The sequence below is a fragment of the Elgaria multicarinata genome, chromosome 3 (assembly GCF_023053635.1).
Source record: "Elgaria multicarinata webbii isolate HBS135686 ecotype San Diego chromosome 3, rElgMul1.1.pri, whole genome shotgun sequence".
Lineage (NCBI taxonomy): Eukaryota > Metazoa > Chordata > Lepidosauria > Squamata > Anguidae > Elgaria > Elgaria multicarinata.
Window position 1 is genome coordinate 29,142,277 of NC_086173.1, and position 131,911 is coordinate 29,274,187.

At 45.4% G+C, this 131,911-nt stretch overlaps 3 protein-coding genes across 6 annotated transcripts; 1 reads left to right on the plus strand and 2 right to left on the minus strand.

Annotated features, from left to right (window-relative positions):
* Window positions 1-4,356: 4,356 nt before the first annotated feature.
* CCNT1 (cyclin T1) lies at window positions 4,357-17,882 on the minus strand. Of its 3 annotated transcripts, XM_063119779.1 has the most exons (9): window positions 17,671-17,882; window positions 16,539-16,620; window positions 15,207-15,335; window positions 14,418-14,478; window positions 13,141-13,203; window positions 12,694-12,739; window positions 10,537-10,700; window positions 10,189-10,259; window positions 4,357-8,089 (listed from the first exon to the last, which is right to left on the minus strand). In XM_063119779.1, exons 1-9 carry the CDS (start codon window positions 17,856-17,858, stop codon window positions 6,728-6,730), a joined length of 2,166 nt encoding a protein of 721 aa, XP_062975849.1. In that variant the 5' UTR covers window positions 17,859-17,882; the 3' UTR covers window positions 4,357-6,727. The 3 variants fall into 3 exon arrangements, 2 of the variants coding, with proteins under 2 accessions (XP_062975849.1, XP_062975850.1); XR_010025177.1 differs by lacking the exon at window positions 10,537-10,700 and having other exon boundaries at window positions 7,999-8,089; XM_063119780.1 differs by lacking the exons at window positions 10,537-10,700; window positions 13,141-13,203; window positions 14,418-14,478; ... (1 more) ...; window positions 16,539-16,620; window positions 17,671-17,882 and having other exon boundaries at window positions 12,694-12,735.
* SPMIP11 (sperm microtubule inner protein 11) lies at window positions 17,860-27,293 on the plus strand. Its single transcript, XM_063121448.1, has 4 exons — window positions 17,860-18,049; window positions 23,126-23,263; window positions 24,954-25,098; window positions 27,224-27,293. Exons 1-4 carry the CDS (start codon window positions 17,860-17,862, stop codon window positions 27,270-27,272), a joined length of 522 nt encoding a protein of 173 aa, XP_062977518.1. The 3' UTR covers window positions 27,273-27,293.
* Window positions 27,294-28,656: 1,363 nt separating this feature from the next.
* On the minus strand, window positions 28,657-87,308 carry ADCY6 (adenylate cyclase 6). Of its 2 annotated transcripts, none has more exons than XM_063119781.1 (24): window positions 87,110-87,308; window positions 82,977-83,089; window positions 80,609-81,446; window positions 70,892-71,041; window positions 69,045-69,166; window positions 68,680-68,791; window positions 66,306-66,433; window positions 61,266-61,424; window positions 60,195-60,336; window positions 59,644-59,772; window positions 49,243-49,268; window positions 48,944-49,091; window positions 48,717-48,814; window positions 46,524-46,611; window positions 45,608-45,724; window positions 44,525-44,686; window positions 43,850-44,025; window positions 41,977-42,012; window positions 39,870-39,902; window positions 38,012-38,141; window positions 34,702-34,965; window positions 33,371-33,575; window positions 33,092-33,216; window positions 28,657-30,498 (listed from the first exon to the last, which is right to left on the minus strand). In XM_063119781.1, exons 3-24 carry the CDS (start codon window positions 81,443-81,445, stop codon window positions 30,373-30,375), a joined length of 3,513 nt encoding a protein of 1,170 aa, XP_062975851.1. In that variant the 5' UTR covers window position 81,446; window positions 82,977-83,089; window positions 87,110-87,308; the 3' UTR covers window positions 28,657-30,372. The 2 variants fall into 2 exon arrangements, with proteins under 2 accessions (XP_062975851.1, XP_062975852.1); XM_063119782.1 differs by having other exon boundaries at window positions 82,977-83,092.
* Window positions 87,309-131,911: the final 44,603 nt, after the last annotated feature.

Sequence of the window (131,911 nt, forward strand, 5' to 3'; positions counted from 1 at the left end):
GGGCGGGGGGCGAGTTACAGTTCACATGCGGGGCAAAAAGTCTCATCTAAAGGGATGAGAAGCGGTCCCCTCATGAATACACACACCTCATTTAAAAACCCATCTCGTGGTCCAATCGACACACACACAAAACTCCCTTTTCATACTTGCGCGGAGAGGATGGCCGCCCCCGTCATTCATGCACTTTAGAAATGCACTCTACAAACAACCTTCTTGTAACCCCTTAAAAGATTTATTACCGTCATGGACTGGAGTACACCAGATACATGAAGTCTCAACCTCAATTGTCAGATTCATATGGGCGCGCGCACACGCACACATTAAAATATCCGCATCATTCCTGCATCTGATGAAGTGGGTTTAGCCCATGAAAGCTCATGCCTCAATAATAAAATTCCGACAGTATTTAATGTGCCACAGAGTTTTTGTTTTCATACTACACAGCTGCCTCATTCGAAGAGATTAAAACAGCAAGAGACGGTGGCAATGAGATACAAATAGTAATCTGGTAAAACATAAATAATAAGCACACCTGTAGTGGAAGGGGAAACTATTACCTACAAATATGGAAAGTGGTGCTTGCCTTATAGCAGATGATGATGATGATGATATAAAACCCAGAAGTCTGTGGCATTTTAAAAGGACATTATTTAGCTTGGCATAACAGGCACCAACTTTTTCAACCAATATACTAAACAGACAGTGGAAGATGGTGTACATGGGTGGGTGGGGAGAAGTTGTTTTGCACTGTAAAGTTACTGTGGCAATTATGCCAAAGAGGAGCCACACCAAATCTGGTTAGGATGACTTTAAAGATGACAGTCCTCTATTTGAAGGGCTGTCCAGTCCAAGTCTTGTTTAAAGTTAAAAGAACCATAACAAGGAAGAGCAGGGGCCTTCAAATTGTCCCTCAACACTTAGCACCTAAACAGCAGACTGTGTAGACACACAGGTGAGATGTATTGTATTGCTATTTAAATTATAAATTTAATTGTCATTCATGCATTTTACAAATGCACTCTACTAACAACTGTCTTATTTTTTTGCTGCATAAAGATTTATTATAAATTTAAATTATAGTAATTATTTCAAAGTTTGCACTTATACGTATAAATTAGCATATGCAAATTCTATGCAAACCTGTGTACACTTTTTGATGATACATAAGTGGCTACCCTAAGTTTGCAGCCCACTTCTATGCAGTTACTCAGAACAAGTACTGCTAAGTTGCTTTTATAACACTGTTAACCAGATCACACAGTGGTGTACAAAATTCATTAAAACAACTAAAATACAAAGCCACAATAAAAAACAATAAGTCTACTAAGCTACGTATCAAAATCAGCAGAAGGTGCCAAAGCACCATCAAGGTAGGCGCGCCTGTTGCAATGTGTGTATGCATGGGCAAGAGGGGGGAAATTCCAATGGGAGGGGTGCCACAATAATAAAAAAAAGCCCACTCCCTAGTTGCCATCAAATGTACATGTGCAGGCAGTGACACAACAAAAGGCCCTGATCTGTAGATCTCACTGAATGAGTAGGTTAATAGGGGATAAAGTGCTCCATCATGTAATCTGGATACATGTTGTTTAGAGGCTTATAGATCAATATCACCTTGAACCTGGGCCAGTAACATATTGCCAGCAAGTGCAGTTCTCTAAATAAAGGTATAAAGTGCCAATGGCAGACTACCCGTCAGCAACCTGCCTGCCAGATTCTGCACTAGCTGGTTTCTGGTGTAGTCTGCAGGGAAGCCCTGAATAGAGCAGGGTGCATAATGCTATGTCATGGTGCTTGTAAGGATACAGGACCCTGCCTATAACAAGTCTGCTGTGAACAAAACAGGGGAACAGCCAGGAGCATCCTGGTGACTGCTGCTTGTTAGGGAATAGTTTTCCTTTATGACCTGCATGAAACAGGACATGGAATGGAGTCTGTACCTGCGGAAGAGTGTCTTGTGGATACAGCGGACAGGCGAAAATGGGCAACAGCTGGAGCACCTAGTCCCTAAAGTGTTTGCGAAGATGAGAAAGAAAACTGAGTAGGATGCTCTATCCCCTCCCCTCCATTTTATTGGAGTGGTTGCTACTGCATGCTTGTGTCTGCAGTCCCGAGGCAGAAAAGTGTTCATGTGTGCTCAGGAGACAAAACCTTTTGCAAAATGCATTTCCTCCAGTTAGGCAGCACCAAAGTTGTTCTTCCCCACCCCAGAGAGATATAGTCACATGCCACACATTTTCATTATCTAACTTGCTTTTTTTGGTGTGGGGTTTGTATGCTGTGATTGGGTGTTGAGTTAACCATATCCTATCTTCTGCCATGATGATGTAGGTAGTGCAGCTGTTCTGATCCCCCAACTCCCCTGCCCTCTTGAAATCAGTAGGAAGGAAATGTCTTGTACCAGGTCTAGGGTTAGTGTAAAGTTCTGCACTTGGCATGGGTGCAGCGATGAAATGAAGGCATACAGGATTTGGTATGTGCTCTTCCCCATGCCACTACCCATTTTAACAGCTATCTTTATGGGTGGAGTTTAAACAAAGCTCAGGATCTGTCAGCATAGCAAGGCAAAAGCCATTTCCTAAAGCCCACCAGTTAGTGAATCTTGAATATAGGATTAAGTCCATATAATGTTATGGAATCTGCAGTCCATAACACAATGACCTTCCATGCTTTTACATCAGTCACGGGGAACATATGGCCCTCCAGATGCTGTTGGACTGCAACTCCCATCAGCCCTGTCCAGCATAGTCAAGGCTGAGGGATAATGGGAGCTATAGGCCACCTATATTTGGAGGGCCACACATTCCCCATCCCTGTTTTACATAGTACCAAAATTCAGGATGGCTATATGCTCACTTACATTTAATGTTTTAAACCAAAGCAACATACAGGTTTTAGAACAATGTGTGAAACATGAACTAGACTTTGCCTCAATTCAACAGGGAGGAAAAAACCAAATGTGGTCTGGGCACAAAATTCACCTTCCAGGAAATCTAGCTCTTTTGGTTGCCAAGGTATGCTGTGCTTGAAAATGCAGATAAGAAGCCAGGACTGGCTGAGTAAGATTTCTAGTAGTTATAGAGGGGAGGGGGGCTTCAGTAGATTGCATAGTTCACACTCCAGCCTCATGATTAAATCTGTTTTAAATTTGTTGGTTGTTTTTATGCGCTTCATGGTTTTAATTTTTGTGAACAACCCAGAGAGCTTTGGCTATTGGGCAGTATAAAAATGTAATAAATAAATGATTAGCAAAACCAGAATGCTGCAATGAGAAATTATACAAGTTTACTCAATTTGCATAATGTATAAAAGCACTTCCATGGTGTACAATCCAATTGCCTGGACATGGAATTTTTTTTCATTTAGGTCTGAAAATAGCCCAGACAATAACTCATCTCATATATATAGAAGCAGGTTCCATCTATTTACATAGAACCTGCTTCCTTCTAATGTACTAAAATTGAGGTGACCAAGAAGAAAAAACTCAGCACTTTTGTTTCTTTGTTTACATAACTAATTTCTTTTCTTTCTTAAATGCCCATTACGTATTTGTAAACCAACACAAGATGGAATATATCAAATCCAAGGATTTATGCAGCAAATTATCCATATGATACGCAAATTATGGGTCATTGAACATTAGGTTCAAAAGAGAACTTTCAAAAGCTCAGGAAATATTAGAACACATCTTGGCTATCCAACTGCATGAGGCAATAGTATTCTAGTAAACTACCCAGGTCAAAAAAGTAATGGGCACAATTTAGCAGGCATTATTCCTGTGTAACTACCATTTCAAAAAGACTTACCCAAGAATTCTAGCAAGTGCCACTGAAATAAAACATGTGCAGCAGCAGCAGCAAGAATGAACTGCAATCGGCGGACAACTGATCATCTGAAAACATCTATTTCTCTTAAGTATTCATATGTTAAAAACTGCTGCAGATGGCTTTTTATGATGTTTAACATCTGTCCTTCCTGCCCCCATTTTGTTCAGCTTCAAGCCTGAGGACTTGAAATGGCTTACTACTGTCACATTTTAGTTGAAATAGGTATTTGTGCTACTGCTGCCATTTTTAAAAAAATCTAGTGGACTAACATGGCTATTTGCTTTTTTTCTTGGTCTAGTATTAAAAGACAACGTGTGAATCAGAAAAGCAGAACACACAACAGTAAAATTCCTGTGTAAAAAAAGTTAGCTACACAGCAGGGTGGGAAAGATAAAGGAGTCCTGGGTACAGATTTTATGCTACAAGTTACTTTATCCAGTACTTTTCTACAGACTTTCTTTAGTGCATTCCAATATTAGAATGTGTGTGCTTATAAGAAATCTTGCAATAAAGTAATGAAGACAGACCAAATGTGGAGACAGTACATTTATTGAAACTTAGAATAGTAATAATATGAGCTGGGAATTAGAAACAGTTTCTGAAAGATTATGTGAAACTAGGCCCAAAGTTTGCAACCATCAATAGCTGAGACACCATTGCTTCATAAATCCAGAGGTGGGGAAAAGATCATTACTGTTCCAAATTCCGAGAAAACATGTCAATAAAAACTAAATGGAGACCCACAGATGAGTATCTTTTGTTGTTTTAAACATGATTAACCCTCTGAAACCAGCAGCAATTACCTCCTTCAAATGATACGGCACTGCAGATAGCCATTGCTAGCCTTGTATGTTCACAACTTTTAGTTGGCACTCTTAGGACAGCTTTGCTGTTCTTTTTAATTTACATTCTCTAATTCAGCAAAGTGTTTTAAGGTATTTTCATGGCTCTGAAGAAACATCCAGAAATAAATTTGAGAGATTGTGTAGAACAGCCTTCTTTAACCTAGTACCATCTAAACGTTTTGGACTACCACTCCCAGCATTCCTGACCATTGTCCATGCTGGCTGGGGCTGATGGGAGTTGAAGTCTAAAACACTTGGAGAGCTCCAAGTGTTTTAGACTTAAACTTCCATCAGCCACAGCCAGTATGGAAAATGGTCAGGAATGCTGGGAGTGGTAGTCCAAAACATTTAGACAGTACTAGGTTAAAGAAGGCTGCACTACACAATCTCTCAAATTTCATTATGGAAGTTTCTTTAGAGCTATGAAAATACCTTGAAACACTTTGCTGATTTAGAGAATGTAAATTCAAAAGAACAGCAAAGCTGGCATTTAAGAGTGCCAACTGTTCTGTCCAGTTGCTATGATGCAGCAAATCAAGGCCAACTCTTGTAGAATGAAAAGCACTCTGATGTCATCTACAGAAACATAATATATGGCCACATTTAAAGGACTAGCCCCATTTAACTTTTAACACAGTACTGGAGAATCAGGCCAGAAGATCATACCTTCTACTGTGCATCCGTGAAGTGGAATACCTCTCTAGAGTCAAATTTAGCAGGGTCAATTCCCACACTCTTTCCTAGGAATCAAACCAATTCAGGGCACACTGAAGCTGGTGAGAGTTTTATATTGGAAGCAGACAACTTTAAAATGACAAGATGAGCAAGTTCTCATAAATTCATCTAGATCTTGTCAGCTCTTTTCATTTATCTATTCTCAAATCCAAATTTGCCTGAGTCCATGTCCTGTTGTCTTTACATACACTATGGAAAGCCTTTTCCATTCCAGCAACATGTGAAAATCTCATATCCCATAATGCAGTTTAAATACAATTTAAAGCATCCCAGAATCACGATTACTGTTCTAACGTTCACATAAGCTCTCCTCCTGCCAGCTTCTCTTCCCAAATACCCATCTTTCTCAGATAGGTTGCAGCAGTGACCCTTCTTTTGGAAGGCACTCTCAAGCATTTCCACAGGAGCACATTGTCCTGTCCACCGTTATAACACAGTGCTGTCAGAATATTTTAATGCCTAAGTTAGGTAGCCATTCATCTTCAAATGACTGCATTTAGGTGGCAAGCACAGTAACAGGGCACCCCAATGGAAGCAGTATGGCCAAGGAAGGAGGAAGAGGTTAAGGAAGTGATGTTCCTACATCCTCCCTGCTCAGAAGGGCTGAACAAAGCTAGCAACTTAACGGTTTTCTTTCCAAAGAGGTTTTTCTTTTCTTTTTGGAAATATGGGTCTGCATCTGTCTGCACTCACCCACTGAGCAGCAACCAAACAAGGTGGGAATAAACTAGGAAAACTCCACCACCTATTTGACCATTATGTTTATGGCTGGTGTTCATGCCTTCCTCAAGAGACTTTTCATGCCTTTGCCTTCCTTTCAAACCTTCACCGCCTCCATCCAGAGAGAAGCAACTTCCACCAGAGCTAGACTTAAAGAGTAGGCTGACAGATCCCAGCCTCTATTTCAACTTCTGCTGCAACCACTTCTTTTTCCACCTTAGAAAAATAAAATCAACACTAAGAACATATAACTTATTTTAAATTATTTTAAAATGTCTTTTAGAAGGAGAAAGACGGCGACAATTTAAATAGCCCTGTGCCATCCCCTGATGGTTCATGACCTTCAACACCCCACAACGGAGGTTCAGTCTGATAGGAAACATAGCCCCATCTCTTTCCAGTAGGACTGGAAGGGAGTGGGGGAAGCACATGGAGAAAGATGGGTATACCTTTTCACAGCTTCAAGGGCTCCACATTCTCATACCAATAATAAAAACATTTTAAAAAGGGGATAGGGCATTCACACAAGGCAGTGGAGAACACTATAAGCAACCTGCCCACGGCAGAGGATAGCCCAACCTCAGTAGTTAAAAACGGTGATCACTTGGGGAGAGGAGGGAGGGGAGGGGGTGGTTCTGAGGGCAGAGGGGGTGGCCGTGGCTTATCCACACTTGCAGCAGCCCTGGGGTTCAAGTATTCGCCATACGAGTGTACAAAGTCAAAGGCGGGTGGCTGGGTGGGTTGCATGCCCTGTGCACTGAGCAGGGAGTGCAGCATGTTCACTGTATCCTGGTAGTCAATGGCCTGATTCATGTTATGCCCATTGGCCCCAGTAGTGCTCTTGTCCAGTTTTCCATGAGCCCCCCTGGCTTTGCTGCCCTGGGTAAAAGATAGACCAGCTGCATCCAAACTGTGTCCAGGATGCTGAGGGAACGGAAATGGCCCCTTTGAACTTTTACTGATTTTCGGCTGGTGTTCATGTGCTACAGCTGAGGCTTCCTCAGAAAGTGGTCTCTTGCGGGAGGAGCAAGTTGGAATATAACCAACTTTATGCGATACAATGCCACTTTGGTTACCATGTTTGGAGTCCCCTGGTCGCTTGGTGTTGGCAACAGGCTGCGCATGTGAATGTTTGTGAGAGTGGTGGTTATGATGGTGATGGTGGTTAGAGGTGTGGACCTTATGTTTTTCTTTGTGCTCCCCCCGGTTCTTGGCGCTACTTTCATCAGACGAGCTGTGCCGTTCCAATGATGTCGGCACCTTGATGCGCATTTTTATTTCCTCTGGCTTGGTAGAAGAAAGAGCAGGTTTGTCTCCTGGTGCAGCCAGCCTCACTTTGAGGGCAGACAAGGGTTTATCTGCCTTTTCAGCAGAGGGCCGTTCAGAACCATCAGAGTTGCTGCCCAATGGTATTTTCAGGATAATGGGAGAAGGGTTATTCTCTTGTTGCACATCCCGTTCTCGCTGCTGCTGCACAAGCAAGTTCTGAGCAGCATAGGCATATTGAGAGCGCACATTAGCCTCCATGTTCTCCAGCTCGCGTTTCTGTGCAGCCAGCTCCTCAGCATGTTTGGCTCGGTACTCCTTTAATGACACTTTTGCTAATGGTGGATTCTTAATGTTCTGCTTAGAGAAGGAGCCACCACTGCTGTCATGATGTGAATGATCTGTGCTGGCAGAGATGTCATTAGCCCTGTGGCTGACTTCTAGTTTATGTGCAGGGTGCTGAGCCATCCAGTTGTCTGATATCATATCTGCGCTGTCTAAGTCCCCCGGGGAGTCGCCTGCTGAAGCTGGAAGTGAAGCAATGGCTCCTGCAGTTGAGGAAGTAGACATGCTCATCAGCCCTGCGATGGTCGTATCAGATGCACTTCTGGAGATCATGCTGAGAATTGTCTGTTCTGAGAGGCAGTCATCATCACCCTGGTCATCAGTCTTTGATTTCTTGGCTGCTTGGCAGGCCTGAAGTAAAAAACAATAAAACTTGTAGTATGCTAGATTTTTCTCCTACAGAGTCTATATTAGCTCCTAAGAGTAAGAAGCAACTTATAGCCCTCCAGATATTTTAGCCTACAACTTCCATCATCCCTCCCCATTGGCTATACTGGCTATGCAGATGAGAATTGAAGGCCAAAACATCTGAAGGCCACAAGTTGCCCACCAATGTCCTAAGAGAGAAAAGGATACAGGTATGGAGCTATCCTGATTTACTGAAGTGCCATTTATCAATAATTCTTTTTTTCATTCACAAATTCTGTCCTACAGTAAAGAGGACATGTTGTACCTTCAACAACATACTAGCCTTCCCCAACCTAGTGCCCTCCAGATGTGTTGGACTGCAACACACTTGGAGGGCACCAGATTGGCAAAGGCTATACAATATATGATGCTGCCACTCTAGAAAATTCCCTTAAGGAGAATCAAAAAGGGTCCTACACTGGCTCCCAGTTAGTTTGGCCCAATTCAATGCGCTGATTTTGACTATAAAGCACTATATGGTTTGGGAGCTTAGCAGGGTGGATAAAAATCAGTGATTTTTTAAAATAATAATCAGATTTTAAAAATTTAAACTGGATTTTTTCAATAAAATGCTTTTTGCGGAAAAATCTATCTAAAGATAGTTTTCTATTTAAGATACGTTATAGTCCAAAGGATATTCATCATGAAATTAGGATTAGTTTTTAATTATGTAGCATGAGGCTGTTTAAATTTTTTGGTAAATGAATTCCATTAATCTATTCACAATGTCATGCTCTTCCAGAGGTTTCTGTAAGATTACTTTTCTCCTTCCAATAAAGTACAGCAAAAAAGTTGTCCAAATATGAATGATTAAACTGGAGATAGTTCACCTCGCAATAATTTCATAATTATCCATCTATGATGTGTTTCTAATAGTATAACCAAATTAGTATTTTTTTTTTATATCACTGTAAAACTAATCTGAAAAGTTGCTATTCTAAAAATGAAACCTTCATCTGGTTGTAAATAGTAAGATTATACCAGCAAGAATGAGTCTTTGGTAACTCTGAGTTGTGTAAAATATAGTGAGGAAGAGTGCACTTTGGGGGGGGGGTGTCACATGATTAAACTGAGTCTTTCTGAGTAGTGATTTAAATTGTGATTTAAATCAAATCCATCCTGGAGCTTAGTATCTAAAGGAGGGATGAAGAACCTCTGGTCCTCCAGATGTTTGCTGTACTACAACTCTTAAAACCACAGGTGTCCCCGCCCTGACCTAGAGGGACAGTTCTTTGCTTTTGTATCGATCTGTGCCCTATGATCATCAGTGGAGGCCCTTCTCTTAGCACCCCCTCAATCTGAAGTTTGCAGGGAAGCCACAAGGGACAACACCTTTTCGGCAGTGGCCTCCTATTACTCAAATGTTCTACTAGAAGAGGCTTGCCAGATGCCCACTTTAATGTCCTTTTGGTACCATGCTAAGGCATTCTTATTCTCCCAGGACTTTTTAGCATTATTTTATTCTCAGTCTGTTGATGACGTTTATTGGCTTCTTTGAGTTTTAGCTCAGTTGTGTGACTGACTTTTCTGGGTGCTGATATTTGTTTTCTTCTATTTGGATCTTATTTTTAATAGCTGTTTTTTATTATTTGATTTTGCATGCTACTTTAGAGAATGTATTTCATAAAATAAAGAAAGAAAGAAAGAAAGAAGCTTCACGTCAATATTCCAGGTGGAATATTTTTCCAAAAGCAATTTGTTTTTCATGGAAGCCTTATTTTAAAAGCATATGTTACAATAAAAGTAACAGCAATTTGAAGAAATTATTACTAGGTCCAAGCAACAATCCATACCGTCCAGCTTCTTGTTTCAAAAGACAACATATTACAGACAATTCACATGAACATAGAAATATATGTACAGAAGCTATTACAGATTGATCCACTTCTTGGATATTCAACTCTTTAACAATCATATAGGGTAAGGGAATTCTACTTATAAGGCAGTGCACTTTATTATGCATATTTTTCTTCATTGTTTAATGAAGTGGAGTGCACACTCAGCTTTGCCAATTCTCGCACAAAGGGCACAGAGCACCTTACCCGCCAATTCCTGATTCGTTTCAGCCTGTTAGGAGTTTTCTCAAGGATTTGCAGGAATTCATGAGTAAGCTCTGTAAAAGAAGCACAAGAACGCCAGGTAGTGAGAGGCATGGCATTACAAGGCAAGGTCTGGAGGATGTTTTAATTTCCGCCCTTGCTAGCAAGAGACGGAGTGGTTTCAGGACTAATAGCACTGGCTCAAGTTATAAAATTCATCCCACTTAATACTTTTTCTTTATTTCCATGCTGAAAACCTTGGTGAGAAAGTCCCTTAGAAATAAGATACCATGTTAATGAAGTACTTCTTTACTGTGCATGGGAATGTATTTGACCTTGCTCGAAACTTACCATCCAAGAGTTCCAGAGTTACAGTGCCATCAACGTACTCCCACCAGTGCTTCCCGTCCGTGGAGACTGGGATCTCCCAGTTGGACCACTTACAGGCCAAGTGGATGCAGACGCAGGCCACAACGGGAGGGGTGTACTGCAGGCTGAAGGTGGTTAGGTGAAGGCTGACATCACCAGCAGGGAGAGAGAAACAGAAAGCTGTAAGCTTCCAAGCCTGAACGGCAGCAGCACACACAACCGCCCGCTGGACAGACACTGCAAGACGTGAGCATCCCTCAGCTTTAAAAGCTTTTATCATCCTGCATGGTCAAGTCTGCCCTGCTCAAACCATTTTGTTTCAGCCTTTTCCAACAAGGTTTTCCAGGAGCTCCCATCAGCCTGGAGCTCCAGGACCCCTATATGATCTAAACAAACAAGGGATAAAATGCTGTGTGCTGTAGTATTGCCAAACGTGGGGCATAATCTCAAGAAGAGGTTTGGGCAACCTGGCTCCCTCAAAGGAATTTGTTTTACCTGGTGAAAAACCTCCTGTTATGGCAATGCGATCATTGGCAGGTGTAAGTTTTGCATCAGACACAAAAGCCAGCAGTCCAGCAGATGCATTCAGGTTAACAAACCTTAGATAAATTACAGCTTTCTTTACATTTTGGCTCTTCCTCTAATGCCAGTTCTCCAACAGAACATTCAGAGAAGCTTGCATGACAAGAACCTATTAAGGAACTGGGTCTAGAAACCTTGCATGATAAAGATGCTGGCAAGAAAGCAAAATGTGTCTTTACTCATGGTACGTTTATATTCCAATAAAATTCTCTTCTCGAGATGCACTTACAGTATATAGTTACAGCGCAATAGGGATTTGCAAATGGGCAAAATGACTGCTGGGCAAAATGTGGTCCATGTAAAATATGCCAGCTGCTCTCTCCCTCCCTCACACTAGTTGCCAGAGGTGAAAGAGGATTATGGGGGGAGCAGCTGCTGCTGCAGTAATGCAAGCAGGCCGTTTGGAGGATGAGGCTTCAAGCCCATTCCACCCCATCTACTCTTCTAAAGAACTAGCTAATGACCAGAGTGCATAACATATCATACACACCAACCAAACCTATATTCTGCTGTAAGGTCATTCAAATAAGCCAGTTTACATATCTTTAATTCTGTATTCTGCTTCCATGAAGTTGTGAGTAAGGGATAAAGAATTAGAAAGAGAATACAAGCCCTTATCAATTAGTCAGTGGAAGGCCTGACTTTTGAGATTATCAGACACTACCTATGTTATCAAAACATTCTCTAAACTATTTTTAAAAAATTAACAACATCCTCAGGTTACTGAATGCTGCAGGTGTAAAACTCCCTTCAGTTCTGCATAAAGTACAGCCTAAAAACAGTTAAACAGTTGCTTACACCAGACACTGAGACAAAGGTAGTTTGTACTAACGTGTTGTCAGAACAAATCTAGACACCAAACATTACCTCTATAAACTAAGGAGTACAAAAAAGTGAACTCTGTAACAAGGTTGAATTAAAGTACCAAAGAGAACTTTCTCTGCTCTAGAGAATTCAAGATAAGAAAAAAGCCACTCAGGTCAACAAATCCCTGTTTAAGATTATGGTTTGTTCTTCCAAAAACAATCCTAATTCTTTTCATCTCAGCAGTAAAGCGGCTAAGTATCCACTGACTTCCAGATAGATATCTGATTCCTTAATAACAAAGCAGTTTTAGCTCAGACTTATGAATAACCAATTGCCTATGGCAGGTAAGAATTGCTTTTAGGTGACCAATGAAGGAAACTTTACAAAAGCAATTTCTTTTTTCTTTAGGCCACACACAATCATAGTTGTACATGAACTAGTATTATTGTGAACTTATTTACAAAGGTATTTAGCTCCTGTTTTGAAGTTCAAATTCACTATTAAGAACAAAGCCTCATTTTATTCCAGACTAAGAAATCTATTGCCCTGATAGCCAAATGCACATGTTGAATATGATTTGGTTTCTTCTATATTATTTTACATTTTTAAAAATATTTTTGTGTTTTAATCTATTATCCCTCCCTTTTGAGGGGGGGAAGGAGTGCAAAAAAATATTAATGCTCCTGGAATGGTTGAGAATCCCATTCCCAGATAAAACAAAAGAGATAAAATTGAGTCTTCAGCGTGTACCTGTTAGTAGCCATGAAGTATGAAGTCTGTGCCAGATCCTTGCTGGCTGAAAAAGAAAGCGACATCCACAAGTTAGATTTTCCAAGCACCCCTTCTTGCACTACAATGTTTGTGTTGGAGCAATAGTTCGGTAATGTAGCAGCATATTTATGAATTTACTTTTATTCCATATATACCTATCTGCAATAGTTGTCAACTTTAATATTTCCTTTTTGAACTTATTTATCCATCTCTTTACTACTCTAAGCTAAGAAGAGAAAAAAAATAATGCAGTAACATCCTCTCCTACCTACTTTATTTGCTCCTTTAACATGAAATACCAAATCCTACTTATTAAAAAAAGCATCTACCTGGGAACAATTTGTCTGCTAGAAAACACAGCCACTTGCATGCGGAAGCGTAGCAACTGATATACCAGAATCGCAGCCATGTTGAATAATCACTTACCTCGAACTAGTTGTGTGCATTTCACCACGTGTGTGTGAGGGTGATCTATGGTGATCTCGAACCCTGGAAGAAAACCAGAGAACAGTTAGATCATGGATAGAATATGTTTGTGGCTCTACATACCACACAGGCCTCTGATTCTTGGGAGGCAAAGTAGATTGCTCATCCTTCCCCTTAAAGATCATGCTCTGTGCTCAGATGTAAGCAGGACATCTTCCTAGGCTCAAATGAATCAGTTATCCAGCAAAACAAAATGACAGATATTGCTAGTTTCTGAAGCAACTATATTCCATGCTGAAAAGATCATACTGAAATACACCCAAGCATTCTAAGAAAAAAGTATCCTGCATTAAGACAAGAAGAGAAATTCTAACATCTGCTTGGAGCTTATCTTGTCATTTAAAAAAACAAGCAAATGTTTTTCTCTTACAATAACAGATGTTAACTTAGTTTAAGCTTTGTATTTTTCAGCTAGAGTTGTGCATTCTCAGTAACCATAAGAACAACAATTTATGGTTTGAACAATCCAAATGGGCATAGCTCAGCAAAGACAACCACAATTTTTAAGTGAGCTCCATCTTTTGTTTTAACAGTAACTGTTTAAGTACCAAGTTATTTTGGCAAGTTATTTCTTTATTGTTTTCTTTGATAAAAGTACTGCAGCTTGGATTCATCTGCTTGTGCAGTGTATAGCTCGGACTAATTTCCTTGCATACTGCACCTGAAATGTGTATGAATATTTTGCATATAACAGGGAAGATTACCTATTTATAGGTAAACAGCTATCAAAGATGTAAGGAAGATTACAATTTTAGCTGTTAAAAAACCTCTAACAGCCAAGAGGTAGTAATAGTTCATTGCCATCAACAATTCATATTAATTGAACTGGATAACCATTTCCTACCCTGTGCTACCAAGCTGATGATACAATTAGAACATTAGGCTGTCAATTTGTTAGATTTCAATCCTGTGTATAATGCTTGAAACTTGATCGATATAAATCCTGTTAAAGAGAAAAACCCTAACCAATTTTTGTATATTGATATTTGTTTATAAACAGAAACATATCAATATATTCACCCTGAACAAAACATATCAAACAAATCATAAATTGGCAGTTGTGACAAGGTTTGCCGCCTGGACTGATGCTCTCCCACACTGGCCAGCTGTGCCTCTGCCCTCCAGCTGTGAAGAAGACTGGGATTAGACTCTCCACTCTGCGGAACTTTCCTGGGTCTGAGATTCATGAAGCAGCCCGTCCGCTTGGAAAAACTTACCCAGGGTCTGCAGTATTATGCTCTCTAGAATGACCAGGTCTTGGGCTTGTTGCAGGTAAGCCTGGGGTTGAGAGGACAGGCAGGTTACTTGTGATGAGGCACTCTGTATCAAGCCTGCATATTTCTAACACTCTCTTTGGGAGGCAAAAAATATCAAGGGGGAATCTTTATCATATTCAATGCTGGAGAGAATTGGCACAAGCATCCCATTCTCAGAAAGACAGATTTCTTGCTCAAGAAAAGCTGCTGTTGATTCCACATTGGCTTCAATTGTCATGAAGTGCAAGCTAAAAACGGTCCTTTCCTCCAATTTATTTTCAGAATAAAGCTTCCCCCTTGTTGGCAAGGTTAGACGTGCTGGTCCTGTCAGGAAGGCTGTGGTGAGATGTGAAACAACGTGCTTAACAATCCTCCTGTTTGAATGGCAGGGACAGGATTGAATTTCAAACATCATTTTCTGTGTCACCATAAGAGGGTGATCCTGGCAGGCAACATCCACCCCTTAATGGAAACAGTGCTACACACCTGGCTTTCATTCACAACAGTCTAGCAGGAACATACAGCACAGACAAGCAATTTGGCTTACAAAAAACCGAGAGCTTTCTGTACTATGCACCAGCAAAATTCAAGAGCTAATTACTATTTTTCAGGAATTTAGTCACTTATATCAACAAAGCAGTAGCACTCTAGATCAATGGAGCATGGGGAGTTTGCACTGCCAGGATTTGTTCTTTTCCCTCCCTCACTTGATGAACACTCTGCATGTTCCACAGATGTTTAGCTACTTACCTCACTCCTTGTATCAGGAAGAGCCTCAAGAGGATGCAGACAGGCATGAACGACCTTGATGACATGCTCCAGTTTTCGAGGTTGTTCCTCCACCTTGGCTGCCAGGAAAAGGGCAGCTGGTGCTACAGACTTCACAGAGAAAAGATACATAAACATCTCCTCCAAATGGCAGCAAAACCCATTGGTCTCAAATGTCCAGAGGAGTTACCTTAACAGTATGATCTTAGAACATGGCAAATGTCCCATTTGACTAAATGTTCACAAGGCACATTTCATACATGAAGATTGATTTGACAAGGTATCATTAACCTGTTTAAATCTCTACACATGCTGCACCACATAAAACCTATTTTACAACACGAGAACTATAAAACATTTGATATCCAATGCTAATTTTGGAATATATTTCAACGTATTCATATTATAGAAGTTATATACAATAGCAAGCATAACTGAATGCAGAAGGAAGGTCTCTAGGAAATTTAGACTTTTTTCAAAGATGCATGCCTCCAGTTCTTGCGGCCAGAGAAACTTCTATAAACGTGTAGGCAATGTGCACTGAAGGATAAAGCAAGAATATGTACATATTCCTATTGTCCTCTACCATCACCTTCCTCTCTCCAAATTCTGTGAAAACTTCATTAGTGAAATCAGAATAAGTTACAAAAATGCACAATCTTTAAGTGAGGAGCATGGATATGTTTGTGATCAATGCAAGAGCTACCTTTATCCTGTATTTCCCAAAACTTTACAGGCCTATAGGACGAGAAATCAGGATTTTGCAGATTGCCTATAAGCAGTAAAGAGTTTATAAGGGGAGAGGGCCATTTCAGTTCTGGTGCCCAAATGTTAAAATGTGTTCCTTCAGGAAGTTTGCCTGGCCCTGGCCCTTTTTTTAAGCAATAAATTAAAATGGTATTCTTTTAATGAGATTTTACCTAAGTGATATCTGAAAGTTTGTTGTTGCATATGTTTTCATTGATAACTGCTATTGTTCCATTTTATTGCTGTCTTATTGTTTTACTATTGATATAGACCACTGAGTTAATTTGTTTGTGCTTTCTTATTATTTATCTGTAATTGTTAGTCACCTTGAAAATCCCTTTCAATCAGGAAAGTGAGATAAAATATTTTAATAAAAAGGGACATTATCCATACTTGAGGCTCTTTATAACTAAGCCAGTGTCTACAAAGGTTTCATTCCACATCACATATTTCAACAGACTTCCACTACAGTACCTTGAACTCCCTTGACCTGCTGGCAAAAAGAGCATGTAACACACCTACTCTCTATTCCAAGTGATAAACAGAAAAAGTTCAAGTGATACTTACATTTCGATGAAACTGGGTAAAGGACTGAACCATGTAGAACCGATGCATATAGACAATAGCAGTGTTGATAGTGAGTTGAGAACTAGCAGCTTAAAGTTAAGGAAAAAGCAGGCTGAGGTTTTCTAAGTCGATTTCAAAATAATCTATCTGGTTACAATTCAAGCAAAACTATAGGTTTTAATGCATTGCTGTACACATTCCAATCTTTCCAACAAACACTGATACTTGTTTTTGAACAAATACACCACTGTTTCACACAGCCCCCAGATTTGTGCAATACAATCCCTTTACATGTAGCCTTACTGAAAATTACTTGTCCAGGAGATGCAGTTCCCATAAAATCTAGATCAGACTTGGGCTACAATTCCATCCATCCCTACCTGGGAACAAGCCCCACCGAACATAGATAGCATATATTAAGAACTTTTGTTTAAGGCAGCATGCAAGCATTTAAGCCAGTCTCACTATATAAAGTACATAGACTATATATTTATCAGAATGTTAATTCTGCTTGTTAAATACATACACGACTTGTGGCTCACTTCTCCAAATTTGGTCTCTTTCCCCACCTACAAACAATTCTCCTAAAATTCTGGTGCTCTCTCCTAAATTCAACTCTCATCAGGGTGTAGAACGATGAATCAAACCAGAAAGGCCTGCCAACAAATGGGTTCGCCTTCTAGTGGTTACTCAATAACTGGTTCCCCTGTCCCTTTAATGTTTGGGCCTTGCTGTTCAGCAGAGGTCTAACTCGAGCTACCTGGACTTTAGGGCTTAGTCGTCTTTCTCTCAACTACATCGCAGTTTCGCCTCAACCCCCTTCACGACGTAAGAGCAACACTCCACCACCAACACGTGCGTTCGGACTCCCACCCCAACCCGAGCCGCGGTCTTTGCAGGGCGCGGCCTAACGAGGCGCCCCGGCCATACATCGATTGCCAGCCACCCGGAGGGCCTGGGCTTGGTACTACTCCCCCACCCCCCCCAGCTTCGTCTAGTTATATACCGTTAGCCTAGAGACTGTTCACCCAACCCTCGGCTAGGCCTAGTCCATCTCGCCAATCCTGCTTCCCCCACCCCCCACTCGACTCAGCGCCGGCTTCAGCCGCGGCCTACTCCCCGGAATGGATACACATTGAGGCGTTGGCCCATGTCCTGAAGCAGATTAGCTGCCTGCTGCCGGTAAGACAATTCCTTGTCCGGGTCGAGCCCAGCCCGCCGGGAAGGGCTCCGCGCTATCTGCTCCCGGCTAAAGTACCAGCGCCTTCCTCCTCCTCCTCCTGCTGCCGCCGCTGCAGCCGCCGCGCCACACACCGCCATGATGGCCGCCGTCGCCGTCGACAACGACGCATGCGCGTGTGAACACACGCCGCACGCACCGGGCTACGCTCGCGTGATCTCGGCCTTCACGTACGTGCCTGTTTCCTTTTCCTCTCCCGCTGGAAGCACTTCAGAAAAAGAAAAAGAAAAAAAAGGAGTCTACATCCAGAACTTCCGGTTCTTGAAAGCAAGTACGTTTCAGATGCGTCGCTCTATCCTTGCCAGCTCTATGGTGATACTACCATGAACTCCAGGAAGCCGCGAACATAAGGACGAAAAGGCTCGCTGGTTTAGGGCGCAGTCCTATTGCATGTTGAGACAGTGGGGGAGAAATCCTGCAATTCTCTGCATTCCCCGTGCTGGATGGAGAATACTGGGAATTATAGGACTTTCTTCTTCAATCTAAACATACACAGGACTGCGCCCTTACACGGTTTAAGAGTAATAAATTCAGAAGGTGGTTGCATTCAGCTGAGCAGTGGGTTTGGGCGGGTCCCCCCCCCCCCCCGGGAGATGGTAGCAAACACTTTGGCACCAGGTAAGCCAGTTAACACATCATACTACATGTATTGATTTACCTAGTGTCAGAATGCTTGTTATCAACCACAACGTCACTGTGAATTACCACAGTTAATAATGTGATTTTCACCATCAGTGCTTTATGCATTGAATCCCCTTTGGGCCTTACTGTTTACAGTGCTTCACCACCACCATTTAAAAATAACTTTAAACTCTCCGCAATACTCCCATGTATCTGATGAAATTGACTGTATTTCACAAAAGCTACCAGAATAAACATGTTCGTCTTTAAGGTGTGGCAAGACTGTTGCTTTCATATTATGATTAATTGGTTTGTATACACAGATACTGCTAGCCACATGAGTTGATGTTGAAAAATCTAAATTATGTATCCTTATAATTGTTCTTTCTGCTGTTTAATATTGCACTAGAGAGAATGTATTTCACTGATAATGATGCAGTAGGTGGCCACCTTAGGCTGCAATCCTACACCCACTTACCTAGAAGTAAACTCTATTGCACTCAATGAGTGTGACTTCCAAGTAGACTGCATGATTAAAAACCCATTCTTAGATAGTACTATTATCAACCTTAGCTCCTATCTGAAATGTGGAGCTCATCATGCAAAATGGTTGTAATCCCCACTGCCGTTTGGGGATATTGAGAGTGGATGGCTACCTATTCTAGCCCCTCAATGACACTGTAGAGGTCCCAGTTATTTTGGTTTTCACCTCCTCATTGACTCTTGCCTTTCCCATTAAGTCAGAAAATTAACTCTAAATACATATATGCATCTTCAACTGCAAGACTGGCTCTCTGAAGGTATGGAAAAAATTGGGGAAAACAAATATAAAAAGGGACAACATGGATTAAAGAAAGTAACTCCTAAAGAGTCAAAACTGGACTGATTTTTAAAAAGTAACAGTGCATTTAATTTGTCATCCCATAGCGCTTATTTTGGTCAAGACAATAGCAAAACGTCTTCCTTTCACTTTCCTCTTCCATTACGTCTCAGTTTATTTCAGTTTGAGCTGGGTAAATGGAATTCAGCTTTCTCGCCTTTGGGGAGGCCATTTTGAGAAGGGTTTGGGGATCCCTTCTTTAGCTCATATTTCTTCACACTGCTTGGGGACAATCATAGCTATGAACCTTTTTTTAAAAAAAGCTGCATTACAGTGAAATTTGGAGAAGAAGGATTCATTGAGGTTTTGTATAAAAAGAATGTCCAAAAGTAGCACAAGCCAGGAAAATAAAGGAGAACGATGCATCAGACAGATGTAGTTGCCTAAGCTTAGTATTTTCTTCTATACACTGCGGTAACATGGGCAGGTGTTGCTCTGTGCTTCTGTTTGGTAATAGGGAAAAGCAGCTTTGAAAATGATCTCAGATATGTGGAATCTAAAGCTATGGGAGTTAGATAAATTAGATGGAAATAAATATTTACATAAGCCATTTTCAACTTTTCCTCAACACCTTTTTTAATTGTTTTTTTTTAAACAAAAAACACAACTGAAAAATTACATGGGAACCAGAGAAAAGAGAGTTGTTATGTTTCAGAAAATCCTACAAATTACTTTTCTAGGCAGGTCACTTTTAGCCTTCACAACAGAAGAGAACTATGAGAAGGGTTAGTTGTTTTTTGAGGAAGAAGATAGCTATTTGTGATTCAACAGGCATGAAATGAAATCAATCAGCCACAGAAAAATGTGTAATACTCTGTTCGTACAGGGATAGGCAATAATCAGGAGAAACAGCAAGAACCTAAGAAAGGCTTTAATACATTCTAAAAGGTGTTAATATATTCTGAATGCACTGGAATCTCATTTTCCATGCTTACTCAGAAGTGGTAAGTCCCACTATATTTAGTGGAACTTACTTCCAGGTAAGTATGCACAAAATCCCAACCTTTGATAATTGGCAAATCCAGGCTAGATTTGCTTACTAGAGACCTTGGAGGCAGAGAAACCAAGCAGTCAGAAAGAAGCCTGACACCTATGTACCGGTATGTTTATTCAGAAGTAAAGTTCCACCATAGGAGAGCAGCCCTAGTGTGCATGGCTGGCATTTCAAGAAGGCTGAACAGCTGACATCTCTACTCTAAAGCTAGAAGCTGTTATGGGTGCCAGCTCTTCATAGCAGTTATTTTGCTTGTGCTAATTTCCTAATTAAGCAACTGTAAGTTAGGATGACCATATGACCGGGTTTTTGATGACAAATCCGGGAGGGGGAGGGGAAATCCGGATTTTTCCAAAGAGCAGCTCTAATGGGACTTAACTAAAATGCTTATAACTCTGTCATTTTTTAAGATAAAGACATGAAACTTGGCACAATGGTAGCTCTTAGGAAGGGCTTTAGTCATACCAAATTTGAAACAGTTCCGTTCATCCATTGATTTTTTTAGGATTTTTTTAAAAATTGAGGTTTTAAAATTATTTTTAAAATCATCATTTTTAAAGATAAACAGCTGAAAGTTGGCACCATGATAGCTTTTAGGTAGAGCTTTAGCCATACCAAATTTGAAACAGATCTGTTCATCCATTGATTTTTAGAAATTTTTTAAAAGTTCAAAGTTTTAAAATTATTGTGTTTTAAAACTGCTGGAGCCATATCCTTCGAACTCAGGTTGTCAAACCTCCTCTTTGGGGTTTTGCATATTTAGCAGTTTCAGCCTTTGGCATTCAGGGGATCCCCAGTCTTTAGATAAACTGCCACAACACCCACCCTAATGTTAGAGTAGAGAAACTTGTGACAATTATACACAAGCTTTTTTAAAAAATTGAAATTAAAAAAAGCCAGCCATCCGGCCGGCCAGTAGCAAACCCTGTTAACAACAACAGCAGCTTGCAATGAGTGAAGACACAGTCAGAAAAGATATTTGAGGGAAGGGGAGACTGTATCACACAGAGTATAGCAAAAGCTTCAAAGTACAGCAAAACCTACAAAAGTATGAGTGAGTGAAGTTAATTTCAGATACATTGAATCTCTCATTTGTTCTTTATTTCAGTGATTTTAACATTAAGATGCTATGTAGAACAGATTTGTCTTAAATGTGTGCTGTAAAATCAGACATGTGACCAAGGCTATGTTCGGGTGGGCACGCCCCCTTGGTGCTGGACACGCCCCCTTGGGGGCTGACCATGTTGTCCTCCTTTTCGGTTTCCAAAATATGGTCACCCTAAAGTTGCCCACTATTTAGTATAATTGGCAAGCAAAACAAATATGTTAACAGCAAAGCTGGGCATTTGAGGGGATAGGTTTTTCATTCATGGCAATCACATGCAAAGAATAAATTTAAGGAAGTCATGACACTGGAGAGAACTAAGATGGGGGTAATGAAATTATTCTTTTCACCTTTATATCTCTTTCCTGCAGCCAGGTCTCAGGTACATCAAGATGTATTTTTCTTAAGTTGCCACCTCACACACTCAGGTTTTGATTCCAGTAAACAGGGCAAGCTGGGTGTGCATCACCATGGCAACACAACAAACAGTTGCTTTAGAAGGCAGGAGGCAGAACGTTGCAGTTGGGAGGCTGTGGATGGCAGTTGAACCTACCGGAAAATAAAACCCCGGTAATGGCTTTCTTTGGATTAACTTTTATGGGACATCAGGAGCCTTTCCGGGACAGAAGACTAGCATTAGTTGAGCATGAAGTGCCAGGTAAGGAAGTTGTCCAAGAACATCTACTTCACTGCATAATAAAATGGTGTTTTTTTTTTTCACATGATACAACAACCCACTGTGGGTTATTTAATCCATCTTGAAGCTGTGGCGTGCAGCTGCTATTTTTCATATCCAAGCCTCACTTGGGGGTTATCATATTGTGCAAACCCGGTAAGCATAATTTAACCCTCACATAACTCACACTAGCCAGGTTTGCACAATATGAAAATTCCCAAGTGGGAGTTTGGATATGCAAAGTGGCGCCCACGAGCTGGGCCGTGTCACATGAACCAGGTCATTGTCATCCTTCCTGTGTTTCGCTGTGCAGGTGTCTCTAGTCATAAAAGACTTCAACCGGTTTAGCACTCATTCTTTCACCTCAGGGAACCCTGAGAATTACTGTTCTCTTAGGAAGGCTATGGATCTTTAATGAGATTCTCAGCACCGTGGCCAAACTACCATTGCCAGTGTTCTTTGAGGGGCAAACTGACAGTGACAACTGTCATGTTTTGGACTACAATTCCCAGCATTCCTGACCATTGGCCATGCTGACTGGGGCTGATAGGAATTGTAACTGATTTCATCTGGAGGGCACCAAACTGAGGACGGTACATGTCTCAAATATGTTGTCTCCCACCTTCAATCTGAAGTGGAACTTCCAGGAACATGAGATGAACCATTTATCTAGACTGGGCTTCATTTCAAACAACACTAGGATATTGGCTGGTCCTTATATGACCATATCACTTTTAAGACATATGCATTCCTAAACTCATTACTGCTTGGCTGAATCACCACTCAATGCTTAGCAAACAAGATGTCCCTTAAAACGTTTAGATAATGCTTGGATCCCACCCTTTGTCATAGGAGGTCAGTGTGATGTATATAGGATTCCTAGGCAGTCTCCCATCCATCCCAGTACCAGCAATGTCCAATCCTGCTTAGGTTCAAAAATGGAATGACCATCAGGCAATTTCAGACTTTTCTGCTACTACAAATAGATGCTTGTTCCATTTTCTTTGCATTTTTTACCTGCAACCTGCTGTTGTCTAGAGTGACTTTTGTTTTTCTTTTGTCCATCTTCAGTGGGAACACCAACCCCCAAACTGGTACTTTTCTACCCAAAGCTGCCACCCATAGGACCAGCAGGGTTTGATGGCACCGTACACCAGGGCAGCTACTGCAAGTATCAAGAGGCCATCAAACGTGCACAGCTCAAGAAATGTAGGTGAAGCTCCAGAAGCAGGGTTTAAATAAGGGTTTGGGGGTGGGGGGAACCACCAAGGATTTTCTGGGATCCCTTAAAGTTATGGAGGGCCTGTGGCCCTCCAGATGTTAGACTACAACTCCTATCATTCCTGACCATTGGCCATGCTCACTGGGGCTGATGGGAGTGGGAGGGGCATAGGTTCATCCATCCTTGTCTTAGAGGGAAGCCCAGATTCATGAGTCAGGGGATATGGCCTGGGAGTAAGGGCCTCTCTGGGTTAAAAGCAACTATGAGGGTGGAAAACACACAATCCCAGAGAATGCTGGGAGGCAGGCTTGGAGGAAGGAGGAGGCCTAACAGACCCTGGATTCTCTGAAGAGGATGCTGATGCCCTGTGCCATAGACCTTCAACTTGCAATCAAGCATACGAGTGCCTTACTCACTACACCAATGCAACAGCCAGCCCCTTCTGTACTGCAGGGGAAAGAAGGCAGGAAATCTCCAGGTGCATGGCCCCTTCCAACTCTACTATTCTATGATTCTGTGTAGATGCCAAGTTGAAATTTGATGTTCAAGTGTGCCTCTGAGGAAGAACAATTTGAAACATATTGGGCTTAATAATACACTTTTGTGCACCAGAAGGTTTCCTTCCCTCCTTCTTTCCGGAGGCAATACTTCAGAAAAGAATCCTTCTAACCTAGAGATTCAGATGATCATGAGGAGCAAATCACCTCTCATGCTCTTGTCCACACAGACCCGGGCAATTGCACCGAGTACTGGACAGCTGGGGCTAAAAGGTTCAGCAGAGTCAAGGACACAGTATTCCTTGGTTCTCTGGGACAGGAGTAGAGGATATCCAGTAGGAGCAAGCAAGAAGGAAAGAGTTTGCAGCTCAAGTACTAGAGGCTGCACTCCTCAAGAATACTTTGGTATCACAATTGCCGAGCAGAGCTTAATGGACACAGCAGTAGCTTGAGACCACCATTAATTTGTTATCCACTTGTGATGCCTCAGCTGCTTGTAATCATGCTCAAGTCAATGGATTCTGGAAAGTGCTGAAGGCCGGCCCTTTCACCAAGACTCTGCTCTCCCATGTCTTCAGACCAGCTATGGTTGAAATCCAGGTCCCCAAATGACCGCCTGAAGAGCAGCAGGCCAAGGGGCCAGTGGCAAACAGGCCCTGTGTCAGCACCTGAGCTGCTGTGGGCATGCCAGGGTCCACCAGGGCTGAAGCTGGAGCATCCTTTTTCTTATTTTGAAGGATTGTAGAGTTGAAAGGCAGCCAGCTGGACATGTACTTGATTGCCGGTGCTCGATATATATATTATCCTCTTCTACAACAAAATGGTGTGTATTCCCAAGTAAATGCATTTAGCATCACAGCAGCAAAAGCAAGCTCTGTTTTCCCTGTAGTGATAATAGTGCTATGATTTCTTTTTTAAAATCAGGGTTTGTAAATGAGTTTTCTCTCTCGGTCTCTTAACAGATCAAGCTTGTAGAAGCATTTGTATAGCATGGAATGGCAGGAAGGGGAGAAATGTTAGTTGTGGGCTTAAGTATACATGGCTACCTAAAGCTCCCCTCCACCCCCCACCCCCTAAGATATTTAAACCCAGGGTCTAAAGTCACCAGACTGCACCATTGCTTCAGATAGCAAGTGGTTTCTTCCATCTAACAGCTAAAACTCTTTGTCGGCTTTTCTAGATGCCAATCAACAGTACAGGGTGCCATTGACCTGTGGACAAGATATTGGCTGGTGGCTGCCCATGGATCTGTCAGTCAAGCCAGAAGATGCCATACCTTGGATAAGGGTACAAAGGCACCCCCAGGTGCGGAGCCCCATGACCAAGTGAGCATACAGTGGGTGGCAGAGAATCAGTGCACCCTAGCCCCACCCTTCAATCAAGGTGTCTCAGGGTCAATCAGACAACACAATAACCAATGGTTGTTTAAACAGTCAATGGTTGGTTATTTAACCCTCCGTGGGTTATCATGTTGTGTGGTGTTTTTAACCAACAGCTGGTTATTTGGCTGAAATAACCAACACAAATACCAATGCTGTGCAGAGTTGGCTCTTTGAATCACTGTTGGTTATTGTGTTGTGTGGAGGGCACCATTGGTTATTTCCTTGGCCACCGTTAGTTATTTCATCAGCCACAGAGTCACAAGGCAAGAGTGGGCAAAGCAGCAGCTGCAACTCTAGCCCAGCCAGCAGGATAGATTTTTGGCAGCAATGGCTGATAGGATAGTATCGGAAGGTCTGGTGGGGAGAGAGGGGGGATGAGTGAGTCAACTCAACGCTGATCCTAATCCACACCGCAGTTGATTATCACGTTGTGGGTGAAGTACACCTATTGAGTTGATTATTACCCTATCATTGACTATCGTGTTGTCCAAATGCAGTCATTATGAGGGAAGCATGACTGCTGTTGAGAACAGCCATCCTGCATTTCCCCATTGAAATCTAGCAAAAGACGTTAGCCTGGTTCAGACAACACGCTAAACCACGCTGCTTAACCATTTTGTGGTTAAAGCAGCATGGTTTAGCGTGTTGTCTGAACCAGGCCATCTTTTCACCCAAGGGTTCCTACCACCACCTCCACTTCTAGATCACATCATACATCTGCTTTTATTAGACTTCACTAAGGAGATGCAGAGAGGAGATTTAGAGTGGCTACTTTCATTCCCACACCCTTTTGTAATGTACACAGGTAGGAAGAAATCAATATCCTTAGAACTATGGTGTGAGGCCACAAGGCCAAACAATGCAGGAGATTATTATGCAAAAAACAAATAGAACCTTTTCTATTCAGGAGACAAAGATCCAGTAAAAAAATTAAAACATCCAGTCAGAGTGGGAGTGACCCACTCCCAATTCCTAAGCAATTTATGTAGCAAGTTGAATAACATGCATCAGACACCTTAAAGTGGGACAATTACTTTTTTTAGTAAGCTAGCCTCTCCCAGTTCTTCAGTTTGATAGCAACAAAATGTATTCCATTATGCCAACCCAAGATGCCCAAACTAATTTATATGTACTCTGTTCCCCATTGTCATGCTGGTTTCTTGCCTTGCCCTACAAAGACACTGTGAGGTCTAGTTAGAAAGCCATTTACTAGGGCTGCGCACGCCCTCCCCGAACCACTTTGGATCCTGATCCGGACCTTCTGGTTCGGGCCCAAACCGGTTTGGGTCGATCCGGACCTCCCCCGATCCACTTCGGATCGACATCCTTAGGTCCGGATCAATATTTGGATGCCATTTGGCCCCCTTTCCCTGCCTCCACTGTCCACCGCCACAGTTTTGACTGCCGCCCATGCCTAACTTAAGGCCGTGGCCTATTTCTGACCTTAGGGATGGCGGCATTCCAAGCCACCGCATGGACCGTGGTGGCCAACGGAGCCAGGTAAGCCTTCCTCCCTTCCCTGGCTCTGCCGCCGTCGCCGCACGGACAGCGGTGGCGGATGGGGGAGCCAGGCAAACTCCCCTCCCCACTTACCTGGCTCCGAATCGCTTCGGACCGTTCCGAACCTCCCCGATCCACTCTGGTACCAGGCGTAGGAGGTCTGGATCAGTGCGCTCCATTTCGGATTCGGGGATCCGTAATGGAGCGGAGCACACCCCAACCATTTACTACATCCCCTCAGGGGACAACGAGTGTTTCCTGGGCCCATCTAAAAGGGATTGACCCCTGAAGTGCTGACTTCACTTCGATCCATTTTGTTATCTTTTGGATGAAGTAAACCCTCCTCTAACTAGAGGCCAGAGTTAGAATACTTCTCTTTTGTGCTGCCCCCCCATAGTTTTTTCTTAAAAGAGACATTCATCATGTTGCTTTGAAAAACAGTTGCCCTGGAAGCAATTGCTACACCTCTGATATATTCTAGGGAACTATAATGTACTCGGAATGGCACTTCTCTTAGATCACATAACAACAGACCGGAAGGTAAATTCATGTTTTTGTTTTGCTGCAGATTTATAGACAGCATGGCGATCAGCAACCCTCTCTTCAGCTTGTTCTGAGTGCCTCATTGGGGAACCGTAACAAGGACAGTGCCATTGTTCCCAGATTAAGGCCCGAGGCATGCTCTGTACCAATAAATGGGCTGAATGCAGTCATCTATGTGGCTTCTTCTTGCATAACAATTGGAAGGGAAGATGATCACAGCATCACTTGGCATTCTAATCATCCAATAAGTTGAGGAAATTTATTTACACATTTCTGCTTCCCTAAAGTTCTCATTAGTTTGTGAAGCATGGTACATATTTTTTCACCTGCCAGCAGTTGAATTCAGATGACCAAAGTTACCTTTCTGTCCTACATGCACCACGGTTAGGTTTGCATTTGTACAGTGGCCACTAGCTATCAAGCTAGAATTTTGACTTAGTTCCACTTATATCCAGAGAGCACTACCTTGGTTTGGATTTTGTGATGCATGTTTTATGACTTTTTGAATTGATTTCAGTGGGACCTAAATGTGGGCCTAGCGAAGTCACACTTAGGTTCCAACCCTTTGTCCTTGCCATCTAAGGAACATGCTTACGTTGCAGAGAGATCGGTGGAAGGGCAAATAAACTTCCAAAGAACGGTTTGGGATTTCCCATCACAGAAAATGTTAAGACTATGCTAAACAAGAATGTGAACATTCAGTGTTGGCTGTGCTATTTCCTTCAAGTTTTTATGATTGAACATTTGCTTTAAAAGACATAAAATCAATTAGCTATCACATATTTTATATCCTTTATCTTGTCCTATATTTATACATTCCATTCCCCCCTGCCCCCCCCCCAAATACTACTGGAATGAGAATGGTTTTTGTGTGTGGTTAAACTTAAACATCCTTCCCAACCTGTACCATTCAGATGCTTTGGTCTACACTTCCCATCATGTGATATGAATAGAAATCATATCTGGTAGTCAGGAGTTGGGGAATGCTACATCAATTCTGGGTGTCAGGCACTTAGAAGAGGCATCCCTTTCTAACATACACACACACAACTCCCTCTAAAGGAAGGAATACCTCTTCTAAGAAAGGCCTGCTGTGACATGTGCGTGCATAATTTAAAAAAACAAGGATGTCTTTTGTTCAAAAGTATTGTTCCATTCATACAAAAATGCATGCAGATGTAAAATCAATTAAAACATGTACGATTAATGAAATAGTGCAATCTAATGCGTGTTTACTGAGCAGTAAGTCCCACTGTGTTCATTGGGGCATATTCCCAGATAAGTGGGTATAGGGTTGCAGCCTAGGATTTCTTAATTGTGCAAAGGCCCTAATAAATCATACAATTCTCACACCTTACTACTGCTCTACTCCGTGTGTGTGTGTGTATGTGTGTCTGTGTCTGACCAGGGCAAAAGATATGTATTATGAAGTTTACAGCACAGAACAATGAAACAACGTAATAGAAAGTGATCTTTAATATATAATTTATATATATACACACAAAAGAAAAAAAAAGTACCAAATAAGTGCCATATCGCCCACTCCACTCACACGTCTCCCCCAAGGAATACAACTGAGCCATTTTAGCACTAGCCCTAGAGGGAGTGGGGAGATCTGGGTTGGGTGGTTTGATTTTCGAAACATTCACTTTTCTCCTCTTGCCTAGCCTGCCCCAAGGTGACATAGGCTATGCACAAGGGCAGTTGCTGCCCATTAAAAAGAGCAGGCAAGCACTTAGGGAAGGGAGGTCCCACCATGTTCACAGTCCAGGTTACAAAAACCATTTCGCATAAGCGCCCCAGCTGACATGGGGAGAAAGAGAGAGGGCGGAAGGGAGGGTACATGAACTTTTCTGGCGCTGTGAGATGTGGGCCATTCCCCCACCCCCTCACCACACACACACACACACACACAAAGCAAGGCCAGAACGACCAGCTGCCTCATGGAAAATCATGAGGAAACTTCGGCGGGTGGGGAGGGAAGAGGAGAGACTTGGCACTTTGTAACAAAAGTCTCATAAAAGTGTACTGGAAGGAAGGCGTTTGCTCAGTCTTCCAGTTCCGGGAGAGGGGGCTCCTGTTGAAGAATGGCTGCTTCTCTTCTTTTAGGGTCCCAATGTGTAGGAAGAAGCCCCCCCCTCCTCCAGCAGGAAGGTAGAAGGGATGGGATGCACATAAAACCATTCCCCCACCCCTCCCTAACTTCAGGCACCTCAGGCAGGTTGCATCTGCATATGGTAGGATACCTCTTTCCCTGGCTATTTATCATGGGCGATGGAATAGCAGGGGAGGTGAAGGGAACAAGGCCCATTCCCTGCCTTCTCTTTGGCATCAAAACCACAGCCCCAAGGCCCTTTTCCTGGAGTAACCCCAGTGCTTGTCACAACTCCCCTTAATTCCAGCCAGACAAAAGCAATTTGGCAAATGAGAACTGTACTCCAAACGACAACTCCTCACCACAAAAGAGACACATTCCCAAACTTCACAGTGAATGTGTGTGCGTGAGAGAGAGAGAGAGAGAGAGAGAGAGAGACGGATAGACAGGCAGACAGACAGAGTGGGTGTTGCTGAAGGATGCAACAATCAAAATGCATTAGGGGGCAAGCCGCCTCCCCACCAGAACAGTGCCACCGCTGCGGTTCCTGAAAGTCTCGGCAAAGGGCACCATGAAAAAGGAAGGGCCCCTCTCAAAATCATAGGGGGGGAGGGAGGAGGGAGGAACAACCTCCCCTTCCACGATAAAGCCGAACGTCAGCTTTCTGGATCCACAAAGAGAAATGGGTGGGGGTCTGTAACCCCTGCTGCAGCTTCCCCTCATCAGGTTCTTTGGTTGACCCCAGGAGAGGCAGAAGGTTTTCAACAAAGAATTTGTTTTCTTTACCCCAAAATAGCACCCACACGGGCCCAAAAGGGGGCACTCCAAGTTAGGCTTTGCTCCCAATAAATTAAAAAACAAACAAGTCTCTTACGGGGGCAGAGTGACCCCTGACATCTCCACTTTTTCAGCGCCGTCGAGGATCTGATTTTGGACATCTTGAGGGGTTTCCCTTTCAGGAGGGTGTGTCAGAAATCCAGAGAGAGAGAGAGAGAGAGAGAGAGAGAAAGAGAGAGAACCAATCAACCCCATGCTGCCGAAGCCCAGCTTAAGAGGTCCCTTTGCAGTAAAGGCTCTTGCTAACTGGTAGGGCCCCCATTCAGGAAATAGGTGGTCATCTCGCCTTTGCCTTTGACCTTGATGATGCCGCGGCACTCCAGCTGATAACCTTTGGCTGCCAATACCTGATAGAGGTCAGTTGTCACCTAGACACAGGGGGATACAGACAGAGCTGTTAAAATAAAGGGAACATGCAGTTTCAGGCAGGTGGGCTACAGGTGGGAAGGAGATGATGGGAGCTGTAGGGCACAATGTTGGAGAAGGCTGAAGTAGTTCTTCACACAACATATAAATAACTTATGGATTCACTATCACAGGATGAAATGGTGTAGTGCTGGGCTGGGTTTCAGGAGACCTGGGTTCTCCATGCTCAGCCATAAAGATCACTGGGTGACTTTGGGCCAAGCACTGACTCTCAGCCTAACCTACCTCACAGGGATGTTGTGAGGATAAAATGGAGAGGAGAAAGACCATGCAAGCCCCCTTGGGCTCTTTGCAAGAGGAAAGAAGGCAGGGTATAAATGTAATAATAAATACATGCAGTATCAGGACGCAGACAAGCTGGAGTGTGTTCAGAGGAGGGCAACCAGAATGGTCAGGGGTCTGAAAACAAAGCCCTATGAAGAGAGACTGAAACAACTGGGCATGTTTAGCCTGGAGAAGAGAAGATTGAGGGGAGACATGATAGCACTCTTCCAAGTTCTTGAAAGGTTGTCACGCAGAGGAGGGCCAGGATCTCTTCTTGATCCTCCCAGAGTGCAGGACACGGAATAACAGGCTCAAGTTACAGGAAGCCAGATTCTGGCTGGACATCAGGAAAAACTGTTAGAGCAGTACGACAATGGAACCAGTTACCTAGGGAGGTTGTGGGCTCTCTCACACTAGAGGCATTCAAGAGGCAACTGGACAACCATCTGTCAGGTATGCTTTAAGGTGGGATTGCTGCATTGAGCAGGGGGTTGGACTCGATGGCCTTATAGGCCCCTTCCAACTCTACTATTCTGTGATAGCCACTAACCCGCAGAGCTTTTAAGTGTATTTATTTAGAAGAAAAACAGCTTCATGGAGGATGGGTCTATTGCATGGCTATTAGTTGTGACAGGTAAAAGTGACCCCCACATTTACAGGCAGTATACCTGCAGACACCAGGGACGTATCCTGTGTGTGTGCTATGTGTAGATTCTCTGCAAGCACTTACTGGCTACGCTGGAAACAGGAGGCTGGACTACTGGATGGACATTTGGTTTATCTGGCAAGACAGTTCTTATCTTCATATTGTACCATAACAGTTCAGAAGTGGCCAGCAGAGGGAGCCCTGGGGATGCAACCCTCCAAAGTATTCTATTTATTTGAAATGTATGAATCACCTTTCCAACCAATATTGTCTCCAAGGCAGCTCACAACAAATAATTAAGAACAGCACGAATTATCTCTCCCTCTCTCTTAAGTCTCCTCCAAACTTGAATATCAGCTTTCATCTGGAATCCTCCTCCATCCTCAAGAGTGTCCCCCACCACTCCCGGGCCCCAAAATCATTGCCAGGAAAATCTGGTAGCAGATGACAATTACAAGGAAGGGCAGGACTTCAATTCTACTGGGCTGTACATTTAAGTATGGCCCCCACCAACTCTTAAAAACGGAGCGGAGTGGAGCTGAGACTGCAACAATCCTCACTTTAGTCCAAGCGTTCCAGCAGTTGCTGGTGGTTCTTCAAACACCTCAAAGGTGCACGGCGGCTGAGCATCCAAAGGGAACTCAAAGGGACAGAATAGTCTCACAATGCTATGAACAAATTCTTTATTATTAGGCCTTCTTCAAACAGCTGCAACAATATATCTATAGAACATGTGTAGGCCAGTTGTTTTACGCTGGTGTTTGTTGTTTTTATTAATGCTGGCTGTTTTATGACTGTATCTGTTTTTCATTACAATGTTATGGTTGTAAGCCACCTTGGGAGGGCTGCAGCCCAGAAAGGCAGTCTAGAAACTTTATAAATAAATAAATAACTCGCCCCTTTTAGGAAGACCTTTGGCTGTAGAAACAATGGGTATTGAACTGGTGGAGTTAATAAAGGTGCCTCCTGTCAAAGGTTTTACTAGGCAATCACATTGCCTCATGCATGGAAATTTACGAGAGGTCAAGACAATGAAATTTTCCACTTGTACTCCGCTCAAGTTCTCTCACCCCTTCTTTAGTCTTTTATTTTACTAAAGGGAGATGGAATAGTGGCATAAAATGTCTTTTGAGCGTTAGCGCTAGGAGTCCTCCATCTGGAAGCACACTAATACTGTTTCATGCTGCTGTTTGCTCAGTGGGATTTGGGACTTCTTGTTTTAAGGATTGAAATTATTTGATCTTCATATAGGAATATATACTCCTGCGCCCCCAGCCAAATATCAATGAATAAGGTCAATACACACATACATATACAGAGCTGAAAGAAGCTCTCCTGGCATTTTCCCAGCGTTTTAGTGTTCTAGACTTTTAACTCTGCTGTTTTAAATTTGTATTTTAAATCCCTGCATTGCTGCTAGGTTTTATTCTGGTTGTAATTTTACATTGTAGCTTTAAGCTTTTATATTGTTTTATGCTGCACCGCCCAGAGAACTTCAGCTATGGGACAGTATAGAAGTGTTGTAAGTAAATAAATAAATAAACCGTTCACAGATGCATATGTCAAGGTTGGATACTGGCAACCTTCACCACAGTCAAAGGAGGTCAAACCACAGCTGTTCTCACCTGAATACGGTCAGGAACGCCAGTGCTGTCCATACGGCTAGAGACATTCACGGTGTTGCCCCAGATGTCATACTGTGGCTTTCGGGCTCCAATCACCCCAGCCACTACTGGCCCAATGTTTAGCCCTGTGGAATAAAAATAAAATATATCAGGGGAGAGAGAGAAGGGAAGGAGCCAAATCAGTCAAGACGAACCCGCCAACCCATTTTATCCAAAGACTGCCTACCCTCCCCCGAACACGGATCTGAGGCTTCCCTCCCACCTCCAGACTCCACTGACCAATTTTCATTTGGAAGTTATTGAAAGAGTGTTCATTGATATATTTCATCTGTTCCATAAGCCGCATCGCGTAGTCGGCCAGTGCTGTTATATGGGAGCGCCCCTCACGGTCGTAGGTGCTGTCATTGAGCCCCGAAGCTGCCATGTAAGTACTGCCAATTGTCTTTATCTTCTCCAGCTGCCTGAACGGTTCGTCGCTAATAATCTACGGGTGGAAGGAAGGAGCCCTTTCAGTTAATGCCAGGAGGGACCTCTTCGCGTCACTCTTTCAAAGACACCTCTCGCCACCTCCTCTGAAGAGCAGAGACAGAGAAATATGGCTTCTTCCAGAAGCAGAATTCAGATTTAGACAACCAGGTATCCTGCCCCATCCTGCAACTCGCATCTTCTATAGGCACCTTGCAGTGCAAATCAAGAGTGTCTGAATGCATCTAACAAGTGAAGGACTATTCACTGGACAAACTAGATTTACACCTGTTTGAACATACAGCAGCCAATGGGTTGGATCCACTGGGCATGTGCAACTGGGCTGGCAGAAACAGACTTCATCCCGCTCACTCCTCCCTGGTCTAGACTCCTAAAAATGTTACACAGAGATTTGGGGTATCCTGATGAATAGGGTGAGCTGTAGGGAGGGGAATCCCTGAAAATCAAGTGGAGCAGAGCTTTTCCATTTACAGATGGCAAATCCTGAATTGAATCCACTGGTTTCCGAACCATTTCCGGCAGCTTGGACTCAAATATCAATCAATCGTGAAATACACTGTCCAGGTTTGCACAACCATGGCAGGGGAAATAAGCCACCATGACTTATTTCTTCCACCATGCATGCTGCCTGCATGCCGGTGAAATTTGCCTACTTACCCTCGCCAATGCGGATTGATGTGGTCATGTGAACCTGAGCAACATGGCTTGTTGGAGTAAGCAGCAACCCTTAAATAAGCCATGGACTGTTGCTGGTTTGCTGCACTCTCTCAACAAGCCACGCTGCTCAAGTTCGCACGACACAACAAGCTACAGTAAGCAGGGTGCCCACAGTCACCATGCAAAAACGGTGCCCACAGACACCCAGAACAACGCAACAGCCCCCACAGCCAAATTAAGTCATAGTGGGCTGTCGTGTGAACCAGCCCATGGTCTGGATCAACCCAAATAAACCTCCTTACAGACCTCCGATGTTGTTGATGCAGGAGGTGCTAAAAGAAGAAAGCCACCTACAGTATTAAACATTCCCCTTCGATACTCTCATCCAGCACTACCGAAGACCACGTTGCGACATTTCGGGCCCTGCCAGTCTTTGGGCACCTGGCACTCCTCCAGCACGCAGTTACCTCGTCAAAGTCAGCAATGATTTCATTGAGCAGCCGCAGACATTCGACGCCCTCATTGTTGGCTTCCAGCTCCACGTAGAACTCTGAGAAATTGCTGATGGAGGCGAACATGACAGCCACGCACTCGCAGGACTGGTGGTAGAGCTCGTCGTTGAGGCGCTCCCGGGCCAGGAAGTGAGCGGCCACGTCTTTGGGCAAGATGTTGTGCAACAGCCGGCGGTTGTAGGCCTGCAGCTCTTCCATCTCCTCTTTCTCGCCTGTAGCCTGGGAGGAAACAAAAAGGACATCAGTTATACTCGGGCAGGCGGCAGGCAGGGGTGATTTGCAGCGCATTGCCAAGAACTGCTGACTCCCAATGGTTCAACAGCAGCAGCAGCAACAAAAGGACTCCCCTGCTGAAATTACGAAAGGTTGAAGGTAACCTAGAATGGGTTTTTTGCATGGAAGGACCATTTATTTTATTTTATTATTGCATTTATATCACGCCTTTTTTCCTCCAAGGAACCCAAGGCGGCGTACATTATCCTCCTCCTCCTCCTCTCCTTTTTATCCTCACAACAACAACCCTGTGAGGTGGGTTGGGCTGAGAGTGTGTGATTGGCTCAAAGTCACCCAGTGGGTTTCCATGGCCAAGTCGGGACTAGAACCCAGATCTCCCGACTCCCAGTCCAACACTCTAGCTACTACATCACACTGGCTCTCACCATGTGCTCTATTCAGACTCATTTGCACGGGGCACCTCCAGTTAATGGATCTTGGGGTTCCATAAAAAACAAAGCAGATCTCCAGAGTCTTCCCACCTTTGAGTTCTGCAAGCTGTACTCACTTGTGCTCACCTTTCCCCATCGAATATACTACTACATGTTTCCAGGGGAGAGGAACCTATGCCATTTGATGCCAGCTTCCATTAGCCTGAGCCAACGTTGCCAACAGCAATATCTAGAGGACCTTCACAGGATTCATAAGACAATTAAAAGACAATTCTGCTCTGTGTGACCCTGAGGTCATCCTACAAAGATGATGGGTGGGAGATCCAGGACAAATAAAAGGAAGGACTTCTTCACACAGCGCATACTTAAACGATGGAATTCACTACCACAAGATGTAGCGATGGCCACCACTTTGGATGGCTTTAAAAGGGGGTTGGATAAATTCCTGGAGGAGAAAGCTATCGATGGCTACAAGCCCTGATGCTTATGTGCTATCTCCAGTATTTGAGGCAGTAAGCCTGTGTGCAAAAGTTGCTGGGGAACATGGGTGGGAGGATGCTGTTGCACCATGTCCTGCTTGTGGGTCCCTGGCCGGCCACTGTGTGAACAGAGTGCTGGACTAGCTAGACCCTCGGTCTGATCCAGCAGAGCTCTTCTTATGTTCTTATGAATTCTGAAAACTGGATATATCATGCACACTTAAGAGGTTTGCATATATCTGCATAATTTATTATGCCCAGCTAGTCATGGAGAAGGGTAAAGCACAATGCATGGAACTGAACTTCCTCTGCTCTCCCCCAGCAACCCAAAATCCTGCTCAATCCTGTCTTTAGCTTGGGATTTCATTCCGCATTACCCACTCTTTTAAGGAAGCAGTCACAAGATTGTACTGGTGTTGTTTTTAACTGAGACTCTCTGGGTAATATATTCTGCACACAGCACCAAAACATTTGACGTGCACATTACCATCACAGAATCAGAGCCCTGTCAACTCTTGAACAACTCCATGGAGTGGGCGACTTCCCCATTCAATAATGTCAAGAAAGCAGGCAGAGGTGAACCACTACATTTGCAAAGACAAGGAACCACCGGTAAAAGGAACTGCAAATCCACACCTCTCTGCTGACCCACATTATGTGTGTGTATTAAGTCTCTACCACAAAGGTTCAGACAGAGGTGTACTTGGTGGCTAATTTTCAATTACAGAATTCCTCCCCACAGAGACCTGCCATAATGCAGGGCACACTAAGTGGCTAACCTCGAATGTGGGATTAAAATTTGAATATTATTTGTGGTATATACAAGTAAAGGTGTGCATTCAAGGTTCAGGTGCATTTTAATAATGTGCTGTGATCCATGCTGAGTCTTCCAGCAGATATGGGGAGAAGTGTCAAAGAGATTTTTAAATCAAACTGGTCAGCTAAACACTGCAACCCGAGTTCTTAAGTCTACAGCTCGTCGTTTCATGTGTTTTGTATCATGGTGGAATATATGATCATAAGACAACTATAAGACAATATATTTAAGAGTTTCACTAGTTGAGATGGTCATTCCCCCCACCTTCGTCAAAGGTAAGGCAATTCCTCAATATCAGGAACAGTTGAGGTTTTCCTGGGGATTTCACTTCCCCCCATCTGGTTTTGGTCTAGTTCTTAAGATGAAACCAGGGCCCCTATATCTAAGAGAGCCCAAACCCACCACCGTCAACAGGAGCACTCTTAATTGTTGGGAGCTTGCATGGCAAGGACCGGCTTGACAGGTGCCAGCATCTCAGAGAAGCTGCACTAGTTAAGTCTTCCATGCCAACTTACAATGGGTGGCAAGCTATGCTGAGTGGGTAGCTGTGAAAACAACCTACTGTGCTCCCGTCAGACTATCAGGCAAACAAACTACACGAAGTAGTTTATTTCACACACCCCACCCGCCCTCCTCTGGTAGTCCTCCCACCAGCTGGGCAGGTATCCCAACTTCCTTTGCCATAGAGGAGCAGAGTGGCGGCAGCGTTTCTGGCTGCTTTTGCTGAGCAGCTCTGCAGGCGATCTGCGTAACACACATTGGCGCAACGGACAACGTGCTAACCCACCACAGATAAAATAACCCTTACTGCAGACCATGGATTCTCAGGGTGGCTTATTTGGGGGAAATAACCCACTGTGTGAATAGGGGGGCACATCCCACAGACAACACTGTTTGTTGTTTACTGCTTTTAAACACAATTTAAAAGCAGTAAACAATATATAATTTACTGCTTTTAAATTATATATTGTTTTAACTTGGTTCATGGTTTAATTCCTTTTTAACTGTGCATATTTATTGTTTTATACTGTATACTTTTATCTGTATGCCACCCTGAGATCTTAATGATATAGGGCGGGATAAAAATGTTTTAAATAAATAAATAATAAACAAACACGCTAACCCATCATGGGTTGTTCCAGAAAATTAAGCATCATCAGTTGGCGTGTTGTGTGAACCCAGCCAACTTGCTACCCTTGCACTAACAACAACTCTTGGTAGTTACTGACATCGTGAAAACCCAAACCCATCCCAGCAACCCCAGCCCTGCCAGAATCCATACTCCCCCCCCCCCACTCCGCTACCTGTTGTTTCCAGAGGAAGTCTAGACGGGCAGTAGATTCCACCTGTTGGGCGTGCAGATAGAGTGCTAAAGCAAAAAGCAGCAGAATGACCGGTGTCATGTACTGCAGGGCGATTTTCCCCTCTGCAGGGCTATGAAAAGAAGTGGAGGGGGGAAGAAGAGAGAGAAGAGAAGAGTGAAGACAATGTGTTGGACTGGGGGTTGGACTCGATGGCCTTATAGGCCCCTTCCAACTCTACTATTCTATGAGTCTATGTTATCCCACTGCTCTCATACCTTGCCCTGCCCCCACGACCTTGGCTTTTCCAACACTGCCAGCCTGAGTTGGCCAAAAGTCTTATGCTCTCTAAAAACAATCTTGGCCTGTTCTTCCTTGCTGTCCCTTATGCCTGAACAGACTCTTCCAGAACACCTAGCATGGCAATGAGAATTCATTGTTATTATTGTTGTTAGGTCTACACAGAGAGACGGGATGTACACTAAACGAATAAATAAAATAAAAACCAGCTCTATTTTTTTCTTTTATTTTCCATGAAGCCTTTGGCATCACCCTTTAGATGCCGTTGCTAACTGAAACAAAGCCTATATGGGCTCACCTCTGAAAACGGTCTGGAAACTTCAGCTGGTCCAAAATAGGGCAGCAAAACAATTAATACGGGATTGGCCGATGTGATCATATTATGCATATCCATCTGCACTGGCTGCCAATTCATTTCCAGGCCCGATTCAAAGTGGTGTTATTAACATTCAAAGCCCTAAATAGCACGGGGCCAGGTTACCTGAAGGATAATCTCTCCTAAGATCACCTTCAACGGTCCTTCTCTGGGAGCCACCTCCAAAGGAAGTGAGGTAGATGGCTATTAAGAACAGGGCCTTTTCTGCACCTACCTTGTGCTCTTTTTGGTGCCAGGTGAAGACTTTTTTTTTAAATTTCCCCAGTCATTTTAGTTTTTCAGTTTTTCATTAAATCTGAGATTATATTTTAAATCTTCGCACTGCTGCTAGCTTCTATTGGTTATTATTTTTATACTGTAATTTTAAACCTTTAGATTATATTTTATCGTGATGTATTTTATGATTTTAATTCTTGTGAACCACCCAGAGATTTTTGGCTATTGGGCAGTATAGAAATGTAATAAATAAATGATAAATAAATGCATCTAACTGTATTTGCTTCCTTTGGTCCCCTGCTATCCTTGCCTCTTTCTCCAATTTTCCATCTTTTGGGTTTTAGCCCTCTGTTGCCTCTGCTCCCCACCTAGTCCAATGCTAGGCTTTAAGCTCCTCAGGGCAGGTACCCATCTATCAGTTCTGCTGTGCTGTTTATTACTTACATAGCATCACCAGTGCTAGAATGCAATAAACAAATTGACAAACGAAGACATGCTACCTGAAATCTCAAAAGTTTCTAAAAACAGAATCCATCAGTCTCTCGAAGCCAAAGAGCATGAGACGTCAGTCCTTAGGGGAATGAGAAAAACGCCTCTGCTACTCAATCCAATTAATGCCCAGAGACAAGTGCTTCAGAAAGTACCCCACTAATCCTAAGGGACAAAGGAAAACACACACACACACACACACACCAATCCGTGGACACAGTGAACAACAAGCTTACATTTTCCAGAGCTTTGGCAACACTTCCCCCACTACCCGCTTGAGCAGGGTTGGGAAGGTAGGGTCCTCCAGATGCTGTTGGGAGTGCCACTCTCATCAGCCTTGGACAGCACAGCTAATGGTGCAGGCTGATGGGTGGTGCAGTCCACCAACATGCTCCCCAACCCTGCTGTAGATAATCCTCCATCCACCTCTCTCTCCCGCATAATTTATTTTTATTCAATCCATATCTGGTTCCTACTCACCAGTTTTTACCATGGGTCTCATTGAAGGCTGTCCTGTTGTGGAGAGGGGAACAGAAGAAGGGTTTTCATATAGAGAGGCCCAGGCAATGACACCCCTGCCAGTTCTGCAGCTCCCCCACTGCCCAAGGTGACAGAAGTTCGGGGGTGGGGTAGCAATGAAGATTCTGGTCAGGGAACATGAACCTGAATTCCATCCTTTAGTTTTTCACAAGGGGAAAGAGACTGAACAGTCCTCCCCTTGGCTTAACAGCCATGTCAAAATAAGGCTATCCATGGCTACTAGCCCTGATGGCTGTGTGCTATCTCCAGTATTCGAGGCAGTAAGCCTGTGTGCACCAGTTGCTGGGGAACATGGGCGGGAGGGTGCTGTTGCTCCATGTCCTGCTTGTTCATCCCTGGCCGATGGCTGGTTGGCCACTGTGCGAACACAGTGCTGGACTAGATGGACCCTTGGTCTGATCCAGCAGGGGACTTCTTATGTTCTTATGATTTGATACCGCAAGGTCCAGAGAGGGCCTGATCCTCTGCAGGGTTTCCTTCTACATGATTATTTCATTGCCTTCTACCCCACTTCCCCAAGATATGGGAAGAGAAACAACTTGTGCGGGGTGGGTGGGTGCATTTTTAGGTGGAAAGCCACCAAAGGAAAAAAGACCCCGCTCACCCCGAATGCACACATACAGGTCTTCCATTCCAACCTATGGTCTCTGTGGCTGCATTTTTGTTTAACCCTGAGAAAATTGGTCTTCAGCCACCCAAAGGCCTCCTGTTTTCTTAAACGTCTCTGCCCATTCTCTTCTTGCTGCCTCTTTGGCCTAGAATGCCATCTCAGAACATCTATGGGATATCACTTTGGTTTCTCTTGATCCCTTTTCGAAACCCACCCTTCCCTACTCTTTGGGCAATAACATTATGTGAGTACGTTTCCATTTGCACTGGCTGCCGGTCCATTTCCAGACCCGATTTGCTTCAAAGCCCTAAATGGCCTAAAGGATTGCCTCTTCCCATATACACCTGCACGAAGCCTAACATCTTCAGCAGTCCTTTTGCAAGACCCCCCCCCCAAGGGAACTGTGGTGGGTGGCTACTAAAGTAGGGGGCCTTTTCTGCTGTGGCACCCCAGTTGTGGAATGAGCTTCCCAGAGAGGCTCTCCTGGCACCTACCCTGTGCTCATTTTGGTGCCAGATGAAGACCTTTTCATTACCCCAGGCATTCTAGGTTTTCCCCCCAGTTCCTGTTTAAAATCAGGTTTTATATTTTAAATCTTTGCACTACGGCTAGGTTCTATTGGTATTTTTATTTTTATATTGTAACCTTTATATTGTATTTTCTCAACTTGTATTTTATGGTTTTAATTGTTGTGAACTACCCAGAGAGCTTCGCCTATTGCGTGGTATAGAAACATAATAAATACATACATATAACTGCATCTGCTTATATAAATACATATAACTGCATGTAATCCTTCTCACTCTCTCCTCCCCACCCCACCCTGTCTAGCCCTTTTCATCTTTTTTCCTTTTATCCCTCTGTTGTCTCCTCTCCAAGCAGATATGCCACCTGGTCCCAATGGTAGACTTTAAGCTCCTCAGTGTTATAGTGTAACAAACTTTAAGCTTTACTAGTGTTATAGAGTAATAAACAAATCAACAAACAAAAACATGCTGCTAGAAAATCCAAAAAAGCTTCTGAAAACAGAATCCGCCATTCTCTCAAAAGCATGAGACGCCAGTCCTTTGGGGAATAAGAAAAATGCCTCTGCTTCCCAATCCAATTAATGCCCAGGGACAGATGCTTCAGAAGTATCCCACTAATCCTAAGGGACAAAGGGGGGGGGGGAATCTGTGGGCACAGTGAACAACACAGCTGCATTTTCCAGAGCTTTGGCAACAATCCCTACCAGCCTCTAGAGCAGGGTTGGGAAAGGTGTGGCTCTCCAGATGTTGCTAGACTGTAACTCTCATCAGCCTTCGCCAGCACAGCTAATGGTGCAGGCTGATGGGAGTTGTGGTCCTCCAATACACTCCCCAACTTTGCTCTAGATAATCCTCCACCTACCCCTCTCCCCAGCATATATTATTCAGTCCATATCTGGTTCCTACTCACCAGTCTTTAGTACTGTAGGTTCCATTGAGGGCTGTCCTGTTGTGGGAAGGGGAAGAGAAGAAGAGTTTTCATATAGAGAGGCCCAGGCAATGACCCCCTGACAAAGCCTGTTGTTACTTTCTGAATAATTTTGCAAAAACACAACAAAAGCTGACCAAGCCGTTCTTCTCCAAAACTGAAACCGTGGTACATACTCTGCTCATCTTCTAGTTAGTCAAACTAATGGTTCACTACAACTCGGTTCATACAATTGCATGGCTTAAAGAAGTCATGGTGGCTTGTTTAAGCTGTGGTGCATGTCGGGCACCATTTGCTTAATCACCCACAGGGGCATGGCTTGTTTGAGAACGAAACAACCCTCAATGCAACAACAGCCCATGGGTTATTTGAGGGCTGTTTTCCCCTCCAACAAGCCATGCCACCTGAGTTCAGATGATACAACAAGCTGCGCACTGGCAGGTGATTAGGCAAACGGTGGCTAGCATGCACCATGGCTTGTTTAAGCGACGATGACTGCACAAACCAGGTCTGTCTAATTCCAACCTGGCCTTCTCTCGCTACACTTTGGTCCTCCAATTTTCATCCTTTTAGCACTTCACAGCTAAATCCACAATTTTGGGGAGTTAAGCAGGGGTTTTTTTTGCAGCTGCTGAATAGAGTGGCGTGGCAGGGGCTACACTCAGCTTGCAGGATGCATGTTGCCCACCCCTGAGGTAAAGGGATGGCATCGTTGTTGTTGTTGTTATTATTATTATTATTATTATTTCTCTTTTTTTCACTCTTGGTGGTTTTTCTATTTATTTATTTATTTATTTAGAATATTTATATACCGCTCCCCATTGAAAAATTTCAGAGTGGTGTACAAGGTAAAATGAAATAAAAACAGAATAAAACAGTTAAAACAAAATTTAAAAAGAAGCAAAAAACAGAAATCCAAGGCTGCATGTTAAAGAAAGGCTTCTTGGAATAAAGAAGTTTTCAGGAGGCGCCGAAAGGAGTACAAGGTCAGAGCCTGCCTGACCTCCAGAGGCAGGGAATTCCACAGGAGGGGCGCCACCACGCTGAAGGCTCTTCCCCTTCATCTTTTTTTCTATAGATGGTCATGATGGGCTTTGCCAAGTCAGGCTGTCTTTTACTGATTCAGGAATTTCCTGACCATTGAGCATGTTTTAAGTATGACTGCTTTCTGGATGTATTCTGGTAGGCTGTTTCTGAAGGTTTTCTGTATAGTTTTTTTTAATGTGATGCTGGTGACTGATGTGACTAGTGGAATAACTGTGACCTTTTCCTGTTGCCATAGTTCTTTAATTTCCATAGCCAATGGTGTATACTTTTCTCCCTTTTCTTCAACATTTTTGTCATTAGGTATTGCTATTTTGATGAGGTGTTTTTTTCTTTTTTTGTCTATAACTGTTATGTCTCGTCAGGTGCAAGGTATTGTCTTGTCCATATGAATTGTTCTGTCTCAGTATATTTTATGACCTGCACTATACAAAATTGTTTTGGGTGAGTATGTATAGTATGGTGTAGATCATTTGATGAGGTTGAATTTGATGGCCAGTTGTTGGTGAATTATTCTTGCAGTTGTACTGTGTGCAGTCTGTTCCTGCCAGAATTTTACATCCGCCTGTTTTATTTATTATCATCATCAATCATCATCATCATCATCATTTCTACTACTATTACTTCTCTTATTATTATGAACTACAGTGGTCTGTGCCTGGGCATCTCCTTTCTCTTGATTCCTTATGCAGCGTGGGAAAGTCTGAAGATAGCATGAAAGAAAACAGGCCCGGTGTGAGACTGGAGCACTCTCCCCTCTTTCATCACTGGGAGGACTTTGGGATGCAAAGCTAAAGATCAAGATTCTTACAGAGTATTGGCGGCCACCAGTAAGTCATAGTTGTCAAAAAGCACCCCCTGGGGGCCTTCAGCCAGGGCCAGGTACACAACCTCCATCACCACCAGCAGTGCGAGCTTCCCAAGGCTACTGATGTGCAGGAAGACAGAGGAGGCCAGCAGACTCAGCAGCACCGAGTAAGTGAAGTACTGTCGGGAGGAAAGGAGAGGGAGAGGGAGGGAGAGAGAGAGGGAGAGAGAGAGATGTAAGGACCTCCTTCATGGAACTAGAAGCCCACTCCTTCACATTAATTGTTATGGAATTTGCTGCCAGAAGTTGTAGAGATGGCTTTTAGAAATGAATTGGACAGAGAAAGCTATTGTCCCCCATAGCTAAAAGCCACCTCTGTGCGCAGGGGCAGTCAGTTACTCAATGATAAGCTGCTGGGAGACCACACAGAGGAGGATTCTTGCCTGACTCCTGCTTGTGGACAATGGCAGGCTGTTGTGGGAATCAAGATACTCAACAAGGCAGTTCCTTGGTCTGATCCAGCAGGCTTCTTATTATATGCTCTCTTCCTGCTGCTACAGATCCGCCTCCCCACCCCATCTTTCAAACCCAAGCTACCCACATATCTTCACAGCTCCACCCTCATGCCTCAACCAGGCCCCATTTCCCCACAGGGAATCTTTTTGGGGAAGCACGTACCTCAGGGAAGCTGCAGGTCGAAGCACCGTTTCCCTGGCAGGGCAGGACGTCTGACGCCAACGAGTAGTTGAGGACATGGAGTTCGCAGGGCCCCACTTCCGCTGGAGTGACGTTGAGAAACCTGGCAGCGCAGTCTTGGAGCCGCAGCCGGCTGCAAGCAAACTGGGTTGAGGGGGGAAAAATGACTGACTATGTAGGGCTGACAGGGAATTCAATGGTGCTCTACTGTTCTGGAGCCCACCCAATCCCAGCCCCTAAGACTAATGGCAGCAGGGATTGTGGAGAGCCAGTGTCCAGAGACAGGCAACGGTTTTCTTTTTAAAGAGAGCGGAAGGTGGCTTGAAAGAGGAACTATTCCTCACAGGGTGTACACTCTTCCCACTTTTGGTTCTGGCACACAGGACTTTGATTGGGGAAGTCTGAGGAACAACAGAAGTAAGGAAGCATGGCTGTAGAGTTCATAGAATCATAGAATAGTAGAGTTGAAGGGGCCTATAAGGCCATCGAGTCCAACCCTCCGCTCAATGCAGGAATCCACCTTAAAGCATAGGGCTAGGGTGGTTGTCCAGCTGCCTCTTGAAGACCTCTAGTGTGGGAGAGGCCACAACCTTCATAGGTAACTGGTTCCATTGTTGTACTGCTCTAACAGTCAGGACGTTTTTCCTGATGCCCAGCCGAAATCTGGCTTCCTGTAACTTGAGCCCATTATTCCATGTCCTGCACTCTGGGAGGATCTCCTCTGTGTGACAACCTTTCAGTATTTGAAGAGTGCTATCATGTCTCCCCTCAATCTTCTCTTCTCCAGGCTAAACATGCCCAGTTGTTTCAGTCTCTCCTCACTGGGCTTTGTTTCCAGGCCCCTGATCATCCCTGTTGCCCTCCTCTGAAAACGCTCCAGCTTGTGGAGTTGCCTCTCTCAAATCACTCTCCTCACAAACGTTGCTTGTCTCCAGCCAGCTTTGTGTGCTTTCCCCATCAGACCTGGGTCTGAACGGTCCCCGCCATGCAAGGCCTGACAGCAAGGCCTTTGAGCACCAGCCACCCCGCCCCTCCAGCCTCACAGCCCCTCCTCACTCCTCATACCATGTTGACGAAGGCAGAGATAAAGACAAGCAGGATGGCAACCACACCGGTGATTGTGCTGTTGATTCGGGATTGGATGATCTTGCGGGAGACACGCTGCAAGGCAGCAGGAAAGGGCTGTAAGGGAGTTACAAAAGGTGGAATGAGGCGAATGGCCCTCTTGAACTTACTGCCATCCCCCACCAGGGATGGTGAAGAGGAACTGGAACTTGAGGGCTTCAGGGCGATCACTCAAACAAGCAAGTTCGAATTACCTCCACCAGCCTGAGGACACCAGAACCAGGCATCAGGATTCAAGCCCACAGCAAGAGGCCTGAATCTAGGAGGTCTCAGGTGGGGATTCAGTGGCAGAGCATACGTTTTGTGCAGGTTCAGTCCCCAGCATCTCCAGCTAAAAAGGATCAGGGTGCAATGATGGGGGAAGGCTCATGACTTCAGGAGCTACTGCCAATCAGAGTTGGCAATACTGGGATAGATGGATGAATCGTCTGACCTGATATAAGTCAACTTTCTATGTTCTGCCACCCAAGTCTGGTCAAAGGAGGAAACTATGGGGAGATCAGGAAGCCTCTTAGCTACAGCAGAGGGTCAAGAGATCTCCATAAACCCCTTCTAGATGAAGCCAGATTCTTCAGACCAACAATCAAGAGATTCTCCTTCTGCTGCTAGCTACTGACTTGTCTTTTCCTCACCCCACCCCTCGCTTGACAGGAACCAGTGCAACAGGACCACTGCTCAACCTAGTGAATCAAGGCCATAAAAGGTTGGGGAAAACCTCACAGGCCCTACACGGAAGCAACGCGCATCCAGATTTATGCACACTAAGGGCTGGCTGGAAGAAGGAGGGTTGGACGGACCTCTGGGACAAATCAGGGGTCATTAATTCGTGAGGTCCAATGAAGAGAGAGTTACTCACGCCAAGGCAGGAATAGATGGCGCAGATGAAAAGGATGGTGGCCAGGATGACGAAGATGGTGATGTAGGCGCCAAGCATCAGTGGGGAGCTGTGGGGAGATGAGGCAAAATCAGCCATGGCAGTCGGGACACCACTGCCATCAAGTTAATTTTTTCACCAGGCATCTATTTTCACCATATTGAAATGCTGTGTCACGTAACTATATTGTGACTGTTTTTTATTGGTCTTGGGTTGGATCCAGGATTTGTCTTTTGTGAGAGAAAGGGTTCTGCTCACGGAAGGTCCCTCTATCTGATTCTGGGGGATCCTTCCATCTGTCCCCCCACAATTCACCCCATTCAGCAGGATCTCCTGGTTGCCTATGAAACATTTTCAGGAGCTGGAGGTGCTCTGTAGGAAGGGGTGGGGAGGAAGTCCGCTTCCACCAGTGCAATTGATCCAGCGTAAATCTGAATCCAACCCCTTATATTTTGTGCTAATGACAACTATGTATACAAGATGAGGCATTTAAAATTAAACACAGTGTTCTGCTACACCGTGTAGCACAGCCTTCCCCAAACTGGTTGCCTCCAGAGATTTTGGATCACCACTCCCAGCATTTCTGACTACTGCCATGCTGGCTGGGGCTGATGGAAGTCTAAAACATCTGGAAGAAACTGGGCTGGGGAAAGCTGGTGTGGCCATCTTGTTTTGCACATTTGATCATCCCTTACTACCAGAATTAGTTTCGCTTTGTTAGGAGCCACCTCTCCTCCTCCTATTGCTTAGCCATCAGCCTGAAAGCTGAAACCTCCATCAAAACAGAATACCCCAATATGCCTCATGTCCCTGTACCCTTCCCCCATGTATGCCTTCCTTACCCAAATGACCCATTTCATCAGCCTGTCTCAACCTTCTCCAACTTGGCATCTTCAATAAGTGTCGGACTACAACTCCCATCACCCCCATGATCATGACAATTGTCTGGGGATTATGGGAGTTGTATTCCCAGACTTTTGCAGGGCACCAGGTTGGGGAAGGCAGGCCTAGCACATGAACTTTTCCCCACGATTATGGTTCATGGCATTTCTGCTCCCATTCTACATCGTGGGGGCGGTACAGGTGCAGGCGGGAACTTGGGATGCAGTCATTACAGAGTCTATCCAAGCAAGGGATGTATGAGAATTCCATTTGAAGGGTAGAAAGTTTTGAAGAGTCAAGCCAATATACGGATGCTGGTTATTTTTTAAAATGGGGGCAATTTGCACAAATTAATTTGTGGGGGCTGGATCTTGAAATTTGCGCATTTTTTGTAAACCTCTCTAGTCTTCCACAACTGCACAAGAGTGCAGATTCAGCTGTCCAGTATGTGACCTTGCCTTGTCAATTTCCTTGTATGTTTCAGCTATCAAGGGGAGGGGGGAGTTAAACATTTAATATTGAGGGGAAATTAAAAAAAAAGAAGACCCCATTTGCACAAATTTGAAGATCCACATACACATCCAATTTATACAAATGGAAATTGTACTAATGGTGGCACCTGAAAAAATGTGCAAAATATTTCCAGGATCAGGGGGAAAAAATCTATTACATTCTGCCACCACTTCCTGTAATGGAAACACTGTGCAATCCCATCAAGCTCAAACAGAACAGAATTCTCAGCGTCACACATCCCTAATCCATGCACAGGCAGGCAGCATGAATATACTCTCTAATTAGCACAACTGGAATTCTGCACTAATCTTCCTGGAACGTTTGTGGAAGCCAGTAATTCCACTAGAGTCAAGAGAATATCAGCAAAATATATGAAGGATATCTTTCAGATTCTCTTTGGATAACTTAGTGGAGGCCCACTGGTTCAAGCAATGTTCTTCCCACAGCAAAAAGGTGGCCTTGAGGTAGGCCCCTGCTTCCTCAGGAGCATCAGGAGGCTGCCTTAATTAGGAAGCAGTGGCTTGGTGGCACATCATGCTATGCAGTGTGCAGGTTCTTTATAAAGACCTAGTTGCACTTGGAACCACAGATTTGTACATATCACTGTCTATGACTACTGTATACATGAACGTGCTTGCTGGAGAGGTGTAGCATACACACCCACTCATGTACTGGTACCCTGGGGTGAATACACCTTCACTGTGTGCGGGCATGCATATGTACATCTATGTTTGCAGAAAGAGTACACGGTGAACGTACTCTTGCACATGTGTCACTCACTGCGGGAAGATGACAAACTGGATACAACAAATGAAGCAGAAGACAAGCACGGTGCAAGCCACATAGCCGCCAAAACGGGTATCCACCTTTTTGGAATACTGCAGGGTGAAAAGGACAAGGGAACGGATGTCACCAAGGGGGGCAGGTCGGGGGGCAGTTCCCACTGCAGAGAGCCAGGCCTTCAGGTCCTGTTTGAGGCCCAGATTCTACAAGCCCAGAGAAGGTACCTTTCTCTCCAACTCAGGCTTCTGGAAAGTGAGCAGGAAACGTTTGACATGATCCTTACGCAGCTGGTCAATGCTCCGAGCATCAATGGCACGGCCCAGAAACTCATCTACCTCATCTTCAGGGTTCAGGGCTTCCTGTGTGCTTCGGCTGCAGGAGAGAGAAGTCCCTGTTGGATGACCAGGAGGAAGCATCGAGGGGCAGCAAGACAGGCCTTGCCAATGTGAACCTGATCCCTCTCTTGGCACCACCTCCTACCCCACTGCCGGGATTCAAGAGAGAGGAAACGTGAAGCACTCACTTGTCTTTGCTGGAATCATCAATACCCTGAGGAGACGGGGGTGGAGAGAGCAGGTGGAGGGAGGGAGGGAGGGAGGGAGGGAGAGAGAGAGAGAGATTATTTTCAAATGCTCATAGCAGATTTTTTAAAAATTGACAATATATATCAGGAGTAGGGAACCTCAGGCCCTGGGGCCAGATTGTGCCCTCCTGGAGCCCCCAGCCCCTAAGACTCAGGTACTATCAGTAAGAGTTTAAGTTACAATAGGCTGGTAGTTTGGCCCAACCCCTCTGGCCCCGCCCACCACTGGAAGGTGGCCCCCAAGAACTTCTCTGAAACTGAATTTGGCCCTTGAGCTGAAGGAGCTAAACGCTATAATCACTGATATTTTTTGCATTTTTGTCCCAGTCCCCTTTTGCTTTTAAGTCCACCCCTTTTGTCTCCAGCTCCCGCCTACCTCTGAAATATGGGCCCTGAGACCTTCTCCAAAATTGAAGAGGTTCCCCAGCCTTCCCCTCACCCACACAATTTACAACTAATGTCCAAAATGCAAGGATGGCTGACAACTGTGAGGGGATATTATTAATCTTGTATGAATCTGGTGAAGGTCTGAGATTATATGGATAAACGAGTGAATGTTGGCAATGACCATTAGGTTCCTGTCCATATTCACCAGTTTTCCTCATTTTTTCAGACAGTCACTAGGCATTGTTAATATTTCCATATGTGTGTATTAAAAGTCACTGCATGTTAGACAGCTACAATAGCATATGTTCAGTTGGAAACTGATGAACATTTTCAGCCAAGATTTGTATTGTGTGTGTTCGTCTTAAATTTTCTTTATTAATTTTGGCAAATAACAAAAAAACAATCCATCAATCATCATAAAACTATCAACTTTACCACATAGTTAATTTGCAGATATCTGTACCACATAAAAGTATTTCTCCAAATCATGAGAGGAAACTACTCCACTTGATTTCAGTTTCTTTTATATTATCTTATTCAGTCTTGTCAACAGGGGCAATATACTAGTTTAGCTTAGAAAAATCTCTTTTTCTGCTCTTATTCTTTCTTTTGTCACACAATGGTCAGGGGTTCTATGCTGCTCCAAATCCCTAGATCATACTCCTCCTCACAGCTGAGAGGAGAAATGGAACCCTTCTACCTCCTAGGCCGGCTGTGCAGTTCACTACGCATATAAGGAGCAGCAGGGGCCCTCCCCTGGGCTCACAGTCTCATCTCTGAACACACCGGGAGGTGCAATAAATCTGCCTGGCTTGGACTGGCCTTTGGCCAAACAGGCAATACTGCTCATGGCCCTCAGCATGGCTAAGATTTACAGCTGGAAAGTAGAATGCCTGCTGGCTGGTTAATGCTCAACTTAGCAGGGGTGGCAAAAAGGCCCAAGGAGAATCTGGGGATGTTGTTGGAGACAACAGTAGTTACACTAGAGCTGCAGCCAGATTGTTGACCGGGGCTGGTTACAGGGAGCATACAACTCCCCTGTTAAAACAGCATCACTGGCTTCTGGTTTGTTTCCGGGCACAATTCAAAGTGCTGATTATCACCTATAAAGCCCTCTACAGCTCAGGTTCAGGTTATCTGAAAGACTGTATTCTCCCATATGAGTCCGTCCATTCTCTGAGATCTTCTGGACAGGCCTTTCTCTCAGTCCCACCAACATCCCAAGCACACCTGATAGGTACGCGGGAGAGGGCCTTCTCGGTGGGTGCTCCAAGGCTCTGGAACTCCCTTCCCAGGGAGGCTAGGCTGGCTCCCTCTGTGCTACAGTTTCAGAGGCAGACAAAAACTTTTTTGTTTCAGCAGGGTTTTGGAACTATACTGGACCTGTGTTAATGTATTGGATTCCACCACCACCACCCTTTTAATCTGTTACAGTTTTAAAATTTTTTAACAGGTTTTTAATTTTACTGTAGGTTTAATTCTATTTTAACTTTTGTAATTTATATTTATATGGTTTAATTGTACAAGTTTTAATCTTGTAAACCGCCTTGAGTCCCAGTACTAGGAAAAAGGTGGGATATAATAATAATAATAACAACAACAACAACAAAAAACATGTTCAACCTCCTCTGCCTTAGGCAGCCATTTTGTTGTCCCCATTGCTGCCACTCCTCCCACCACCAGTTCAGGCACAGGTCTATTTTATTTATTTATAGATACATTCATATCCTGCTCTTCAATCCCAAAGCATCCCAAGGGTGACTAATGACAGCAACAAAAAATAACTTCAAAACCACTGACAAAATATTTAAACATAACAAACAGCATGTAGTTGTTAAAATCACAACAGAACAGGTCCAATAAGATAAAACAAGTAACAGGAGCTAAAATGGTCTTTAACCGGTACAGAAAGGATACCAAGTATCTCTGAGAAGGGCATTCCAAAGGATGGGGTGCCCCCACCCCCCGGAGAAAGCCCTAGCTCAGTTCACCATCTGCCTCACCTCAGATGGAGGGAGGACCCAAAGCAGATCTCAAGATACACTGGTCCCAAGTCATTTCGAGCATTAAAGGTCAAAAACGGTGCTTGGAATTGTGCCTGGAAGCATACAGGAAGCCAGCGTAGTTGTTTCAAAACTATCAAGATATGATCAAAACACTCCGTCCCAGTCAACAATCTAGCTGCAGTATTTTGTACCAGTTGAAGCTTCCAAGCCATCTTCAAAGGCAGCTCCCACGTACAATGCATTACAGTAATCAAAACGGGATGTTATCAGAGTATACAAGACTGTAGCCAGGCCATTTCTGCCCAGGAGGGCCAAACAGTTGCAGTATACCATCTAAGCCGGTAAAAGGAGCTTCATAGCATGGAAACCCCTTGGGCCTCTAAATACAAGGCCAAATCTAACAACACCCCAAAACTGCAAACCTGATTCTTATTGGGGAACGCAACCCCATTCAGAACAGGCTGAATCTCACCTCCTTGGTCAGACAAACCACCCACAGTTTGTCTGGAGTGAGCTTCAGTTTATTGGCACTCATCCAATCCATTGGCAATATCAAAGGCTGGTTCAGCACTTCAACCGTTTCCCAAGATGAAAGCAAGTAACAGAATTGGGTGTGCTCAGAACGCTGATGCACTGTACCCCATACCTCCAGATGACCTCACTGAGCAGTTTCATGTAGATGCTAAATAGCATGGGGGACAAAAGAGTCCTGAGGCACACCACAGTGCAACCACCATGGTGCTGAGCTAAGCAGCTCCCCAGAATCACCTTCTGCAAACAGCCATCCAGTTAGGAACGGAATCACTGAAGAAATGCCTCCATTCCAACCAGCCAACCAGATGGACATTTTGGCTGATGATATCCAAAGCCACTGAAACACCCAGGAGAATTAGCATTATTCTTTTCCTGGCATAAGTTAGGCCGTTCAAAGCAGTCTCGGTGCCAAAACAGGGCCAGAAAATATATTGAGATGGATCCAGAAAATCCATGAATCAACCAAAAGTAATCACCTACTAACAACTTTGCCCCAGAAGGGAACATCTGTGACCTGCTGATAGTAGAAAAATCACCAGGATCCAGTGAAACCCCTTTCAGTAGTGGCTGTACCACTGCTTCCTTTTAATTGTTCAAGTTTTAATTGTACAAATTGTACAAGGGAGCAGGACCACTCCTCTTGCAAGAAGGCATTGAAACTATTTCATGAAGAGTAAGGCTATCAATGGCTACTAGACATGATAGCTATATATTGCCTCCAGGATCAGAGGCACTATGCCTCTCTGAATACCAGTTGTTGGGGAACATGAGCAGGAGGGTGCTTTAGTTGTGCTCATGGACTTCAAGAGACATCAACTTGACCACTGTGAAAACAAAATGCTGGACTAGACAGACCCTTGTTCTGATCCTGCATGGCTCTTTTTATCTGAGTCAATAGTGCTCTGAACACTAGGATGTTGGGGGGCAGGGCTAGCCTGCACTGCCCATCCCTGTCCCCATGTTGAGTCCGTCCATGTTCTTCAGAATGCCTGAAGATCGCTTAACCCTTTATATTGCATTTTATATCACGTTTTTATACTGTTTGTTTTATACTTTGAATGGTTTTAATTTTTGTGAACAGCCCAGGGAGCTTCGGCTATTGGGTGGTATAAAAATGCAATAAATAAATAATAAATAAACTGTCACCAGGAAGTGACCTGTGATAAAGGAATTACAGGAAAAATAAATTTTAGAAATTCCTGTAACACTGGGGGATAACGTGAACAACCCCCCCCCCAATTGTTTGATAAGGCCTATTCCTGGGCCATAAGACCCACCAAGGCCCTTAGCCCAAACAGGCTTTCTCAACATCATAACAACCAGCAACCCATTCAAATGCGCTGAATTACAGAGGTCACAACAGCAGACGCTGCAAGCCAAGGGCACTGCCAGATTGTGCTGCTACCACCACCAGTACCATGGCAACAAACCAGCTACCACAAAACCATGGCCGACAACGCACTGCCACAACTGGCAGTGTACCTCCTAACAACACACCAATGAAACTCAGCGTCAAATGCAAACAATACCAAGGCGACTGACGCAAGGCTACCAAAATCCACTAAGCAATCAATGCCATGGAAACAACCTGCAACCTAGTAATCAACAAATTAACTGCAACCCATAGCAATGGATGACACGAAGCCAGGGGCTGTCACTTAGCAACCGGCAAATTATGCCATTATGGTGAAGAGCACATTAAGCGTGGTGGGTGGGTGGGTTAGATTTCTTTTTAAACCCTGAAATTATGCAAATTTATTTAACAATCTTAGATTTACATAGCAGGCTTAATTCACATTTTATTGTTAAAACTGAGATAGAGGAGTAGGAGCTGCAGAGTGGTTGTTTTTTTCCAAGTGCAAGTTTTCTTTAGCCAGAGAGTGAAATAGGGCAGCCTTTCCTAACCTAATGTGTTGGACTACAACCCCCATCATTCCAAGCCAGCATACTTGGGAATGATGGGAGTTGCTGTCCAACGTATCTGGGGTGGTGCACTAGGTTAGGGAATAAGGTTTGAGTGAGAAGGCACAGGCTGGACAGATAATTCAAGGAACCAGCTTTCATGCAGAATAAACCATCTGCTTAAATCCCTGGTGAAATTAAATTTATCTGGGCAACAAGAAACCTGGCAGCTAGAATTTTTCCAGCCCTGGGAAAAGGTATGCCGTTGCAGAGAAACAGGGCCCTGAAGTTGGACTCAATGGCCTTTTAGGCCCCTTCCAACTCTATTATTCTATGAAGTGAGAACAGACATCCGTTGCAATTCTTAAGATTTGCTTAGAACCTTTGGTTTCGAATTGAACCCCTTTGGTTTCGAATCCAGGGATAAGCTGCTCCAGTATCCTCAGGACTCTCCTCAAATCTTCAGACTAGGGATAGGCAATTCCCATCAGCCCTATTCAGCATAGCCAATGGAGAGGGCTAATGCAAGTTGTAGGCCAAAATATCTGGAGGGCCGCAAGTTGCCCAGCCCTGTAAGGTATTGACCAACTGTGGATTTTAAAATGGGAGTAGATTCCCCGCCATGCAAAATCCAGGGTGGAAAAATGCCCTCCCCTGCCTGAGACCATGGTCTGCAAGTCTATTTTGTGGCACAAATTGGTCCTTTCAGGTGTGGTCAGGCTCTGTAATAAAGGCCCTCCTAATTACAGAGGATGTGCAAAGGGGCAAAGCCAAGGCCTTGCATACAAGCTCAAAATTAAAGATTTCACACAGCTTAACATTTGGGAGGGCCTCTGTGGATTCAATAAAAGGGTATTATGGGCCATATCTAGTCCGTAAGCTGCTATTTAGCCATCTATATTCTATTCTATTCTCTCTCTCATGCACACACACTACAAATGCGCTCTTTTGTCTAAAATAAAAGCCAGGACTTTCCGGATTCCACAGAAGCTGACTGAATTCGTGCTAAAGGCTGAATTCCATTCTCTATGTTGTTGTCACAGCCACGACAATTTCTAAATCCTCTCCCTCTCTCTCCTTGCCCTCCACCCGCCCTATACACACACAAACTGGGGACACTGGCAGCTCCATAGAATAGCAATTGTGGTTGTAATAACGCTCCGTTAATTTCCTTAAGCAAAAGAGGAGAGGGAAGTTTTAAAAAGCAGTGTCCTGTGGGGGGGGGGGGGGAGGTGGCAGAAAGGAAGTAGGAAACACTCAGGGGAAACAAGATTCCATTCCTCCTAGAAAGGCTGTGTGGGGCGGGGGGGTTGTGTGTTGGGTGGAGAGAAGAATGAGAAAGATAGTGGGTGGCTGTGGCAGCTGATACCAGGAGGGGGAAATGCAACACAGAAAGTTCCTTGCTCCAAAATTCTCTTCAGATCTGGTTAGTGCATGCAGCAGACTGAGGTAGTAGAACAGATTTTGGTTGTACTACTTTTCTTACACGGGGGAGCATTCTAGAGTGGTCTCACCCCCACCCCACCCCGCAATGGTATTATCTTGGCAAAATTATACGTACTAACAGCAAAGTCCATTCTGAATAGTGCCCATCTTTTCACAGCCAAAACAGCACCGTCCACATACAAGAAGAAGATATCAGCAGGCTGCACAAGCACAACAAATCTCTAGGGAAATAAACCCCGGTGAAGGCGGAGCAGGATCAGTGGCCACACAATGCTGGCTGAATGTTTGGGGACAAGGGGGGAAAGCAGAAAACCAGGAAAGGAATATTCTGGAAAACGGCGCGGCTGAAACCCTGAAAAGAAGCACTCTACACTGCAACATTTTGTTGCAGGACTCACTTGCACCAACTAACTCCGCCTTATTCTGTTCTGTGTATAGACCCACAGTAGGCTTCACACCCGGGGAGATGGGGCTGCTTGTGGGTGAGTGACAGTGACAGAGGGAGAATGACTCTTCTTCTAATAATAAGGCAGCAATTCCTAAAGTGCGTGCCATGAAATAAATCAAATAATGAAAGGCTCCTGTGAACCACAAAGAAGGTAAGCCTGCTGTATCGTTGCATGATTGCACTATCTTGGCCTTGCCCATTCTAATCAATCTTCACTAGGAGCAATTAATTCAGCTACATCGCTGTACTTGGATATACAACTGAGGCATGCAGTTACAGTCCATCTGGAGACTCAGCCAAATCGTTTGCACTTGGAGGAAGCTGACAGTTGCATCTCTGTATGAATCACAAAACTGGGCTTGCCACCTCCCAATCACAAGGCACACCCACCTCCATGTCTCATGCAAAAACCAATGGAGGGATAGGTGTTCTTACTTTTATATACTTTTTAAAAAGTAAATTTGTTCAGATGCAAGATTTGTGACTCCAGTTTTAATTCAGAACAGCAAAAGCATAAGGGTGCGCCTGAGCTATCAGAAGGTAACTTGGGAAACACCAGATTTAGGACAGAACTGCATGCTAAGAAGCCTCGGGGTTTGCCCCACCCTCCACCCAGTATATGCAGAGAAGCAACTCCAATGCTCCACACCCAAACAAAATTGCCCACGGTAATCCAGGCATGAGAGCCACAGGCTTTTCACTTGCTAACAAGCTCACCACCTTGGCAGGTGTGTGTCTAATTTGAACCTAACTTCATTGAGACTGCCCCTGGCAAGATTCCCCAAGTCTGAATCGCTGCTAGCAACATGCCCAAACTAAGAGCAATACGGGGGAATTGTAATTTGAACACTCGTCCTCCCCAACTACATCCTAAACCAGAAGGAATATTAGTATGCTAAAAGGTACGCTAAGCAAGAACATTTTCCTCTGGCATGCTAACTTCCTACAAAGAAGAATTGTGTATTTGAATGTAAAAGAAAAATAAGAACTCTCCTCCTGCATTCTGTAGCTGTACAATCCAAGGAGGACTGTCACACGTTTTAAAAATGAGTGACAGCCCTACAGCTCTTGCCCATCAAAATGATCGCCCTACTCCCCAAAGCAAATTCCTTCTAACTCAGAGATCGGCAACCTTTTGGGGCCATGGGCATAGCTGGCAATTTGAGAACGTGTCCTGGGCACCACCACAAAATGGCTGCCATTGGAGGCATGTCAAACGAGAAGTAACCTGCCCAAAAGACTGGATACAAGGCAGAGGTGGGGTCTGAGCCCCAACACCTTAAACAAATCATTTGAACCCACAGTTTTCAGCACTAACTGCAATCACAGCTGCCGGAAAGAAAATGTGTTAAATGAAAAAAGTGGGCGGTGTAGGGCACCTTGTTAGGCACCAAGAAAGGTGTCTGGGGGCACAATGGTGCCATGAACACTGTGTTGCCTCCCCCTCTTCTAACTAGCTCCAAAGCTGGTTGCCACTGTTGAGAAGGCCCTAGCCCATATAACTCTGCTCCCACTGGGCCGGTTGAAACAATATGCTAAGTCAAGGTTAGGCTGCTAACCGTTTTGCAGTAAACAGTTAGTGGGCATGTTTAAACCATGGTTATGTATCCACCATGGCTAGGAATGGTTAGGTTCACACAACATGCTAAGTCATAATGTTTAGCTCAAACTGCTTAACCATTGTGGCTTAGAGTATTGTCTGAACAGAGGCTCACTGTATTGTAAATTTGGGACGGGGGGAACTGGAGAAAAGCCTCCTTCACAGTGCAGGCAGGTTCACGTACGGTTGGGCTAACAGAAGATGTTCCACGATATATATTTTCATGCCATCTATTTGATATTAGAAGAATTACATGAGCAGATTCAACTGAAAGTCTCTAATTGGCCCGTCCTACAACAGGAAAAAGAACAATTCTGCTTTTGAGTGGCAAGGTTATGTGGATTGCAAAAAGGGTGGTGACGTTATTTACTTTCTCAGCTGCTATGATCAAGAACAGTCTGGCTCTCACGGATGTGATTTGCTGCAAATTAGATAAACTGTAACACCGGCGTGTTATGTGTGCTGTTTTATTGCTGGTAATCGTACACTGTATTGTAATTTTACAGTTATGGCCTACAGCCTTCAAACAATTGCCCCCACCCCCTCCCTCATTCAAGGCCAACTCCTTTAGCACGTGGTTCGACTTATCGTCTTCTGGCCACAATTCAAGGAATCACTATTACCTATAGACACCCTTAACGACTTGGGGCCTACAGGCCTTGTGAGACATTCTCTCCTTTGCGCCAGTTTTTTTTCCTTTTGTTCTATCACAAGCTTCAAGATCAAGCCATCCATAGGGCCTACTGAGGGGTATTCTTGGTGACTGCCCCACAGCTGTGGAACTCTGTTCTCCTAATGGCCCAAAGCGTGAGCCTGATAACTTTTGAGAACATTGCACGATTTCCCCATTTGAGCTGGCATTCAAGAGCCAAGGTTCAAGTAGCCCAGTGGCAGAGCCACGATTTTGATGAATAGGGTCCCATAGTCAATCTCTACCCTTTCCACTTAAAGGATCTCAGCTGGTGGGATTTGGAAAGACTCCTATCCAAGACCCTACACCAGTTAATCTGGCAAGATGGATGAATGATTCGACACTGTACAAGGCAGCAGCATTTGTCCTGCTCATGAGTGGGTGCAGGAACCAGATACTGCATATGCTGCGTGTGCCCAGCTTACCATGGGCCAAAGGGCAACATAGACAAGGCGTTTGGCACGGGTCACTAGGAGTTGGAGCAGCCATGAGAACAGGCCTTTGCAGGGCTTCTTCTGTCCCTTATTCGAAGAACAAATACTGGAAAACGTATACCAGCCTTCTCCAACCTGGTGCCTTCCAGATGTGCAAGAGTCAGGAGAACAACACAGCTGAAGGCTGATGTATAGTACAGAGCAGGGATGCACAACCTGCAACCCCCCAAGGCCTTAAAGGCAGCCCTCCCACTATTTCACTATTTGTTCGTTAGCCTTGTCCACCCTTCCCCACAGCAATGCTAATACAGATTTGCTCTTTACTTGCTGGTAGAAGCACTGAGGAAAGAGAGGTAGAGAGAAGGCTGCCCTCATACAGATCACTCTTTCCCCACTGTACCAGGATTGCTGGGTTGGGTGGCAGAGTGCACAAGTACATATATGTACGTGTCCATGCATACTTATGTTTTCATGTACTCACAAGCCCTGAGTCAGCATCGCATGCTGCCCACAGAGCCAAAAAAATTATGTGTAGTTGTTAGAGTGCTGCATTGGGACTCAGAAGACCCAGGTTCTAGTCCCCACTTGGCCATGAAGCTCATTGGCTGACTTTGGGCCAATCACTGCCTTTCAGCCTAACCTGCCTCGCAGGCTGGCTTAAGGGTAAAATTGAGAGGAAGAGGAGGATCATGTGTATTAACTTGGGCTCTTTAGAGGAAAGGTAGGATATGACTGTAACAAATTAAATACATGCATACATAGAATGTTACCCAACAGGTAACACCAAGCAGATGTGTGACATGAACCCCCCAAAAGCAGAACCCAATGATAATTTGCTCCCAACCCCATCTCCTTGACCAAGCAAGCCTTCTCTGCCCCTGGCTGGCACTCACCATCTGTCGGAAGGCCTTGGAGTCCTTGGTCCGGGGGAACGAGCGCTCGGGCACCCAGCGAGGCACCAGCCCCTCAGTGGAATTGGCTTGGGCCCGCTGCAGCTTGGCTAAGATGGCCTTCTCCTCTTTCTGTTGGAGAGAAGCACAGGACATGGAGGAGCAGATGAAGAAAGGAGAGCCATGGGGAAAGAATCCTTTTAAACAGCCTCCCCCAGAATAAGGCGTAGATCCTGGCCTGCGGGAGTTGCAGCCTCTGCTGCTCCACCATTAGACAACAGAACCATCACTCTTCTTGTGAATCATACCCACAGGATGCAACCAGCACTCTGCAGATGGACATCCATGTTCCCTAAGCCTGGGATGGGCAGGAAGTAGATCTCCAGATTTTGGACTTCAACTCCCAGAATTCCTGACCACTCACCATGCTAGCAGGGGCTTCTGGGAATGGAAGTCCCAAACACCTGGAGATCTACTTCTGGCCCACCCCAGTTCTAACTCACCCACCCACCACACTAGAACAAATTCTTGCCACACTCTCCCCCGGGACTCACTCGTTTCTGGCTGCAGCCCACAATGAAGAAGGTCTCGATGTTGTGTTCTTTAAGGTAGGCATTGCGCTCGCCACCATGCCCAGGCTCTACTTCGTAGTCCTCGTTCAGGTACTGCAGCGTAGCCCGTGTAATGTGGATCCGCCTGTCACAGAACTTGAGTCACTCAGCCCCATCGTCTCGTGGAGCCCACTGCTCCCCATACCACCCCTGGAGGCACCCACGCCAATACCATTTAGCATTTATCAGCCTGCATTGGAATGGAAGATACTGTTCCAGATGGAGATGATTTGGGCCCTGGACAATACCCACAACGACATCAGCAGGAGATACATCTGAAGACTCCTCCACAAGTACACAGAAAAGCTGTTTTCTTGGACACTCACTTTGCCCAGGGTTGAACCACATGGCCCCAGCACCACTGCCAAAAGGGCTAGATGCCACTTCCTCCAGCAGAGAGGCTAGACCCACCATTTTCAGCAATACAGGTGGCCGGAGATATCACTATAATGTCAACCGAAAGCTCAGGAAGTTGTCCCCGCACTCCTGCTCTGCATACAGCGGAAATAACCCTGTGTCTAAAGTGACCAGGCAGTCACCACATGAACAAACACAACCAAAAAGCTCCTTTCACGTATCTGAGCCGCTACCAACTCCTCTGGCCCCACTATTTCCTCCATTAGGGGGTGGGGAACCTGCAGACCTAAAGACCTCTGCGGCCTCCCCTCCTCGGTCCTGTCCCCCACGCAGCAATCTGGTGCCAACGGAAGAGTTGTTTTATTCATAAGCCTCATTACGGCCAGGTTGAGGAGAAGGGAGAGGGGAGAATGAGAAGAATGGAATGGAATGGAAGGAGGAGTGGAAGCGTGGCTGAGAGAGACACGCTGGAGGGGTGGCTATGGACCTGCCCACCACCAACAGATTTCCCTCAAGGGAATGTAGACCTTGGGGAAGGGAGGGAAATGTTCACCCACCCACCCGCTCTATGTGAATCTACCACTCACCAAAGCACCCCTTCCCCGGCCCCTTAAACCTTCCCCTTGCTTTACTCAGCCCTACGAGGACACAACTCACCCAGCTTTGCCACCAGCCTCCATGTGGTTGGCCAAGGTGACATCGTTTGACCAGACATCGAACTGCCACTTGCGCAGCCCCAGCACGCCGCAGTGAACGCGCCCGCTGTGGATCCCGACGCGCATGTTCACATTCACCCCAGTCACCTCACGCACCAGCCTGGAAGCAGGAGGATGGAATGAACATCAAAGTATCTCTCTCGTTTTACCCACGTTTCCTCACTCGTTGCTAGCAAGGGATACAAAGGCAGTTTGTGCAGGGGCCATGCTGCCAGAGAAGAGCCCCATATTATTATTAATATAGCTCCATCAACGTGTGTGGCACATTAGAGAATGCAAAAGGATTGGTCACTACCCTGAGGAGCTTACTCTATGGTATGGGGTTCGGGACATACACACAGAGGTTTAGAACTTGCCAACTGTGGGCAGATGCAGTGAATATAGAACATTGAGGTTGATATAGGAAGATCAATATATAAATTCATCATAAGTACAACCTTGTATTCCTTCAATTATTCTCCCTGGTTCTGTATATCTACAGCTCCTATGGCTGTGTGTGTATGTGTGTGTGAACTACCATGATGAGACGCAGTACTATATGTTGCATTTAACATGTGGTTATAGCTAACCACAGAAATACAACTATTATTTTCCCAAGCCATTGCACACCTCTATTTTGGGATGTTTACACAACAGTGAGTTTGCTTTTGGAAGAGAGATTATTTTACTTATCCTATATTGTATTATATTATTATATTTACTCACCCAATTTTTTATTATTGACTCTTTTTTCTCACTCGTGGTGGTTTTTCTAGACAGATATGATGGGCTTTGCCAAGTCATGCTGTCTTTTACTGATTCAGGAATTTCCTGACTACTGAGCATGTAAGTATGACTGCTTTCTGGATGTTGCTGTCGTATTTTGGTAGGCCCTGTTTCTAAAGGTTTTCTGTAAAAAAAATTGATGCGATGCTGGTGACTGATGTGACTAATGGAATAACTAACTTTTTTGTGTTGCCATAGTTCTTTAATTTCTATAGCTGGTAGTGGTTGTTATTAATAACATTATTGTTGTTGTTGTTGTTGTTGTTATTTGATGATGATGATGGTGGTGGAAATTCTTCACCATCCGAAAAGCTATCCAACTGGTTCTGCAGAAGCTAATACTCCAAGAAAAGTTTCAAGGAAAACCTTGGGAAATTTACGAGACCTCTGGATGGAGTCTGCATAGAGTTGCAGGTCCATATGGAAAAACCAGCTCTCTTCTCTTCCTCCTCTATGACCTCAGTGAGTATTGAAAGGCATTTGGCATCCAATAATTATGGCCCTTGGAAGTGGAAACAAAATGAGAAGGAAGCTGGGACTGGAGCGAGCAGCTTGGCTAGGAAAACGGCTAAGCCCCAAGAGATGAGACCCAGCTGCAGCAGAGAGTCTGGGAATCAGCGCAACATATCTGAGGACCAGAACTCATCTCCTGATGCTTGGGCCTCTACTGAGAAGTTTTCTAGGGTTGATAACAACAAAAGGTGAACGCACGTAACAGCGGCAGAAAATCCGGGGCGGCCTCTACTCTCAGTGGATACTCATAAAGATTCTTTTGTAATACAGGCACACATGTACTCTGTCTCATCAGAAGTGTGCTCATCATGAAGCAAGTCATGTCAGTTTAAGAACATAAGAGCAACCCTGCTGGATTGGCCCAAAGGCCTATCTAATCCAGTATTCTGTTCCCATGGTGACCAACCAGATGCCCCAATGAGAATCCCATAAGCAGGACATGAGTGCAATAGCACCCTCTCGCTCATGTTTCACAGCAACTGGCATCGAGAGTTATCCTGTATAGCCATCATGACTAGTAGCCACTGATAGCCTTATCTACCATGGAATCTGTATGATCCCCTTTTAAAGCTGGTGGCCACCACTGTAACTTTTACATGACTTTACTTAACTAGGCAGGCCTATCCAGTGGAATTTTAGTATGCTTTTAGTATGTTTTTAGTAAGTTTTAACAATGTATACTGTGCTTTAATATTTTATGTATTTTATACTTGTTGTTGTTTCCCGCCTCAATCAGGATGGAGAGGCGGGTTAGAAATATTATTATTATTATTATTATTATTATTATTATTATTATTATTATTATTATTATTAGGCTGACAACTGTTACCCAGAGGACCTTTTCTTCTGCCGCCCCCAGACTGTGGAATGGCCTGCTCAAGGAGATTCATCAATTTAACATTCTCTCCAAGTTTAAGACAGCCATAAAGACTAGTCTCTTCCAGCAGGCCTACCCGGATGTATTTTAAACCTAAGAATTTTAATATGTTGTGATTGTTATTTTAATACTGTACTGGTTTTATATGCTCTTTTAACTAGTTTTATGTATTATATTGTATTTAATGTTGTTCCCCACCTCGATTCAGAGGGAGAGGCGGGAAATTATTATTATTATTATTATTATTATTATTATTATTATTATTATTATTACACATTCGTTATTCCAGTATTTGGATACCCAAAGAACATAGGATATATATTTTGGGAAGGAGAAGGATGGCAGATGTCAAGGAAGTAAGGTGACACATTGGTTAGAGGAGAGGAGCAACATGGGCAGAGGATGCTTCTCCTGGAAACCCTGCCAGATGCCCTTGTTAGTTTCCGATTCTTCAGCAAACATTTCAAGTGGGTTTTTTTTACTACTTTTTTTGCCAAGCTCACAGGGACCTTAACCTTGATTTTTGATAGCCAACTCCAAAATTAGGTATTGTGATGTGCAGAATACACTCACAGTGATGCATTCAGATGCTAGGACCATTCTGATAGAGTTGCTGGTATGTCTCATGTACATCTATAACTCGAAAATGCTTTTGGGCTTACAACTTTCGGGTCTACTGCCTCAGACAAAGCAACTAAGAACGTAAGAAGAGCCCTGATGCTGGATCAGACCAAGGGTCCATCTAGTCCAGCACTCTGTTCACACAGTGGCCAACCAGCCATCAGCCAAGGACCAACAAAGCAGGACATGGTGCAACAGCACCCTCCCACCCATGTTCCACAGCAACTGGTGCACACAGGCTTACTGCCTCGAATACTGGAGATAGCAACTAGATCCAATCTTGATCTCTAGAAGGAGTGCCAGCTTCATGACTGCCCACCAATATCCCATTGGATTCATTTCTCCTTTCTCTCTACTATTACACTACTATGTTATAAAAAGGACATCATAGCTAAATTTACATGAACAACAGTGCTGCTCTGCCTCCTGCAATTACACTGTGCAAGCGCAGAACTAGACACCGAAGACAGAACTGGCACACAAGGAGGACTTTGACTTCCATGTTTTGGGAAAGAGGAAGTTTCTAGACCATGTGGCTGTAAAGATAACCTTGGCAATGCTTGATGAAATTGCGGGAGGAGGGGGAAGAGAGGTGTTCAGCAGAACTTCCAGCGGTCAGGAGGCAAAGGCAAGGCAGCTCCCTCCCTTGCTCCACCACCAGCCAAAGCAACAATAAAAAGGTATGGGGACAAAATTACAGGTGCATTTCTTGGCACAGAATTTAGATTTTCCTACTGTGTAGAGTGCACATAGCATCACCAGGGCTATCTCAAATCAGCTGCTGTTATGACTCCAGGATCTGCTGTTGTAGGTCGTAGCGCAAGTTATGCAAGCATTCGGCAATCCATATAAATTAATGTTGCTTATTAGTTTTATATGTTTTTAATCGGTTTTATGTATTTTATAGTATTTTTGTATTTGCTGTTGTTTGGTAAGAAATAAATATATTATTATTATTATTATTATTGAGAAAAGTTTGATTTTCTGCGTTGTGAAAGGTAGTTTCTGTACTTGCAGCAAAGAGACATTCAGATGGTTTCTGGACCTCTGTATGGTTCACGTAACACACCTGAGATATTGCCACAGTATTTTGTGAGTTAATTCTATGTACAGAAGTCAAAGATGTATGTACAAAACCAGTCACAGTCAGTGTATCTTCTGCACTGTGAGCTGGTTCAGATATCACGCTAAACCATGGTTTATCTTTTATCATATTAAGAAGAAGACAAAGCAAGCCTCATGCCTGCACATTCCCCCCACCCACTCCAACTGTAAGGAAACAGAAAACTTTTGCTTCCAGTTTTGATTAGCCACAGCGTTGACCTTTTGCCCAAACCTAACAAACTGTGGTTAAGCTTAACTATAGTTTGTTTGGAGCAAACCAGCTTCAGACCATGGGTTACAGAACTGGCTTGCTCCAAACAAACCATAGTTAAGATTAGCCACAATTTGCTGGATGAAACAACAAACTGCACTTGATCAAAAATGGAAGCGAAAGCTTCCTCTTTCCTCTTTGCAGCTGCTCGAGTCCTAGATTCGCTAAAGATCATTCTTGTCACGATAAAACATGGTTTACCATGATGTCTGTACTGTTCCACTGCGTGATGCATTCAAAAACAGCAAACACAACAAAGAGCTTTAGAGCACCTTAAAGACTAATAAATTTGTCCCGGCAGAGGCTTTCGTGGGCTAGGTAGAGTCCACCATCAGATGCATGGAATGTCATGCTCAGTTGGCAGGTGCACATATATATATATATATATATATATATATGGGGCTATGCAGGGAAATATTGTAAAGAGTGGGGTCAATCTGTTACCAGTCACAAGAGCAGTAATAGGCAACAATGCTGCAACAATATTATCCCCTATTACTGCTGTTCTGACCGGAAACTTAATCCAATGCATCACAGACTGCAGTTTTTGCGTTTCATTATCATTTGATCCTACTGTTAACATTATTTCCCCCCATAGCTCTATGTGTATATGTACACTTGCCAACAGAGGGTAACAGTCCATGCATCTGCTGAAGTGCACTCTAGTCCATGGAAGCTTGTGCCATAATACATTTGTTAGCCTTTAAAATACCACCAGCCCCTTTGCTGGTTTTGTGTCAGCAAACTAACACAGCTAGCCCTCTAGAAACTAGTCACAAACAGCAGGTTACACATATTGCGAGCCAAGCCACTTCCCCTCTCACACTCACGAAATGGCCTCAATCATGTCCACACCCATCTCCACGCAGCAATGGGCATGATCTGCCCGTGGTTCCGGCAGCCCCGAGACACAGTAGTAGCAATCGCCAAGGATCTTGATACGCAGGCAATGATTCTCCTGCAAAAGGAGGAGGGAAATTCAGAAACGCCACCAAGCCGGATTGAACCCCAGCACTTCTCACCTCCGTTCCATACTCTCTGCCCGCTACAAATTAACCCTCCCACCAAAGACTGCTAACCAACAACGGGACTTCTATAGAGCAAGAGAAGAGGCTTCAGTGTGGTGGCCCCTTTTCTATGGAACTCCCTGCCTCTGGAGGTTAGGCAGGCACCAACACTGTGTTGTTTCTGTCACCTCCTGAAACATCTTTATTCCAGGAAGCCTTCCTTGGCTGACTAGCCATGTTGTTTATTGAATTGTGTTGATTTTTTTTTTAGCTTTTTTTAACATGGAGCTTTATTCTTTTATCTTATCTTTGTATCTTTTATTGTTCAGCACTCTGGAATCTGTCTAGATGTGGAGCATTACATAAACATTGTAAATAAATAAACTTTTAAAACACAGGCTGCTGTGGCACACACCATGAAGGGATCTAGTGTGGCCCCACAAACCAAGGGAAGGAGGCGGCACCAGGGTTGTACATTGATGAGGGCTGGTTCACACTTTAGGAAGCAATTGTACACTGGCATTTCCTGCAGCCTACACAAAGTGCAAACGACGACAGGTGTGCCTCCTTAAACATGAGCATACTTGCATTGGGGAATCCTGGTCGGGCCATGCATCTCCAATGTGCATATTTATTTATTTAAAACAACTGTATCCCGCCCTATATCACTAGGATCTCAGGGCGGCGTACAGATAAAATCATACAACATAAAACAATAAATATACATAGCTAAAAACAAATTAAACCATTAATCAAGTTAAAACTAATATATAATTTAAAAGCAGTAACAACAATTAAAACAGTTAAAACAATGAGCAAGCCAGGTGAATTTAACCATTAAAGGCTTTATTAAAAGGCCATGGGCATTTAAGGACACATTCCTCTCATTCTCACTTTATGGCTTGCTGTAGGAAACCTCGAGTAACCCAGGTGGACTTACAGCTACCCCAACTGCTGAATAACATGTGAAATAGCCCTGGGAGGTCGGGAAGGTAGGTAAATATATTGACGTTTATGGCACAGTGATATTCGTCTTCTTAAAAATGCAGGGGAATTTTCATCATCACTTGTTCCCAATAATTCAAACAGCCTTTAAAAAAAAAAAACAAGGCAGGGGAAGACTGCCACCCTACAGAGCTCTGGAGCCTGAAAAAAGCTTGTAGATGAACATAATTACCCAGCATCAAGACTAGGTCCTGTGCAGGGAACTAAGGAGGTTGGAAAGAGATAAAGACCAGGTTCGGACAATCAGCAGCAGTGATAGCTTTTCACCCACCTTACAACCAATGGTTTACAGTAGGGATTGTAGGATGAGTGAAACGTCACCCCGGTGGTTCCACTCACCAGGTTTAGATAACACAGCAACCTGTGATGTGATGCAGATAATTAGGGTAATCCTAATTACGCAACCGGCATGCGCAAGGGCAGGGAAATAACCAATGCTGTGTTGTTCCCCCTGTTGAACATCTGAACACCCCCATATACTAAAGCCAAGGCAGCAGGTTAACCCATACTTTGTTGTCTTACCCAGGGTTTCTCCAGCAGACGATTAAATAAACTGCAGTTTGTTTTCTTAACCTCTGGGTTGTTTGCTTCCATCTACCATCATCCACTCCCTTCCTGTATCTCAAATGTGTTTATAGCACTGTAGTACTGGCATGCAGAGTGCCTGTTTGCACGGTGCCGGCAGGAACCCAGCTTGTGTCTTGTCATGTGAACCCAGGCTGCAGGGTTTGTTTGAGGGTCAGGCAAACCCTCAAACAATCCTAAACGAAGACATGGGTTACGTAAAGTTCTCTAACCCTCAAAGAACTGCTGCTGCCTAAGTCTGCATGACAAGCAGGGCGCCCACATACTCCTTGCAAAAATGGCGTTCAGCATGCTATCACAGCCCCTGTGTGTAAATTAACCCACGGTGGGTTGTTGTGTGATGCAAACCATGTTGTTATGTGGAACCCAGGATGCTGACTCCTGGGAAGATGTGTAATAGTTTGGCAAAGCTAGGTAATCAAATGGGATTACTTGACACAGACTCAACACAGGAGATGGGGTGGCATTCTTGGTCTTTGGGAAAGACACACTGTGCTACGCTTCTTTCCCAACCTTCCCTCCTGAGGACCATGTGAAGTGAAAGCCATTTCTTCCCCTGGCCTAATCGGCTCAGTACATCCCACTCAGGGCTCCCTTCCTCGCTTACCGCAGCCAGCTTGTCGAAACGGGCAAAAAGTTCATTCAGTGTCATGACCAGTTCCTGCGCCGTGCACTGGGATGCCAGGCTAGTGAACCCCTCAATGTCAGCAAACAGAATGCTGTTGGGGTGAGGAGAGAAAAGAAAGGAAGTGAATACAGGGACCTTCAACCCACCAGCAGCCTCTAGGTCCCATCCTTACTCAGCGCAAACAAGGCCACCATGACCTCAGTCAACATCTTCTCCCCCATCTGCTCTCACGTGCCAAAATAAAAAGTGTTCTACAGTTTAAATTCCTCCTGTTTATAGCAGAACGTTCTTTGGTTCACTGCCACTCCCAGGCATGGACACATACAGCTCAAAGGCCTTGGTACCTGACATTGTCATGTTTCTGGATGTAGATCTTGTGGAACATCATGTCCTCCTTCTTCGTGTTGATGTCCTCCTTCATCTCCATGGCAACGTGCTGGGGCAACACTGACAGCAGGAGCCGCTCCTGCCCTCCACCCAGAGAGAAAAGGCCCATTACAGGTTTGCCCAAAGCCAGAATTTTGCCACAAAACACGGAAGACCAAGGCCCAACACCAGTTTCCAGCCTCATAACCAACATTCTCTCATCCTTCCTTTGCAAAACAACCATCAGACAACTAAGCTCACTATGCCACACGTTCCCCACTCACAGCCACCCAACACTGGCAAGCAGACCAGGCACAGGTGGGGGTGAGAGAAGGGGGCTACATTTTACTAGGAGCAGGAGATCTTGGGCAGGGGGAGGCTAGCCTAGTATGCAATCCCATTACCCATATGTGGGGGGGGGGGGGAGAAAAGGGAGTCTAGATTATAGATCCCGCTTGAGGATAATTTATGGAAAGTTATTTCCCTGTATCAATCTACCTATTGTCCAGATCTTGTAAGATTTGCAGGGACAATTCAGAAGTCTTAGGGCAGAACAAGCCACGTTCTGAACAGTGAGTGACTGGCCCAGGCTCTACTGTAGAACAGAGAAGGACATGGTTTGCACCATCAAAAAACCACCATGACTTAAACAAGCCACCATGACTTGTTTAAATCAGTGGCGTATGCCAGGTGCCATTAGCCTAATTACCCACCCTGGTAATTGTTGGTAATGCTTGTCATGTTGTTCAAATCTGGGCGACATGGCTTGTTGAGGGGGAAAGAGCCCTCCAATAACTCAACAACAGGCCATTTAAGCCACGGTGGCTTGATTTGATCATGAAAATCAGTCAGAGTGTGCTTGTGTAATTAAATTAATAGTCTGAGAGCTAGAGGAATTTGTGCTTCCCTATATGACTTGCTCTCTCAAGAACTAAGGGGCAAGGTGGGTGAGCATCCAAGATGAACACAAAAAGGAAGAGAAGTCTCAGGATGCTTTAGAAAAGTTTATTGTACAAAAGCACCATAATAATCAGGGACACTGATCCCAGGGACAGTGGGAGCCAATGCTGCTGATTTACAGGACCCAAATACATGAAAATGTATTTTCATACATTTCACACCCACCTACTCAAGCACACACCCCACGTTGCCACTTCTGGCTATAGATGCAAATTAAGCAGCCAGAAATGTGAGGAGCTTAAACAAAGGGAACGAAAAGAAGCAAAAGCCACCTAGATATTTTATCCAACATGTGTGGACTTGCAAGAGAAATGGATTTTGGGGAGATTATTCATGATTTCACAATGACAAAGGTCTACTTATATATGTTTTGCAGCCACATCTGTCCATTAGAATATCAAAAGAAAACATTGACAGATAATTCCTTTATTAAGCACCAGCCAAAAAGTTACAAATCAGTCAGCCAAGCTTTGTAGGACTGTTTTTCAGGCTGGATGTTATATTAAACAAAAACAGCAACAAAAAGAGGTAGGTTGGGATGGGACATGATAGAAAATCCCCAATGTGGCCGATGGTGCAATTTTAGAAATGCAAAAAATGTAATTTGGGAATTAAAAGAGTTTTTTCATCATGGTATATGCATGAGACAGGACTGTGGCCTGTGCATGGGAGGGGACTGAGTTACAAGTTTGGACTGCCCCCACTCCCCAAAAAGGATGCCTGGGCCCTACTGGCAACCTCCCATGCTTCTGGCACCCTCTTCTCCCTAAAGAGGAAAGCCATCCTGGTACTGACCTCCCAACTATGACTCCCACCCCCCACCCCAGTGCTGCAGCCCAATCGTGGCTCCATGTTGCCTCCCCACCTGCTGACGATTTTCACGTTGCAGGTGCAGCCGTGCCTGAATGTAGCCACGGGTCTCTTGGAAGGCCTGGCGCTGCGATACCTCTGCGGGGTAGTGGGTGCAGATGCCAATGATGTTGGTACAGAGGAAGATCAAAATGTTGGCGCCAAGCTGCAAGTGAGAGAGAGAGAGAGGGAGGGAGGCACTTGAGTGAAATGGGTACAGGAGGGGCGGGGGTGTGGAGTCCCTAGTTCAAGCAGTTGCTTGCTCAGCTCGCTTTTAACACACACTCTTGGCCATCGAGAGCAGCCCCTCCGCCCGCCAGTAGTCAGAGACGGGTCCTCTCTCCGCCCCAAGTGCAGATTCCCTCCCTAAAGAATGAATTGGGAGCTTTGTTCAAAGAGATCCTCCTGGCCCATAAAGGGGTCTTTGTACGCCCCCTCGCCCTCCACTGCTGCCCAGGGCACCAGGCACAGTGCTGGGGTGTGTGGGTGGCAAGAAAGTCCCAATACTGTGGCTTTGGGAGAGACGGGGACGGACGGACAGAAAGAGACAATCCACAATGAGCAAAAAACATGCATTAATACAACCCACCTCAACTCTTAATGCAAAGATTCTCCCTAGGAACTAATCCATAAAGACCAAGGGGTGCAAAACCTCAACCCCCGGGGGCCAGATCCACCCTTCCTGGAGTCCCAATCTGGGCTTCCAGGGTTCCCTATATTACCTGACCCCCTTTCCCCAACCACCTCTTGTTTGGCGGTTTCCTGGGTTTTGGACAGTTTCCTTAGGAGAGGTTGAAATGCCTCTCCTAAGACTTAATGACTGGTGGGAAGAGCTTTGAGCTAAAATATGCTGGGAGTTTTGGCTCCGCCCCTTTTGCCTTCAGCCCCGCCCACCACTGGAATGCGGCCCTCGAGAGCTCTGAAATGGAATTTGGCCCTCAGGCTGAAAGAGGTAATTCACTCCACGTGAGCCTCAACCGCTCCATGGGGGTCGTGGCACCATGTCGCGTGGGGAGTACTCGCCAAAAACGCAACTGTGAGTTGACTGCTCCACCCACCATTGACAAAAGTGTTGTCTGAATGCAGCCAGTGACCATCTTCTCAGTGCAAACTAGAGGGTGGGCAGGTTCTCTGGAGAGCCTCGCTGTCTAGAAGAAGCAGAAGCAGGCACGGAACTTCAGAGAGCTGGCCAGGCCAAAATGCCTGCTCCGAGGGGGTCCTTCCTCAGAGACAGGCATTGTAGGAGGAGAGTCCCAGAAGATCATCGGTACTCTCCGGAGAGCCTGCTTGCCTGCCCTTTGGCTCACTGGTTGAGGAAATTAAACGAGACCCAGAGGACAGGCAGCAAGGGATGGGGTAGCGAGTGTGATGCAGCGGCAGCAAGGGGGCAGAGCTGGCAGGAGAGTTTGTGCCAGGGCCACCAGTAAGCCTTAGGGGAGCCATTTCAACCTTTTAGAATGGGGGGGGGGGTAGGGGAATTGAACTGTGCAAAAGCAAAGAAATTGGCAAACAATTGGTGGTCAGGTGAAAGGAGGTGGGGTCAATTGCGGAGGGCTGGACTGGGACCACAAACAGGCTGGATTTGGCATACAGACCTGAGGTTCAAAAGCTAAGTGGCTAAGGGAGTGAACTGTAGGCCAGGAAACCACCTGCTGAAATCTCACATCAATGACTACTTAATCAATTAAAGGCCCCTAAAGTTCTTTAGGCACTGCACAAAGATTAACAGAACAACATAATCCTGGGGTAGGCAACCTTTTGGGGCTGTGGGCACAACTGGCAATTTGAGAAACTGTCCTGTGCACCATCACAAGATGGCTGCCATGGGAGCCGTGATGAAGAACAAGTAACCCACCCAAACAACAGAGTACAAGGCAGAGGTGAAGTCTGAGCCCCAGCACATTAGACAACTCCTTTCAGCATTAACAGAAAAAGAAATGTGTTGACTGAAAAAAGTGGGAGGCGTGGGGCACCTTGGCGAGCACCAAGAAAGGTGTCCAGGGTGCACTGGTGCACACTGCCTATCCCTGACATAGGGCCCGTTCAGACAACATGCTAAGCCATGGTTAGGCCGCTAACCCTTTTGCAGCAAATGGTTAGCGACTGTGGTTAAACCGTGGTTATGTAGCCACCATGGTTAGGAATGGTTCACATGACATGCTAAGTCATGGTTCTCACAACATGCTAAGCCACAATGTTTAGCTCAAAATGGCTTAGTGTTTTGTCTGAACAGGGTCAACATCTCTTTCCCCAATCCAATACACATGATATATCAAGCAGAAAGGATTGGGAGGAACCAATTAAGCAAGACAATCATAGAATCATAGAATAGCAGAGTTGGAAGGGGCCTACAAGGCCATCGAGTCCAACCCTCCGCTCAATGCAGGAATCCACCCTAAAGCATCCCTGACAGATGGTTGTCCAGCTGCCTCTTGAAGGCCTCTAGTGTGGGAGAGCCCACAACCTCCATAGGTAACTGGTTCCATTGTCGTACTGCTCTAACAGTCAGGACGTTTTTCCTGATGCCCAGCCGAAATCTGGCTTCCTGTAACTTGAGCCCATTATTCCATGTCCTGCACTCTGGGAGGATCTCCTCTGTGTGACAACCTTTCAGTATTTGAAGAGTGCTATCATGTCTCCCCTCAATCTTCTCTTCTCCAGGCTAAACATGCCCAGTTGTTTCAGTCTCTCCTCACTGAGCTTTGTTTCCAGGCCCCTGATCATCCCTGTTGCCCTCCTCTGAACACGCTCCAGCTTGTGGAGTTTTTCCTGATGTCCAGCTGGAATCTGGCTTCCTTTAACTTGAGCCCATTATTCCGTGTCCTGCACTCTGGGAGGATCGAGAAGAGATCAAGCACTTGTTCTTCATAAAGTACCTGGGCATGGTCTGAGGGCACATGGTGCAGCCAACATGAGAAGCTCCTGGATGGGAGGCCACTTGGGAACCCCATATATGCCACCTTAAGGCAGAATACAAATGTAACAAATCAAAGTTTCATGATGAAGTGGAATAGCCATGGATGAGGAAGACAGTTCAGGGAGGGGACTGAGTAAATCCCAGGTGTGCTGATGGAGGGGACAGCGTGGCCTCACCTCTCCCTCTGTTGCAGCCAGGTGTCAGGGTCGCTAATTTAAGTAAGCCACTATTTTCACAGGCTCACTTCATCTGCAAGATAAAGATATTCTCACTGGCCTACCTTACCTGGGTATTGGAAGCCCTGGGAAATAATACATGTGATGAGCTTTGAACATTTTAGAAGTGCCCTCAAACGAATGTTTTGAGCCACAGACAGTAGAGGTCACATTAACATTTCCTCATACAATTGCCAGCAGCATGTGGCCAAGGAGGAGCTATGGTTGCATGCTTGTAAGGGAAAATGACTGGATGAATCAGATCTAAGATTACTGGGCTTTCACTCAGTGCTGCCTGTAAAATTAGATACTTAGCAGTTTTAAGGTTTCTACTGCGACGAATTCCTACTCGGCACCAGAATGCCACAACCCTGTTTCTAATTCACATGGGGGTAGCACGAATGTGCAGCAAACCCCCAAGGAAGGATAAAAATGCCAGGAGTGCGGAACAGTCTATCACAAATCCCTTAACACAGAACCACAATGGACTTTTGCAGTACTTCTGCCCAGAAGAGTGCACATCTTCAGCAGGTAGATTTCACACAGGTTCCCAAAGCACACCAAGGCAGATTAAAAAAGTTAAAAGGGCAACAAGCTCAATTTAAACAACAGGGCTCCACAAGCCTAAAGAATTCTCAGTCTGCCAGAAGAACAGCTCTGTTAAGTAACAACTACTACTACTACTTTAAAACTTCACTAGCAGCACAGGTTAGCACAGAGGTATACCATTACACAATATGATTATCAGTCCAGAATTAATTTAGATGTACTTCCTCAAGCAATTGCTACAGTGCTGGGAAAACATAACGCCCAGCTAATCCTAAATATCAGCAGCTAGATTTACCACCTGAATTTACCACTCTGCTAAGGTACAAGCAGAGACAGGGAGGTGAGGGGGACAGAAACTATTTTACAAAACAGGTTAGAGCTATTTGCTGGGCATTTCACACATGGATATTAGGGGCAGGGCGTCAGTACAATAAACTTTATTCACCACAGGGTTCAGCTTAAGAAGGTAAGAACATAAGAAGAGCCCTACTGGATCAGACCAAGGGTCCATCTAATACAGCACTCTGTTCACACAGTGGCCTACTAGCTATTGACCCACAAGCAGGACACAGTGCAAAAGCACCCTCCCGCTCATGTTCCCCAGCAACACATGTACATAGGCTTACTACCTCTGATACTGGAGGTAGCTCATAGCCATCAGGACTAGTAGCCATTGATAGCCTTCTCCTCCAGGAATTTTTCTAATCTCCTTTTAAAGCCATCCAAATTGGTGGCTATCACCACATCTTGTGGTAGCAACTTCCATAGTTTAACTATGTGAAGACATCCTTCCTCTTATCTGTCCTGAATCTCCTACCCATCAGCTTCATGGGATGACCTCGAGCTCTAGTATTTTGAGAGAGGGAGAAAAAAGTCTCCCTATCCACATTCTCCACACCCTGCATAATTTTGTACACCTCTTTCAAGTCTCCTCCTACCCTCCTTTTCCCCAAGCTAATCAATTGTTCAAGCTTCAATGTGGAAAGCCTGGATTTAAATCTCTACTTAGCAGTACAGCACTTATTTGGCACGTATGAAGTCTACAAGTCCTTCCCCAGTCATGTATTTAAGCTCCAGCCAGGTAGCCACAGGTGAACAGGAATTCTATGCAGGTGAGTGAGTGGGCTGTCCCTCCTCTTGAGCCCAGCACAGAAATGCAACAGGCTGTTGCAGGAGTAGACCGGGCTCTCCATTCTTCTAGTAATTCTTGCAGCCTTATTTACAATAGATCACAAACAGTTGGCTCTAGAGTATGGGAGACATTTCTGCAGGTGGCAGGGCTGAGAACGACCTCTGCTTGAGACTTTTTCGGAGCTGATACCAGACTTGAGTAGACTAATGGTCAGGTTTAGTATATGGCAGGCCTGAATTATTAGGCTTGCAACCCAGAGACATTTTCATTTATCTTAAAGGGTTTAGTTGATTAGCGAAGTAGATCTGCACTGAGGTTAAAAAAAAACACCAATTATTTCTGAAGCCAAATTTGTTTTTGCATTTTCTTGGTCAATAATGCAAATGTCTCATAACAGGCATCATCTTGGAAGCAGCATTTCCTCTTGCGTGTGTGTGTGTGTGTGTGTGTGTGTGTAAGAGAGAGAGAGAGAGAGAAGGGGGAATCCCTCTTTTAGGACCAAAGAAACAGGCTTATACCAGGTCAGGCAGTTTCTTCTCTTAGCCCAGTATTGTCTATTCTAACTGGCAACAGGCTCTTCAGGGTCTCAAGCAGAGAAAGGCCCAGTTTGCATGTTACAACAGCCCACAATTTAAACAATATTGTGGGTTATCGCGCACAAGCCCAATTCCTCTTGCTATAAATGGGAATGGCTAAACAAGCCACGGACCTTCTGCTTGTGGTTTGGTTAGTGTGACTTATCAACCAGAAGCACTAGCTTGCTTCTCTGTCTACAAGCCAGACAAAGAACCCATCACCTTGGGTACATTCACAATAACCCACAATTTTTAAATGGATTTTTAAAAATTAATTTCAATGAATTTTAGTTTAAAAAAAATTATTAGTTTTAATGGTGGGTTATCAAGATGTGCAAACTGAGTCAACATCTTTCCCATCACCTAATCCTTAAAAAAAGAAAAAGAAAAAACAACAACAGGGAGGGACCGTAGCTCAGTGGTAGATCACCTGCTTTGCATGTAGAAGGTCCCAGGTTAGGTCCCAGGTAGGGCTGGAAAAATTCTTGCCTGCAACCCTGGAGAGCCATTGCTGCCAGTCAGTGTTGACAATACTGGGCTAAATGGACCAAGGCTGTGACTCAGTAAAAAGGCAGCTTCCTCTGTTCCTAACTAGAGATGAAAGGAATTGAACTTGGAACCTGTGGCATGCAAAGCAGATGCTCTACCACTGAGCTTTGGCTTTGCCTACCTTATTTTAAGATGGCGTTTGCCATCTGCAGGATTTGTAAGAACATGTATGTGTGGGTATGCATGATGTCCTGCCTTGTTAATTTGGAGCATCTTTTTAGCCAATGAAATGCTCCTTAATCAATTCATCTAGCCAAACATTGCGGCCCTATTTATAACATGTAAGCCAGCGGCCAGCTGACGTCCCTGGGTTACACCGTGCTTTCCTCGGGGCTCATCCTCACTCTCTCCATGTGACAGTCTGTCGTAGCGACAGGCACTTAGCATCCTTATAAACTCGCTGGGCGTCTCAGGCAAATTCTCATTCAGCCTAACATAGCTGGTCGGGTTTTTTTAAAAGAAGAGACTTGTAATCTGCCCTAAGCCATTGGGACAGCACAGGAAAGAAGTCTAAATAAAAATAAGTCACACACAAGACAAGGCTTTATCCCCGGTCACCTACTGGTGCTGTGACAGCGGAAAGATTTTAATGCCCGGCTCCATTTGGTCAGTTTTGGAAGATGATAGGTGAGATTTCACAATATAAGCCAGGGGTGGAGGACCTTCAGTCCTCCAGATGATATTGGGCTACAACTCCCATCACCCATGACCATTGGTCATGCTGGCTGGGGCTGATGGTAGTTGGAGTCCAATCACATTCGGACAGCCCCTGCTGGAACTTGCACAAGATATAGTGATGGCCACCACTCTGGATGCCTTTAAAAGGGAATTGGACAAATTCATGGAGAAGAAGGCTATCAACGGTTACAAGTCCTGATGTCAGTGGCAGTATGCCTATGTACACCAGTTGCTGGGGAATATGGGTGGGAGGATGCTGTTGCACCTTCTAGGTTTTGCATGGACAGCTGGTTGGCCACTGTTTCAACAGAATGCCAGACTAGATGGACCTTGGTCTGATCCAGCACAGCTCTTATGCTATTATGTTCTTAATGCAAACCAGTCCTACCCATAGCTCTGAAGGATGGCAAAAAATAATGACCACCCACTTGCAAACAGATTACTATCTGGATGGACAGGAATTGAATTCTCTTTCTGTCACCCAGTTGTGACAGGTAAGGGACTGGGGCCCAAGTAGATACCCTCAGATAGGAGGTACCATCTAAATGCAGGTGCTGCCACCCATTCTGGATAGCTCAGGGTGAAGTCAGATTTAGTTTCCCTTCTAAAAGATGCTGCAATAATTCCAAGCATCATATGGGAACTATTTTTTAAAAAAATTCTGTGCAGCAATCCCAAGATTTAACTTCAGTACTTCTGTCTTCTTGGACAGAAGAGGTTGATAGGAGCAGCTGTTTCCGTAATCTTCTTTGGAAGGTTGCATTGGACATTAAGCAAGGGCACAGTGAAACAAGTAAAAGAGGGTAATAAACAGGAGGCATTACTGTGCCAGTGGACAAAACCAAAGCAAAAATAGAAGGAGTAAAAGCAGATATAGCAGGGCAGACACACCACCACATTTGATTCTCCACAGCCACCTGCAATAACCTTCCATGTGATCAGTGGGGGTTCACAGGAGGGCAACCAGGATGATCAGGGGTCTGGAAACAAAACCCTGTGAGGAGAGACTGAAAGAATTGCACACTTTTAGCCTGGAGAAGAGAAGGCTGAGGGGAGACATGATAGCACTCTTCAAGTACTTGAAAGGTTGTCACACAAAACAGGGCCAGGATCTCTTCTCCATCATCCCAGAATGCAGGACACAGACTAATGGGTTCAAGATACAGGAAGTTGGATTCTGGCTGGACATCAGGAAAAACTTCATGACTGTTAGAGCAGTACGACAATGAAACCAATGACCTAGGGAAGTTGTGGGCTCTCCCACACTAGAGGCCTTCAAGAAGCAGCTGGACAGCCATCTGTCAGGGATGCTTTAAGGTGGATTCCTGCATTGAGCAGGGGGTTGGACTCGATGGCCTTAAAGGCCCCTTCCAACTCTACTATTCTATGATTCTATGAAGTTGTTCCCAGAAAGAAGCATTCATATTTGGGATTACCAAAGCTAACAGACCATGTAAAAACAGCATCGATCCTGGGGGGAAACTATCCCACAAATCTGCAGATTTCTGAACTGGATTCTAAACTCATTTCGATAAAGAGGAAAGATGTCACCAAGAAAGTCTGTAAAATGCCAGATTATTTTATGTAGCCACCTTCTGGTGGCTTCTTTCCCTTCCTCCCGTTTAGTACTGTTATTGCTACTATAGGGTTCGCCACCACAGTCTTAATGATTCATATTTAAGGAGGGCATTTACTAGCTGAATAAGTGTGTATATTTACATTACACTTCTGCCTTCGCTTCAGCAGTGAATTGAGTAATGGAGAACCTAATTGAAGACTTGCAACAGTAATATATAAAATTATAAGATGGAGAGGGTTTGGATAGAGATAAAAGAGGAACTTAGACACATGGACTCTGCAGCAATCATGACATAGTGTCACATAAGCACATGCTGAGGACCTGGGGTCCTAGTGGGCTCAAGATAGTTATTGCCACATTGCGCTTGGAGATACAAAAGAGGTAAGGTGATACCTTTGGTTGCACCAATTTCTAGTGTGCAGGGGCTGAACAATACAGGATTACTTTATTATACAAATTGTTTTAAGCCACATTAAATATTGCATTTCCTCATTCATCCAGGATTTCAATAAGGAGAAGAAAGAGGTGTGACAAAAAAAAAAAAACGAGAGTGGGCGGAGGAGTTGATACTGGTAAGAAAGAAAAAAAGTTGCATGGGGCACTGGAATAACAGAGATGTGCATTAAATGCACTGAGTCTATGGAGAAGAACAGAAGGCAAAGAGGCCTCCCCTTCAGCAACTGGACATCACATCCCAACAGTTTCTAGTCCTCAGCTAAAGAACTGTCCACAAACATTCATCCAGCCGTAAAGACCATCCCCATTTTAAGACTGTTAAGTGAAGATCCTGTGGACCTGCTGCCTGATTTTGTGCTGGGCAAGCAAATCCGATGCGAATTCCAGCCACAAGGACTCCCAAGCATACCTGCGCCAGAACTGCACGAGGCGTAGAGAGGAATGCACAGCTACAGGGCAACAGCAGAGTGATGTTTCACACACATTTGATCACTACATGCAAAGCTTGGCATCTAATAATCAAGAAGCTGGGGAAGGGGAGTATTCCACTCCTCCCCTCCAGAAACAGGCCCCATCGTGGCATGGGGAGGAGCCAAATAGCAGGGGCTCCTCCCATACGACTCCAGGCTTCTCACATTCCCATACTGGTGTAGGAAGGAGCACCTCCTACGCCTCTCAAAAGGTGCTTTACACCAGGGGTGGACACCATCTCTGGAAGTTTGGGCCATCAACTCCCAGGATTCCTAATCATTGGTCATGGTGGCAGGGGCTTCTGGGGGTTAAAGTCCCAAACCTCTGGAGAGCTACTTCCTGCTCACCCTTGCTTTAGACTCCTGGATAAGCCACTTGCCTGCTCCCTGAACAAGTCCTGGCCAACCAGAATTCATTCCCCTCCCTATTCCGTTTTTACAGTATCCTTCTTGAATTCCCAAAGCCTAGGCTCTCCTGCAGTAAAGCACCTCCGCTGCTCAGTGAGTATAAGGTTTCAACACGGCCAGTCCACCGGCAGCTATCGACTTTATCCTCTGTCACCAGGGCACTCTTTCTCCACAGCCTCCTCCCTCTTCCCATCCTTCCCCTTACCTGCTTCCAAAGAAAGGAGTCTGCCTTATTCTGATGCCAAGAGATTGCCAGGTGAAGCGTAGACAGGACGGCTCCAGCCAGCACGGCCACCCGCATGCGGACAGGCAGCAGGGTATAGATGATGTAGATGAAGAAGACACTCCACCAGACCCCCTCGGAGGCGCTCCGTGGAGAGAGCAGGAGAGTGCACAGTGCCTGCACCCCACACAGCGCCCCGATGACCAGGTAGCTCACCACCCACATGCAGTCCTGGTGGAAGCCGGTCCGGTTGCAGAGGACCATGAGGGAGAGGAAGAGGGTGGCCGCCACAGCAAGGGCGGCGGTATAGGGTACGTGGGGGGCGCCGGGGGCACAGTGGAACAACAACATGATGCCACAAGCCAGGACCAAGACTCCCATGAGCACTGTCAATGAGCTCTGATTCATCTGGAAGAAGTAGCGCTGGTACAGGCGCTCCAGCTTGGCCGAGCGGAAGCGCTTGGAGCGGAACACCTGCAGGAGGCGCCGGCAACAGTCGCCGGCTGAGAGCCCTTTGGCCTCGCTCGCCGCACCACCGTCCTCGAAGCCCAAGTCCACGGCCTTGAGTCCCAAATCCCCCGCCCCAGATGGAAGCGGCGGGGGCGGCTGTTGCTGCTTCTTGCCATAATGGTCCTCCTGCCACGAACAGTTCAGCCCCAGCCCACCGCTGCCGCCACGCTCCAGCTCCGGGTCCTGTAGGCAGCTCATGTAGCGTGGGCCGCAAAGCGCCGGGCGATGGCGCTTGGGCCCATTGCGCTCCCCCCAAGCAGTCTTCCGCTCGTCCACTTTGGGCACCAGGATGCCGCTAAACCAGGACATGCTATGGGAAAGGGGAGAAAGAAGGGGTTAGAGAAAGGCAGGAGCAGCAAAGACAGACAGTCAGAGAGAGAGACACGCACACACAAGGGTAGTTTAATAGGCTTGCCTCTCCCAGGGACGCGGCCCTGTGCCTTCCCCACCCAAGCAGTCCAAGGGGGGAGCAGTTTCTGCCTCTGATGGAGTGCAGCCATCAGAAAAGGCGCTGGGGGTCCCCTTTTTCCTGCTAAAGGAACTCTTGTGGTGTAGTGGTTAGAGCAGAGCTTTCCAAACTTTTCATGTTGGTGACACACTTTTTAGACATGCACCATTTCGAGACATAGTAATTCAGTTTTACTAGCAAACCGGAGGTTAAACTAACCCATTATAAGAGTTACGGACACATACATAAATTGTAATTACGAAATGTATGGGGACAAAATGTATCTCATGAAAACCTTTCATTTATATTTTTTAAAATATATGATTTGCAAGATAATAACATACATTTCCAAGACTTTTCACATTGAACCAATTTTGTCGAGCTGCGATTGAGCGGCGGTTGAGACGGTGTTCTATCAAAAAACTGGACCCATGGAATTTCTCGAATGCATCACTTCAGGTGCAGCCGCGTCACCGGAAGTGACACAGAATCAGCTGTTTCGACCCAATTATGCATACTGCACATGCGCAGTACCTGTATGATCCCTCGACCGTGGTGTGCATACACGGATACGATGGAAGGGGAATATATTAGTGCACCATACTAATCGGCACCTTTGCTGCGTAAAAATGCATGCAAGTTGGTATTGCTTATTTCACATAGACTCAGAGGTTTCTCGTTACGTTCGTGTGACACACCTACACACTGCAGCTGACAGACTAACGTGTCGCAACACACAGTTTGGAAAGCTCTAGGTTAGAGTGTTGGACTGGGACTCAAGAGATCTGGATTCTAGTCTCTACTTGGCCATGAAGCTCACTGGGTGACTTTGGCTCAATCACTGACTCTCAGTCTAACCTACCTCACAGGGTTGTTGTGAGGATAAAATGGAGAGGCACAGAACCACGTAAAAGTTGCTTTGGGTGGCTTGCAAGAGCAAAAAAAGGCAAGCTATACATGTAAATGAATGAAGAAATAAACACACTCGGAACATGTGAGATCTCAGGAATTAGCAGACCCCTGGAAGCTGGGATGCCCTATTGCTTTCTAGGGCTCTGGGCCACAGGGACAGAGCACTGGGATGTTTACAGCCTAGGTCACATGATTCACAGCACGAGCATGGCATCCACTCAACGGGATGTGTTTGGAGCAGGAGGTGGTTCAGAGGCAACAAGGCAGGAGTGGCAGGAGACACGGACAGAGGTATCCACACAGGAAGAAAGTTGGGGGCGTGGGCAAGAGGCTGCCCAGTTCAGGAGTTTGGAAAAGAGCATCTGGAGATCCTACAGAGGGAGGCTTGAGACAGTCAGTCCCTTGGGACATGATTTTGCAGAGGCCTCTGGAATAGCAACATGGAGGCTTTTAGCTCAGCCTTGGGGAAATCCCCGATACCTGGAAGGCCACCGGGAACTGGGTGCGATGAGGCGACATGGATCCCCGTAGGGAAGGTGGAGCAGCAAGCGTGAGGGGTGTTCCTTATTTCCTGTTCAGCATCGAGGTGCTACCTGCTGGGAGAAAAGGAGCTGGTCAAGCTGGCCATACACGCTAGGTGCCATTCCACAGCTGAAGCACCCACAGCACCCCGTGCTACTGCAACTATCTGGAGCTCCAGGCCAGGTTTCTCTCTCCTTAACAATCCCCAGCCATCTTCTTCATCCCCTTCCCTCCCCCTCCTCTCCCAGTTCTATTCCAGGCACTTCGGAGTTGACGACTTGCTTCTGTAGCATCCCAAAAGACTTTCCCCCTGAGACTTAGCTACTTCTCTGTGCCCCCGCAAACTACGCCCCTGTGTATGCTTTATGCCGAGTGAAGTGAAGTGGCTCTCCCATACTCCCCTCCGCAACAAATACGGCAGTCGGAAAAGGATGCTCAGCCCTGCAGAGACTCTGGAACCAAAAGGACGGCTCAGACTGTCCCTTTAACCTTAGGCTGCACAGAACTAGGGGGAGCCTTCCCTGACCTGCTGTCCTCCAGATGTGTTAGACAAGGGGGTTGCTGGGAGTTGTAGTCCAGCACATCTGGAGGGCACCAGGTCAGGGAAGGCTGAGCTAGAGGTTTTGGGGGAGGGAAATCACAGTTACCTGATCACTCAACAATCTGGAATCAGAAATATTCTTTTCAGCCCTACACAGAGCTAATAGGATCACTAGTGGTAGCTAACTTCAATTTATCCCCCAACTACCACTAGTGGAGTGAAGTGCAGACAAACCACAGTAATTGTACTTTCAGTGGTTGCTCCAACAACAAAGCAGTGATCAATATGCTAATATTATCCCTATCTAGAACAAGAACGGAGAACCTCCAGGCCATGGGCTGAATTGACCCCAACAGGCCTCCTAATCTGGCCCACAGGGAATAAGTGCAGCCCTGCCCCAATTGTGCCCTTGAGTGCGTCCTATAGGGGAGGAAAAGTAGAAGTGTTGCACTTGTGGGAACAGGTGACCCTTGGAACAAAACCTGCATAACAGCATCAAGACTGCATTGTCTTCACCAACACCTATCCTGTGAGGGTGAAAGAAGAAGACAGGCCCTTCTTCTTCCCCACACACACACACCATGCCCATTATGATGACAAGTATTTGGCTAGCAGTTATCAAGAGTCAGACTGAATGCCATTGGAGGGGGTGGAGTTGGGCCTGCTTCTCCATTGAAGTAGCATGGCAAGTGGGGTCGATAGAAGGACCTCAATTCCCCACCCGTCTCTCGCCCCTTAAATTTGATGGGCCTTTAGGTGGCATCTTCCTCTCTCCCCCCTCTCTCTCTCCAAGACAATTCCTAACATTCTGCCACACTCTAGAGTGACCCATAAACAGAACTGAAGATGGAATTATGTAGAAGAAGGGACAGAATTATTCAGATAAGACTCAGAATGGCTCCTAACTACATAGGGTCACTAAAGGTAGGCAGAACCCCACAAATCTACCCCCAAAATGCACCCCTTCACTTTCTCCCATTGACATGAATTGTTGCCACCCAGTTCAGAAAGGGGGAGGGAGGGAGGGAGGGAGGGGAGGCATTTTTGCAGTGAGAGTAGAAACCAGCCCTCTGCTCCAACAGCCCTCACCGCCAGCAGTCACACAAAGAGGAATGCACAGAGACACACCGCCACTCCACGAAGCCCTCAAAAAAGACGTCCTCTTTCCAGCTGTCGTAACGAGGGCCATTTTGCTAATAATTATATAATATATAATTATATATGTGAGAGAGAGAGAGAGAGAGAGAGAGAGAATAAAAAATGCAAATCAACACAGCCGGTGATGTGCAACCTTCTATATGGGATCCAGAAGATCAAATCATTCTCCCACCTTTCTCTTCTGACCCACACAACAAACATCAGCTTAGCTCGGTGGTAGAGCACACATGTATGCATGCAGAAGGCCCTAGTTCAATTCGCAGCATATCCGGATAGGGCAGGGGGGAAATCCTGCCTGAAACCCTAGAGAGCTAGAGCTGCCAGTCAGTGTTGATGATACTGGGCTAGGTGGACCAACGCTCCGAGTTGGTGGAAGGCAGTTTCCTAGAAACTCTGGCCTTGCCAACACTTGATTTACAAGCCCCTTCATTTGAACACAGAGTGCTCCCCTGCTCTCACAGCCTTGCGTCCACCCTCTTCTCTGAAACTCCAGGGAGTTTTGCCCAGTGTGTGACAGAATGGATTTTGAAGCCGGGAAAGGGTGGTCAGGGGGCGGGGGAGTTTCTGGCAGCGGGATCCTTTCTTCCAGCCTAGCTTGCAATTCAGTGTGAAACCAAACTAGAATAGTTTTCTCCTTTCAAACTTTTATTTGTCTTGAGTGCCAGCCAAAACCAGGGCTCGTTTTAGCCTCCAACCTCTTCAGAGAGCCCTCCCACACAGTTCTTATCTGCATCCATCCCAGGAGATGGCGTCAACGTCATGACATCACTGCCCTTTACTGTAGGAACACAGGCATGCTTCTGAAGCAGGACCCCTCTTCACACACACCCCTCTGTTCCCCACAGCGCACGCGCACACACACACACACACACACACACACACAGTCAGGCACAGCTTCAAACAGTGGGCAGACTTTGGGGCAGCTGCCTCTGGCAGGGAGGAAAGCTGCAAGTTCAGTGGACCAGTGGCACATGAGGTTAGCTTTGTGGCAAGCTGGGGAGGTCAAGGGGTGCAGGACATAACCCGTCCAGATAGAAAACGGGCAGAAAGTCATGGAACACTCAAAGTGCACGGGGAAGGGAAGGGCCTCAGTCAAATAGCACCAGTTCTTACAGCTCAGCACCTCCGGCATGGATATTTTTTTTAAAAAAAACACCCCACATTCATAAAGGATACAATAACACCCTGATAAAATAGCAACAGTGTCTTGCTGGGGTCCGCATGCATCCCAAGAAGAATGTTTGCCTTTTTATTGCTCCTCACAGCATGATAGCATTTCCAAATTTCTCCTTCTCACCCTTCAAGTTACTCTCTATGGCCCAGTAGCTCTCTGTTCCCTATAGCACAGAACCCTTTGGATTACACCAGGTGAGAGGTCAAAACATCCTCTGCCTTCTTAACGCCCAGGTTGTACTGTCTGGATGTCTGTGATTTTACATGGGAAAGAGTTCAGGGTCCCCACAGTGACCCTGGCTGAACCTTCCCCCTCTTTAATTGGAAACATGTACAAAACAGCCAGAGCACAACCCAGAGCTAGGTAGAGATGAGGGAAGCCCACCTGCTTCTCCCTCAGGTATGTAAATACTTGACCAGGCTCGGAAGCTCAGCTACCTAGTCCAGCCCACATTCTGGAACCCACCAATCCCTGCAGAGGGATCCCAGAAAACCAATTGGGTGGGGGAACCAAAAAGAGGTGGGGGTGAGGAAGACAGAACAAGTAATACATTTTAGCCTCTACTAAGACAAGGAGATTAAAGCTATAAACCCCCTTGCCCAGACTCAATGAGTTGCATGAACACAACCCCAGCCAAGGCCTGTGCTATCCGGAACAGAAAGAACCCGGGGAGGGGGGATGTCATACACATTAAAGCAAACCCCCCTCCTCCCCGCCTGCAATATCATTCAATAGGGAGTTCCCAATGAACTGCAGGAAGGGAACTTTCCTGGCACTTGGCAACTGCCCCGAGGGGTCCCTGCAATGTCCAGCCATACAGGTGCGTCTCCACGCCCCTTCCCCCGGAATCGGGGCTCCCCTTTGGCGCTGCCCATTGGGCTGCGCTGCCCAACCCTCACCCTTTTCGGATCCCCCGCAGTCCGCCGGATCCCTTAGCCCGCCTAGCGCCTCCAAGGGACTGGTCTGGCCAATATTCCCCACCCCGATCCACCAAGCCGAGGTGGGGGGACGGGGACGGCCTAACTCCTCACCCCCTCCCCTTCTCGCCGCTCGTCTCTCATCGCTCTCTCTCAAAGGCCCGGCCTCTCTGGAGCCGGCTCTTCCCAGCCTCCACCTCCGCGGGTCCTTCTGGGCGCAAGGCATGTCCCCTTGCTCCCTGCGCGCCCCTGCTCCCCAGCTTACTCCTCGTCCCCCCCCCCGCCCCGATCTTTCACTCACCTCCCGGTACCTGGGCGGGTCTCTGAGCAAAGCAGGGCCCACCTCTCGGGCCGGCGGAGAGAGCAAACCCTGTTCCCTGCCCAGCGGATCCTCCTGCGACCCCTCGCTCCGTGTTTACAGCGCGGCCCCCCCTCTCCGCCTTCGCCTCCTCTCCATTCCTGCTCGCTCTGGGCCCGTCCCCTCCTCCTCCTTCTCCTCGTTCTCCTCCTCCTCCCCGCGTTGTCCAGGGTAAACGCCCTCTAGCCCGGATCCACAAGGCTCACCCCGCTCCGTGCGCTCGCGGCCGGGGATCGCCAAGCAGGAGGCCTTAAAGGCACACGCTCCCTTTTGTCTGCTCTCCCCTTGGCGTGTTGCGTTGGGATGCGGGGGCCGTTGTGCGGGGACGCGGAGGAGATGCAGAGCGGGGAGAGAGGAGCTGTGATTCCAAGCAGCGAATGCGCTTGGCAACCGAGTCGGAAGAGGCTGTCCAAAGCGTGGACACCTGCTGCAAGGGGCTGAAAAAGCCGGGGCGGCGGCAGCGGCAGCTCGGCCCAGTGCTGCAACCCACTCCCCACTCTGGGGACGGATTCCCTCGGCTTACACGCTAAAGCAGGGGCCTGCCCTCTCCCTTGCTCTGGCGGTACCCGAGCGCGACCTCTCAAAGTCAGTAACGACCCCATCTCTAAAACAATCCCCGAGGTTGTCGTGAGCCATAACTTCAGTCTCAACAGCGAGGAGCACCAGATTGCGGAGTTGGGGCTCCTCTCCGTACGCATATCCCGCCCACCCCCATATCGAAGGGAGGCCTCCAACCCCAGCAAAACAACCCCCCAAACTATTACCATTTGGCTAAGGAGGAAGGCTTAGCTTTGCTCTGTGGCCACCTGTTGATCCCATCCCTAAACCAGAAGTCTTTCTGCTGCTTAACTACCCCCAACGCCAGAAAATAAACACCCAACTCACAATCAGACACGGATCTGTTGTAACTCGCTGGTGAGAACTAACCATTTGGGAACCCACGGCTTCATCCGAGAAACCCACCCATTAACCCGTGGCCTGCAAGAGCGTGGCCTGTTTGGCCACAGAGTACCTTATTGCAACGCTTCTAGGACAAATTTGAACCCATTTTTCTGCAGGTTTGCTAGCAGCAAACATTGCCAGGAAGAGAAGCAGTCATTTCACCACTTGCCCTGGGCTGGCATGGGGAGCGTGGCAGAAGGAGAACGCCACTCCCTGAATTTGGGCCCACGAGGGAGAAAGGCGAGGGACAGGCCGCTCGTGGCACAGTCTCCCACAGAGGGAAGCTTAATGATTAATTACAAGTGAGGTCCACTGGGGCCTTGAGAGGTGCCTGCAGTGACAGGAAAGGTATGTCTTTTCAAGGGCTTGGCTCAGTGGTTCTTTTCCCACTGCGACTACATCCACTGTCCAGCCACTTGGTATGTGTGTATACACACACACACACACAGAGAGAGAGAGAGAGAGAGAGATTGGCTTGGCTATGGGATAATGCCATCAAATCTCCTTAACGGAGTGACTTATTGAAGTGCTGTTCGGGGAGTGATTATCCCAGGCGAAAGAGCTCTGGGCTTCCTCACCCCCCCTGGGCCGTCTTGATTTGCTTCTCCCCAGGCAAGAAAGCTGGGGAAGGGGGTGTTAATTAATTAATTGATTCCAATGGATGTCTCTTGAATGTTCCATTGCATCATGTTTGGTGGCATAGGGATTAGGGACTGGGTGTCATGTGATGCTGGCCTTAACCCTTTCCCACCTGTGACTGGACAGAGAGAAACAAAGAGCCAGCAAATGCACCCAAACCTAATTGCATTTCATGCTTTAGCTGCCCTCTTTCCTTTAATTTCTTTCCCCTTTTCCTGTATTTTTGCTGCTAGTCCTACGTGGCTACTCTTTTTTTTCCTGCAATATGTGTGTACATGTATTTTAACTCTGGGTCTGGAGGAAAATTTCCCAGATTGTGAACTTCGCAGAAGGCAAAAGCTCTTTTTCAGCTTGGTGAAGAGCATTACGGAGTCAAGTTTTACAACTCTCCCTGATCTGATGGATGAATGTAGCAGTAGTATTTTTTGACCAGGGTTGTCTGAAACATTTGGGTTCTGTGAGCATCCCCCAAAAGTTCTGCAAAATCTTCAGCCTTCCTTCCACCCATCTCAGGCATTTGTTTTCTCTCTTACCAAGAGTGAGAGTGCCTATGAGTAATATCGTAGCCCTTGTCTAGTCTTGTGATACATTTTTGTCCTTCAGTTGTTCAATGCTGAATGTTCAAAACCAGTCTTTATTTGAAATTTGCAATTGTTACATAAGACTCCAATGATATCCTGTTACCTGGGAGTAAGTCCCATTGGAATCAATGGGGCTTACTTTTGAGTAGTCATGCAGATGATTGTGCTGTAAATTGCTTATTATCACCACCACCCTTTTTAAACTTTTTGGTTTTATTGTGGGTGAAAGACAGGAAGAGTGGGTTGTGGTTCCGCAAGGTATCACAACATAGCATAGGAGTTCAATAAACAAACAAGCTGAAAACTATTGAACGTAGAATAGCAAAAAAACTCAAGGCAGCCAATCAAAAATACAATAAAAATTAAATGGTTTTAAAAACTATTGGGAATAGTAGCAGATAAAACCAACAGCTAAAAACAATGTGGAGCAGCCACCTAAATATACATAAAAAGTATCCCAATAAACTCATTGAGTTTTCTAAGCCAGAAAAAGAGTACAACTAATACTTGAACAGGGCTAAAAACACACTGGAGAGTCACAACAGCGAAAGAACAGCCAGACATCTATAAAGCCACTAGAGACCAAATGCCTTCCTTAAAAATAAGGTCTTCCCTTCATGCTGACATACACTGTCATTGGGGAAGGAATGAGGCAGGCCTCCCTAGGAAGGGAGTTCCAGAGCCTGAGCACAGCCACAGAAAATATATCCATGTGCATATAGTGCTTTATGAAATAACTCAAGCAGGTTCTTGCCCCCAAAATTTATAATCTAAATGTCAACAGTGGGGAAGATAACAGAAGGAAGAAGAGGAACATAAAGGCAATGTGATACATGTTAAAAATGTCATTTATAATGCACTTTTATTTTCCAAAAGAAACCCAGCATGGGTTACAGGGGGCGGGGGGGGGGGGGGGAATCAGTTTTGCAAATGCTTACAAAACTGACACATAGGTAGATTTAGATTCCACGGTGTGGAACTTCTTCCAGCCAGAGGGCTGAATTCCATTTCAGAGGAGCTCTAGCGGGATGCATTTGAGTGGTGGGCAGAGCCAAAGAAAAGAGGGGTGGTCCAAAATACCAGCATATTTTAGCTTAAAGCTCTTACTGCCAGTAACTAAGCCTTAGGAGAGACATTTCAACCATTTGGAATGGAGTTGGGAAAACATGTAAAAACTGGGAAAACAAACCAGTGTCAATGGGGCTCAATGGAAGGGAGGGTGGCCAACTGGGGAACCCTGGAGAGCCGGATTTGGCCCACAAGGGTGGAGGTTCAACACCCCTGCTGTAGTGAGTGAAGACAAGGGGATGCAATATATCAGAGAGGGAAATTCTACAGAATTAGAAGCCAGGTGGCCTGCCTTTTCTGCTCAGATCTGGGAAAAGAGGAAACATGTACATTAGAACAACGGGCTTTTCAAAGTGTGTTCTGAGCAACTCTGGGGTTCCTTGGAAATTAACCCCGCGGTTCCTCAAGGAGAGTGTCGATCACAGAAGGCAAACCTCTCTGAAAGGCAGCTTGCCTGCTCTTACCGGACTTGGGTGTGCTTCAGGGCACACTCTCAGATCATGTGGGGTGACAGTGTGGAAGCCAAACAAGGCTGGCCAGCCAGCGTTTAGGGGTGAAAGGGAGGGAAGCTAGAAAGTTTGAAAACAGTATGAGGTGGGCTGAAAAGTAGGCACCCTGGGTTCTGTTCCCCCTTATAATAATGTCTCACTCTGTGACCTTGGATGAGTCTCTTTGTGAGTAAGTTTTCCTTTCCAGTGGGAAAATAAGGATAATGGAATTTCCCCAGTTTTTGGAAAGCACTTCAAGAACAGCTGCAGGGAAGGCCTGCTTGTGATTGTTTATCACTGTGCGGGGAGTCTGGAGGATCCCAAAAGCAACTCAGATTCATTGGGACTGAGTGAATCCTTAAAGCTGGAACTCCAGTGCTCCAGGCTGCAACCAGTGTGGCATAGTGGTTAAAGTGTCAGACTGAGACTTGGGAGATCCAGGTTCTAGTCGCCATGAAGCTCACTGGGTGACTTTGGGTCAATCACCAACTCTCAGCCTAACCTACCTCACAGGGTTGTTGTGAGAATAAAATGGAGAGGTGGAGGACCATCTAAGCTGCCTTGGGTTCTTTGCAAGAGGAAAAAAGGCATGATATGAATATAAACAGAGAAACAAACCCTGTACGCATTCACCTGGCTGTTAGCATCATTGAACTAAATGGGGACTTACAACCATCTATATATCCAGAGAAGGCTGTAGTCCTTAGCGTACTTACCAAGAATTGTTCCATTGAACTTCATGGGACTTTTACTTAGTAAAAATATTTGCCACCTGGCTGTAAGGATGCCATATTGCCAAGCAACTCAGACCTGGCATAAGATGCTGCTCGTGTTTGAGCCACAGAGCAGTGCTCTATTATGGACACGGGCATTGCTAGGCACTTAAAAGATTTGGGACCTAGGCCCATAGGATACAAATATGCATACATTTGCGTAGGCAAATTTATGTCTATATATTATTTATTTACTTATTGCATTTATATCCATCCTTTTTCCTCCAAGGAACCCAAGGTGGCATACATAATCCTCCTCCTCTCCATTTTATCCTCACAACAACAAGCCTGTGAGGTAGGTTGGGCTGAGAGTCTGTGACTGGCCCAGAGTCACCCAGTGGGTTTCCATGGCCGAGTGGGGACTAGAACCAAGGTCTCCCGACTCCCAGTCCAACACTTTAGCCACTACACCACACTGCAAATTTAGAAATAATTACTATTTAAATTTCACTGAAAGCAAAGCTACCCAATTCATTTCTCCTATTTCCAAACTAAATCTTTAATAAATTCGCAGCGCCATCCCAGATCATCCCAAATCAGTAGTTCCTCTTCAGTGATAGTTCATTTGCAATCTCTTGCGGTCCTTCCCCCACTTCTGTCTCCCTACTGTAGGAGAATTGCCCCCACCTCATGCAATTAAGCTTAAAATAAAATCTTCCATTGGAACTAATTGAAGGTGTGTGTGTGTGTGTTTCTTATGCCATGTGGGAGTGGGGGGTTAAGAGGACTACAGCATGCAGAGAGGAGAAATTTGCAGCCCCCCCTCCACGCATACCAATTAAGCTCAGAAAAAAACTCCCACTGGCATTAATGGAAGATTTTTTTTCATGAGTTTAATTGCCATGCAGGGTTTTGGTTTTTTAAGGGTGTGTGTTGAGGGTAAGATTAATTCTTCTCTTCCCAGATGCAACCCCCCCCCCCCTTGAAAATTGCCCTTTAAGGCACACACCTTCCACTGGCATCAACAGGAATTCAGGACTCTGGGAAACAAATCTGGGCCTCATGGATGGCAAGCCACATACATGGGGAGCTTCCAGACGAAGGACTCTTAGCAACTATTCCACCTTTCCCTCTGTAACAGAAAAAAGAAAAAGACAGAAGAAGCAGTGGGAAAACACAGGAGGGTTACAAATGGAAGGTGATGTCGTCCGGACGTCTCGGTCAAGGGGAAAGAAGGGCTTGGGGCTTCCCCTGTCTCCCCCACAGCCGGAGTAGGAAAGGAAGAACTGGAAGGATCCTAAAACTAGGAGAGGGAGGGACTGATTGCCAGGTAGAGCCATGCTGGCTGGGAATGATGGGAGTTGTAGTTCATGCCCATGCTGCCTGGGGGTGACGAGCACTGTAGTTCAACACATCTGGAAGGTGTTTCCAGGTTAGGGGAGGCTGTTGCAAATATTAGTTTCCTCAGAGGCCAGCATTTCCCTCAGTGATGTTGGTTGGCTCCCTGTTGACCCATGGAAAGAGAACCAGCACTGCTACTTAGGAGTCCTTTTAAAACTTCATTGGCTGCCAGTCCAGGTCTGGGCCCAATTGAAAGTGCTTGTACTAATATTCAAAGCCCTAAATGGCTTGGGGCCAGGTTATTTGAAGGAACGCCTCCTCCCATATGTACCTGCCTGGACCTTAAGATCATCCACAGGGGCCCTTCTCTGTGAGCCCCTGCCAAAGGAAGTGAGGCAGGTGGCTACTAGGAGGAGGGCTTTCTTTGCTGTGGCACCCCGGCTGTGGATCGAGCTCCCCAGAGAGGTTCGCCTGGTGCCTACACTGCATTCTTTCCATCGCCAGCTGAAGACCTTTTTATTTTCTCAGTATTTTAACATCTAAATTTAAACTTTGCTGTTTTAATTCTGTATTTTAATCCTATATAAATTTCTGCTGTGTGGTTTTATCCTGGTTGTGCTTTTTATATTGTATTTCGTATTTGTGTTTTTAGTCTGTTGGTTGTTTTATTATGCTTTTCATGGTTTTAATTTCTGTGAACCGCCCAGAGAGCTTCGGCTATTGGGCGGTATAAAAATGTAATAAATAAATAAATAAATAAATAAATAAATTCCTTGAGAAGGTGCTGAACCTGCTTCGTGAATCCCCAAACCCCTTCCCACATGATGACAGGTTCAATGTCCCTGTCCCAGGCGTTGGGGGGTGTGTGAGCATTTTAAGGGTAAGGCCTATGTGCGCAGAAGTGGAAATACACACCGCAGTTGAACACTTGGTGCAGGGCTTATCCCGTTCCATTTCCTGCCACGTTGGAAATGAACCCCGGGTGATCCCAGCTATTTTCTGAGATGGCAAGGCAGAAACCAATTGGCAGGTGGTACTCAACAATGAGGGCACAGATTAGGGTTTGCCTCACCTGGGCCTGTTTGTTATGGTTGTGCCAGAGGACTTGTTTGTATATAGGCTGCTGAGTCAGTGGTTTATTTCTCCCAAAACAGGTGGTGGGGCTCAACTCACGTTGGAATCCATGTCCTATGACCTGTATGCCCTGCTATTTAATACCAGATGAGTAAGGCCAGTCTATGATTATTACATAGTAGTAGTGTCGGGAAGGAACCTACGCTCAGAGACACTCTTATCTATGTTTCCACTTTGCATGTTCCAAGGCATCAAAACCATGTTCAGAAGCTGAGTTCCAATTAAGTCTTTCCATTAGGTAAATCTGAGCTCATGTGTTGTACCTGTTTGTCTGGAGTGACTGGTCTCATCCACCATGGCAGCTGTTTTATGAATAGGCAAGGGCCCCTCCCCACAGGGCAGCCATTTTGTTGAGAGTGCCCACAACACCCTCAAAATTCCAGATGCGCCCTCTGACCCAAAAAGGCTTGTGTCCCCTGCTTTGTTTTCCCCTCAACAGCTTTTGGGTGGGTGGGGGTTGCAATTCGCATGGGGGAATGGGTTAACTCCCTTCCCCATGCTGTGGCTCTGATCCAAATTATGCGCACACAGCACAGCAGCTGTTTTTAGAAAGAGAAAAATATTTTGGAGATGCAGTCACAGATCTAGAGCATCATGGGTAGCTTGGCCCCAATGAACGGATGTAGGGAAAAGAGTATTGGGGTCCATTCATGGCAATTCCAGTCCACAGAGCCCAGCTGATCTGCTACATGATGGATTGTCTTTATTCGGTCTCATTCTTTGCCATATATTATACACACTGACAAGCTTCAATTGCCTCCTGTTCCAAACATCATACAGCTACTGTATCTCCTCCCTAGAGAGGCCTGGATCTCACTGTTGAGCAGGGAAATCACAACCCCACACATATACACACACACACACACACACACACACACACACACACGGCTCGTAAGTTCAGTTTGCAGAGTTCTGTGGGGTTAATTATTACAATGGCTCTTTTTGCTGAGAGATTCCACAGCAGCGATAAGAATAACCGGCCGACAGATCCCGGAGGACTTAACGTTTACTAACTGAACGCCACAATCCGCCACAAAACAAGCTGAACCAACCCTATTGTGTTGAGGAAGGGAGACTGAGGCTGGCAAAATAGGGTGGGAGACTTGTCCAAGGTCACGGAGTGATTCATCAGGCAAGACAGGAACAAAACGAGTTGCCAGAAGTACCATATTTTAAAAGGACTGTGCCTTTTACTCCCAGAACATTACAACTTAATAGAACATTTCAGAATGTCACAGCACACCAGCTCACACCCCAACTTATTTTGTAATGCTTTCCTCCTCTGCTCAGCAGCCTCTAGGTCCTAACCTCCAACAATCTGTCCTCCTCCCTTGGAATTTGGGTTCTTCTGACATGGAATTCTCCATGCTGAGACTGCTATCTAGAATTAAATGAATGGGTCACATACACACACTTCTGTGTAGCTGTGGAGTCCCTTCCTTACAGTTCAACCATGAAGTGGAGTAACGGAATAAGAGAATAGAGAGAGCCAATATGGTGTACTGGGCTCCTACTGGCACCACAGACATAAACCAGTTTAGTAATCCTTCCTGCTTCTCATGGAAACTTAGGAACTGTAATTCTGTGGTGGGGAACAGTGGATCAATTCAAATCTGGTGTGAGCAATAGTCATGTAGTCCACAGAATACAGCAGTTTGTCATCCCTGTCCTATATGTGCTAAGTATTATCATCAGAACGCATGCACAGGAATGTGTGCATGCATGATATTTATTTATTACATTTATATCCCACCTTTTTTCCTCCAAGGAACCCAAGGCGGAGTACATAATTCTCCTCCTCTCCATGTTATCCTCACAACAACAACCTTGTGAGGTGGGTTGGGCTGAGAGTCTGTGACTGGCCCAAAGTAGCCCAGTGGGTTTCCATGGCCAAGTGGGGACTAGAACCCAGATCTCCCAACTCCCAGACCAACACCTTAGCCACTACACCACACTGGCTCTCATCAGCTTGGGGTAATCATCAGCTTGGGATAAAGATGTGATTGTCTTGGACACTCTCCCTTCTTATAAATCAAAATTTAAAAGCTGTCAATAAGGGCATGAAAGTATGCGTATATTACAAAATTAAAACTCTTTTTTTAAAAAGGTAAGTACTGATCACCACCACCACTACCACAAATGAATGACTTGTTCAATAGCTTCCACAATTTCCTACCATCACTGTAATATATCTTGTTTATGCCAGTTGTGTGTTTACCCCATCTGAAAAAGGATATTACAGGACTAAGGACTAGCTCCAGGTCTGAGAGGGCCCTGGGCAAAGTGCCCTTTGATGGGCTCCCTCCTCCATTGGTGGGCTTACCTGGTGGCCGTAGCAACATCGGTGAGCACTAGCAGCTCCCCAAGACATACCCACTCCAGAGTGTTATGGAAAATTGAAACGGTGTCTCAATCCAGCTACCTGGCCAGGATGGAAGAAAAGTGTAAATGGGGACCAACTGGGGGTGCAGGAGCCCTGGCAAATGTCCAAGGATGTCAGCTGCTGCTGCCAGCCTTGATTGGGTTGGAAAAAGTACAGAAAACGGCAACCAAAATAATCAAAGGCTTGGAGAGCCTTCCTAACCTGGTACCCTTTAGATATCATCTAGCAGACCACCTTCCCTTATACATACCCAGGCGACCTTTAAGATCATTACAAGAGGCCTTGCTGGTCATTCTGAAATTAATGGAATGTCACCACACAAAACCCCAACAGCAGGCCTTCTGGGTAGCAGCCCCCGTCCTTTGGAAAAACCCTCCCTCATGCAGTTCGGGAGGCAGAAAATGTTGCTTCTTTCAAACGCCTCTTGAAAACACACTTCTTCACCCAGGGTTTCCTTGGGCTGTAATTAAACTAGTTATGCTCCTCCATCTTACTGCTTCTTGTATTGCTTTTATTGTAGTGGAAATTGCTTCTAATGTTGTGTTCTTAATACAGTATTTTAAATGGGATTTTAATATTTATATGTGAACTGCTTAGAGATTTTATTATATTTAACAGTATATCAAGATCACCAATAAATAAATAAAAATACATGTCTGACGACTGCCTATGATGGCTGGGGCTGATGGGAATTGAAGTCCAATGATACCTGGAGGGCACTAGGTTGGGGAAGGCTGGGCTAACACAGTTTGGGAAAGCAACTAACAATGCAATCCTGTGCATGTCTACTCAGTTAGGTGGGACCCACTTCCAGGTAAATGTATAGATGATTTCAGCCTAAGGGGAGGACATGGTACATGTTTAGCCATGAAGCTTTTGGTGGCCTTGGACTGATGATTTACTCTCTCAGCCCAAAATGGAGGACCACCTGGGCCACTTTGAACAGCTTGGACAAAGCGTGGAATAGAAATTCAGTTACAGAAGTTTCTCAAGTCATGAATGCTGTAGTGAAACATGATACCCCCCCTCTTATATTACTCGAACTCTGGGTCACCGAATAAAATTAATTAGCCGTAGATTCAAGACAGATACAAGAAAGTATATAAAAGGTTGCATTCTTCATTTATGGAATTCACTACCATGTGACAGTGTGATGGCCTCTAGCTTATGTGTCTTTAAAAATAATAAAAAATAAAGATAGGTTTATTATGACTATTGAGCCATAATAGCTCCCATGTAAAAGGATCGGTACATCTCTGAATGCATATTTTTCAGTGTCATCCTCATCTCTGTACTGTCCCATAACCAAAGCTCTCTGTGCAGTTCACAGATTAAAAACCTTGAAAATACATTATACATGGTATAAAAACCATTTCTCAAGCCCTGGATTTTTCTTATTGTTTGAAATTTTCTAGGTACATGTGTGTCTCTGTGTGTGCTGACTGTTTAGATGTTTGTATGTAAATAGTTTTAATATTATGTATAATGTATTTTTAAGGTTTTTAATCTGTGAACTGCACAGAGAGCTTTGGCTATTGGGAAGTATAGAACTGTAAAAAATGAAATGAAATAAAGGAAGTCAGAGAAGGAGGAAAATAGCGAAACAGAGGCTGGATGCTTCTTTCCTTTTCTTTAAGCTTCATCCCACATGCCTGTTTCCCTCAGATTATCCCCATAGCACTAAGCTTTTGCGGTTGTTGTTGTTGTTGTTGTTGTTGTTTTTGCTACCGGGCGACAGCAATCCTTTGCATACCAGGAAGTGAGTTTAAGGGGGGAAATGTAAAAAATCATTAAAAATCAATGGATGACCCAATTCAATTCAAATTTGGTATGCTTAAAGCTCTCCCTAATATCTATTACTGTGCCAATTTTGGTATCTTTATCTTTAAAGCTTACACAGATGTAAGCATTTCTTTAAAATCCTGCTCCTGCGCCCCAGCGGCAGCTCGGAAGATACGCTCAAAAAGTAGGGGCTAAATACGGCAAATCTTTTTGCTTTATTGCACAATTAAGGCAGGATGCATGGGAGTACTTCACAATCAAAGCAGATTATAAGGTGGAAAACTTCTGAGTCCTTTGCATGCAATTCGCAGTGATTGCACAGTATAACACTGGTGTGATAAAGCTCTTTGACAGAGTTCCTACTTCACTCTAGCATTTTAAATAGTAATTCATCTTTGCAAGATGGTCTGCATTTCTAATCGAAAGCTAAAGGCCCCATTTCAGCTGGCCAAAGATCTTTTGTTAAAATCTAGTATGTTTTACAAGTTGAGCCTATGCAAATAGAAGCCAGCACCAATAAGTTCAACAGAACCTCCTCCTAGGAAGACATGCACAGGACTGGCAGTGGTGGGATGGATGGCAGTGCTCAGACCAGTGACCAGTAGAGCAGAGAGGGCCTGAGCAGAAGGTCTGCATTTTATAATCCAAGGATGCCTTTGGGCACCAATGTACATGTTTGGGGTGTGATAAAAAGGCTGATAGCTGCTGCAGCCGCTTCACTCAGCACTTCTTTTCAGAGCACAAGGCCAAAAGAAAAACGTTAATTAAGAAGGGGATGACAGCATCAGCCCCAGCAGATCCTCTGGGAGGAAAAGGCCCCAGCTTTTGCCCCACATTATGCCAAGGGTGCTGATTCCATGCCTGCTAAATTTCCCCCTGAACAGAAGAGGTCAACATCTAGCCGCTTGTTCCATTAGGGAGACGCAAATTAATTGGGTTCTAGGAAGAATAAGAGTAGTTACTTTGACCCTGGTCCTCAGACAGATCAAGTGGGCTTCTGACTTTACTGAATGGCTTCTGTGTAAAAGAACAGAGGTCAGAAGTTGCTTCTTCCAACTCCCATTTGCTCTGCATTCTGCCAGGCTTAAAACAGCAGCAGCAGGAAATGGACCCCCTTGAACAATAGTCCTTTTGCAAATCCATGTCCCCAAGGCTTTGAAGCAGGGATGGAGCCAACCCGGAACTCTCCAGGCCAAAACCACTGGGAACTCCAGGGGATGTGGGTGGGGGAGGGGGAGGAGAAAGAGAGAAAATCCAACCCTGATGGGAACCTTGGAAGTGGAACCACGTCCAGAAACTTCCTTATCCACCGCCCCACCCCCAATCTCTCATGTATTCTAGAGAGAATGGCCTGTGTTCTCCCTCACCCCATCAAAAAACATCTGTTTATTTATTTTGTTTTAATTATATCTCATTCTCTGTAGAAGAGCAAACTCAGATGGTGAGTGCAGGCTGGAACGCAGCCAAAATGGGGCCATGGGGGGACAAGGAGGGAGGTATCAACATGCCGGGGTGAACCCAAGGAATGCAATAGTACAAAACATATTTTTGTAAATAATAAGAATCCCTCAAAATAGCCAAGTAAGGACTGAGCATATTTAATAGCCGTGGATTGTGGAGCAACGCTTGGAAAAGAAAAATGGAAAGCAGGCTGTGAGGGTGATGAATAAAATGCCCTGCTTGCAACAAATGGTTGGCTTGAACCCTGAACAGTAGCATTCTCGGTTGGGAGGGAAGCTATACTGCAAGATTTTGTTGCAGGTCCAGAAGTACAGTTCTGAGCCAGTCTTCCCTTCCAAGCACCGAGACACCCCAAGCTGGACTCAAAAGATGGCCCCCAACTCCCCTACTCCTGCGTTTTTCCTTCAGAGATCTGAAGGCAATTTGGGAAAGAGATTTGGGCTCATGGTGTATATGCCTTCTCCCATACAATCCACCCCGCACACTCAGTTCCTCTGGGAAGAATCTACTTCAGTCAGCAAAGATTAGGCTGACAACCATTACCCAGAGGACCTTCTCTTCTGCTGATCCCAGACTGTGGAATAACCTGCAGGAGGGTACTCGTCAGCCTGACAATCTTTTAGCATTCAAGAAGCTATAAAGACTGATCTCTTCCGGCAGGCCTATCCAGTAGAATTTTAGGATACTTTTAGGATGCTTTTTAACAGTGTATACCATGTTTTTAATTAGTATTTTATGTATTTTATGCTTGCTGTTGTGCCCCACCTCGATCCAATCGGAGAGGTGGGTAAGAAACATATGACGATGATGATACCGTCATCCCACGGTTGCCCCTGATCAACAGGTCCTTTGCCTTGTTTCAAGCACCCGCCCACCCAAGGCAAAATTGAAACGCGCAAAGTCCACGATCCAAAGCGAAGCCTTCTCCTTCCTTCTCAACCCCGTCCCCAGCCTCTTTACTAACGAAGTTCGCTTTATCTGCTCCAGCTTTGAAGGGCGAGGCCTGCCTGGCGGGCTACTACTGGCCGGACTCACCACCAGTCTCGGCGTTCACTGCAGCGCCCCCTATTGGGTCCGCCACCTATCCAGTCACGTGCGCGCGCGCCCTTCCCCAACCTGCGTTTTCCACGCCGCTTCCCCTCCTAGGAAAGACCCGGCTGATGCAGCAGTGCCCGGGGGACTCCCCCTGGAATAGTGGGGGGGGGGGGGTCCCGTTTCCAATCCGCCAGGCCCGAGCGAGTCATCCTGCTTAGTCCCAAAGCGACTCCTTTGAACTAAAGGCATGAGCAGCGAGTGGGGGGGGGGGGGGTTGTGGGGAGGCGGGGGAAGAAGCGAAGCGCTGCCCTGCGCTATCGTTGCAGTCGTCCAGGCTTCCTATTGCCTAGCAACCAGCCCCTTTGCCCGCTGTGCCTGAGATTCCATTGATCCGAATTACGCTGTAAACAGTGTTGCCGTGGCAACCGGTGGAGGGGGTGAAAGTTGGTGAGGAAGACAGTGTTTCAAGAGGGGCTCGAGGCGGGGGCGAGGAGAGGGGGCGGCGGGGGCGGAGGAAGAAGGCAGAGCCCAGGGGAAAGCGAGGCAGGCCATGGAAACCATCTAACCCCTCAGGGGCAGCAAAACCACTTCTGCCTCGCCACACTTCACTTATATTTACCTCTCTCCGTGGAGTAAATACCTTCATGGGCTCAAACTGACGACGACGACGACGATGATGATGATGATGATGATCAGGGGAGCCCTTGGTTTATCTATTTATTCATTAATTCATATCCCGCCTTTCCTCCAAGGAGCTCAAAGCAGAGTGCACCTTTTGCTTCCCTCCTCCCTAAACTTATTTTATGCCCAGAACAATCCTGTGAGGTAGGTTATTTAGAGAAATGGTGACCAGCCCAATGTTCTGTGGCTGAGTGGGTCTTTGAACCCTGTATTTCCCTAGTCCAACACATCTAGTTTGACTACTACATCACATCGCGTCTTAGCGCTTAACTCTGGAAGGACTGTGGAGACTTAGAGGGCTATGCAGGGAGGGGTGATATTTGGCATGTGTGTGTGTTCAAGGTAATAGTGTTGATTTGGATTAAAACTCCCATCAGCCCCAGCCAGAATGGCCAGTGGACAGGAATGATGGGAGTTGTGACCCAAAACATCTGGAGAGCACCATGGTTGGGGATTTTAGTGATGCCTGATGCCCTGCACAGCCTACCTGCCAAAGGCAGTGATGTTCAAACCTATCTTCTGGGATTCCTTTCCACGTCGATTTACTTGCTGTGGCACTCCTGAGCATCTGCCACAGAAACCCAGTGTGTTTCAGAGATATTCGGGCACACTCAACATTAAGGCAGACACTCCTACCATCACTCCAACTACCACCACCCCCAGCCAGCCTAGCCCACGGTCAGGGATGATGGGAGTTGTAGTCCAACCACATCTGGAGAGCCGCAGGCACCCAATCCCTGATTTATAACTTCCTTGCACTTGCATTCCCTCCTTTACATCTTTGGGATAACTGTGGTTGTTCCCTGAGAGCAAGCAAGCTATCCCGTCACCCCTCCTAATTCCAGCTGTACAGGGCAAACTCACATCACAAACTTGCCAAATCAAGGATGTGTGTTGAACAGCAGATTCCCCACACACCTACCCAAAAGCACACTGCAGTCATTTGTGTGTAACTGAGCAGCTCATAGCTCAGCACAGAGCTACCGCGCCACTGCAAAACAGCTGAAAGCAGAATGGCGATGCAGTTAAAGCAGCTGGAGTGATGAGTTGGGAACATGAAGCACTCCCACGACTGTTTTCTCACATGTCCAACTCTGCATAGGTCCATTGAACTCAATAACCCTACCATGCCCATTGGATTCATGGTTGGCCCTGAGAGAAGTGGACACTGAGGTGTGAGGGAGGGGGATATTCGGGCAGTGTCCTGTCTAATCTTAGGATGCTCCCAGGTGGATGGCTCAGAAGGCATTGTGCAGCTATTTCATCTTTCATTCCTTCACAGATTTTCTGCAGCAAGACAAAAGAAAATGGGGGAAATGGGAGGGGAATGAGTGGAAGATCACATCATCTGCTTCTCACTCCACTGTAAAATTTCACGAATGATGCAGGGCTATTGCATTGTAAAAGCCCTCTCATATACTTCCTCTTCTCAATGCCCACATGTGGATATGCTGATTACACAAACTAGTTCTTTTAGAGCAGCCTTCCTCAACCTGGGGCGCTCCAGCCGGGGCATTCTGGGAGATGCAGTCCAACACATCTGGAGCGCCCCAGGTTGATGAAGGCTGTTTTAGAGCATGGGAGAGAGTTTTTAGTTTAGCAGACATCCTGTGTTTGTTGGAAAATAGCAGGAGGGTTAAAAGAAAGTCCTCACTGTTCCCACCTCCCACCCCTCAGTGGCAAGAGGGTGGCATGCAGCACCTGGTGAAATTCCCTCTTTATCACAGCAGTTAAAGCTGCAGGAGCCCAGCCTAGTGTGACCAGATACAAAAGAGGGCAGGGCTCCTGCAGCTTTTAACTCTAGTGATGAAGAGGGAATTTCACCAGGTGCTGCATGCGTAGAAAGGACACCTCCTGAAATTTCCCTTTTCTATACAACTGTTAAAGATGCAAGAGCCCTGTCCTCTTTTCCACATGGTCATCCTAGAGCCTCAGTTAACACAAGGCCCTGAAGACCACTTTGGGCTTTGGTAAACAAGAAGCAGTGCAGCAGTTATCTCCTCAGGCTAGCATCTGGCTGAGCCCTCAGTTGAATTCTGGTTCCAAGTACTGACTGGCAGAGGAACATATTTTCCCCTTCTTTCCTCCCTTTACAATTTTCTTCCTGGGTAGAAGTCCCAATCTATATCAGGAAACTGGCATGAATAGTTCAGGAATCAGGAAGAATTATTGTGGAATGTTAAGGGTACTGCTGCTGAAATTTCAAGTTCTTGCTGCACAGATAGACTGCTCCTGCCTTAGAAGCTGTTATGTGGCAAACCTACCAGCTGCTGCTGCTATTCAGTGTCTGGTATTTTCTCTCTCCCCTGCCCCTTCCACCCAGCAGTCTTCAATAGCTGAATGCACTTTGCTTTGTTAGGCTGCATGCTCAAGGCCAACGAGAAGATGTAATGTGCCACTCTGCCTGGTCTGCTGCCCTCACTAAGCCTGTGAGCAAGAGAACATTACATCATTTAACATTATTTTAACAATTGTCAATATGTTGTATTATCTGCCCCCATTATGTGCCCCCATTCAGGTTGCGCCCAGGTCAGGTGCCTGTAATGCTCCACTTGAATATCCTAGCTATATTACTGGATTTTGCTGTGGTATTTGCAAGTATGTGAATGTTTGGATGTGTGGGTGTGCCTATATGTTTACAAGTGGATTTGTGCATTTGCACATCAAATACCAGAGTGGATCACATCAGTGGCCCAACCCAGGTAAGGCTTAGCTCATCTTGCACATCTATCTTTGACACTGACCAATACCCAAGGCTAATATGTAAGTAATACTGACATTTCTAAGACTATATCTATAATTATCTATGCTTAGGTTTCCTTGCAAAATTCTTAGAATAGAGATCCATAGCTTCTGTCCAGTGTGGTGTAGTGATTATAGCCTACCTTCCCCAACATGGTACCCTCCAGATGTGTTGGACTACCATTCCCACCATTCCCAGCAATGACATACTGGCTGGGAATGATGGGAGTTGCAGTCCAACAAATCTGTAGGGCACCACATTGGGAAAACTGGGTTAGAGTGTTAGACTAGGATTAGGGAGACTCAGGTTTAAATCCCCACTCAGCCATGAAACCCGTTGAGTGATCTTGGGCCAGTCACTCTCTCTCAGACTAACCTACCTCACAGGATTGTTGTAATGATAAAATGGGAGCAAGAAACATATATGTCACTTTAAGCTTCTTAGCAGAAAGATGGGATTTTAAAAAATCTGTTGCTGTTTTTATGCCCTTTGCCAACTAGTTTGCCAACTTTCCACCTGGCCCCTGCAGTTAATAAGAGTTTGATGCACAGGCATTAGTAAATGATCCATGCTTCACTTGCTGCTTGCTGCGTGCTGCATGTGAATGTGGTTTTTGAGTTACAAGAGCAGGCCCGGCTGTTTGTTTTTCTGGTCAGTTGGCAACTTGTGTGAACATTGTGTTGAGTCAGTCACTTCAGCCCTGAGCCTTTTTTGTTAGGTTGCCTGTAAAATGGAGGTATTGTTCATTGCCAAGTGAAATTCTTTCCACTGAATGTACCCATGCACTGTGGGAACAATCGCACAACGAAGCTTGATCCCAAAATGAACATGCGCTGTCATCGTATTACCGGATGCCATAAAACAAATAAGGCTAAGGATTTATATATGCTTTCTTGCCTGGTAGATATATTCTGGTAAATGACAAGTAGGGCTAAGTATGTTCCTCCCCCTCTCTGTGTATCTCAATTCTATGGCTGAGCTTGTTAGAGTCACAAGGAAACTTCCTCACATTGTATAACCATTGTGTACAGCCAGTACACAAGGACTTAGATGTTTACACTAGATTTGAAAACAATCCCTTACCTGTGTATTCAGGCTTCTACATTCCTAAACATATTTTCAGACTGGCTTCCAGGCCTTGCTGAAGAATTTCTCTGGTTTTGCAAATTAACTTGGATAATCAGATAAACCCAACAAAAGCAAAGCACCTGAGGTAAACACGGGCAGTCATTTTAAACATCTCTGTAGCTTGTAACTGTAAGAGCCTCGGCTGAAATGAAATCTCCCTAGTGACTGGCTTAGCTAGTGAAGTGTCATGGAATGTGTCAGCATTCTGATTGGTGAGAAGTTTAAAAAAACAGCCAACCCGCAAGCCCGAGGGGCAAGTGCCACTGTCTGCCATTGGTGGGAAGAGGTTCAGTAGCAAAGGGAGCAGGCGGCACGTTTAATTTTTGATTAAATCCACTGGTGACTGATGTGTCAGAATGAAATTTGACACATATGTCCAGGGCACAATTCTACATTTCAAGTTCAAACAGTGTCTTCTTTTAGCCAGCCTGTGAGATGCTGAACAAGGCCTAGAGAAGACTGACAGTGAGCGCAGTGGTAGATAGCAGGTATTCAGATAACTAAAGATGGCCAGGCAGGGCAGGACCTGGGACAGATCCCAATGCAAAGCCCAGGAGCCATGGAGGTTGATTCAACCAAGATCTGAGCTCGGTTGAGAGACAGTGTGGTGTAGTGGTTAGAGAGGGTTGGCCTAGGATTGAGAGACGCAAGTTCAAATTCCCAATCAACCATGGAGCTTGTTCAGTGACCTTGGCCCAGTCACTAACCTACTTCACAGGGTTATTGTAAAAGAAATTGTGGGAGGGGAGGATCTTGTGCAGCTTGGAAGAATGATGAAGAAGTAAACCAATCAACTAAGCATGTTAAACAATGAAGCCCTCTGAGGACCCATCACTTGCTATGCTTTCACCAAGTCTTAAAGGGGCAGTGATCTCTAGTCTGGGAATCTGGCATACTGGTGTCACTGGGTGGCTTCCAGCTGCATTGTCTGTGAGGGGGAGTGAGGAGTCTTGTAACGTGCCAAATACCTGTTTAGCCTCCACACCCATTTTGAAATGAAGGAAGGGAAAACGCCAACTGCACAATGCAACATCACCCCTGGAGACTGAGACCTGGAACAAGTGTAAATATATTGTATTTTATATTATGGTTTTATACTGTTGTTTTATACTTTGAATGGTTTTAGATTTTGTGAACCGCCCAGAGAGCTCCGGCTATTGGGCGGTATAGAAATGTAATAAATAAATAAATAAATAAAATAAAGTGTTGGTACGTACATTCAGGACAATCTTCTACATCGCAAGTTTGAAACCCAGATCAACTTCAGGGGAACACTGCTTCTGCACATTGGCACTGCATTTAGCTATGCCTGGAAGAACCTCCCCAGAGAGGTTCGCTTGGCACCTACATTGTTTTCTTTCCGTCGCCAGCTGAAGACCTTTTTATTTTCTCAATATTTTAACACCTAATTTAACTTAAATATAAACTTTGCTGTTTTAATCTCATATTTTAACCTATATTAATTTTTGCTGTGTTTTTTGGTTTTATTCTGGTTGTGCTTTTTATATTGTATTTTGTATGTGTGTTTTAAATTTGTTGGTTATTTTTATGCTCTTCATGGTTTTAATTTTTGTGAACCACTCAGAGAGCTTCGGCTATTGGGCAGTATAAAACTGTAATAAATAAAATAAATAATAAATAAAATAAGTTATGACCTTTTCTACACCCCCATTTTTCAAGGGGATAGGGAATATGGCAGTTACCACTCAACATGAGATCTTCCTTGAAGACTTAAACATAGAAATTAATGTTGGTGTGCACAGTCAAGATAACATTCTGCAGTTAAAGTGTGTACCCCCCTAGCTTGACTCCCCCTCTACCTGTTTCAAAGGGGAACAGGAAAGGTGTACAAGCGATGCCGCTGTAGTATCTCAGTCTTGGGCATTAGAAGAGAAATTGCAATGCAGTACAAACACCAGTGTTGTTTTCTTTTGGAAATACAATGGGTTGGATGCATGTTAGTGCTTAGCTGAGTTCTGCTTGAGCTGTGGGAAGAGTGCAGGGAGGTGATCTTGGCAATCCTACTTTTCCTCTGCAGCTCGCTGTGCATCCTGAAAAGTTGCTCTGGAGGGTTGGGGGACCCTCTAGAATGGCAAGAGAGGTGACATGGGCCTGTAAGGGGGAAATTGGCAAAGACTGCCTCCTCACCTTCAGCAGGGAACCTCCCAGTGTCTTCCATGAACAGAAGGAGCCTTTGTGTTGACAGAATGGTCAGTCTGGATCCAGCCCAATAGCTTGTAATTTACGGCTGACAACTGACCAGAAAAAAAGGCATGGGTTGCTTCTCTGCCTTTAACGGCGATTTGGTCTGCAGAAGTCAACACAGGCAAAAACTTTCCACAGCATGGACATAAGCATAATCACTTCAGATTAATCTGCTGTTTAAGGTTCAGAAATGGGAATCACCCAAAAAGAAAAGAAAAAGTTGGTAAAGTGTTAGTGTGAACTTGTATGTGGCTTCTAATGGTCCATATATTATGTCAAGTGATCCTGTCTTGCACAAACCTTGCACAATGGACTCCCATGCAGTTCAATTGATTCCCTGTTGATCTTTAAGCTTGCATCCCAGTAGTTAATTTGCTAAAGGTGATGTCCTTAGCAATCTAACCCAAGAGGAAGAGGGGATCAAACTAAGAACCAGAAATAGCTTTTGTACTGAAAATCACAAATATATGGGTACCCAGTTTTGGTAGTGGAGCTTAAAACATGGACCATAACACAATACTAATTTCAGTATTTAAGAACATAAGAAGAGCTCTGCTGGATCAGACCAAGGGTCCATCTAGTCCAGCATTCTGTTCACAGAGGTTGTGTTCAGAAGACACCTTAAACCACAGCTTTAACCACAGTGGTTAAGCCAGAAAGCCAGGCAGTGTTCAAAAGACACCTTAAACCATGGCTTTAACCATGGTGAATAAGGCTTTCTGACTTAACCACCATGGTTAAAGCCATGGTTTAAGGTGTCTTCTGCACACAGCCTAGCTTTCTGGCTTAACCACCGTGGTTAAAGCCATGGTTTAAGATGTGTTCTGAATGGGGCCAGCACCTTCCCACCCGCATTCCCCAGCAACTGGTGTACATAGACTTACTGCCTCTGATTAGTGGAGGTAGCACAGACGCATCAGGACTCATAGCCATTAATACCCTTCTCTTCTAGGAGTTTGGCTAACCCCCTTTTAAAGCCATCCAAATGGTTAGCCATCCAAATGGCTAGCCTTTCCATACTTTAACGATGTGCCGTGTGAAGAAGTGCTTCCTTTTATCTGGCTTGAATCTCCCACCAATCAGCTGCATGGGATGAGCCCTGTGGATTCTAGTATTATGTGTGTGAGAGAAAAATGTCTCCCCATCCACATTCTCTACCCCTCTATTATGTCTCCCCTTACGTGCCTTTTTTCTGAGCTATTTCATCTGAAGTAGTGAAGATGAAATCAAAGTTATGAGAATATATTAGTGTGCTATGAAGATTGCCCGGGAACTGTTGCCAGGCTACCTTGGTCTTACTCTTGGCAGAACGCCTACCTATCAATACTACGTTAAGCAGGTGAGTAATGCTGTCAAGGCCTGTATTCAAGTGATCCATACTAGGCTGGCTGGTACAAGTAAAACTGTGAATATATAGAAGTTATATATTCTGAGAATCCCATCATCCCTCACCATTGGCTATGCTGGCTAGGGCTAATGGGAGTTGTAGTCCAACAAAATCTGGATGGCCATAACTTGTCCACCCCTGGTTACTATTTTTTTATTTATTTTACTTTTATTTTATTTTTGCACTTATATCCCGCTTGTCTTCCTCCAAGGAACTCAAGGCGGCGTACATAATCCTCCTCCTCTCCATTTTTATCCTCACAACAACAACTCTGTAAGGTAGGCTGGGCTGAGAGTCTGTGACTGGCCCAGAGTCACCCAGTGGGTTTCCATGGCCGAGTGGGGACTAGAACCCAGATCTGACTCCCAGTCTGACACTTTAGCCACTACACCACACTGGTTACTAGCCTTAATAGACTGACTGACAGTGGTTCTCTAAGGTTTCCAGCAGGCCTAACTTTTGCCATACATACCCAGAGATGCCAGGGATTGAACATTTGTTCCCAGTGGTACTTGGATAGTAGTTCTAATCACACCAGCAATTTTATGGCCAGACAATCTTAATGCTCAGGTACAGACTACATCCATGTCCACTTTAAGGCTACACTGCAGGCTACCTTGCTTCTATGCAATGCTGGTTTCTATTGCGTATATCCGGGGTGGGCAAGTTGTGGCCCTGCAGGTGTTTTGGACTACATCTCCCATCAGCTCCAGTCAGCATGGCCAATGGTCAGGATGATGGGAGTTGTTGTTCAAAACATCTGGACAGCAAGGGTAAGTATGGCTTATATCATATTTGTACCGGGTCATAAGAACAGCTTTGCAGGATGCCTCTGGAAGCAACCCCTGTTGTTCATCACTAGTTTAGACGCAGTATTCAGAAGAATATTGCCCCTGAACATTGACACTCCATTTAGCTATGCCTGGAAGAAGTTAGCAGCTTTTCTACATGAGGCTTGTAACCTGCCACTTTACCGAGGTTTCGGCTTCTGGATTCTTTGTGGGATTACAATCGACCCCTTTAAATGTGTTTTTTCCCCCAGGGGTTTTCTTTCTCTACCTTTCTATATATTTCATTACACAACCAGTAGGTGGCACTGTGGTATTGTGAAATCGCAACAATACAGGAGGGTTTGCCCATTCACAGATATACTAGACTTTCCTTGTTAGAAAGAACCCCCTGCGCTAATGTTTGCAAAACATGGGAGAGGCCCTGGAGGATGACCATGTCGCATAAAAACACCCACAAACTACCATGAGTGATGACTCATGACTGTATAATAAATGCCTCGTGTAGAAAGGCTCTACAGTTAGTAATTTATTAGTATGTTTTCAGTTACCTCAGTTTTCTGTTCATTCTCTCATGTTTGTTATTGAAATGATCCATTAATGAGAAAAACCATTGAATGCCATGGGATGGCATCTAGCATGTACGACCAGCCTCAGCTGCCCCCTTTCTCCCTGCAGGTTGCAGCTTCGACTAATTGGAACTGTAGTCCAACAACATCTGGAAACCTCTGACTTATTCCCTTTTTGTTTTTGCAAAAGCCACCGAAGCTGGTGGTCACCACCACATCCTCCAGTTGTGGATTTCATTAGTTAATACAGCGTTAGTGAATAAATGCCACCTTGGTTGCTCCATTGCCTCTTCCTCCTTCTGGCCTCTGTCCTTCCTCAGTGTCAGAATGTAAGTATTCATCTCATTAAGTTGCTTGTCACATGGCAGATGTGGTTACAAGTTGCAGAAGTGGTGGCTGGGAGAAAAAACCCATTGTGTGAGTAAGGAGAGCCTTGAAAGTCAACCACATCAGAAGTATATTCCTTCGTGATGCTGCAGAATATGACACACCTGTCTGCCCTGTTCACAGCACCAATATCCCTCCCTCCCTTGGCTATGGCGATTTCTGCTTGGACCAGATGGGGTTGCCAGCTTTTTTTTTTTTTTTTTTAATCCTGTTTCTCCTGTGCCTTTACCAGCTAGATGTTCAGTCACTTGCTGATGTTCATGTTTATATCTCCATCCCACAACAGGGTCCACCTGTTTATTCGTGCATATGAAGATGGTATTAAAAACATAGGAGCAGGCCATGCAGTTTTTGTTTTTACCCCCTCTGGTCAGTTGGCAGCCTATTCACACTGTGTTCTATGTGATCTTCCTGTAGTAACCAGTGAGAGACACAAAAATGCCTTTATTTCTGCTATCCGCATATTGTCACTCTCGGCATATTGTTCAATTGCTGTCTTGTCTGGAAGTAGAATGGAGCATCCCACCACCTCCCTCCTACATGAGACGAAAGGGCTCCTGTGCCACTAATTATCGCGAAGAAAAGGGGAATTCCAGCAAGTGCAGCTTTTCCTCACCCCTGCAGTACTGTGATACGACAAGCAGCACTTGATGAAATTTCCTCGTCTAAAGGTGAGGAGCCTCCATTCTCCAATTGCAGTGCTTCTTAAAACTGCGTTCTTGGAGATTCTGAGGCATTATGGAAAATTAAATTAGCAGTTGCTGAGTGGTAGGAACATCTCCCCCCCTTTTTTTTTTAGAGAGAGGGGCCTGGCTCTAGCTGGGACCAACACCAATACTTGCCCTGCATCCCTCTTAAAAATGTTTTCCTAGTGTTCAGCAACGGGATGCCCAAGGATATCTCTTGGTAACAGCAGGCCTGACCAGTGACCACTACCCATCTTCCCTTTGCACACAGTTGCAGGTGTGATGGCTGTGTTCTAAGTCATATTCTCAGTACAAGTGGGGCAATTATGAAGCCCGATAGGCTTATGCAGTGAACAGAGAGTATGCCAAGGAACACGCCCTGGAATCTACTGCGATATCCTAGGTTTCCATGGATGTTGTGCAGAGATTCCTTGGAAGACGAGGAACCTGCAGATACAAACTATGGAAACCGCTGCTCTCGTTGTATCGCATCATTCTGTGCCAGATAGAATGTGTAGGGTGACCATATTTGGGAAACCAAAAAAGAGGACACCTAGTGTGTGTGTGGGGAAGCAGCTTTCTGAGTCCTGCAGAAAGTACGTTATTCCCCCGCCACCTTAAAGAACCCGATTGGAGTGGAGGAGGGGAAAGGATTTCATTCTGCACCACCACCATCCACTCCAATTGGGGACTTTTCTATAATGTCCATGAATGACCCACTTTCCCCTTTAAGACCTCAATTGGAGCTCGGGGTGGGGGAATGACATGCCTCAAGAAAGCATGTCACTCCCTCCTGCCATGCTAATGGCAGCCTTAAAGAGGAAGGTGTGTCATTCCAGGACATTATTGAAAATTATAGAAAATCCCCCCTGACACCATGGAAAGAACAAAAACGAGGACAAATCCGGGGAAATCCTGACAGTTGGTCACCCTAAGAATGTGGCTGGGAGTAGAGTTGCCACCTTTTTCTGGAAAGGCTGCTGTGCTTTTAATAACTGTGTGGCAATTCAGAGGATAAAATGGTCCTCAAAGCATGTTATCTCTATGGTGGGAAAGGCTATACCTGTTGAATGTCTGCCTGCTATGCAGCTGTTAAACGCACAGGTGCCCCACGGTAAAAAGGGTTGCTACCCAGACTAGATGCTAATGTCAGCTCTTGTATCTTAAGGCATGGCTGGGCAGCTGGTTGCCCTCCCAGATATTTTGGACCACAAATCCCATCCACCCAAACCAGCATGTCCAATGGTTGTCATGATGGGAGTTGTAGGCCAAAACATCTTGAGGTTGCCAGGTTGGGGAAGGCTGTTTTAGGGGAAAGTTTGAGCTGGAAGTGATCCTTGATGGCCCTGCCTTTGTCACACTTCTAAGGCAGCAGCACCCCCTGGTGGCAGATTTGTGCATTGACTTAGTGCTGACCTGCACAAAACCAGGGAGAGGCCTGTGGCGGTTGGCCAGGATTCGCCACTGATGGAACACATTGTTTTCTGTATTTAAGAGGTGACCATATGACCGGTTTTGCCCGGATTTGTCCAGGCTTTTGATGGCAAATCCGGGAGGGGAAATCCGGATTTTCCCCCAAAGGGCAGCTCTAATGGAAATTAACAAAAATGCTTATAACTCTGCTATTTTTTTAAGATAAAGACATGAAACTTGGCATGATGGTAGCTCTTAGGAAGGGCTTTAGTCTTGCCAAATTTTAAACGAATCCATTCATCCATTGATTTTTTAGGAATTTTTTAAAAATTAAGGTTTTAAAATTATTATTTTTAAAATCATCATTTTTAAAGATAAAGAGATGAAACTTGGCACCATGATAGGATTTAGGTAGAGCTTTAGCCACACCAAATTTGAAACAGATCTGTTCATCCATTGAATTTTAGAAATTTTTTAAAAATTGAGGATTTAATTTTTTTTAAAAAAAATGTTATTTTTAAAGATAAAGAGATGAAACTTGGCACCTTGATTGCTCTTAACAAGGATTTTAGCTATGCCAAGTTTGAAACAGATCTGTCCATCCATTGAGTTTTAGGATTTTTTAAAAAGTTTGAGGTTTTAATTTTTTTTTAAATGACATTTTTAAAGATAAAGGGCTGAAAGTTAGCACCATGATAGCTCTTAAGGAGAGATTTAGCCATGCCAAGTTTGAATCAGATCTGTTCATCCATTGTTTTTTTAGGATTTTTTTTTTAAAGTTCAAAGTTTTAAAATTATTGTGTTTTAAAACTGCTGCAGCCATATCCTTCAAACTCAGGTTGTCAAACCTCCTCTTTGGGGTGTTGCATATTGAGCAGTTTCAGCCCTTGGTATTAAAGGAATCTCCAGTCTTTAGTTAAGAAGTCCTGGGCAAGCAGGGCACCTTTTCTTTTGCAGATTTGGTGTGCATTCGGGTACCTGGAGCTCAGCAGAGGCAAGGCATCCAGAAATCAAAACATGGGAAAGGAGAGGTCAGTCAAAGCTGCCCACAGGGCAAAACAGAATGGGCCAGAGGCCTTTTTCTCAAATTTCCACATGATGCGCGATGAAGGGTCATCTTTAGAGAAAAACTCTCACGACCAACTGTAGGGTGCCAGTCGAGAGAGAGGCTCTCTTCTTTGCAGATGCCCTGTTGCTGCGAATGTTGGAACCTGGCATATCATTGCTTTGCTTCGCTGCCACTTCCCTTCCACTTCACTTTGTACACTTGTGAGCTAGGCTCTGACTGCACTGCTGGGATGCAATGCAGAACATTTGAAATGCATACCAGAGAAAAATAGATAGATTTGTGGCTTTGGCTGGCTGGCATATCTCTTAGAGATAGAGTTAGACTGAAGCCACAACTCAGAGATGGCTGTAGCTGAGCCCTGAGAGGCTGCTGTACCACACAGAGCCTTTTTAAGAGTGTCTCAGAGTCCAGTTTTGGTGCAGGCAGAGGTGGCTGGCGGTGGAGTTTTTTAAAAAAACAAGAGTCACCGGATGCAACCAAGCCATAAGCTGTTGCCCTACCCCAGCCACAGGGTACAAATGCACAGCCTGGCTAAACCATTGGGAGACTTTGGCAGAGAGAGAGGGTGGTGGTGGATTATTTGAGGCTAGAAATGTTGGCAGGCTGGCATAAGGCAGAGAGAGGCTGAAGGCAACCCAGATGCACCTGTAGCTTGGCCCTGAAGCTCGCTTGCCACGCAGAGTTTTAAGAGTGCATCAAAATAGTGCAAGAGGAGAGGAGGTGGAGATGGCTGGTGGGAGAGGTTTTTAAAGTATTGGGCAAAAGGCGGGGAATAATGATGATGATGATGATGTATAAGAATCACCAGACATGACCAAGCAATAACCTGCAATAAGCAATATCCCAAGCCACAAGTGTGCAGCCTAGCTGGACCATTGGGAGACTTTGGGGAGAAGGAGAGAGAGAGAGAGGAAGAGAGAGAGAGAGAGATTGTTTGAGGCTGGAGGCTTTGGTTTGTCTGCAATGACTTAGAGTGAGAGACAACAGAGGCTGCACAGACAACCCAGAGACATCTATTGTAACTTAGCCCCATGGTGCTGGCATGAAACGCAGGGCATTAGGAAGAGGGTCTCAAAGTCGCATGTTTGTGCAGGAAGTAGACAGGAGTTCAAAGTCTGGATGTGCGAAGTGGTGCCAACACACAAGCCTTGAGAAGCTAATGTATATAAGTGAGAAGTGTGAATGGGCAAAGTAGTGTTCAGTGCCACAACACCCACCCTAATGTTAGAGTAGAGAAATTTGTGACAATTATACACAAGCTTTTTTAAAAAATTGAAATTAAAAAAAGCCAGCCATCCGGCCGGCCAGTAGCAAACCCTGTTAACAACAACAGCAGCTTGCAATGAGTGAAGACACAGTCAGAAAAGATATTTGAGGGAAGGGGAGACTGTATCACACAGAGTATAGCAAAAGCTTCAAAGTACAGCAAAACCTACAAAAGTAGGAGTGAGAGAAGTTAATTTCAGCTACATTGAATCTCTCACTTGTTCTTTACTTCAGTGATTTTAACATTAAGATGTTATGTAGAACAGATTTGTCTTAAATGTGTGCTGTAAAAATCAGACATGTGACCAAGGCTATGTTCGGGTGGGCACGCCCCCTTGGTGCTGGACATGCCCCCTTGGGGGCCGACTATGTTGTCCTCCTTTTTGGTTTCCAAAATATGGTCACCCTAGATATGTGCATGTGCATGCATGTTTGGGTACAAACTGATATGCAGCTGAACCAAAAGTATGATGATGATGTATAGCACCATGAACATTGATGGTGCTATATAAATAAATAATAAAAATAATAATAATATGGGTCTGAGGCGTAAGAAATTGTTGAGTTAAGCTTGAGTTCTAGATGGAGAGCTAGAACATTTTTACCACACAGGGGCACCCTTCGACACCCTTTTCCTGGTGATAAACCGGTTGGAGAATCACCCTTCAAACCTTCTAGAGACTTTACAGAATGTATTAACTAGTGTGTTGCTTAGCCTGAGATATGATCCAGAAGTAACATTAAAGCCAGTGTGGTTGCAGGGCCAGTGGGGGCCCTGCTGATACCTCCCCCCTCCATTTCATTCTTTTCTGGCCCACACTCCAAGCCATGTTGAGTGGCTGGCCACCATTTAAATTTCCCACAATGCCACAGAATGACACTGTTTGGGGGAATTGTGGGAAATTTGAACGGCAGCTACTTAACCACCCAGGTCCCTGGAGCGCTGCCATTGCCACCAGAGAAGCCTCCCAAGGGCCCATGGCAGAGGACTCCCCACAACCACCCCAGGTAGGAAATGTTGCCCAGTCTCTCTCAAACCAGAGCTGCCTGGGGTGGTTGAATTGTGGGCTCCAGTGCCAAAGTTCCACATCTTGTGCTTAGACAGTCATGTGGGAATCTCTGTCTCACACCAAAAAATAAAATAAAATGTTATGTACCGTATTTCTTCGATTGTAAGACGCCATCGATTGTAAGACGCACACTAATTTCAGTATCACCAACAGAAAAAAACCTTAACACACACACGCGATTCTAAGATGCACCCCATTTTTAGAGATGTTTATATGGGGAAAAAAGTGTGTCTTAGAATTGAAGAAATACGGTATTAGTGTTGGTTCACCACTGGTGCTATGAATGCATATGTGCCTGAGCTTTACAGTTACTGTGACTACCGAGATGCATGGCCAAGAATTACTCCTCAGAAGCTACAAACCCCAAGAGTGTTAGTTTGAGGTAATGTGAAGTGACAGATTTTGGGCACCATAGAAGATACTGGCGTTGGTGGGGGCGGGGAGGGAAGAGACTTGATTGGTGGCAAGAAATGTCATTTTGACTTTCTGCCTCAGGCCTCAGAGTATCTTAGGCCATCCTGATTCTAATGTGGCTTTCCTCAACCTGGTGGCCTCCAGATGGGTTGGACTACAACTCCCAGTATTCTCAGCCATCTGGGGATGCTGGGAGTTGTAGTACAACACATCTGAAAGGCACCAGGTCAGGGAAGGCTGTTCTAACCTATATAAAATGCTGCCCACCTTCCCTAACCCGGAACCATCCCATTGTGTTTGCACTACAACTCCCACCATTCTCTGAAGGCTGAGAATGATGGGTTTGTTCTCCAAACACATCTGAAAGCCCCCAGGTTGGGAAAGGCTGCTCTACGCTATGTCAGGTTTGGACTGAGTCCAGATGGAGATACTTACTTGAAGGACCCCTTGGAGTGCCCCACAACCAGTTCCCAGAGGGGGAAAAGAAGAATTCCACAGCAGCCATCATACTGCCATATTACCTGATGCTTCCTGGATGCCAGAGGAACTCTCTTGTGCGTTGATAGTGAAACCCAGCTCTAACTGCTCTGACAAAATTCTCTCTGCCTCAGACTGACCTCTAACTGCCGAGAAGATGGCTGCCAACAGCCAGGGAGAAGCTGCCTCCAGAAGAGAGAGTGTTTCTTTGGCTACTTTCTCCCATATTGCCCTGCTTTGACATATCAGATGCTAAGTAGTAGCAGAATCAACACTCCCACAGTAGTCTGCAGGAGGGAAAGAGATGGAGCCAACCAACTATCTGTACCCCACAGTCTGTGGATGACAGTTGCTTGTGCAATACGCCTTTGACCTAATTCCTGAAACCTTGTTCTCTTCCACTCTGTTAGATCCCACAATCTGTCTCTGTTGAACTGTCCTTGAAATTAGCCTGAAGAAGAACTTCCAGCCTTTGTCTTCTCCCTGGTCCTGTTACCTTTGAAAAGTTGGTACCCAGCTACGGTCTAGCTAGAGCGATTTACCCTAGGCCTTTGTACAGGGAACTGATCCTCTAGCCGCTACGGTGTAGCGGTTCCATCCTCCCAAAGACAGTGATATCCATGTCTACCATCTACAACCTTCCTTACAATGTTGCCTTTACAGCCTATACAAGGAAGGCCAGAAGGAGCAAAGCGTTAAAAAGTAGGAGGCAGCAGCTAAAGGTGTAGGAAGGTGTAGGTGTAGGAACAGGCCTGTTATTTTATTGGGGAGGGGGTGTTAATGGTAAACTTCAAAGAAACAGCAGCAAAATTGGAAAGGTACTCCAATCAACATATCCAAATTGAAGTGGTGGAGGGCCACCATTTTGGGATGCCAGCACTGATTTTTAGGGCGCTTATAAATGAGCAATTTATTGCACGCTCATCATTGGTCACTCACGGAAGTTTTCAGATTGATTTCATGACGTCACCAACAACCAGAATGTTTCCCACAGAATCTTCCAGAAATCCTGGGATAAAAAGAACCAGTTTTCCCTCGTGTGTGGACTGCAGATATGCTGCAACATTGTGGCACAGGCCTACGGTAACCATATGGAAAGGAAAATAGGGCTCCTATGTCTTTAACAGTTGTATAGAAAAGGGAATTTCAACAGGTGTCATTTGGAAGCATGCAGCACCTGGTGAAATTCCCTCTTCATCACAACAGTTGAAGCTGTAGGAGCCCTGCCCTCTTTTGTCACTCTAGTATAGCTCTTGCAGCTTTAAATGTTGTGATGAAGAGGGAATTTCACCAGGTGCTGAATGCAAACAAATGACACCTGCTGAAATTTCCTTTTCTATACAACCGTTAAAGATACAGTAGCCCTGTCCTCCTTTTTATATGGTCACCTATCTATCTCAAACAAGGAACTCTCCAAGACAGTGTGCAGAGGAGGGGGCAACCCCACCCACTCCTGACATTTCCTCCCTAAGCAAGGTTGCCACCTTTTTAACCAACCACTGTAGCTGCACCTTTCATAGCATCCTGATACAGATAAACATTAGAAGGCAATAATGTTTCTCCAAGCTGAGAGAAAAAGGTTTTTGTAGGTCAAGCTTCTGTTTAAAGCATTGGTGTGGGGCTGGCCTGGGAACCCTTATCTGTGACTCTCCTCCTATGTGTGTGATGCATGAGTGACATTTTCAGCATTTGGACTAGGGCTGCAATGATCCAGCCAATGTTAAGCACATTAAAGGCCCATCGATTCCAACAGGAGATTTAAGATCAACAGAGCATTATAGTGCTTCACTCTCATTGGCTTGCTCCCCAGCGCAACAAGAGCTAGTCTTCAGGCACCAAACTGTGCATGCATCCATCTCTCTGACCCCCTCCCCAGTGCTGCCTGAAGCAGGTTGCTTCACTCTGCTGCATGGCAGGGCTGGCCCTATATGGTTGAAGGCACAACTGCAGGGGCTGCTTGAAAAACTGGCAACCTTAAAACTGAGTGAGCTCCCAGAGCTTTCAACAATATGTGTGGGTTGTAATTTTGTTGTATTACTGTTGCCTTATGAAAAACTGTGTCTTGTTTCATTAGGGGTTAGACGCTCACTGTGCCCTTTGGCTCTAAACTTGGAAGTTCTCGGGCTGATTGTTTGTAAAAGAGTACCTGTTACTATTGCTGCTGTTTCCACAGTTCATCAAGGGATGCTCCTGTGAATTCTGCTGTAGTAGCCTCCCATTTGTTGGTAAAACTGCCTTATTTCTACAACTCTTTGTGCTAGACTTGAGTTTAGGCCTTGAGATGGAGTGTTCTGATGATCTAGTAGTGTTAGAAATTATTCTACTCCTGCCGCTTTTGTCTCTAGCAAGAGGTTTTTTGTTTTTGTTTTAAAAAAGATCTTTTTAGTGCTTAATTTACCTTGAAAATTTTATCTTATTTTACTTTGAAAATGTCCAGGTGATGAAGTGATGTGATCAAAATCCCAGTCCATGTAAAATTTCTGGAATTCCCCAGCAACAAATTGAGGACCATTATCTGAACACACAGTGCCTGGTATCTCATAGTGTGTGAAGTATGCTTTTAATTCACATATGACTTTCTAACAGAAATATCTGGTAAATGAGTCTTCCCCAATCTGGTATCCTCCAGATGTTTTGGGACTTCAACTTACATCTTCCAAAGTCAGCATGGCCAAGGGTAAGAAAATTGGGAGTTGTAGACCAAAACATCTGGAGTGTATTAGGTTGGGGAAGGCTGTGGTAAATGGTATATCTCTCCAAACTTTAAGAAGTAATCTATAGTTCCTTGTCTGCCCAGCTAAACAAATCCACACCAATGTTTGCTCAAGCTCTCTCTGGAATGTCATGCTGTAAGAGTATTTCTTTGGGTTGGAGTCATCCCAGGATCTGCACACTGCATATTTCCCAATGAATTTCTTTAATTGTACATTCATATCTGGGCAGTAGACTGCCTTCATGGCCTGTCACAGACAAAACATTCCCAGTTGAGATTAATGCACTTTATGCATGATTTCTGTCTGAAGAGCATCTGATATAATGGCTCTTTCTCCCCAGATTATTATTATTATTTATTTATTTATATAGCACCATCAATGTACATGGTGCCATTCTGTACACACAGATGATGCCATTCTGTACACACAGTTCATTTTGATTTGGAAGAATGGTATTAACTTTTTTGGTACATGCTGTTTTGTTTCTAGCCAACTCTGTAATAACATGAGTTTTAGTCTCTGGAACATGTTGTCCTTATGACTGGTTTCTTCCTCTCTTTCTTATGAATCATGTGGACAGGCTCTAATCCTGTATTTCAACAACTCAACCCTGAAAATCTTTAAGTTTTTTCTCTAATGTGAATTCAGCTTCCCTCAGAAATCTCTCATATACTGGAGTGTCCTGAATGCCACACATGATCTGGTCCCTCATCAAGAAGTGTTCAGTATCTCCAAAAATGCAACTGGCTTCTAGCATCTTTAAATTGGTACGATGTCCCCTATTGCTTGGTCCAAGGTAAACTGCTTCATTCTTTCTGGGGTGGGCTTGGGCATCAAAACAACCTGTTGTTATAGCCGAAGCATGGTGTGTCTGGGGAACATTTTCTCTCTTCATTTTTCTAATCAAGTGTAAAAAGTTTCATTTTCACAGAGTGCTCTTATATTTGACATTACATTGTTCACATAGTCAGATTCCTCTTTCTAAGTTTTCCATGTCTGGGCTAAGTTCTGAGCATGGTTTAATGTGCTTGGTGACCCTCAATTTTCTCTTTCTTTCTTTCTTTCTTTCTTTCTTTCTTTCTTTCTTTCTCATCTCACAGTTTATTGTTGTGGTGGTGGTGGAGGTTGTGCTTCACTTATTGCTAGCACCATGTTTTAAGATAGTTTTATTTATTTGTTTATTTATTTAAGGATTTTTATGCCCCCATTCAGCCAAAAAAGGCTCTCACGGCGGCTTACAAAAGTATTTCTTGACAGTCCCTGCCCACAGGCTTACAATCTAAAAGACATGACACAAAAGTTGGATTGCACCTTACAGAATAAAACAGACCCTGCTTTCCAAACAAATGGGTACATTTTATTTAAAGAAAGGTTTTTACAGAGCAATCTCCTTCTGTGGCCTCTCTTTCTTCAGGCCAGAAGTCTTAACTAGTTCCTGGCTCTTCCAAGGGATCACAGCCCATTTAGACTGTATCAGTAACTTTTTCATATTGTTATATCTGCCAGTCAGAGTTGGCAGTATCGGGATTGATGGGCAAATAATCTGACCTTAAATCATTTGCCCTTAGTCCAAATCTGCCCCTCCTAAAGTCCCAATTCTCCCCTCCGGGGTCCCCCATAAGGCCCTCTTCCCCCACCCCCACAATACTTTAGTAGTTTCCCAGGTTTGTGCAATTTTTCCCCACATTCTAAAAGGTTGACGTACCCCTCCTAGGCTGTAAGAACTTTATGTGCTGGTATTATTTGGCTCTATCCCTTTTGCCTCACCCACCCTTCTCTGAAATCGAATTTGGCCCTTAGGACTGAAAGAGCTTCCACACCCCTGCTTCAGTCTATTGAATTGGGGAGCAGGCAGCAGTGAAGCCGGCATGAGGGGTACACCTGACTTTATGCCACAGTTAGGCTTACAGGCCTTTTTGTTTCTGTCTGGTCTTACCACAAACTGCTGCTTATGCCCTTATCCATTGTTGATTTATTACATTTTTTTAATTCCGTCAAGGAGCTAAAGCATGGTCCCTCCCCTCCATTTCCATTTTATCCTGAATGGGTGTCCCCCACTCCTAAAACTCCATCAGATGAGCGTTTTATTGCACGCTCGTTACTGGGCACTCATGGATTCCTTGGAGGTAGCCTACATGACGTCGTCTGCCTCTTGCATGCCTTCCACCCTTTCTGGTCTTCCTTGCGCCGCAAGAAAAACCAGAAAAGCTCCAAAATATTTTTAAACTGAAGTTGCTGCTCTCTCCTGTTGTGTGTGGGAGAAGCAGCATGTTCCCAATGAGGGACTGAATGGCCCTCATGCACCTTGTTTACTTCCTGTTTAAAAACAGGAAGTAACTGAGTGTCCACGGAGAAGCAACGGTAGCCAGCATTTCCTCTGTGTGACGGAGCTTCTAGTCTCTCCAAGCAACGGTGGGAGTGTATGTGTGTGTGTGTATGTGTGTGGTCCTGCTGCCATTTTAATTTCCTACAAGTGCTCCAAAGTGACATGACTTCACATGAGGGGCACTGTCCTGGTTGCTTCTACCATAGGATAGTGGGTCCAGTAGCTTCCAGCAGCACCAGGTGGATGGACCTAGTTTCCATTTTAAGTTTATACAAAGCCCTGATGTAAAGTCACGTCACTTTGGAGTACTTGTGGGAAATTAAAATGGCAGCTAGACCCCCAACCCCAACCACCCACTGTTGCTTAGAGGGTAAGGTCAGAAGAAGAAGAAAACCCTTTAAAGGGGGCCCAAGACAGGCATCAGTGTGGGGCCCTAGCAGCTGCCCAAGGATGCCAGATGCTGACACCTGCCCTAAGTGCAATGAACCAGTGTGATGCAATGATTAAAGAGTGTTGGATTAGGAGTGGAGGAAATCTATTCAGGACACTCCTGAAATTTGTCTTTCTGGGTCAGGCTTCCAGCTATGGCAGGGATGGGGAAGGTGTGGCTTTTGCAAAACTCCCATCACCTTTCACCATTGGCTATGCTGGCTGGGGCTGAAGAATTCACAGTCCAGCAACATCCAGAGGGCCAGACGACCCCTGCTCCTGAGCTCTAGTACCTGCCAGATCACGATCCCACTCCCCCTTCTAGCTCCTGCCCAGCCTTTCCCCAAAACAGACAGCCTGGAGTCAAAGCTAGCTCAAGGCAGCTGCTGGAGCCGAACATGAATCCTGCTGCTGCTTCTTGGCACCTGTTGCAGGGGGTGAGGGAGGTAAGTGTGGGGGCAGTTATGTTTCTTCCTCAAAGGTCTTCCTGATGGCAGCTCCTTCCAAAGGCAAGCAGCTTTCTCTCCACTCAGTTGAAAGGGAAAACCTTTGGGGGAAAGCACAATTGTCCCCACACTTCAGATGATGTTCCAGAATTCTAGCATGTGGGTGGCAGCGTGTGTGTGGGGGGGGTGTTTGTGTGTCTCTTTGTGTTCCCCGGGAGGGCTTTCCTAGCTTAGAGTGTCCCCCCCTCCCGAATTCTGCCAGCCTAGACAGCTACCAGTTTGGTTGCACTGGCTCTGCAATATGGTCTGGAGAACTAAGTTGGTGAGCCCCATCAGTTACCCCTGTTCCCTCAATCCCGCTCTGCCCTGCTTCTGGCCCTGCGTAACCACTATCCCATTCCCGCCCCCCGCCCCCATTCCTTTCTCAAACCACCTGGCAGTCTCCTCCACGCTCCTCAATAATTCATCCGCTGCTGAAGCTGCTTTGCCAAGATGTCCTAATTTTTGAGCGTATCTTGGTTTGGGGAGGGGCCCTTCCCCTCTCTTTCCCCTTGTGCACCCCCACACGCTGCAGGGAAAATGCAAGGGAGTCTGTGAAACACAACGAGATAGAGAGAGCAGAGGAAAAAAGAGATACCGCACAAACACGCAAGCACACACACACACACACACACACAGAGACTTGTCATTTCTGTGACTGTATTTGGGTGGGCGTTAGAGACTTAAATATGCTGCCAGCCTAATCCTATGTTTGTTGTTTGGGCCTGAGTGCAAGATATCTAGCTCTGCAGTAGGAGAGCTGGGGCAGAAACTAAGTACACTCACCAGATGTTTGAACAGTCAGCGAACTGCCTAAAAGCAGAGAGAAAACAAAGCAAAGAATTCATTTTGGAGGGTGGAGAAGCTCCATTCTTGGCCTGCTGATGTGACCAGCACTGAAGTTGCATTAGAGGGTATCATCTAAGGTTGCCAACTTCAAAAGCTGCCCACTGTAGCTGTGCCTTTAACAGCAGCTTGATCTACAGACATAATCTACAGACATGATGCTTATCTCTATGCAGCAAAAAGATTCATCTGCTGATTTTGGCAGATCAAGTTGCTGTTAAAGGCACAAAAGTTATATGTCAGGCTGGGCTATTTTTTCCTGGTCAGTTGGCAACCCTAACATATAATACTGACACCTGTTTTCAACAACAGAACGCGGCCCTGGAACATGTTTATCAGGCAATAATAAAGGGGAAAGTGCCACTGAAACTGTGCAAAGTGCCTTCTGTAGTCTTAACTGTGTCCACATATCTGGCATTAGGGATACAGTTTGCAGATCAAAGAAAGTGACATATAGATGGGGTGGCTTGATGCTAAAGGAGGACCACTCACTTATACTTTAATAGTGCAGAAGAAAGAATTGGGGCAGGGGTGAGAAAAACCCTCCTTTCTGAAAATCTTCTATATAATCGCTAAGGGAACAGAAGCCCTGCTCTTTTTCATGCTTGGTCACCCTACTCTGTTACAAGGAGACTTGTGCTTCAGCGCCTTTAATTTTAGCATATGGATATGGCCTGTTTCCCAACTTGGGGAAATCCAATTCTTCCCCCCACCCCCCCACTCAGGCTCAAAGCAGCTAACGTGGAGACAGCAGCATGGGCTTCTTATAAGCGGCCAGCCCTGCCTGTACTAACTCCAGCAGGGGTGGGCAGAAAGTAGATCTCCAGATGTTTTGACTTCAACTCCCAACATTCTTGGTTATTAGCTTTGCCGGCAGGGGCATCTAGGAGTTGAAGTCCAAAACATTTGGAGATCTACTTTCTGCCCTAGAACACTTTCCTGCCTCAGAGGCCATCTGAAATACTGCAAAATTCTAATACAGAAAGCACTTACATGTGGGAAATAATATACAACCTGCAGTTAGAGCATTATGCTGTGAATATGTGCTAGGAACTTGCTCGGCTAATCACAGCTTTCCATTGGCTATACACAGCCTTCCCCAATCTGGTGCCCTCCAGATGTTGTGGACTACAGCTTCCAGCATGCCTAACCACTGCCCATGCTGGCTGGGGCTGATGGGAGTTGCAGTCCAAAACAGCTAGGGGGCACCAGGGTGGGGAAAGCTAACACAGACCCATGCGAATAGACACACATATGCAATCCTCATACATGATGGTCTACAAGCAGGCTGCTTAATGGTTTCCAAAGCATGCTGGGAATTGTAGTTTGGTAAATTAGAGTGCTGAGAATTCTGTTGCAGGTTTCCTAGTCCCCCTCACAGAACTACACCTCCCACAGTTCTCTGGAGCGATGGAATGCCTATTAAAACCAGATGAGAAGTACATTCCTATATATTATTCCTACTCAGAAGTAAACCCCATTTAAATGGTGCCTACTCTCAAGTAAATTCCCAGCATGCACCATGCTGGTTGGTGCATGCTGGGAAATGTAGGACCTTTTTTCTGTATAAACATGGATAGAATAGCATCCTAAAGCTGTTGAATGCCAAGAAAATACACTGAGGTCCAACCCTACCATGAAGCAGCCTGATGCACGTGCATCAGGTGGCAGAACATTAGAAGAGCGGCAAGCCTAGGGTGACCATATGAAAAGGAGGACAGGGCTCCTGTATCTTTAACAGTTGTATTGAAAAGGGAATTTCAGCAGGTGTCATTTGTATATATGGGGAACCTGGTGTAATTCCCTCTTCATCACACCAGTTAAAGCTGCAGGTGCCCTGCCCTCTTTTAAGTCTGATCACTCTAGTATAGCTCCTGCAGCTTTAACTGCTGTGATGGAGAGGAAATTTCACCAGGTTCCCCATATATACAAATGGCACCTGCTGAAATTCCCTTTTCTATGCAACTGTTAAAGAGCCCAGTCCTCCTCCTTTTCATATGGTCACCCTAGTCAAGCCGGCAGACTGAGCCAGAGCGCTCACCACTTCTTGGTCTTGGTGGCTGTGTACAGGTGACTGGTGGGGCCAAGAAGTCGCTGCTCGCTTGCATGCCTCCTAGCTCCCGCCCACCCAAATCGCTTGGGCAGCCCACCGGCTGAACTCCCTTCTTGGTCCTGCTACTTCTTGTTCCAGATGGTTGCCTGCAAGAAGCATCCGGCTGCTCCCTCGCTTCCCCCGTTCACCTGTGAGGCTCAAATCTCACGAGACTTCTGGGCCAGGTTGGCTAAAGTCTCGTGAGATTCTCTCACCTTGTCTCGGATGTCTCATGATATTTGGGAGTTTCGGGAGAGGTGAGGCATGCATACGTGCACCAAAAATACAGATGAGCAAATACTGTCAGGGGAGTAGGCAATGGCAGCGGGTGGTCACTCACTTCAGGTGGCAACCTGCCTTGGGCTGGGTCTGAATACACTCCTCCATCTAGGGTAGCCAGGTGTCTTCTTTTACAGAGGACAGTCCTCTAATTTAGAGGGCTGCCAGAGGACTGCCCTCTGTCCGAAGGCATCTTTTATTTGGAAGTATGTCCTGTCTAATTCCAATTTAAAGATAAAGAACCATAAGAACCCACCAATAGTTAACAGGAAGGCTCACAGGTCATAGTCTTCCACACTATGGTGGATGTACTGTATTTTTATTTAAATTATAATAATTATTTCTAAATTTCACACACACACACACACACACACACACTAACAGAAGCAAATTTCATCCAAACAAACATTTCTTTGGTGATGCATTTCTTCATTTAGGGAGATTCATACATGGCCATCCTATCCATGAGGACTTTGGGGGTGATGGAGAAACCAAAGGAGACCTTTGTGTGGCTTCTTGGATGTCACCATGGAAGGCACAAGGGTTGACTAAGCACATGGTGGAGCTCAGCAGGGCTTTGTGGCATCCGTCAGAGCTTGTGAGAGTCAGCAGGAAGCGTGCCGGCCAGAGTGCGTTGCCTGGATCTTTCTCGCTATTTTTGTATCTTGCAAATGCTGTGTCAGAGGACAGCATCCGGAGATGCTGAGCCTTCTGAAATACCAGCTGGCAGGGTGACAAGGTGGGCAATTTCTCTGAGGCCAGCTGGAGACAAAGAGGTGTGTGTGTGTGGAGCTCAGGCAGGACATTTAAGCTACAGCCCAAATGCCATCATTTGGGGGATGATGTTAGGATGTTTAGTCACTGGAGGTCTTGAGCGTCAGTAGAAGCCAAGTTGCAGGTTATTTTAGCACATTCAGTGCCATATTAAAATGACTCTTCCTCCCTGGCACCACACCTACAAAGTTATCTCATATAGTCACTGAATATGTAAACTGCTGTCTTATACATACTTACCAGGGAGGGAGTAACCTCTGAAGACTTTTAGGCAGGCAGCAAAAATATTTTTATTCCACCTCGCTTTTAATGGTTTTGAATTTGAGATGACCTCTGCTTGGCTTTAATGCTTTTTATTCTGATGACCACCTTGGAGTCCCTTCTTTAGGTCCGAAAGCTGGTATAGCAGCCTCCTCCAATCTGGTGCCCTCCAGATGTGTTGCCCATGCTAGCTGGGAATGATTGCAGTCATAGTCCAACACATCTGGAGGGCACCAGATTGGGGAAGGCTTTGGTATAGGAACACCTAAATAAATAACTAAATAAATCAGTTCTTACGTCTGAGCAAACATGATTGCTGTGTTAACCCATTATCGTCTACTCCAGATGTGGCTAGGGCTAGGGCTGATGAGAGCTGTAGGCCAACACATCTGGAGGTGCAGAATTTGCCTGCTTCTGATCTATTCTTACTAGCAACTGCTCTCCAATTTATCAGATTTAGGTCTTCCAGGCCTTGAGATTGAAGATGCTGGAAGAATGAACTTGGGACTGCAAATAGGATAGAACACAAACTGGAGTTATTAGTACTAGTGGCCTGTGTCAGCTGTCCTGTTTGAATCCAAAAGGGGTCTTCTTCAACGAAATATAATTTCCACATCATTGGCAGCTAACAGTCCCCCAAAGGCAGATAGGTCATTTGGCAATAAGCCAGGATGCTTCCAGACATGGCTTTTGAGGCACCACTGCCTTGCCTCATTCACAGAATGTTATGGGGGTGGGGGGTGTCCAGATGGCATCATCATCCACTTGTAAACCTCCCTGTTTCCCCAACACTGCTGTCTTTTTTCTTACCATGGAAAATACACGAAGGAAGAAAAGACAGAATAGCTGCACAATGCCTCCTGATAGCATCAGGACCCCCACCCCAACTTGTCTCAAAGCCCCCTAGTCAATAACTTGACGCAAGTTGCATCCATGGCATGAGAGTTGGCCGGGGTATCCCCACACACACACACACCTCAGTCAAGTTAGCAGCTCAATTCACCACAAATTTCAAATGTATGCTCTAGGATATATTCAAGATTAAATTGCTAAAAGGCTTTTTTTAAAAAAAAGAAAAAAGAGCACAATCACATGGTCCAGATTTGAACAAATCAGGGAAAGTACCCTCCACCTTCCCTAAATGGTTCTCCTGCGTAAGCACAATCTCTGGATATAAAAATTAGAAGCACTAAAAACAATGGGAGAGTGTTTCTTGGCTGAGAGGCTATTTTTGGTAGGTGTTCTTTTGCCAAGTACCCCAAGCAGTAATGGGGTTGCCAGTCATCTGGTGGTAGTGCTGGTGGTGGTGGGAATCTGGAGGTTGGTTGGTTACCTGGTTTGATACAGAGCCTGGCCAGGCTCCAGCTCCATCCTCCCCAAATGCTAAGAGAGGGCTCTGCCACCCCCTCCATTCCTCAGTCCCACAGCCTGCCTCCCTCCCCCTCCTCCTCCCTCCCTCCATTCCGCTTCTTCTTTCGGAAAGTGAAGAGGCTTCTTGTCTCCCCAGGGCCTTTGTTGGCGTCTGAGAGCATCCATTAGCAGCCACTTTGACCCCCCTCCCCCGCCTGCCTGCTCTCCCAGGCTTTGTGTTTTCTTATTTATGAAGCTGCTCCGACTGAGGCAGCCAAATGGAAGGATTCCCCACATGCATACACTTCCAGCTCTAACATCCCCCTCCCACTCTCCCAGGCTGAGTAACTCACTTTGGGGTGATAAAGCCACAGCGTTTCGGAGCAGGTCCTCATTCAACTTGATGCCTTCAGGGTATAATGGAGCACAACCCCAAAATGGAAGCCACACCGGGAAAGACAGAGAGAGGAAATGTAAATATTAAGAGATGCTGTCTGAGGCGGTTGTTGGTCTTTATTCCCGGACCACAGCACAGCACCTGGTACCAGAATCAAATCCTTTATCTGCTCTCTATATCCAGGGTGGATACTGGGCAGACTTCAGGCTTTTGTTTTTGTAACCTTGAGGTGTACCCACTAGGCCCAGACACAACTGTGGTGGCTCAGGGGGCGGTCAATTATCTATTGCACCCCATGAAGTATACATTGGCCTATATCTCTATCTGCCTACCTATCTATATATGAAAACCTGCTTCTGAGATACTAGAGATCAGGGATTTGAATACAACTCTCTGGAACTGGCCAGCAGAGCTGAACAAAGACTTGATCAAAAGTGACCAATTAGTACTTCTATTTTAGAGATCAGGAACACTGAGGCCGAGAAAAAATCAGTTAGCACAATGCCCGCTGTGCCAGTGATTTCCCCCCTTGCAATTTTCTTTACTGTTGTTTAAGTATTTGGAGTCACAGAGCCATGGAGATTTACTGCAGATCACCCAGAAATCGACCAGTAGATCAATAGCTACTTTCAGATCCCCATCTAACCTCAAATAATCCTACAAAAATAACCCTTGCCACCCAGTTTCAGACAACAAGAAACCTGAATAGGCACCACAGCTCTTTGTGGCTTAAATAAGCCACAGTAGGTTGCAGTTATCGTGCAAACCAGGGCAGTGACTTGCCAAAATCACCCAGTGAGCTTCATGGCAGTGGGGTCTAGAACCCAGATCTCCCAGCTCCCAGTCCAACATGCTAACCACTACACCACACTGGCTCCCACTTCTTCTCTTTCCTCTTTCATTTTATCCTCACCACAACCCTGTGAAGCAGGTAAGGCTGAGAGACCTGGCCACACCTCAAACCTAGTGCACTCCAGATGTGTTGGACTACAACTCCCATGCCAGTATCACTGGGTTACGGGTTGGAGGAGGCTGCTCTAACCACTGCAAGCCACATTCAGAACTCCACTGTCTGTGAATGGAGCAGGGATGTTGGAAGGCTGTTGCAACTTCTTGAATCTCTGAGCTTCTGAATGATACATCCTGCCTTCATTTCCTCTGGATAATCAATTTTATCCTTGCTCTGAAGTAGCAGGAAAGCTTCTGTGTCTGCTTAAATGACAGCCACCTCCCCCCCCCCCAACATTCTTCACATTTTAGAGTGACCCAGGAAGGGATTATGTAGACAGTGGGAGCAGCAGGCCTGGTTCTTAAGGGCTGGAATTACTGGTGGCAAAGAACAGGCAGTTCTCTTGAATATATCTCTTTATTCCCCCACCTACCCCTGCATAAGTGAATGGCTGCTCATTATTTCTATGGAGGAAAGTAAAGCAGTCCAGTTGGATGGAAAGAGAAAATGGGAACTGCAGGGGTGTTGTGAAAGGGAAAGTGTGCCAGGGTGGAGTGGGAGGCATTGTGGAGAAAGCTGGAACCAGGAGTGGGTGGGAGGGAGCCAGGTTTTGTGTGAAAGCCTTGCACACACTTTGGAGATAAGGGGTTTCCTCTCCCCGCCTGCTTACAAAGGCCTAATCTACACCAAAGCAGGATACTGCACTATGAAAGTGGTATGAAAGCAGTATATAAAAGGCTGGAGCCACACCAAGCAGGATATAGCAGTATTGAAGTGGTATGAAAGTGGTACATGGTATGTGTCAACGGGCCCTAACAACAGTTGTCCACTTCAATACCGCTATAAACCATTAGTGTGACTCCTGCCTTTTATATACCGCTTTCATAGTGCAATATCCTGCTTGGTATAGACTAGGCCAAAGTCTCCCTCCAGCAGGGAGGGGGGTTTGTTGAGGGGAGGGACCCACAGAGGGAGCCCCATCCTCCATGTGCTGGATGGGTGGGTCTCCACAGCTGGAGGTTGCCCACCCCTGGTGTAAGGGGGAGAGCCGGTGGCAGAGGTGCTGCGGGGGGGGGGGGGAGGGAAGGGGAGGGGAGGAATTTTGTGTCCTGCTTGTGAGCTCCCAGGGGCCTCTGTGGGAAACAGGGTGGTGGACTAGGTGGGACTTTGGTCTGATGCAGCTGGCAGGACTCTTAGATTCTTCTTGATATTGAGAGCGGGGGGGAGAAAAGGATGGGAGCATCTGTGAAATACTTCCAATGAGGAGCATTAAGGGTTCTACCCTTAAAGGCAGCCTAGGAATAATTTTAGATTTTAGGAGGGACAACACATTTTTAAAAATCCCTGCAGGTTTGTTTATTTATTTATTACATTTCCAATCCACCCACTAACCAATGTTCTCTTAGGCTTAGATTTAGACTTGGCCTGGGGTCCATTTAGTCCAGCATTCTGCTTTAGCATCATCATTTCTAGGAAGCCCACCATCAGGAACACACAGGAGACAGAATGAAGAGGGTTGCCTTGAAAGGACAGCATAAACAGCTAGACCCCAACCTCCCCTCCCACATCCATGGTATTTCACAGGCCTTTTGCTAGCCATTTGTATAAATGCCAGCTTGGAGTTCTCTGGTTTGGTCGCCCTGAACTTCCAGCAGCCAGGAAGAGGGGATGTCCCTCTGGTACACTCCACAAATAGTGCTAGCCTGGAGAGTCCAGGAAGGAAGTCGCCCCGCCCTCACAAGCAACCTGACCACCCCTCAAGAGGCTACAAAATGGTTATTGAAGGGCATGTTCCTAGGATGCTATATTGAGCTTGAATATTGCTCCTGTTGGGGATGACGGAGTGCCAGTCCTGGCCCCGAAGCACCCAAGGCCCTAGGGTGACCATATGAAAAGGAGGACAGGGCTCCTGTATCTTTAACAGTTGCATAGAAAAGAGAATTTCAGCAGGTATCATTTGTATATATGGGGAATCTGGTGAAATTTGCTCTTC

Excerpts from the sequence above, each read along its gene's own strand:
- ADCY6 (XM_063119781.1), bottom strand. The coding sequence starts at position 81,445 with ATGTCCTGGTTTAGCGGCATCCTGGTGCCCAAAGTGGACGAGCGGAAG. Across the intron at positions 48,815-48,943 it reads AGCCTGAGTTGGAGAGAAAG|TATTCCAAAAAGGTGGATAC; the intron begins GTACCTTCTCTG and ends TTCACCCTGCAG. Across the intron at positions 34,966-38,011 it reads ACTTCCTCTGGAAACAACAG|GCTACAGGCGAGAAAGAGGA; the intron begins GTAGCGGAGTGG and ends GTTTCCTCCCAG.
- CCNT1 (XM_063119779.1), bottom strand. The coding sequence starts at position 17,858 with ATGGCGGTGTGTGGCGCGGCGGCTGCAGCGGCGGCAGCAGGAGGAGGA. Across the intron at positions 16,621-17,670 it reads ATGGGCCAACGCCTCAATGT|TTCTCAACTCACTATCAACA; the intron begins GTATCCATTCCG and ends TTAAGCTGCTAG. Across the intron at positions 12,740-13,140 it reads ATGCACACAACTAGTTCGAG|CCAGCAAGGATCTGGCACAG; the intron begins GTAAGTGATTAT and ends TTTCTTTTTCAG.
- SPMIP11 (XM_063121448.1), top strand. The coding sequence starts at position 17,860 with ATGGCCGCCGTCGCCGTCGACAACGACGCATGCGCGTGTGAACACACG. Across the intron at positions 18,050-23,125 it reads CTTCCGGTTCTTGAAAGCAA|TGGGAACACCAACCCCCAAA; the intron begins GTACGTTTCAGA and ends GTCCATCTTCAG. Across the intron at positions 25,099-27,223 it reads GTGCGGAGCCCCATGACCAA|ATTTATAGACAGCATGGCGA; the intron begins GTGAGCATACAG and ends GTTTTGCTGCAG.